Source organism: Perognathus longimembris, chromosome 16 (assembly GCF_023159225.1).
Source record: "Perognathus longimembris pacificus isolate PPM17 chromosome 16, ASM2315922v1, whole genome shotgun sequence".
NCBI classification, from domain to species: Eukaryota; Metazoa; Chordata; class Mammalia; order Rodentia; family Heteromyidae; genus Perognathus; species Perognathus longimembris.
The window spans coordinates 53497406-53641584 of NC_063176.1; the positions used below are offsets into that span (position 1 = coordinate 53497406).

General features: G+C 39.8%; 1 pseudogene; it reads right to left on the minus strand.

Moving 5' to 3' along the window:
* Positions 1–136773: 136773 nt before the first annotated feature.
* On the minus strand, positions 136774–137847 carry LOC125364584 (annotated as a pseudogene).
* Between the last annotated feature and the right edge of the window lie 6332 nt (positions 137848–144179).

The following is a 144179-nucleotide window of genomic DNA, read 5'->3' on the forward strand; positions in this document are numbered from 1 at the left end:
TTTGATAGGCTATTTCTTTTTCTCACAATATCCCATTGAGGGTCATGGGTTCCTGAGGTGTGAAAATAACTAAGAAAATATGACATTCAGCTAATTCCTATTTGCTGGATTCAGAGTATACATCAGGCTCATAGAAGCTGAGGACGTTTATCAACCTACAGAGCAACGTTTCCAGCTTTCTGTGTAATGACCTCTTGATGTGATATATGTATGTGGAATCCCCTGCTGTAACTAAGAGCTATCTAAAAAAGAAAAAAAAATGTAGCCACCTCCTCAAGCATGTATAAATTGCTTTTTTAGACCCTATAAAATTTTAGCTAGCACCAAACATAGAGCTTCATTCATCATCTGGCAAGTGAGCACTGCCAAGGGAAGCCGAGTCTTCCTGAACCCAAAGTGGCAACACTCCAGGATTGGCAGAAATCAAATGAATCATTTCCTGCTTTCAGTTTTAGATAAATAATCAGAAAAAGATCGTCTAGATTAAGATCCAAAAGACATTTTTCATAGCTTTAAGGACCCGGCATCTTTAAGAACTTACTGTGGAGAACCCCTTTCTAATGATTTATATTGTGCCACATTGGAGAGATGGGAGATAAAGCCACAAAGGCAACCTAAAATCTCAATATAGAGACTTATACAACTCAGTTTCATGAGTATATTAAGCATGCCATTTCATGTCCCTAACAGGGTTAGTTAATTCCTAGGGACCGTGAACTTGTTCAGGAGCATTACTTCTATATGCAGAGCCAATCACTATAGGTCTTACATCTGCAGTTACCACCTCTGTTTTTCACACTCTGGGCTATTATGCACCTGTCACAATTATACCAGGGAGAGGTAGCATATAATGAAGGAGAGCTAGCCATGCCTTCAGGTCCTGCTGAAATTGTTCAAATGAGCCAACTCTGAGTTGGCTTTGCTTGCCTCAGCCATTCCTTCATGAACAGCCCACAGAATAGTCTCTTGCCCATATTTCTTCCAGCTCTCACTGCCCCTTACCTTTCCTGGGTGTCCTATCCTCTTGGGAAGTGTAGCACTGTCTTTCTTTCTGACTTGGGCATGAGTATTAGAGGACATGAGGTAGATGCACAGAGAGAAGGACTGAGGGTGAATATGTTCATAGCACTCAAGGCACATGTCAAAATGGAACACGAAAGCTTGCTAAAATCTGGTGTGGGAAGGGGAAGAGTGAGGGAGTAACTCTGATCAAGGGGCATTTATACATAAATGGATATGTTAAAACCTCCTTCTATAGCTAATTAAACAGAAAATAAATACAACCACGTTTCCTATTATAGCTACATCCTTTTATGAATTACAATGAAAACTGTATTTAAAAAAAAAACGAGGAAAAAGGACAGGAAGGAATAAAAGGTATGAGTTGAAGTCCCAATTCTGTTACTACCATCCATTTTCAGAGATCTGGAGCAAAGTCTAATTTCTTAGTGCCTCAGTTTTCTGATAAGTCAGCTAGACTTCACTACATGAATCCAACATGTCTTTAAGTGTTCACATTCTATGAGTATTTTTCTTTGATATGTGAAAGGCTATTTATTGTGCTCTCTTCCAAATTATGTGATTTTTTTTTACCAAGGGTTTACCTAATATATCTATTTAGAAGATACTTAAATAAACATTAGGGACCTACAGATGACCAAGAACAGTTTCTAGCTTTCAAATTCATAACGTTACTTTCCCATCAATGGGGTTACCCAGAGAGGTCCCAGAAATAGTCCTGCCAGCTCTCCTGATGAGGCCAACTATGCTCCAAAGGCACTGTAAAGCACTGTGGTGAAGTATTGAATAGAAGCTGAGAAAGAGTTGACATTAAATATATACACAAGATACAATGGCAACAAGTACCTTAAAGTCCTTTTCCTACTGTGTGTGGTGTTTCCTAACACATATTTAAACACAAGGAAAAGAGGTCACTTGTTCCTGTAGGTTGCATATGCCATAAGCTCTCCCTAAATTTCTACCTGACCTTAGAGGTCCCTTTATTATGGACTCTTTATAATCACACTCACTGCTTAAGAACTCCAGGGCAGCACTTGGAGACGCACGTTTCATATCATAGTATTTTTCATCCCGGTGAACTGACGAAAGTGTCAGTGATCTGTCGACAGTGTCGTGTAAGAGATCGGAGATTTATAGATTGTTTGATTTTTTAAATAAATGTGTTACTTGTTTGTGTGTTTGGTGAGAAGAGGAAAGAAATCCGTTCTGAATTCAGTTTCTTCCTCTTCTTTACTCATTGCTTTCATTGGCTGGTTTTGCATTTTCTTTTTGTTTGGTAGCCTCCTCACTGGCATTAGCCACAGGTGACATTTTCTGCTGATGCCCTACTGGGATTTTGCTGTTCTCCACTTTCAGATACATTTTCCTATACGTGCAGCAGAGATAATATTTTCAAAAATATTAAAACAAGTTTTTTTCCCCTGCTCCCATAAACTATGTTGCTTGGCAATTCCCACCACTCAATGAATCAGTGCCATTCATTGCTTTGGGGGAAATTGTGGCTACCAAGTAGAACAAAGAGTTCATTGCTCCATTTTGAGTTGCATGCTTGATTTTTATTTTAAGTTCATAGAGAGATAACAGTCTTGACAGTCTACTTTTCATGGAAAGAGATTTGTTTTCTTTACTTTAAATCCCCCAAGTGCACATATATATATAGATATATGTGTGTGTATGTATATGTGTGTGTACACGTGTGTGTATAGCCTTGTTTTATATATAACACGGCTAAATATATAAGCTCTATTTACCTTTAGTTTAGCTGTCACATAGCGAATGTATGGAAGCTTGTTTCAAGCAGGACATGAAAGTCCAGCTGCTTTGGGGGGATGGCTGGATGTAGGGTGAAGATGTCGGCTTGGCTTTTGAAAAGCAACCAAGCATTTGAAGGGCCTGCACCTGCACTCAAGTCAAGAGATGTGCTGGATGTGTCATGAACTGGCAGAGCAAGACACTGAAGTAAGGCCCAGCTTGTCTCAGTTTCTTTTTGGAATTCTGGAGCGTGGCCTGTGTTTTTATGAAGTATAAAAGGTGAGAGCACACACATAAGAGGGAGATTCGGCTGAGGTCAAAGACGGCCTCTGCAGGTGATAAAGAAAGAACACAGGAGTTCCATATTGAACCTGTGTGGGACAGGAAGCCAGCAGGAAGTGGAACTATTATCGTCCCTTGCAATGGGCTAAATTGTGTCCCCACACCCGGCCCCAAGGCCATTATGGCAATTCCAATCCCCATTATGGCAATTCCAATCCCCATTATGATCATGTTTGGAGATGGGCCTTTGAAAGTAATCAGGGTTACATGAAGATACAAAAGTGGGGCCTCGATGATGGGATTAGAGCCTCCTGCAAGGAGACACCAGAGCTATTGGCTGCTTTGCATTGAAACAGGCCATGCACTAACATGGCGAGGATATCAGCTTTTACCAGCAACTGAAACTACAGACACCTTCAACTTGGACTTCCTGTTCTCCAGAACAGTTGAGAACATACATACCCTTCAAGACACCCAATCCTTGACATTTTGTTATGACTCCTAGATGAGACTTCTTTCTTCGATTTACCAATCTCGCTAACGATTTCTGTATTTTGTTGCTTCTTTGTGAGAATACTGTCAGTTCACTTATCTGTTTTTCCTTCAGTTATCTACATTTCCTTCATTTATGCACATGCACAAATGCATTTCAATCAGGCCTCCTTAGTCACGCAGAATTACAGTCCCCTCAGTATATAGCACTCCTGGGTTTTCCACATTGTTTTTCTCCTCTCTTGTAAAATTGCCAATATACTATATGCTTTCTTCATTTACTTTGCATTACCTTTATCTTCCCATAAATTTGTAAGCTTCAAGAAGGCATGGAATTTTTTTCCCTTTAGCTCATTTCAGTATCCATAATGTTTCCAACAGTACTTGCAATATAACAGGCACTCAATAAATATTTGTTGAGCCAATTAATGAAGTCAGGATATTTTCACTATTTGACATTATGTCTGAATTAGAAATTGACACTCAAACATTCCACACACTTGTCAATGTCTCTGTTGAATTTGGGCTTCTCTTCTTGAAGAGAAGAAGTTTCCTGAAGTTTCCATTGCCTTTGCTGCTAAGTCTTCTAGGTATGATTTAAGGTCCAGCCCACCTAAGTTTTAAAGGCTGTATAGTAAGACAGTATAAGATGTGGTTCCAGTGCAGAGCTCTTATTAGAGAGAGTATACAGGGTTCAGTTGATTCCAATTCTATTTTAATCTGTGCTTCTTTTCTTGCAATTCCAAGCTTGAGGTTGACTTTGGAACATCATCTTCCTTGAGGTCCCACAATATTTGCTCTAGACTAATGAAAGAAATGAATGATCATAAACATAATTACTCTGAAGGCCTGAGGGTACATTTGGAAGGAAGATGCGTTTGACGGAAAAGCAATTGACTACAAAGGGTTTTAGGCATGTTTCTCTTTTGGAGTTGAGAGGATTTCAAAAACAAACAGCATTTCTCATCGTTATTTTTGTTCTGAGCAAATGAATAAATAAAAATGGTGACTATGACACACATGGACCAAAATATCACCACAGGCTGAGGAGGAAGTTTAGGGTAAAGGCTAGAGGGCCAATGCTTGGGAAAAGGCAGACACTCCCACACTATGGTCACCTTGATCTGGCCACCAGAGAAAGGAATCCTCCAGTCACAGCAGAGCCTACTGGATGTCCACAGCCAACCTTCTCCAAAGGAAAGGTAGAGCAGGCCAGGACTATATTTCTTTCCTGTTGAGCGGATGGTTGACTTAACTTTCCATTGCTGTAACAAAATACTTGAGAAAAGCCCCTTAAAGGAAGAAAGGCTTGTTTTGGATCCTGATTTCCGAGGTTTCCTCCCATTCTTACTTGGTAGAGTTGTTTCCGTGCCTATGGAGAGACAGAACACCATTGTGGGGGCACATGATAGAGAAAAGGTGCTCCCATCAAGGCAACTGGAAAGAGATAGGAAAGGATAAGAGTCTCAATATCAACTTCAAGGGCATGCTCTCAGTGACCTCTTCCCTCCACCCAGGCCTCACTTTCTAAATCTACCACCTTTCAATAGTGCCTCCAGCTGGGGACTGGGCCTTCCACACCCGAGCCTTCGATGGACATTGCAGATCCTACCCACAACAGCAACATTTCTCAAATGCACTTGCATGCAGTGCCTGTGGGACTGGCGATACAGGTAAGTCACATTGAGAAGCAGTACTGCCATGGACAACTGAATGAATCTATAATGTCCTATACAGTAAGACAAGCATCTGTGTTTTGGACACATCGTGAAGTTCTTTTTATTCCTACCAATTACATTAGACAGGCAAGAGTAGGTGAAAGGAAGGCCCACAGACAACTACATCCTTGCTTCTAAAGAATCTAAGTAGGTATGGTGGACATATACCTTAAAAAATACCACTTGAAATATAATTAGAAAAAAATGATACCGTGTCTGGAAGAAGGGGGCTAATTATGACCAGAATTGTTTTATCCTCCAGCATCCTAAAATGCAGGTAAAAGAAGAGACATGAAATCTACCTGTAAATTGTTATGATATACTAAACTCAGGTAACCGCAGTATCCACTGCCTTTGAAGTTAGTTGGGATGATCTGAGAAGTGTCTACAGCATTATTTCACATCCTAGGGTTTGAATTTTAGTGTACATAGAATGCTCATTTCAACCATGGTTTATCTAGTTTTCTCCTCCACTTTGGGGTAAGGTCTATGATTTTTAAGAAAATGCCTATGATATGTGAATTATTTCACCAGCATAGCGAGGATTCTACTAAAATTCATTGAGAAAAATCTTTCTTTGATACTCAGTTTCATGGAGCCAAGTTTTCTTTCATTGTATTTAAACTAAAAACCAAATCATCAAAAACTAATAAGGGCTTCTAGGAGGAGAGATATTTCATCTGAAATATCAGCATGAAAAGATTTTTTTTATGACTGGTGTAAAACCCCTTTAAATCAGGGGGTCGTAATGGAAAGTCTGACATGCTCAAATAAGTCAGCTCAAAAATATATTCTTAACACTTAGCACATACTGTATGTGAAATGTATTTTAACATATTATATGTTTATTACGAATTAAATACTTAAAAATGGAAAAAAACCCAGCCCAAATGTTTCTTAAACATTTGCTTAATATAGTCAGAACATGTTTTGAATTGAAGGCCTGAAGAGTTCATGTTAAGTGTTTAACTAACATCAAATACAATAAAAAACTTCATCTGAAATGTTAGGCAGATGATAAAAAATGTCCTTCAATGGACACATTACAGATCCACAGACATGTGTCTCTGGTGCAGTGACATTATGGAGAAACACCTGATTGGCTGAAAGTCTTTAACTTGTCATTTCCATGGCCTGATTCATGCTGCTATGTATCCCCATCTTTCTGCTGCTTACTGAAGTCTTGAATTTAATCCAAGCAAGAAACTTTTGGGTGAGTTGATGTGAGCCTTTTTCACGGACCTTGAGAAACCAGAAGGACATCATGTCCCAATATAGTTTATCAACTAAAATTTAACCAAGAGCATCAACTGTATGGTCACTACCTGCGTGAACATGAGCAAGTTATGTTATCTCCTTGAACCTAATGCTGCTTTCATGATTGTGCTATCTCGTCCGTTGGATTGTGTAACGTGTCATGTGATTACAGCAGCAAGCAGCCCCATGCGTTAGCCCAACACTGAGCATTCCCACTTCATGCTTAAGATTTGCAATCTGATATTTATGAGATATTTAGATTTTTTTTCTCTTTTAAAAAGTACCTAATGCAATAAACATGTAACATATTACAATGTTTTACATGCATGATATACGTTAAGTAGTAACTTGCTTAAAAAAAAAAGCTCATTTGGGGGCTGGGAATATGACCTAGAGTAGTAGAGTGCTTGTCTTGTATACATGAGACCCTGGGTTCGATTCCTCAGCACCACCTATATAGAAAAGGCCAGAAGTGGTGCTGTGGCTCAAGTGGCAGAGTTCTAGCCTTGAGCAAAAAGAAGCCAAGGACAGTGCTCAAGCCCTGAGCTGAAGGCCCAGGATTGGCAACAAAACAAACAAACAAAAACAAAAACAAACAAATCTCCTTTGGAATTATCTGACTATAAGCTCCTGTTCGCCACATCACCCACTTGCACCATAACTTTTATTGTAGTATTTTCTGTCCATTGTCAATGTTGTCTGTTGTGAAGTTTCAGTAATTGTTGAATAAACTGGTGGCTAAAAACAAGGAATGGATGTGGATACCCTCAATACCAGGTCATCAAAGAGATGTTTGACTTGCCCATCTGATAAAGCCCTTTTTATTGTAGAGTTTCTAGAGCCTCAAAGATTTCTGATTAACTACCGCTAATTAGAGTAACCACCCCTAAATTGTGAAAGGCTTGCTTTGAACCAAAACACCTACTGCCATCAATGTATCCCTTTACTAACTACATTATATGAGGCATATGGAAATGAATTTTGTCAACTGCTACAAATATTAGGAAATAACTTCCTCATTCCGTGACCCTGTTCAGTTACAAAGACACACTGTGCATACACAAACTCCTTAAATGCCTTAATTGCAATGAGAATGATAAACTACTTGGCTGCCTAGACAAGCTAGCTCCATCTAGCTTGCTTACAATAGAGCCTGGGTTGTGGTACATTCTTAGCAACTGTAAGCGCCTGTTACTATGTGACTACATCTTAATTTAATAATTATTGTAATTACATGAGTAATAACCATAATACGATATATTAAATACATTATTACCTAGGTTGTCACTGTTGTACATCACACAGAAGATTTTTTTTTCCCCTTCATGTATGTTTTTGTTCTTTTATTTCTGGCTTTGCCAATGAGCCAGGAGAGTGACTGTCCAATTTCAGTTCTATTGTATTTTCCCAAATTTCCTACCCACTAGTCTGACTGACAGGATGGATTCCCCCCCCCAAAAAAAAAACCACAGCCCAAGAGTGACAACAGAAGATGGAATTCTGCTGCAAATAAGAACAGATATCACTAAGAACCCGAATGCTCATTTCTTAGATGGAGGAAGAAAAAAAAAAGCCTGATGATAACCGATCAACAATCTACCTCCTTTTTTTTTTACAAAAAAGGGAAACATCAGTGGCTTAAAAAAAATGAAATCAGTAATGGATCCCAGCTGGCAGAACTCCAACCAGAGCCTGTCTCTTTCAGTGAGCGTGGCTCAGGGCTCTTGGAAATTAATGCTGTGGAATTAATTTCAAGTTAACAGCAATTTTGCACACAAGGGCTTTTAACACTAATCTCAAATTGGGAGATTGTTGGCATTGCCCCTGACCTCATGCTTTTATCTTGGCATCACTAATAGGTCTATTATTATACTTAGGGCACTTTCAGGATTTACTCTCATTCTTGATAAATTATCACAGTTTATAATCGAATCTTCTCCTTGCAGAAGTGTTTGTACTATTATGATTGTACCTTAAGAAGTCTTTCTTCTTTATTTCTTTACCCTAAACACGTGAGTGATTGCTAGTACTGTGATTAAAAGTTATTCATTTTCTAAAATCCACACAATAATTCCTCCACATGATCTGCTTTTAAGGCAAATACAGGGAAGGAAGTAGACATTGCATTTCAGGCCTTTTATCTAATGCATACTTGACAAAAATTATGAAAGAGCTTTGAGCACGGTGGAACCTTATACACATGCCGCAGTTTTTAGAAAATACAGCTTTATCAAGATATAGTCACAAATCATAAAATCCACCCTTTAAAATGTATAATTTAGTGGTTCTACAATATTCTGATTTGTCCAACAATCACCATTATCTAATTTCAGAATATTTTCATGGACTCCAAAAGAAACCCCAAACCCATTAACAATCACTCACCATTCCTTCCTCCCCTTAGTTGCTGGCAACCACTAATCTATTTTCCATTTCTATGGAGTTTCCTGTGGATTTGTATGGATTATGGACATTCCGTATGAATAGAATTATAAAACATATGGCATTTGTGTAAAGCTACTTTGACCCAGTCAATGTTTCCCAAGTTCATCTATTCTGTAGCCTACGGCAGAGTTTGGCAGTAGTTATTGCTGAATAATATTCCCTTGTATGGATATACCACATTTTCTTTTATTCACTCATCAGTGTAATGATCATTTATTTGGGTTGTCTGTACTTTGTTTAGACTAATGGGGCTAATCCTCTTCAAGACATTTGTGTATGAGTGTGGACATAAATTTTCACTGCGCTTAGGCAAATACTTAGAACTAGAATTGCTAACTCCTCTTTTCCAAAGTGAATCAAATGTCACCCGTTTTAGCTTTTCTTTGTCTTATGATGGCTGCCATGGAGGGGTGAAAGAAGACACAAGGGTGAGCTGGTCATGATTTGTGGAGCAGATGGCTCCACTGGGTGTAGTCTCATCATCACAGTGGGTAACATAAGAGGAAGATAGGGTGCTTACTATTTAGGAGTTGGTTGAAAATTTAGTATTAGCGTCCAGAGGAGATGTCTGGACTAGAAAGAGCTTGCTTTCTATGATTCTATTGAAGTCTCATTTACTTCTCTATTCTTTCCTTTTATCTCCTTACATCTCTACCTAGATTATTTTTTATTGATGTCATTCTTTTTTTTTTCCAGTCCTGAGGCTTGAACTCAGGGCCTGAGCACTGTCTCTGGCTTCTTTTTGCTCAAGACTAGCACTCTACCAGATGAGCCACAGCACCACTTCTGGCCTTTTCTGTTTATGTGGTTCTGAGGAATCGAACCCAGGGCTTTGTGCATGCAAGGCAAGCACTCTGCCACTAAGCCATATTTCCAGCCCCTATTGATGTCATTCTTTCTATCAAGTTTCTCTCTCTGTAAATGTTATTTGTTCATTAAAAATGAAATGTGTTCTCTATACCTTACTCACTGAATTCCTGCTCCTGGTTGGAAAGGACTGTAGGATAGTTTAACATACTGGTGAGGGAACCGTGATATAGGAAAAGTCAGGAGCCTAAACACCAGAATCAGCCCAGCTTCTACAGAATAACTCATTACATCCCTTCTATATCAATAGCATAAACAATAATTTCAGCCAGGCACTGATGGCTCACACCTGTAATTCTGGCTACTCAGGAGGCCGCTATCTGAGGGTTGTAGTTTGAAGCCAGCCTGGGCAAGAAAGTCTGAGATTATTATCTATAGTTAACCAACAAAAAGCCAGAAGTGGAGCCATGAGTCCAATGGTAGAGCACTAGCCTTGAGCAAAAAAGCTCAGGGACAGCATGCAGGCCCCCAAGTTCAAGTCCTAGCACACACACACACAAAAAATCATTTTTTGCTTGCTTTAAACTTTTACCATGAGAGGTGCTTTAAAACTCTTCCTCCATTTAATCCTCGAGATAGCTGGGATGTATTTCATCCATATTTTATAGCAAGCATTTTGTTCTTTCTTCATGCACTGCTATATATCTAAGTAATTAGAACTGTGCCTATATGTAGGAGTGAGCTTAAAAAATTCTTACTCTGAGAGAGTGTAGCTTTGAGAGTTCACTTAACTTTTCTACATTCTATGCCTGGAATCCAGGGCAGGATTGATCATCATTTCTAAAGACAAATTGGAGTGGACTGTCTTATGTGATGATCTCTAGGTTCCTGTCATTCGAATGAGGAAATTCACTACACTCATTTCTGGTGGTGTATAGAACAGCATGATTTATTGTGAATTACTTGGTACTGTGTTCAAATAATTTGAGAAATGTAGAATGATCAAAGTTAAACAATAGTCCTTTACTTTGGGAGTTCTCAAAGTCTTTCATACATAAAGATCCATTTCAAATCCCCAAGGGGAACAGGTAGTAATTTATCCACATAGTTTTCTCTTATCTGTCTCTTTGTATATTTGTGTATGTATGTGTGTTTGTTAGTGTGAGACCATGTGGGACTTAATAACGTTGTTCAGGAACACATTTTTAAAGCTGATGGTCTTCATTTCTTGAGTTACTCTTCATTAGTTCCTTCTAGTGCTCTTATAGTTTGTTGACTTGAATTGTGGTAAAAAGAACAAATTAAGGTCAAGTCTTATTATAGCAAATATAGTTAGAAAAATATTACTATAACAAAAATATTTTAAAGACCTGGCCACAAGCCTAGAGCAATAGAAGCTTGCTGATTTCTTTAGAGTAAAAAAAAAAATTCACTTCTCCAAATAGTTTAGAACAATAGCTGCTTTTCTTCTAGCTCATTTTTACAATAAAGGAGGGGAAAAGACACTCTAGCCCCTTATTGTGTAGTATTTATTCTTCCAGTGAATATGCACTGATTGCCTCCCAAATAGGAAGTATCTTACAGGTAACACCAAAGCTTTAACCGGCCCAAGAGCCCAGATCTTCAGGTATTTAGGGTGAAAGGAAGGGAAGAATGCAGAATCATAGATTTAATAGAAGATCAGTGAATAAAGTCCCTTCTATCCCAAACATACAACAAAATTAAGACAACATTTAACACAATAATTTAAAAGCCATTACCAAATTGAGCTTCCAGACTAGAAAGTGTAGGTTATAATATTTCTGCAGGCAACTCCAATATGGCTCTGTGTTTCTCTATGCTTGACCTCTGATCTGGAGGAGTGGGCTGGAGAGAGATAGTACCACGGGTTCCATCTCAGTCCTACTCTAAGTCCTGCTCAGCTATTTCTCCTTCTGCTTCTCATAGCTGCATGGCTACATCTTTACCTGAATCCTATTGCCGACACAATTCCACCTTAGCTTCTCAACAATGCTTTCAACTTCCTCCCCCCACCAAGGCCCGGAGGCTCCAGGCACATGGAAGAGATGGACTATGCATTCTACAGCAGGGCCTCCATCCTGGAACCACAGGTCTCCTGGCTTGTCCTCTCCACACCTTCCTTCCGGTGTGAAATCGATGTGACGCTTGACTGGGTGCACTGACGGAGTGATGTGGAAAGGCAAGGACTGGATGTTCACGGAATCTCCCAGTCCAGCCCTTGCACACGAGCGGTCGTGCTTTTCCCATTTGGTGATGTCTCCAGACCTGCTTCTGGTACCTGGGCTCCCCAGTGCTTGGTCTCTTCCCCTGCCCATCTTCTGGGGAAGGCTAGAAGTCTGAGCACCAGAAGCTCTTTCTTCCCTTTCTGGTGGGGATCAACATAGCCAGACCGCTGCCTGTTTGGATTTGTTTGGCTTCCTTGCAGCTAGCCCGACAGGACTCCCAACTCCAAACCAGATTAGAGTTCTCCGGCACGTGTGAGTGAGAACATTTGAATTTTGCTTGCGAGCAATAGAAACTACACACACACACACACACACACACACACACACACACTCATGCACACACACGCACTTCATCTTACTAAATAATCGCAAGAGTCCTAATTTTGTGAATATTATGAAACTCATGGCTCCAAAGAGGGATGTAAACTAGATAAGGAAGACTGCCTTGCCACTTTTCCTGCTGTCTCCCTTTTCTCCTTCTTCAGCATTAGAATTTGAGCTCAGTACCTATTTCTTGCTAGATAGAAACTCTACCCCTGAGCTAAGCCTGCATCCCTCTTTTTTAATGATTAATTTTTCATATAGGATTTCACTTCTTGTTTGTACATGTGGGAATGTGCTCATACCAAGTGTAAAATAGGATTTCATGTGTCCCACGGTAGCTTGAGTGACAGGTACATGCCTTCATGACCACCTTCTGTCATTGAGATGGATTCTCATGAACTTGCTTTCCCAGACTGGCCTGGAACCGCAGTCTTCTTGATTTCGGCCTCTCTTACGGCTGGGATGACAGACAAATACCTCAATGCCCAGGTACTGATTATGAAGGGATCTTGAGAACCTTTGCCTTGGCTGGTTTCCAGGCATGAACTCCAGGTACCTTCTTTTTTTTTCTGTTCTAACTTTCTGCTTAGACTTATTATTTTCCTTATGACAGTCGGAGTCATTTCTGATGGTTTCCTGCTTATGCAGTTGGTTGGGATCAACTATAATCCAAGAAAAAAGAAGATGGCTCTCCTCCTCATTATCTATTCAGATACCCTGGAAACACTCTATTGACTCTCCTTGGGTTTTCCCAGATGAGGCATTATTCCCAGCCTGGGCCAGTCAGGGCTATGCTGCCTATAGTTGACAAGATGAAGCCCTATGATTGACAACCCTGTCAGAACCACACCAAGCAGGGCAAGCAGACATTCACGATAGAAGTTACAGCTCCTCTAGCTTCTGCATTAAAATGTAATTTAGGATCTCTGGATTTCTGGTGATTAGAATGAGCCGAGTCGCCTAATCATCATGCACTTTAGATAACATAATTTGGGCCAACCTAACTTGTCCCACAAGTTTTGTGTTTTGGGGAAGAGGCTCATTGCTTTCAGTATGTACTTAAACATCCCCCGGACCCAGATATTTCAAGATATCAGTCTCCGCAGGCATCCATAAATACCAAGCCCATGAGAGGCAGTAGCTCATAAGATGATGCCTAAGGGGTCTCTGTGTTGTAAGTTCTCGGTTTCTCTGTGCTGCTGACATCTAGCAGGTGGCGTGGCCACATTGCCCAAAGGGAGGCCGAAGGATTAGAAAGCCAGTGAGATATCGGTGGCCGAAAGAGAAGGTCACTGGGGCAAGGTAAGGAAACTGTGCTGGAGGGACGACAGGTAGGTTTTGTTCCTCCTTTGGGAGGCTTGAATCACATACAGGGCTCATAGCATCGCACATGACAATAATGTGCAATTACTTGCATGGATGTGTGGAAATATGCCATGACTTATTAAGGGGCTTCCAAGACCAGAAAGGTAGAAACCAAACAAGAATTCTTGCCTCCTCCAGTGCTGATCTTTCTGTTGTGGGAAGCCACTCTAGATCTCTTGGCAAAGGATGGTATGAGCCTTCGTATACCTGCTGAAAGACCCATGTTCTTCCTGTTTGTGTTATCTCTGCTTGTCTGTGGCGAGCAGCAGGGCATGGGTGGATGCTGCAGAAACACATGACCCGGGGTGAAAGCTTAGGTGTCACCAAGAAGCTGCTCAGGAAGCCAAAGGCTCAGGGAAGTTGGACCAACACCTTGGGGGTCTCGTCTTACTCTGCTGTGTGCTGGTATCGTATTGTATTGCAGACCTGGGAATGGTTATTGAACAGAGTTATTAGATCTGGAGGCTAGGAAGTCTGCTCTAAGAGGCTCCTCATCTGGCAAGGGCATTCCTGATTTGTCTTCCATGCCTGAAGGTGAAAGGTTGAGGGGTGCAAGTCACACTTATTCTTTTTAAAGCCCTCACTTCTGTAATAGTGAATAAATACTGTGATGTGGATACAAATCCACTCATGAGGGCAAAGCCATCATAAGCTAAGTATCTCTGAAATGCCTAAACTCTTAGGATTGTTAGTATGGCCACTACATTTTGATGAATTTGAGAGGGGTCAAGCATTGAGACTGGAGAACCGTTATTTGGTAAACATCCCGTGAGTCCCTCATGTCGCAGCAAATTCAGGGATTCTCTGTAGGTGAACACAGGAAGATGTCTTCTGCTTATTTGTGCCCAAAGATTGTTTCCCCTCGAAAAACCACAGAATTATTAGTTCTTGAAAATGAACCACTTCTACCCTATGCATTGAAATTCAGCCCAACTCGATGGAAACATGGCAGCCTCCAAAAGGGCACAGATACCTGGGAAATGATGCCAGGGGTGTTTTCCTTGGCTGTGATCACGTAGCTGCTCACAGGTGACCATACATGCCCTTTTGAATGAAAACAGTCCTGACAGTAATGGAGCAGCTCAATAATATTAACTTGTACGTATATAGCAACTCTCCTTTCAGGTTAAATTTTTATGAGGTTGATCAGGAGCAGAACATAAACTAAGCTTTGTCTCAGCTGAATGGTCCCTCTTTGTATATCTTTATTCTCCTGGTGTCTATGCTCTTCTGTTCGTCTCTGTTTCTCTCCGGTTCCTTTCTCTCTTTCTTTCTCTGTGCTGGACACTCACACAAAGCAACACTGGCAGCAGAAGAACATGTGCAAGAGCTTTCCTTTGACCTCACTGTGTTTCCGAGGGCCAAAGATCATTCCAGTGACCTCATTCTGTGTCTGCATCATAGCCCTCTGGATCAAGCCAGATTTTCCTTCACAAGTTAGTCTGTCTATCACAGCAAAGAGGGTCATTCCTCCTGACTATTATAGAGCAGAGTGCCCTTCCTCAGCTGGGAGTTCTTTGCCATCTTACCTCCCACTCCAACCACTTCAACCACACCAGGCCTTTTCCTGCCTCCTCTGTGGAAATAGAGGTTCATTAACAGCCTGTTCACCTTTTCATCTATGAAAAGCCTTCCCACTGACTACAACTCTATGTGGTAGTTTTTTTGTATGTTCTTTTGGCTTTCTTCCTCCATGGAACCACTTATGAATTTCATAATTCTTCATTATCTATTATCATTGTCTTCACACTACTGAATTTATTTCACTAAGCTCGAGAGTAAACCTTGCTTCCAAGTGGGCTGTTTGATTGTGGATTCCATACATGGAAACTCTCACATCAGTAAGCAAAGTTTTGTAGAAGTAGACTTAGACCCACACGAATTTATCTGACGTGATATCAACATGGTGTAATGAAAATCACTGAAAACTTGGTATAGAGAGTGATGAGGAGATGAGAAAGGAGAGAAATCCGAGGTGGCTAATGTGATTAGCATAATAGTGCATGTGTGAAATACCATGATAAAACCTCTTCGGATAACTAACATACACCATAAAAAAGAATGACAGACACATTAAACAGGCCCTGAGTGGGGAGTGATACTACTAGCAGAAGGAGAGAAAGAGGGATAGGAAAAGATAAAAGGAGGTAATTATGGTCATAGTAATTCATGTCCATATAGGAAAGCAGAATGGTTAAACTTGGTCAGTGTGCTTTAAGAAAGGGACAAAGGAGGAGGAGAGAGAGAGTGAGTCTGGGAGAGAGAGTGAGGGTGAGTGTGATCATAGTACATTGAAAGAAAATATGGGCACGTCAACATGCAACACTCTTGTCCCACTCATAGATGCTAATAAGAATTCCCTGAGGGCCATCATGCTAGTTGGAAAGCCTTGATAAAGGCTCTGGGGGCTGAGGTCTGGACCAGCAACTGGGCTGTGCTTCACTCACTAGTCCAAAGGACAGTTACACTACTCTTTGAATACATCTGCTTATCTATGAAACAGGGTGACTGCCACAACAGTGCCCATAAAGTGCTCACCTCGGGCTCGTGGGGAGGATTTCTTCAGCACGTACAGCAGCATTCTCAAACAAGTATGGAGTCTGGAGTTAAACTGCAATGACCATTTGTTCAATATGTGGGAGAAATGTGCGTGTGTGCCACACCACAAGGCCGGGCTAGACAGTGTGGACGTGGGCAAGCCACTAGATCTGTGTGTGTTTCCTCCTCATGTCAAATGTGAGATGAATTATCCAAAATGGCTAGCAGGCCATAGCGGGACAGTGAAGTGACTGCTTTGTTCCTAATTGTCTAACCCCCTCACCTAGTGTGATTCAATGAGGGCACAAGAGAGAGGATAGGTGGTCGATGTTTGCATTTCCTTCATTCACTTCCTGACTCGGGTTACTTCTGCCCAAGTTTGACAATCAATTTTGTGTGTGTGTGTGTGTGTGTGTGTGTGTGTGTGTGTGTGTGTGTGTGTGTGTGTCTGTGTGTGTGTGTGTGTGTGTGTGTCCTCTTCCAACTGGGCACACTACAGTGAAATTTTCTGCTTTTCTACCTTTTCAAGCTGACATACAGTTATAGCTTCCTGCTGTAGCTGGTATCTGGGTGTCTCTATGTCCCTTGTAAATTTCTTTGACCCTGATCACACCTCTGGAGTAATCTCTCCTTTGAAGTCCTCTCACAAATCTCAGTGGGAAAGCCATCTGCTTCCTGTCATGATTCTGGCTAATCCTTTACCCATCTGGCTCTGAATTCTGGAGGTTCAGCAGTGACTTGTTTTTCTTTATAATTTCCAAACACTGCATACTAGCGGGGAAAGAATATACACCCAGTGTTTTCAAAGAAACCATTAAATGTAAAATGAATAGCTCAGGGTACTAGGTACTATTCACTGAGAGCTTCCAGTATCTCAGGCACGATGCAACATTGCTGTCATTGTCCTCTAAGGCAAATGGTGACATTTGAGTTCAAGTAGAATGAATTACCTGCTTTCATCACCTAGTACTTGAGCCCTGGATGCTAAATGATGACCTCCTCCACCCCCACTCAGAGTCCCCATCCCAAGTAAGTGGCTAACACTTAAGGGGAGGCTAAAAGGTTATGGTGACATCTTTAATTTTCTGGGATCTTTTAAGCAGAATCACAAGATCTTATATTGACAATCATTCAGAAAGCAGGTAATATAGGCCACCTTTGTTCCTTGGAAGGTTCTAGGTCTATGGTTTAATTGATAGAGAAATGAAATTCAATGAAAAACCCAAGGACCAACTTGCCTGGGGCCTTTTCCTTTGCCTTCTCCAAGGTGCTGCCTGGTTAATGAGGCTATTGAGAAAAGGCGAGGCTCTAAGTCTGTGGGTGGGATTTGTGGGGGGATGAGGGATAGCCCATAATGGAAGTCTGTGTCTACAGTTTTCATGGGCTGTTCTCAAGATGGAGGGTGGTCTTTACTCCCCAAATGAGAGAGCTAATGAGGTGAGAGCTACCTGCATGGCACAGGAATAGAGGTGCAAGAGAAGGCTTAGAAAATACTTTGCGACTCATTCCCTTTCTCCCACCTCATGTCTGCCACTCATAGTGTTGCTAAGGAGAGCTCTCCACAAGTCACTGGTCATTTGACTTCCTCTCTCATTGTCTGTCTCACCCATTATACTCCCTCAAACAGGCCTTCATATTTTGTCAAACTCCCTCTAAATATCACAGGAAGAACTGCTCATTCTGTACTATGATAAACCTGCCCTATACCACCTCAGCTCCTCTTCCCTTCCAGCTAGAAAACCATGAGGACAAGGACTTGGTTTGAGTCATTACTGGTACCCAGCAGAATGGCTGGAACAAATCAATACCAACTTCATGTTGCAGATGAGATGCCTGAAACTTATCAGTGACCGGTACTGTAGAACATAAACCCTAATATGTCTGTTACCAGGTATCTTTCTGAAGAAAAAATTGTATTACAAAAGAAGTCTCACCTGGTTAATCTTGCTTCTGGACTTGATGGGATCACTGAACTGTGTCGAAAGGAATACGATCAGTATTCTGAAAGTGGGCATTTCTTTGGGACTTTGCTGCTGTCCTCTTATCTGAGATGGACACATCTGGTCTATAAGACGCTAGTATAGCTATGTGGAAAAGGGAGTGGACTGACCATGTTTAGACTTGCTGTCTGAGAGGTAGGTCTATAGCACCCACCCCCTTTATCTCTCTGTCTCTCAGTGAGACAGAGAAACATGAGGAGCAAGAGAAAATAATATTTTCTTTTTGTTTTCTTAGAGGAGAATTTTTTTTTTTTTTTTTGCCAGTCCTGGGGCTTGGATTCAGGGCCTGAGCACTGTCCCTGGCTTCTTTTTGCTCAAGGCTAGCACTCTGCCACTTGAGCCACAGCGCCACTTCTGGCCATTTTCTGTATATGTGGTGCTGGGGAATTGAACCCAGGGCCTCATGTATACGAGGCAAGCACTCTTGCCACTAGGCCATATTCCCAGCCCTAGAGGAGAAAATTTTGAATTAGCAGCAATCTCATTATCACAGCTAGATAGGGGTTATTCTACTCTATCCAAATAGAAATTGTAGACTGGCAAAGAGCATTTCCCTCAGTACTGATTGCCCTGAATTCCAGAGGCTTACATGTTGGGCTTCTAAACTTGTAGCTCTACACCTGAGTGCTAAGAGTTGCGGCTCTTGGTGTGCCAACCCCCTATAGCTGAATTACCAGTTCTTGAGCCTCAGCGCTTTAACCTTTGGTGGCTCTCTTGAACTCTCCTAGCAACGGGGGCATGCAGTCCTTCCGGTCTCTCACAGCTTCTGCCTTTGGTTCTTCACAACCTCAGGGCGTATGGACTGTTAGCTTCACCACCTCTTGCCTTGCCACTTCTGCTGCTGACCTTGTGAATACTTTCTCCTTGTTTGCAGTTTGCAGTTTCTGCCCTCGTTTAGAGCTCTTCAGCTGCTTCCAAAGTTACAGCTCAGAGTTCTATCTTATCTCTTGGTGTTTGAGCTCTGAGATTCAGATACTGAGGCCCTTAGCTGTCGGTGGCTTTCTGGATTTCATAGCCACCTCCTTCCTATTACTGCTTCTGCTGCTACAGAGAGGGCTATAATTCCCAGATTCTGTACACTCTTCTTAGAACCAGTTTAATCTATACCCATGACAAAGACCACGAGTATGCAAAAGGCATGTCAGAATAAGCCTTTGTTGGACCTAATGTATGACACTGAGTAGTATACAGGAGAGATGCTTCCAACAGTAATTCAATAAAGATGTTAAATAGCCTGTTTATATAGCTAGAAAATGGGCATGACAAGCTGGTGCTCAGATTGTAAATCCACCAATCACAACTTAGCATTTGTCTAGCTTTCAGTTCCCCCAGGCACACACCTCCTTTATGAGCCAATCAAAGTTCTGTGTTGCACCAATCACAGAAGAGTCCCTGGAGAGGTATTCCTCGTGGCCTCCTGAGTGAGAACAGCTGTAGGATGAGCGGTACTGTCAGGAATTTATCCAGAGTTGCCCTAGACTTGTCTTGCTGGAAGTAGAGCATTTCAAAGCTTTAATGTTCCATTTTCACATATTTATGCCAACTGTTTGGACCAAATTCATCCTTCTTCCTCTTTCTGTTCACCTCTCATTAGTACTTATACCCTGGACAGGATCTGTTTCAGCTGCTATCTTTTTTTGTTGTTTGTTTGCTGTATTCCAATTGTTCAAAGGGTTCCTCCGGGGGGCTGGGAATATGGCCTAGTGGTAGAGTGCTCGCCTCCTATACATGAAGCCCTGGGTTCGATTCCTCAGCACCACATATATAGATAAAAGCCAGAAGTGACGCTGTGGCTCAAGTGGCAGAGTGCTAGCCTTGAGCAAAAAGAAGCCAGGGACAGTGCTCAGGCCCTGAGTCCAAGCCCCAGGACTGGAAAAAAAACAAAACAAAACAAATAAACAAAGGGTTCCTCCGGGGTGTTGTACACGCTAGCTTACTCTCACTTTCTGCATGCCACTGGTCCGCTATTATTCAACAGGTTCTCAGTGAGGGCCATTCTACTCTTCTGCTTGTGATAGACGGTGATTTCAGAGTCTCTCAGGAAGCACGGGTGATCAGGCTTGGTTCCGTGGCATCCCTCTGACTGTAGTGAGATGTGGGGTATGAGGGCTGCAGGCAAGGAGGCAGACAGAGGATTAGCTTTGCTTTTGGATGAATTCTATGGAGAGAACTCACAGTGTGGAGGACAGTAGTGCCCATTGTGTGAAGGGGAAGATGCTGACGAGACTTGGGGCCAGCATGGAGGAATCCTCTATGACTTCATCTTCACTGTCATTTGTCAACAGAAGGAAATCTGCTGGCCACATAGGTTAGGTTCCCATGAACCCTAAAAACTATGGTGCAAATTGCAAGGTTGAGGACAGGACAGGAATCCCTGTTTGTTAAAACACTGGTGTCAAGAGGAGCCAGTTCCCAAATCTGTCATGGAAATAAAGAGACCATGTCATCGGATTGGAAGCCTTACGAGTTATAGAACCATATCAGCAAGTCTGATGTGGCTGTCGAGCAAAGCAAATTTTACCTAGTACAATAGTTAATCAAACAATGTCTTTCCTCTCTATTTTAACTCGCTTAGGTCTCTAAATTAGCTTTATGTCTTCTGTGTACTCTAAAGGAGAGAAAAGCGAACAGAATAATCATTAAAGTATTTTGATGATACTGAGGTTTGACCTTACAGCCTGATATTGTTAGACAACCACTATCTATCAAATATGACTTGAGGAATCAGAGATGCCATATCTTCTTTTTTTTTTTTTTTTGCCAGTCCTGGGGCTTGAACCCAGGGCCTTGAGCACTGTCTCTGGCTTCTTTTTGCTCAAGGCTGGCACTCTATCACTTGAGCCACAGTGCCACGTCTAGCTTTTTCTGTATATGTGGTACTGAGTAATTGAACCCAGGGCCTTGTGCACGCTAGGCAAACACTCTACCACTAAGCCATATTTCCAGCCAGTGAGATGTCATATCTTTTTTTTTTTTTTGAGATGTCATATCTTAAAAAAGAAAAAAAAATCTGGGGTAGAACGAGTGGTAAATAGTTTTATTTACTTATTATTTTTAAAAAAATATTTTATCTTTAAGTAAAGCGGTGTATGAGTACACTGCAATTTGGTCAATGTCACACTCAATTTTCTTAATTTTGTAGGATGTGACTGTATTTCCACACTTTCTGTCTTCATTCATTCACCTCTTTAATTTCTGAGTACCTGGTTCCTGGTGCTTATTTTGTTTTAATTTTAAATAGTTGCTTGTCAGCACCACTAACACAGAAGACATAGATATTTTTCTAAAATAATCTTATGTACACTTATTGGCAGACGCCACTGATATATGAATTTCAGCCTTATCTAAGAAATGTCCACCATCCAGAATTGTTCCAAGATGAAATAGTGTGCTATAAAAGTCATGAGTTTAGAGGTGCTGAACTCATGTCTGTTAGACTGGATTTCTGAAATCATGCAGCACAGAAGTTCTGTTCTTCTATAATTCCAATTTTCTATAACCAATCTTTGCTTGCACCTCATTTCTAGAGGCGTGATGTAAATTCCACAAAGGGACTACACATTTTTACCCTTTTTCACCTCCAGAGTACCCAGAAAAATGTTTTACAAACATTTTTTGATGCTAAAAGAATTTTTTGGAGAAAGAATAAGCAGCACATAGCTAGTAAAAATATTGTAGATTTGGTTTTAATGCTATTTCAGAGGCACACTAGATTTGTCTAGAAATAGCATCTAGGAACATATTACTTCCAGTTTTGACTGAAATATATCAAGGAGGAGAGACTAATCATTCATTTTATATCATAATTGGATTTATAAATTAAACGTTTTAATATATACGTGAAAACCATATATAGTTTTATGGTACTAGGTGATATTTTGTTCCACGTGTCCGTTCTGTAATGGAGGTACATATACATACCTCTTTAAACACTTATCTCTTCTTTATTATGAAAACATTCAGGAGTCTGTCTTTGAGTTACATAGTACACAGTCTTTATAATTGCTATGACATCCAGCAATGTACTGGAACAGTTTAGTGTTCATTGATCAGTCTTGCTTCCGGTCTTCTCCCTTGGGTGTGTTTTTCTCTGTTTCTCTCAGGAGAGTGGGTTTGCAGGGAACGAGAAGGATCATGGTGGTCTCATGGAAGCAGCCGTGAGCGAAGGGACCCAGAAACAGCTGTACCTCCTGGCCCTTGTAAATGTTCAGAACTTCACAAAACCAGTCAAGGGCCAAACCATGAAGCCAGGGTGGATTTCCAGCCTCATGATAGGTCTGAGGATGATGTACTGGGTGGCCCATACTCAGAAAAGGAGCAAACCATGGAGTGATCTGCAATCACTGGGGACAGCTGTCAGTGGTGTAGGAGATCAGACCAATATATGGTAGGACTCCTTTCTGTGGATTTCCTTTACCGATGCTTCCCAGATATGAGCTACGTTGTCTTGCTGATTTTTGGCCACAAGTTTGGAGTAAACTGCAGATACTCAGAGCAATACTCAAGTCTTATTTTGTGTTCTTGCCTATTGGTCAGGAGACAACAAAGAGGTCTAGTTCTGCCATTGTACTATTATAACTATGAAGTGAATTTAACACAGGACATATGCAAGAAAAAATTACAGCCTTTGGGGGTCTGTGTTTCTCTGCTTTCTGTACATAACAGGAACAGGGAACAGACAAGAAAGCTTTGTCAATCCTGTCTCTAATGCCTGAACTCTGGTTCGCATGTTCACTCAAGTCTCAGCTGGTCTTCGTTTAGGATTACCTCTCACGACAAGCGTGTGCTGTTTCCATGAGCATCTTTAACACTTTGGGGTCATACAATTGTGGCTTTTGCAGACCTCCTGGAGTACATGGGAAAGGACCATTCCTAAATTAGTCAAGGAGGCTGGGGCGAGGGGGTGGAGTCAGTGCCCAGAGGCTTGTTATCACCACGGACTGTGTCTGTTCATTTTCCATTGAGTAGGTTTGAATGATACCTCCCCCACTGCACCCTTTTCCTGAGGTTGAATGATGGGTTCCAAGAAGGCCTCCTATTCATGCAACATCTGTTTCTCTGATTTTCCAAGCTCCTTGTCATTTTGCCGTGTTCAGAATCAGTGTTTTAAGCACATGTGGGCATAATATTCAGTATATTAATACACACTAGAGACAGTTCTGCCTACTAGAAAGTCAGGTACTACAGGGTTATAAAAGTCATTTGATACCTTGTAAAGCCCAAGACACCTTGCCAATGCCCAGGCCCCATTTCTTGATGTAGTCAGGTGATAACACATGTATACTTGTACAGCCCTCTCCGGCAAGTGCCAAGAGTTCATGGTAAGTACTACATAAATTATCACCTAATTAAGTACTGTTATGGTTTGGATTGGGGGGAAGTGTAAACTCGATTCTCCTTGGAGAGCAATATGCAGAAATATGATGTGGAATTAATTGTATGGGTCCAGGTCAAAGACCAAATACAAGTGGAGTTGACTTTGCAAATGGAGAATTGAAAAGGATTTTTGTAGGCATCTCATTCATTTCTTTTTAATTAAATTATTATGATTAATTATTATTATTTAGTTTCCACTAGTCTGAAGCTTCTTGCCTGCCTTATGTATTTATTGCTCCCAACAAATGGGTTCTTGGCCTTCTTCTTTCATTATATAGTCTTTGTGCATCCCAGGTCATTGAATGATAAGAACAGTGGTAGGAAGAACTTCCGCTAAGTTAGAAGGTTCATTGTTTGAATATTGGTTCTGCCAGTTATTGTCTGGCTTTGAGCAGGTGCACTATCTCTAGGAGGCTCAGTTTTTTCAACTCGTCAAATAGTAATAACAATGGTGCCACATTAAACATTCAATGCATAAGAAAGCATTGGCAGAAGATAGGAGTGCCTAAGAAGAGGAAAACCAAGTAATGAAAGCCAGTTTTCCCTGGGCTCAGCTTCTGCTGGTCAGTCTCTGTGTGTTTGGTTTCTTCTAAGTATGCTTGGCTTGTGGCTCTGTGCTTCTAAAATATAGCCCCTCGGCAGGGTTGTGTCTTGTTTTGGCTAGTTTTTGAACTGTATTAGCACTTTCTCTTTCCTTATTCCCATTATCTTTGTAACTGTATTTCTGTATTACATCCTTTCTACTGGTCTATTTTGCGGGAGTTCTGTTCTATTCGCTCAACAGGGCTTTGTGAGACTCCAGTGAATTCATATACATAAAGCTGTTTAGACGGATGCAGTTAATGCAGAGAATACTTGAAATGTCTCAGCCGTTATATAGCAGAGAATTTACTGTGCTGTAGCTCAAATACGGATTTATTTGACACGGATCTTCTCCGTGAGGTTAAGGTTAGCCTTGTGTCCCTAGCACCTGACAAAGGACAAGTGCTCATGAATGAGACAGGGAATGACTTGTTCCACTCAGAGTCCCCTTGCCACTTGCCCATCGCTCTCATTTCCTGTCTAGCCAGGGCCTATCCCCACCTGGAGATTTGTGAGCTTAACAATTTACACTTACCTGGATGGATGCACTAATCTCCCACCCCCATACCATGGCCTTCTTTCTATTTTCTGCTGCCACACCTACAGATCACGTGGCAGGCTGGGAAGTTGACTTCTTTTGACTCCATCTCCTAGATGTCTTCATTGTCCTCCATCTTAGAATGATTCTCTTTATCCATGACATGTCCTTTTGATAGACAGGGGAGTTTGTGGTCCATCTTTCCTCCTCTGGCAGCCTCTTCATGAGTGACAACACACCCCACCAAGTTTTCCCTACAACATTCTCTTCACAGAAGTTGAGAGTTCCTTTCTTTATAAATGATGTCTGATTGTTGTTTTCAGTTGTGGGGCTTGAACTCAGGGCCTGACACTGTCCCTGAGCTCTTTGTGCTCAATGCTTTGGGCCATAGCTCCACTTCCAGTTTTTTGAGGGGTTAATTGGAGATAAGACTCTCATAGGCACTTTTCTTCCGGGGCTGGCTTTGAACTTTGAACCTCAGATTTCAGCCTCCTAAGTTATGATTTACAGGCGTGACCCACCAATACCCAGCAATGTCTGATTCTTTTGAAAACACGGCTTCCCTCAACATTGTTATGCCTTTTTCAGGATTCATGAGATCCAGACTGGATGATTAAACACTGAGACCATACTTTCTACATTTATTGTAGTTAGTCATTCCCTCATTATTCCTCCAGAAGAGTAAAATTATTGAAAATTACACTCTAGTACTTTCCATACATTCTATAGAAGGAGATGAAGGATACTGAAGTATTAATTGAACTTCTGTTGTCATCTGCGTTCCTGGTGAATGCCAGAGGCACCTATGTGAATCAGACATGAATTAAGTCTTAAGCATGTCTATGATTAGGATAAACAGGTAGCTTTACTCAAAAAGATAGGCTTTGTGAGCAAATTCAACTGTTTTTTTTAAATTTGATTTTTTAAAAAGTATCTTTAAGTAGTCGTACAAAGGCGTTTTCATTTCTTAAGGGTCATGACTGAGTAGAGTATTTTTAAGCTAAACACTAAGAACCTAATTTCTAAGGTTGTTTAAATTCCACTATTATGACATCCACTATGATTACTGTTACGTTAGCAACTACACTTACTTTTTTTGTTATTACGGTTGTCTCTCTTGTTGCTAATGTTACATGACACTTATTTTTACCAAGCACTTTGTTAAATTCTTTACATATTTAAGAGGCCCATATAAAATTTTTAAGAGGGATTTTTAAGGATTCAAGGATATTGATTAAAAGGGTGATTATTTCATAGAAAAATCTCAGCTAATAAAGATACCCCATTTAAAAAAGTAAATTGCTAATTCTAGTTTTAATTATGAATGACTGCTCTACATTTTCCCTTTACTTATTATTACTGGTAAATGTCTTGTATGTAAGCCATCTATCTCAAGAAAACGAAAATCTTTAAGTAAATGACTAAAGCTATTCTTCTGTATTTTCCCCCAAACTTCTTTCTATAGCTTGTTTTCACATGAAATAATGTCATTTACCTGGTGGAGAATATGGTATTTGTTTGCAATTCAATTACTTTTTTTTGGTTTTCAAATATAACCAAAGACCTTGCAATTCAGTCCCTGTGCTTTCACAAAATTCTTTTTCTCAAGTGAAAACCTCCGTTTTCTCTCTGAGAGGTCAGCCCCAAGGATAGTCTTGCCAAATGTTCAATTCAAAGGTAGTCTCACTAGGAATCCCTATCATGGTCTATAGGATCACCACAGTAAATATTATTACTGATTATAATTATTATTTTATTTTTATTTTTATTTTTTGGCCAGTCCTAGGCGGTGAACTCAGGGCCTGAGCACTGTCCCTGGCTTCTTTTTTTGCTCAAGGCTAGCACTCTGCCACTTGAGCCACAGCGCCACTTCTGGCCATTTTCTGTATATGTGGTGCTGAGGAATGGAACCCAGGGCCTCATGTATATGAGGCAAGCACTCTTGCCACTAGGCCATATCCCCAGCCCTACTGATTATAATTATTATATACTTACTGATGTACTTATCTGATGGCTCCTTCCTACTATGTGCTCTTTGGGAGAAGTGATTTTGTTTTCCCAGCCCTAGATACATTGACCCACATGGTACTAGGAAATACTTGTATAACAAATGAATTAAGGAATGTGCGAATGAATGAAGTTAAATCCAGAGTCTATACCAAGAAGTCATTACACTCATTCACAGTCTCAAAGTTTTTTTTATAAGCAGATTTAATCTGATTGTATTAAAGTATCTTTTTTGATCTCCAAAGTCAACCCTATTAAAATTAGGTATATGCATATATGTCAGTATGACCACCTTATTAGCTATAACAGACTCAGGGACAGTGATGGAAATACTTTACTCTATTGGCAGAGCTTGAAAATGTGATTGGGGAACACATCAAACACAAGCAGCTCAATTGAAGGAGCTAGAGTCTTTATTTACAGTCCAAGAACTGGATATGTTCTCAGGGTGGGATGAACAGAGTGTAATAATTCTCTGTGAGACTTTCTGCTGCTGGCCACACTAATGAGAAACGACCTCACTCAGGGTTGAATGGTATGAGCTCAGGCAGCCCCCCCCCCCCCCCGCCCACCGAGGCTGAGTCTGTTGTAAATCTCTCTGCTTGAATCATCTTGGTACCAGACCCTTCAAACTCACAGAGTCTTGGACAGTGTCCTCTCTATGGAATTAAGTGTGTGTGTTGGCCACGGCAAGCTAAGGCAATGGCAATCCTGGCTGAGCTGATTCCTTCAGGAATGTTGTAAGCTAATTGGGTAAAAAAAAAGAAGTCTGAAAAGAAGTGACTTAGAACAAGATGTCTTTAATCAAGTTACCTTCAAACAAAGTCGCTTCCATTAACCCAGAATTCATTGGGCTGAGGTTCATAACCCAGAAGAAATCAGATTGTTCATCACAGAAAGATGAAAGCTGGAAGGCATTATTATTGTTCAAGAGAAGAAAGAAGCTCTGAAGTATGAGGCAGGAGTGCAGACTTGCTCTGGATTCTCTGTATTGAGCCGATGAAAGAAAACACTTCATCTTGTGCATTTTGGACACTCATGAGATGTTCAAATATTTTTCCTTTCTATATCTGCACATAATAGTTTGAGTTTTAGTTTTGAATTACAGTTATTTTTTGTGTCCACATTGTGTTTATTTATTATGTATGCTTTGTTCCATTGTATGGTTTTTTTGGCTCCTTTTTTTTGTGTGTGTGGCCAGTCCTGGGCCTTGGACTCAGGGCCTGAGCACTGTCCCTGGCTTCTTTTTTCTCAAGGCTAGCACTCTGCCACTTGAGTCACAGTGCCACTTCTGGCCGTTTTCTGTATATGTGGTGCTGGGGAATCGAACCCAGGGCCTCATGTATATGAGGCAGGCACTCTTGCCACTAGGCCATATCCCCAGCCCCTTTTTGGCTCCTTTTAATAGCATCTTTTAATTAGAAAGAGTTTCCATTTTGATGAAATCTGTCTTATGTATTTGGTAATGTTCACTAGTAACACTCGTGGTCATGGGCTTTCTTTGTGGTATATGTGCATTTTAAATACTAAGGAGCGCTAATATGGAGTTTTATTTGGGCCAGTTTCTTTCGAATGTGAAACCTAACCCTAACCCTATCCTTTATTGAGAGTAGAAGTGCTGGGTCCTCATCAACTCGAGGATTTTACCATTTGTGTTCCACGGTGATCACCAGATTTCTTATATAAAGTTTTAGTTATATTTCTGGCAAAGTTGGTAGCTTTCAAAAACTAAGGCAGACCATCACCATAGCAAAGCAATCACAACCTGCGATCGCAGTGTGTGACAAGTCTGAGAGAAGAGCGTGTGCGAAGTAACAATGAATAAAGAAGAAGCACAGCAGGTTTCACACACTGGAGGGGATTGGCCAGCCTGAAGCCATTCCAAAAATTGCTCAAGAGGATTCTTGGACATACATTGGGATTCAGATGACATAGTACATGCAGAGACCACCACTGGGGAATCTAGGATGAGGGTAAGTAAAGGAATTGCCTGTCTGAAGACTAGGCAAGGAAGGATCTAAGTAACTCCCAAAGTACCTATGTCAGGCCCATAGAGCATGAAGCTACTCACTAAAACAAAGTTACCTCTTTTCTCCTTCTGGGAAGTTGTATTTTTTTCTTTTCTCCTTTATTTTTTTTTAACTCTTATTTCTCCCCTTCTTTCCTCTCGCCCCTCTCCATCTCTCACATCTCCGCCTTGTCATTGCTAAGGTATTTTCATCTACAAGGGCACAGATGGGAAATGGGAGTAGTAGTTAAAGAGCGCGCGAGCTCATGATGGACAGGTAGGCCTGCACCAGGAGGTATTTTTGGTGACTGCTGTTATGTGAACTGCCTCCCTGGCTTGGGGGAATCTTCCTGGTTCCACTTGGGAAAGACAAACAGCATTGACACTAAAGAAAGTTCTACAGCTAACTCTATGACATCTGAACTATCACCAACAAAATTGCAAGCTGAAGCCAAAGGCTACCTTGTCACAGAGTCAAAGCAAGTGTGGCTAAAGGCATCCCGGGGGGAAAAAGAGAGAAGCCTATCTAGACAGATTGGAACATCTCATGTGCCTAATTAAACAGTGCTTTGCACAAGGCCAGAGCTAGGCTTGTTTATTAATTATACACCTTTAAAGACATATCCTACCCTTCATCCCCTCCCATGGAATCATGGGAATTGGGCCACGGGGATTTAATAATCCAATTCTGTAAGTTTCAGCCAGTGAAAAAACAGCAGATCAGAGAGATGAAATGATTAGGCTGATCAGGATGTTGGTGGCCATGCTAGTATTAGAATCCTGCTTTCCATATGTGCTCCAGAGTTCTTTCCACCCAAGCCAGCCTGCCAGACAGACAATGTAGCCACTGTCAGAGGTGCTTCAGGACAGGCTGTTTGTGGGGATTTATTTCCTCCACATGACTGGTTTAATCCTTCAGTCCATCAGTCTGGCTATCTGCTTTGAGCATATAAATGTTCATGGATGGAATAAAGCAAACCATGCTAGGATTCCCCAAGACCAGAATTTGAGTACATGCAGTTTATTTTGGAAGTGCTCTTGGAGACAACTAGTAGGAAGTGAAGACAGAGAAGACTGGGAAACCAAGACAACTTAAGCTGTTAGAAAGATGGCTTCTGGGTCATTTTGGGGAACTCTAGAGGGAAAACATGTTAGAGAATTTCCCAGACAGGAGAACTCATCTGCCATTGGTTGAGAGCTGTTTCTAGGGAATCTTAACCGTAGCTCTTCCTGTCTACTATACTTGGACAAAGCTTTCAGAGCCACTAATGTTTATAGTAGGTTCTAGGATCTAGGGCAGGGAATAGGGATAAGGCACAGAAAGTTTCTTCTATGCTGCTGTCTTTCTTTCTCTTTCTTTCTTCCTTCCTTCCTTCCTTCCTTCCTTCTCTTTCATCAGTTTTTTTTTTTTTTGCCTAGCTTAGTGTAAATGAAGTTTTCTGATTGCTTTCTTCCATGGTATCTAATTGACAGAACAGCTGGAAAAAATGGTAGCTTTTTGGTGGTGAGTTAAATTGTAGGAAAGGATTTGGATACTACGAATACTTCCTTGATAATCTCAGGCTAAGATCACATGGATTAAGATGAGTTGACAACGAGGAGTTCTGAGTGCCTGACTCTCCACAGGTTTTGTGGCACACCTTAATCATTTTAATGAATTACAGAGTCAGCAATTTTTACTCACAACCCTCCCCACCACCATCTTCCTGATTTTAACATCCATCATCAATTTTAGAGAAAATTTTGGGAATTAGGAAGCAAAGGGCACTATCATACTCGATTTAATCTAAATTAACTTGGTCTAAATTTAAGCCAAGAATTTCCATTCTATTCTATTTCATGTGATTCAATTCAGTCTGAATAGACACTTGTTATCTTTATTTTCACAACACTGGGTCTTCCAGGACTTTTCCTTGAGCAGACTATCTTCAAGTAGCTTTTCCAAAAGGTTGGAACATTTTATGTGTCTAGTTATCTCAGTCTCCAAATGTACTCCTATCTGGTTCATAGATGAATATTTCTTAGATGAAAGCAAATTGGATTGGAATCAGCTTTAATTCTGAGGCATCTCTCAGTGACTACTTAGTAAGCAAATATTTGAGGAGTCAATGCATGCTAAGACTTTGCTTCCAGAAAATGGAGTCGTTGGAACTACACTGTATTCTTCTCTGTATTCTGTGAGGAAGGAATTAAATACACGGCAAAGCACTTTGTAGCTTACAAAGCGTCTGTTTTAAAAGCATTCACTTAGTCTTCCTTATGTTTCTGGCCCTGGGATACAGTATATCACATAGTTCCTGTATATATGGTGATGAGAAAATCTGACCCCTAAATGTACCAGCACTGGGTCTTAAACTCAGGGCCCTTAGGCACTATCCCTGAGCTTTTTTGCTCAAGGCTGGTGCTTACCGCTTGAGCTGTATAGCCCCACTTTTGGCCTTTTGATGACTAATTGGAGATAAGAGCCTCACAGTCTTTCCTGCCTGGGTTGATTTCAAGCCATAATCCTCAGATCACAGCCTTCTGAGTAACTAGGATTATAGGCATGAGCCACCAACACCTAGCTTTGTAACATAATTATATAGTATTAGATTCTTCAAAAGGGGAGGGAAAATTTGTAGATTAGTAAGGCAGTATAAGTATATATTGTTATTGCACAGTGCTAACCTTCATAGAGAAGGAATTGTGTCAAGAGTGGTTAGAATTTGAATAGAACCAACTGGAAGTGTTGTAGCATAGACTGTTGGGTCTCCATGCTGATTCCCCTTGGATCCCCATGACTCGCTCTTCATTTCCCCCACCTAGCTTCTATGCCCCTTTGCCTATAAACCCTGCACAGTGCTCCTGGTTACCTGCCCTTGGCTCTACTCACACTTGTAGATAGCTGTAAGCTCCTGGGAGTTTACATCCTTGGGGCAGCCCTTGGTTGATGAGTAATTACTATGGAAGTGTGAAAGCTCAACTTCTCTCTCTTAGGGTATGTGGAATTAAGAGTGCTCCAGTGGAACTACACCGGAGTTACCTGAAATCACACCATAGCCTGGTTTCTTCTTCTCTGTGACTATTTCACTTCCTCTTCCTGATTTCTCTTGGGTGTCTCCCCCCCAGTTTTACTGAGGTATATCTGGAAAATAAAAATTATACATATAAACAGAAATGCACCCACATCCACTTATATATAAACACACACATATATTTATATTATAAATGTATAAATATATACTATAATAGAGCTAACATTAATTCACCTCACACAATTGCCTTTTGTGGTAAGAATCCTTAAGGTATATACTCAGCAATTTCCTGTGTACAATATAGTGTTATTAAATAGTTTGAGTTAGTTTGCACTTCCTTACTAGGTCTCTTTCATGCAAATTCTCATCTCAATTTCTGCTTCTGGGGAATGTACCCTAAGACACAGACAACTCCAGATGGAATTAACACCTCTGGGAAAACTGAGTATTGAGGACTGGAACAGTCAGCCTCACAGATTGTCATTTGTATGTAGAACTTCTTCATACAAATTTGATCTTTACACATGTAAAAGTCATTCACTCCGGAAACAGGTATGCACCAAGGCCTGTTTACCAAGTACTGGTCTTAGACCTTGGGATACATAAAGTCAGTTAAGTGGAGAAAAATTTCCTGCTCTTGTAGACCTTCTGTTCTAATGGGAAGAGAATAAAATAATAAGCGTAACAAGTCAGCACATTGTATGTACAGAGCACTCAAAGATTAAAAACTACTTGAAAGCATACCTAATCATCGATTTCGTAAGCTTCAGAGAAGATATTTTGCCTCCAACAAGTCACAGTAAGGCCACTACTGACCTCTTTTATTTTGTTTTTAAATCAGTGAACAGTTGGAATCTTAAGATATATTTTATTTTATTTTATTTATTTATTTTTCTCAAATTTTTATTATCAAACTGACGTACAGAGAGGTTACAGTATCATACGTTGGGCATTGGATACATTTCTTGTACTGTTTGTTGCCTTGTCCCTCATGCCCCCCTAAGATATATTTTAGTAATGACTTATGGGGAATTTTTTTTCTTAGAGTCAGGAAGAAGATAATTTTACTATTTGTATGTTGTTACATACAAATGATCTCCAAACTTATCAGCCCATTTATCAATGAATAATCTTTGTGGGTGGGTGAATCAGGATGGGTTGGCTGGTTTCTTTGGCTCAGGGTTTGTCACCTAGTTTAGTCATCTCAAGGATGATGCTTTGATGCCCACTCATGCTTGTTGGAAATTGTGCTGGTTGGTAGCTAGAACTATTAGTGCCTTGTGTTATGGCTCTTTCCTTAGCCTGACTCCCAGCATGGAAACTTATCTTCCATAGGACAAAAGAATTAGGAGAGGGGGGCAAGATAGAACTTACAGTCTTTTGTGTGCCAGCCTGGAAAGGAACATCGTTTTGCCATGTCTTTCAATAAAAGCAAATAACTAGATACACCATAAACAAAGGATTACACCAGACTGTGAAGGCCAAAAGGCCAGAGTCACTTGGAGAGACTTTATTGACTCTCTGACAGAGTAACACTTTATGCATATTCCGAGCATTATAGAACTCACTAAGTTCTTACTCTCTAACAGGGAACGTCTGTCAGGGGACCTACAACAAAGCACTTCAGAGCTTCTTGCATTGTTTACAATACAAATGACTAGTTTAAACCATCTAGTAATACTTCTGCATTCTAGAAGACACACTTCTCTAGAATACGGACAGTACTTATTATACGGATGTTAAATTTCATCTAACAAGAATACAAAGTCAATCATCTTAAAGAGACTCCAAAAGTCATGGTTTTCTTATAGAATTCTCTAGTTTGGGCTGCACTAGATACAGATTGAAAATCAGAGGATGACAAAGTTTAAATTGGAAGTAGATTCATGCTTTTCTTAATACATATTGTTGCTCCTGCTTGGGAATGGGACCAGTGTTTAAATGAGGTCGCCATATTAATAAAGTCAAACAAGACTCTATTCTTTGCCTCCTCTGGATGATTAGTTTTGATTAGGAACTCAATGTGAGCTTTAGCACCAGTGCTGGCACAAGATCTAGCTTCTAAGAGCTTGAGAAAGATGATTGGGTAATTTCTATGAAAGTCTTGTTTGTAATGAAGATTATAAAAGCCAGTGATTAAAAAACAAGACAGGAAAAAAATCAGAGGTTCCTAAAATCCAGAATTTTGCTTTGAAAATTACAAAGGCTTAGTGATTACTGTCAAAACTTTCTAAAACTCTTATACCCTGGCTTGAGTTATGGAATTTCAGCTTCTTTTTCACCATGCCATCAGAGCAAAGATTTGGTGTCATAGACTGTTGCTCTGGACACTGGGTTTATTGCCCTTATACTCCTGCATTGTGACCGCTCATTTAAATGTGACACTCCCTGTCCATCCATATATACCCCTAGATACTAGCATAGTGTCTGCATTGTATCCACTTGAAACATCTAACCAAATGAAAGACTTCCAGAAATTCTGTTTTTGACTGAAAGCCATTTATCAGATTATAGGTAATATAGGGTTAATGTTAAATACTTAGTAAGCATAGAAATGCAGAAATATATTATCAATAAGGAAAGAGAATTTAGCATATTCCTATCCAGTATTTTTATTTTTTGTTTCAAAAGTTTGAAATATACTGTGTATACCATATTACATCCTTCTTATTTAGATCACAAATCTTCTCTTATGTTACAACAGGGAATAAAAATGCAGCTGAACATACCCTTTCACTATGAGAATTATTCAACCAAGACTGACTTTTGAAGAAGTATTGGTAATGTAAAGGAGAAAAATGTAGTTTTGTATTTCTTTTGGGGTTTTGACTAGTATAGGCCAAGGTTTCTAACCAAAAGACAGAAGGCAAAGAGTGAGCTAGAGGAATAGGAGAAAATTACATGGGCTGTATATAATGTGACATTTCTTTCCTGCAAATCTTATTTGTCCACAACATAAATGGTTTTTTTTTCTGCCCATATTTCATGAGGACTTTCCTTTGATTGTGTCTTTAATGTCTTCCTCGTTCTTGCCACCATCCAGGAGCAAAATGTTCTCCATTTCCTGCCTCATACAGCAGTTTTTCTCTTTCTCTGATGTTTTAGGGTTTGTCAACTATCTTGTGATACTGTGTGTCTCTTGATTCAGTTAGATGGCAAGGATCTATGAGAGAGAGAGAGAGAGAGAGAGTGAGAGAGAGAGAGAGAGAGAGTGTGTGTGTGTGTCATTAAGAAAATACACTTACCCCTACCTTATCACTGGGATGCTCACCTTTTCTCTGCAAATGTTTCTTTGTTCTTCATATTTCCATAGATAGAAATAGCTTCCCATTGTGGAGAGGCTTTGTGTCACAGATTTTGGGTGGATACGTTGAGCCTAGAAATCATTTTCCAATCTAAATTTCCCCTTAATGAATATGAGTTTGGAACCGGTGGCTAGGGGAGAGGTTGTGTAAACGAAATTGAAATATCAGCGTAGGCAAGGGAAACACGGCAGCACAAGTAGATAGTCAGGGAGCTTTTCTGAAGGAGGAATATAAATCAAGGGGCTCTTTTTTTTTTTTGTCATTTTTCCTCCCTTCCTTTTATGAGAGGCCACCCGGATGGTCGAGGTGCTGACACCGGCCATGATGTTGTGAGAAATAACAATGGGGACGGCAAGATGTCATAGTACAAACAGACTCTTACGCGGGAGGCCAGGCTGCTGAGAGGCGGTCTGCACGGCCTGTGCTGGCTCCTCATTGTCCTCTTCCTCCCTCCCTCCCATTCACCTCTGCTGGTGCCTTCCCGTGAGCCAGGCTCAGCCTGGATGGTCCCCAAACACCTGGTTGAACAATAAACACAAATGACTTTGGAGGTCCTGTCTGCCTCAGCTCTTTGTAAAAGAACTACTGATCTACAGCTCTGGCTGGGCTTGATTTCCCAGAGTGCCCACACATCTTTGCACTGACGAGTATGGAAGTTTGCCTAGCACTGTCCTTCCCCCAGCCCTCACCCCCCATGACTGAGAGGGCTCCAGTAGCCAAGAGTTACAAGGAACACACCTCAGTGTTGCCCCTGGAGTCGGTTACAAATCAAACACTGTGCTTACAAACTCTTATATTTTGAAAAGAACACTTTGCAGTTATTAAATATTTATGCATGGCACGCATTTGTAACCTTGATGATTTATTGGACTTTATAACTTTAGGAAAATATAAATTCTCTCCCAGTCTGACACACAAAATATGTAGAATATAAACGTAAATTTAGATAGAACTTATTTTTCCTACACCTATGGTGTATCCAAGATACTGGGTGAAAAAATGTATCTGTTTTCCTGTGTATTTGCTTGCTTTTTTAAATGGGCTCCATAAATCCAGGGAACTCCTTCTTGAACCACTAGCCTCTTTCAATAGGAACATGTTTTCACTGGGATTTCCACGTTTATAATTATTCCTCTCATTTCTCTGCTGTGAGAAGACAAGCTGGTATTTCATTGCTTTGGGGAAGTTAATAATATGGTAGGCAAAACATCAGGAAAATTATAATGAATGAAGCTACAGGAATCCAAGGGAAACACATGTCTCTCTTCTAAAATGTTCCTGTCATAAATCCTAGACATTTCACTATAGTCACAAGCAAATAACTCCTTAACGCATAAACACTCAATTAATTAAATGTAATATGCTATATAAGTTCGAATGAGTTCTAAAGAGAAAAACGGTCAAACAACAATCATTGAGACCACCAAGTAATAGGTGTGCATCTCTACTATTAAATTTTTCATCTGGCCTCAGACTAAGGTAAGACCCATCCAGAACCCTCTAGGACAAAAAGAACCTATATGATTTATAAAAGTAATGTTATTGACTAGGACATAATAACTAAGGCTCACACCCAGACTCAGAAAAAAGAGGTCTTTTCTTGTCTTAAATTTCTATCTCTTGGGATGTCTACAGAACCTTTGAAAAGCTCTGTTTCCTCCATTATTTCCAATTTATGGAAGCCTGGGTTTTATTGTCCTCCTGTTTCTATTAAGTTTCTTGAACCATTTTTATATGGTACTTAAGGGGACACATCTCACCTGACTGATATTTTGTAATCCCTAAATAGCTACTTCTTGAATATGACTCTGAAAATAGCTCTAATAGATGTGCAAATGTTTTGAGAGGTGAAAAGCCTTTTCTGACACCAGGCTGGGTCAGGTGGCTATTTTACGGGTTCTTATATCCTCTGTGCCTCACCCTGTCACTATATGCAATGTGTGTAAGTGAAGGTAGTGTTTGGTGCGTCTACTCCTTGTGCATGTTTGGAATTGTGTCTTTTCTATCTTCACTTTTTTTTTTTTAAGTGGGTAGCCCGTTAAGATTTTTAGCCTGGCCTATAAACTCCCTCCTTGTCCCGCCCCCCCCCCCCCGCCCATACCCTCTTCCCTCCCTCCCTCCTTCCTTCCCCTTCACCCTTCCTTACTCTTTTCCTCCTTTCCTCCATCCCTTGTTCAGTAATTATCTGCTGAAGATCTCTTGCTTTCCTGAACAAGGGCCAGACAATATATACCTATGATAAATCAGAGACAAAGGATCTTTGGAATTTAGTGTCCCCAGTGTTTTCATATGTTTAGATAATCTAAAATAACATTTTATAAAAGAAAAGGTATTGAGAGATTTACTCTTCAAGTTCTCTATGGTATCACAGAGGGTCTCAGATCTGAGTAATTTAGGCTCTGAAACAGATGCCATCTATTTACTGTCTTTTAATTACACAACAAATACGAATACAAATTATGGAACTGTCATGAGCAGTTGAGAGACAGAGCAGGCATATTTATAAAGAGTGGTGGTGCTACTTTCCTATCTATAGAAATCAGGAAAAAATCAAATACATTGTTATGAAAGCTAAAAGCGAATGGCAGAAGTGATTAGCTGTTGGTATGAAGCCTAATGCATATGATGGTGAGCAGTAGAATCTCTGAATCATTTTCTATGAGATAGAATAAGGAATGAGTATTTGTATTATTCAGTTTGGATGTTTAACAGAAACCTTCCAAGTCTCAAACTTCTGATTTGTTAGGAAGCACATTTACTTCTTGTGTGTTGGCGTCTGTGGGTCAGCCACCATCCAAGAACAGCTTTTATGAAATAGACTTTAATTGTGGCAGAGAAGAGAAGAGAAGAGCAAAAGGGAGCCATCGGAATCCTGCTTAGTGGTGTCTATGTCTTTATCTTAGACATAGCTAGGGCCACCTTAACCTGCTAGTGACATGCCAACCTAACACCAAAGGGAGGTACTGTATCAAGACTGCACAAGGTGATGTGTCAGCAAAGGGCAATGAGGGGTAGCTAGGGAACTAGTGAATGCATTCTCTTGTTAGGAACATTAAAATCTCCCTCAGAAGGAGAGGATGCGATTTCTCCCCCGTTTCCTTCCCTAAGTAGCTTCTTTCGTCTTCCTGCTGGTGAACTCCTGCTCATCTTTAGGACACATACAGGCATCTGAGAGGGCAGGATTTGTCTCTTCCTCCTGCAGGATTCACAGCCCTGACCTCTTATGGCCTTGACCACACCATGGCGTGCTCTCTCCAGAGAAATGAGCAGGGCTGTACCCTAGTCATCGGTTTCCCATGAGTCTAGTATGATCTGAGATAGAACGTAGGAGCGCTAGCTATTACAAATCTTTGCATGACCTCGCCACCTCTCCTGTGTGCCCTTCTAGCCTTCCCCAAACTGTTTTCAGTATATCTTTGTATTCACTTACCCTTATCGTTCTCTTTGGCTTGAGTATCATTTTTCTGATGAACCCACACTGAAAGTCTTGTTAGAAGGATACAGATAAGAGGGGCCTTGTCAGAAAGCTCCTTATACTACACGTGACTGTGACTTAGCTTTTCAGGACTAGAAGAGTTTACCATACAGAGTCCTTCTAAGAAATACTATTGGCAATGTGTTTTGCCTTTACCTTCGGGCTCATTGGATAGAGTTTAACCAGGAGAGCCGGAGCCAGGTGGGGAAGGTCCAATCATATGATCTACGTCCAATAATATTTTGGATAGACTTCAGGTGCAGTGAGAAAGCCAAGGTATGAGAAAAGCAAGGAAAGGGGACCTCAAGGGACACGAAACAAATGTGTCTAATTGGAGCAATGAGAACAGCCAGAAACAAAGAAACACACTGAAGGCTGGAGCCCATGCTCTTCTATTGTTTACATTGTCCTGTTCTTCCTCTCAGAGGGTTTATCTCTTGTCACATGTAACATGCTTATTCCTTTGTTTCTTCTTTTACTTCAGCAATACTTACTGAACTCTTGCTAGGTATGGGACACACCAAGAAAAAGGACAGCCAGCCTGTCCTTTTTGTCTCAGAGAAGAATGGGAGACAAAAGTGAAGGGGAACATTCAAAGCAGGTATCCTGAAAGGTCTTTGGGGGAGATGTGTGGATGAAACTGGCAAGATCTGGAGATAACTTGGAACTAATGGAGAGGAGTACATTTCAGTTCAGGACTGTCAACCTACCAAGAATAGGGTGATTGGAAGCAGTATTGGCACAGACATAAATCTCTGAGCAAATGAAGCAAGGCTAGAACTCAAACTAAACGGTGGAGTATCTGTCCTTTGTCTTTTATTTTTATTTATTTATTTTGCCAGTCCTGGGGCTAGAACTCAGGGCCTGAGCGCTGTCCCTGGCTTCCTTTTGCTTAAGGCTAGCATTCTACCTCTTGAGCCACAGCTCCACTTCTGCCTTTTTCTATATATGTGGTGCTGAGGAATTGAATCCAGGGCTTCACATATACAAGGTAAGCACTCTACCAGTGGGTCATATTCCCAGCCCCTCTTCTTTTATTTTCCTCTTAAGTATTATTTGGAGTGTGGAAGAGATGGGGGCTCAAGGCTATGGCTCCTGAAAAAATACATATTATGTTGGAAAGAGCAACAACTTTGAATCATTTGGACATATCTTGGGCCAAAGCTTTTTTTCTGTTACTATTATATTTTTATTCGTAGTTTTGGCAGGATTCAGGGCCTTGTGCTTGTGAGGCTGCTGTGTTGTCACTTGATCTGTACCTCCAACTCCTTTTGCATTGTGGTAGATTTTTTTAGAATGGGGTAGCATTTTTCCCCTGGGGTCGACCTATACTATCATCTACCTACCTACATCCTCAGACATAGCTGGGATTACAGGTGTGCACCATCATGCCCAGCATATTGATTGACATAAAATGTTGCCAACTTAAAAAAAAATTCATTCTATTTTTAAAAATTTATTTATTTTCTTTATTGTCAAAGTGAAGTACAGAGAGGTTACAGTTTCATATGTAAGGCAGTGAGTACATTTCTTATCCAACTTGTTACCTCCTCCCTCACTTTCCTGCCCCCCTCCCTCCTCCCCCTTTCCCTCCCCCCCCCATGAGCTGTACAGTTGTTTACACCAAATGGTTTTGTCAGTATTGCTTTTGGAATTTTTTGTCTTTTTATCCATTGTCTCTCTATTTTGGTATTCCCTTTTCCCTTCCCTAGTTCTAATACATGTATATACAGTATCCAGTGTACTAAGATCAGATACAGTGATAGCAAGGGTAAAACCATGGGAAGGCAATACGAGAGAAAAAAAAAGGAAAAAAAAAAGGGTACTGCTTCACATGGCATGTTGAAAATAATAGCAACAATGATACATCACTTGTTTCCATAACGTGGAGTTCATTTCACTTAGCATCACCTTATGTGTTCATACGGGCATAGCTATTGGGCTATGTGATCCTCTGCTGTGACTAGCCAAAACGTACTAATTATTCCCTATGAGGGAAACCGTAGTGTCTATGGTTCTTTGGGTCTGGCTCACTTCACTTAGTATGATTTTTTTCCAAGTTCTTCCATTTCCTTACAAATGGGGCAGTGTCGTTCTTTCTGATAGTCACAGAATCATTGCCAGCCTTTTGTGTGTGCAGGTCTTTAACTCCTACCTCTGCACCCTGAATAGCTGGGATTACAGAAACTAGCTGCCTTGCCCAACATCAAATATTATTATTATTAGGCTTTATTTTTTTTAAATAATTTAAAAATACACAATACTAAGACATACCTAATAGGTTATACAGTTTATATACTTGAAGTTACAATTCCATAGCTCTTACTATGATCATGGTAGGCAATCACCACTAGAATGAGTTTGGGAATATTACAAACATCTACAAAGCAATCTCCATGACTGCTCATAATCGTTTTTCTAATCACTTCTCTCTAGTCATATAATTAGATTCTCTGTGGTTATATATCCAGTGATAAACATCCTACCATTATTGCCTGTCCTGAACAAGTAAACTGAGTCTGGCTTGCATGCCTCCGCCTCTATAGCACCTTGATGCTGGAAAAAAATAACAACAACAACCCTGCACAGTAGCCCTGTGAACTGACTGGGTGTATACTAGGAGCTCCTGAAAAGTTAATTTCATCCTTCATTTGATTCTTCATTAAGAGTTTGCTGGTTTAAAACACTAAAGGACAAAACCAGCCTTGCTTTCTAGGAGGTAAACTACTTTCACCACTAGGCTGATGCATACAGACCATTTTCAGGGAATGTTCCATATTTTGAAAGAAAAGAAGTGCAAGACCTTAGTGTATGTATCACACACACACTCAGGAATAACTAGAAATTAAACACATTTTTTAGAGTGCTCCATTGGCTCCTCAAACACTTGTAGGTATTTTCAGGTATTTGGGGTTCTTCCATGTATAAAATATATAATGTTTTTGTAATGCTGGTAATTTGGTGACAGATGCTGCTGAGGTTCAATATAATGGGGTATGTAAAAAATGAGGAAGCAATTAAGACATTTTTACTTCCCTCTGAGGCCTGCAAAAATTGCTTAAATATAGCTATCCAAGACAACATATATTTTATTTTTATCAAAGCCAAATTTAAATGTTATTTAATGCTCAATCTCTTGGCCAGGGATAGATGTCAAGTTTTTCTTTATTGTTATTTTTAATTTAAACAAATGTTGCCTTGGATAGCTTTTCCCTTAGCAGAATGTTTGTGAGTCTCAGAGGAAACTCTGAGCATGCTTTTTTCTTGCTGTTACATTTACAAAGGACACCAGCTCTGAAAATGTCAGATGGACGGCAAAGCACATGGCTTGGTCACTTCCCACTTTCTTTCCCTTTATGTCGGTGCCATTTGGAATCCCACCCACCTGTCAAGGCCCAGCTCAATGAATTTGTAATTGGAAAAAGCCTGGATTATGTTGCCAGGGAAAAACGTGTAATAGTGATGGTCCTAGTTCTAAACTCAGACAAGCTGTCTGTTCCAATTCCTTGGACTGGTTGCTTAAACCTGCTGAGCCTTACTTTTCCCTTCCATTAAATGGAAGTCATAACATTTCACAGGGTTGCTGTGGCAATCAAACATGTGTGTGTGTATGTGTGTGTGTGTGTGTGTGTGTGTGTGTGTATTTCTGGACACAGATCTGCAGTTGTACTTTTGGGTGTTCTGCATCTTCTGATCAATGAGTGGTCATGTGATTAAAAAATGAGGCCAATAAGAGGCTTCCTCCTTAGAACTTGAGTCCTGAACGGAGGACACCAAGTCTAACAACCCTTAGAGCTTCTTCTTGCCCATATTTCTGCCTTCAATGCTCGCAATTCACACTTCCAGAAACAGTCTTTGGCCTTCCTCTTTGTGAAGCCTGACTCCTTATTTTCTCTTTGTCTTAGTTTTTTCTTCAGCCATGCCTTGTATTTCTAGTGTTTTATTTTTCTTGATTTATACATAATTGATTTCTGTTGCTTACAATGAAAAGGATTATCTCTAAATACTAAAAAATATTAATTTCTTCATTCTTTCTTCCCTCCAACAAAACTTTATATGATCTCAACAATAAGGCAGGTGTGATAAAACAGACAAGACTTTTCAAAAGTCAAGAATAAGGACATTTGGCATGACACTGTTCTTGAGCAGATTCTCAAGGATGAATAGGAGTTATATATGTCTTTATTTGTCTTTAGTGGTAATAGAGATGATCCTTGACTTATATTGAAATTATGCCTGATAAAGCCATTGCATGTTGAAAATATTGTCAGTTAGAAATCTGTTAAGCCAGATGCTAGTAGCTAAAGCCAGCCTGAGCAGAGAAGTCTGTGAGACTAATCTCCAATTAATTAGAAAAAAAAATAAAAGCACACCCCAAAAGTGGAGCTATAGCTCAAATGTCAGAGAAATAGCCTCGAACAAACAAGCTAAGGAACAGGCCCAGACCCTGAATTCAAGCCCCAGTGCCACTGCACACACACACACACACACACACACACACACACACACACACACACACACACACACTATTTAACCTACTGAAAGCTAGAGCTTAGCCACACACTACACTGTTGACTGTTGACTGTCTCTTACCCTTGTGATTCTGCGGCTGAGTGGCTGTAGGTGCCCAGCATTTTGGAGGAGTTTTGTGCTGTATGTTACCATCTTGGGAAAAGACCCAAATTAAAATAGTGTGTTTTCTACAGAGTGCATATCTCTTTTGCACTCTCATAGATTTAAGAAAAAATTCCAGATCACTTTTATAAGTCAGGGACAGTCTGTAATGCCCTCTGTCCTGGCCAACATGGCCACGTATTCATGCTGGGGAAAGCCTTTTACAAGTGTTTATGGTGACTTTACCAACAGGTACAGTTTTGTTAAAATTTAATTTTATTGTCAAGGTGATGTACAAAGGGGTTGCAGTTACATATATAAGGTAGCGAGTTCATTTTGTGTCAAACTTGTTACCTCCTCCCTCATTTTTCTCTTCCCTCCTCTCCACTTCTCCCCCCCCCCACCAAGTTGCACAATTAGTTTACACCATATTGTCTTGAAGTATCACTGTTGCATTGGTTCCCCCATTTGTCCTTTGTCTCAGCATTCTGATGTTCCCCTTCCCCTCCGTAATTCAGATAAACATATATACAGTACTCAGGGTACCAAAATCAAATACAGTGACAATGGGGCAAAACCATAGGGAAGAAAAAAGAAATAATTTCACATAGTATAGTAAACATAACAACAACAGGTATACTTTCTGTTCCTATTTTACTTCTGTGAAACTGTGGTACAGAGAGAAATTTACATCTCAGCTCCCTGTCTCTTGGCCTGAGATAAAGCTCCTATTTTCTCCTTTATGGCATCTCACAATCACCTCATGCCTTTAAGTGCTTATCTTCTTCAACAAAATGTTTTTACACTGCAAATAATTCTACAAAGGAGTTATCTTCATTCCTTTAAGAAATTTTAGTACTAAGAACACAAGTTTTATGTCATTACTTTATTATTTCCAACCTTGCAGAAATGGTTTTGTAATAGAGTGTGTTTATAGATCTCACACCTAGATTAGGCTCAAAGACTTTGTCTTAATCAGTATATGACTGCTTCAGTATGTGACTATTTCAGGCCCCCCCAAAAAGACTCCATCAATCTTTGCTAGGAAGTTGTAACTGAGAAATGGCAGTCCAGACAAACATCATCAAGTCAAGATCAGGGCCTATGTTCAGAGTGCAGAGAAAAGACCCCAGGTTCTGGAGTAAAGCTAGTCATTGACCCTACATAACTATCATCACAAGGCCTAGGGCTATCACAGAGCTAATATGGCTTCTGTTCCTTGTGAGTACTCCAGTTTGGTTTCCAGGCTTAGCAAAGAAATAGTGGCACATGCTACTGCTTGGAGTTACCAAGTAAATATCTAAACTCTATTGAGTCTAAACACCCGTACTCTAGTAACTGTGATTCCTCCCCGGCCCGCCCCCCCCCCCCTCCAGCCCAGGAACTGGATCACTCAATCAGGGACACTGAGTTTTAGAAAAGCTAAGTATCTGTCTTGATCAGACATTGAGATGTAACTATTTGGGGTGCCTTGTTTCTACAAATATCTGTGATATGTATTCATTTATCTAGCACTCCAGGAAAGCATAACAAGCAACTGAAAGCACGAGGGAGCAGAAGAGCGCTGGCCTATTGTGGAACGTTCCACCACACTTCCTTCCTTTGATGTCTCAGCAGGTTGGACATCAAAAATCACAACTCTTTAGTTGCATTAACTTGGAGAGAGACAGACAGACAGAGACAGAGAGACAGAGAGAGACAGAGAGAGAGACAGAAAGACAGACACACAGAGAGAAACATATTGACAGGTCTTCATTTCCTTGCCAACATCCAACATTTCAGGTTCCTAATATGCACAATGTACTACAGGTTTTGATTGTAATTACCAAGATAGATGACAAACACATTTTTTTTTAAATAATATGTTCCTTGGCAGAGATGGCCTGACAGGCTGCTTTGGTCTATTTCCATGTGTCCTCAATGAGGAGTATTGGCAAGAACCTCGGATGAAACTTTCATCTCTCATGATCGCAGATCATAATTTTCTGTGAAATGCATCTACATTTTCCATATGCGTTTTTTTTTTTTACATTTTCCATATTGTCTTTGGCCCAAAGAGATGTTCCTAATCTTAAATCCAATTAACATTTTATACCTGAAATGTTGGTATTCTGATCACTGTTGGGTTCCAGTGTTCCTTGCTGGAGAGTTCTCATGGTGTTGCCTTCTTCCTCTCCAGTGGTCATTCAACACACACACACACACACACACACACACACACACACACACACACACCACATATACCATTAAAATATAATCAACCTATGTGTGTGTGTGTGTGTGTGTGTGTGTGTGTGTGTGTGTGTTGTGGTGGGTCATATCTGCAATCCAAGCACACGGAAACACAAAGATGGTGCTTTGAGGTGGATAAGAGCCGTGAGACACTTTTTGAAAAATAGAGCACAAAAAGGCTAAACGTGTGCCTCAAGTGGCAGAGTACTTGCTGCACAAGCAAGACTCTGAATGTAAAACCTTGTTTTTTCCCATGCACAAAGTACAGGAATGGGCACCTTTTCCTCAACTCAGCCTTAAGTGGCTGCTCCAAATATGTCCTGTGACCATAGCCATGTCTCTTCATTGGATTCATCAGTTCCTTCAACTTTATAAGCTTCATTCTATCAGTTTCATAAGATATAATGTCAAAATGCAAATTAATTATTACAAATGAAGGAAACCATAGAGACTATGTTTCTTTGGGTCTGGCTTACTTCAGTTAATATGATTTGTTCCAAGTCTTTTCATTTCCTTACGAATCGGGCGATGTCATTCTTTCTGATGGGAGCATAGAATTACATTGTGTATATATACCACATTTTCTTGACCCGTTTATCTACTGACAGGCATCTGTATTGGTTCCATATCTCATTAGTGGTAAATAATGCTGCAATGAACATGGTTGTGCTGGTAGCTTTAGTGTGGCCTTGTTCTTAATTGTTTGGGTAAATGCCCATGAGTGGGACTGCTGAATCATAGTGGAGCTCTGTTTTGTCTTTTGAGGAACCTCCATACGGCTTTCCAGAGTGGCTGAACAAGTTTTCACTGTCACCAACAGTGTAGTAGTGTTTCCTTTTGGTCACATCCCCACCTGCATCTACTATTATTTATTTTCTTGGTAATGGCCAATTGAATTGGATAAGGTGAAATATAAATGTTGTTTTGATATGCATTTCTTTTATGGTCAGGGTTGTTGGAACATTTCTTCATATGTCTATTGGCTATTCTTATTTCCTCTCCAGAGAAGTTTCTTTTTAATTCTTTAGCCCACTTATTGATGGAGTGCTTGTTTCTTTGAGAATTTGTTATTGGGGGATTTCACTTTTTTTTTTTTTTTTTTGGCCAGTCCTGGGCCTTGGACTCAGGGCCTGAGCACTGTCCCTGGCTTCTTCCCGCTCAAGGCTAGCACTCCGCCTCTTGAGCCACAGCGCCGCTTCTGGCCGTTTTTCTGTATATGTGGTGCTGGGGAATCGAACCTAGGGCCTCGTGTATCCGAGGCAGGCGCTCTTGCCACTAGGCTATATCCCCAGCCCCCGGGATTTCACTTTTTTGAACTCTATTAATTAATTTATTACCAAAGTGATGTACAGAGGGGTTATAGATTCATATGTAAGGTAGTGAGAACATTTCTTATCAAACTTGTTTCTTCTTCCCTCATTTTCCTCCCACCTTTCCCCTCCCTAATACCTTTCCCCCAACTGTACAATTGGTTTAAAGCATATACTTTTGTAAGTGTTGCTATTGCATTGGTTTGCCTTTTACCCTTTGTCTCTCCATTTTGATGTTCCCCTTCCCTTCCCTAGTTCTGATAAACATATATACAATACCCAGGGTACCAAAATCAGTAATAGTGACATCAGGGGTAAAACCCTGGAGAAGAAAGATGAAAGGAAATGGTATAATTTCACACAGTACATTGAAAATAATACTAGCAATGATAATACACTTATTTCCATAACTTGGAGTTCATTTTACTTTATATTAGGCCCTTGTCTGTTGTTTGGCTAGTGAAGAACTTCTCCAAGTCTGTGGGCTTTCTTCTTTCTTTCTTTCTTTCTTTTTTTTTTTTTTTTTTGCCAGTCCTGGAGCTTGGACTCGGGGCCTGAGCACTGTCCCTGGCTTCGGTTTGCTCAAGGCTAGCACTCTACCACTTGAGCCACAGCATCACTTCTGTCTTTTTTGTATATGTGGTGCTGAGGAATTGAACCCAGGGTTTCATGTATGTGAGGCAAGCACTCTACCGCTAAGCTACGTTCCCAGTCCCTGTGGGCTTTCTATTTATCCTTCTATGTGCTTTGCCATGCAGAAGCTCTGCAGTTTAATGCAATGCCATTTATCCAGGCATTCTTTGATTTGTTGTGTTTCTGGATTTTTATTTAGGAAGTTTCAACTTGTGCCAAGGATCTCTAGTGTATCCGATATCCCTTCCTGTAATATTTTCATGATATCTGCTCTTACCTTGAGGTCTTTGATCCATTTGGAGTTGATTCTGGTACAGGGTGATATATATATTCTACACATGTATAGCCAATGCTGCCTGAACCATTTGTTGAAGAGGTTGTCTGTCAGCCTCTATATGTCTAGGAAAATCCTAAGAGACAATCACAATAGTCCAATAGCTATGTACATATGACCATATAAAAATGATGCTAACTGAAATGAACTCCAAGATATGGAAACAAAAGATTTTTGATTTTTTAAAATGTACTTTGTGAAGCTACTTCTTTTTTTTCCCCTCCTTTTGCTTATCCCATGTTGTTGTTTTTGCTTTTGGTACCCAAGTCTTGTATATATGTTTATCTAATTTGGAGAAGGGAAGGGAAATAACAAAATTGTGAGACAAAGGACAAAGGGTAAGCCAATGCAACAATGATGATACTCACAAGACACTGTGTAGGAAATGAACATTAAAACTTGGTGGGAAGGGGAATAAGGGGGAAGGAAAGTTAGAGAAAAATGGAAGGGGTAACAGTGTTTGACAAAAATGTATTCATTACCTTAGTTATGCAACTGTAACCCCTCTGTACGTCACCATTACAATAAAATAAAATGGAATAATTGAAAAAGTGCCAACTATCCTAGGATGAGTTACACATTAATTATTTTTTTCATTGTTATTATAAAGGTGATGTACAGAAGGGTTACAGTTACCTAAGTCAGGTAAAGAGTACATTTCTTTTTGGATAATGTCACCCCTTCCCTCACTCTCTGACATGTTACATATTAACACTTATTTATTCCTCACCAATAATAATTTGTATTTCAGAGGTTTCATTGATCAAAAATTGGAATTTTGCTGGGCATTAGTGACTCATGCCTATAATCCTAACTACTTAGGAGGCTGAGCTCTCAGGATCAAGGTTTGTAGACAGCCTGGGCAGGAAAGTCCATAAAACTCTTATCTCCAATTCCTCACCAAAGAGCCTGAAGTGGAGTCATAGTTCAAGTGACAGATTGCTAGGATAGGCAGAAAAGCTTACACACAGTGCTCACTCTCTGAGTTCAAGCACACACACACACACACACACACATACACGCATACACACACACTGAAATGTTAGTTTTCTTCTTTTAATTGCAAGAGAAGGAAGATCAAATTCTTTTACATGGTGTAGTAGATACAGCTGTTACTGTGTAATCTTGATTTATGAAAAGGGAGATCAAGAATGCTGAGTGATTAATAATAAGATGCAATTTTAGTTTAGCTTGTCCGAATTAATTGTTTTACCATTGCTCTTTCTAGATTCATTGAATAGCTACTATGCATGGGTTTTAAATGTGTTCTTCACTTCACACAGTGTGCCAGAGAGGCTTGGATGGGTTATATGAATTATACTGACTGCCAAGAAAATGCCTGCTTTATGGAGGGTAGAGATGTACTTCACTGGAAAGCCTTGTCAACCAGCTGTGAACGTGCGTGTCATCCGATGGACCAGAACTCTAGCACAATTGTCATCTCCTTGCTTAGGATCATCAAACTATAATCGGCAGTGCTGTTCCTCTGAGAACAATTTCTATTTGGAACGATCTTGCCTGGGTAACAGATTGAATAATCTTCTTTAGTTTGGGTTAAATTATTAGCTCTCTAAAATGTGTATGCTACAGTGTACCCTTAGTACCTCAAAGGATGATCTCATTTGGGGATAGTATCTTTAGAGAGGTAATCAAGTAGAGATGAAGCCATCTGGATGGGCTACAATCCAATATTACTGTTGTCTATAAAAAGAGGAAATCTGAACATAGAGGTTCACACAGGGAAAATAAGGCAAAGAGACAGAGGTAGACAAGAGGATGGCTCTTTACAAGTTAAGAAGAGAGGTCTGAGGCACATCTTTTCCTTAGAATGGGCCAACCATGCTGATCCCTTGATTTTGATCCTCTGGCCTCCACAACTAGGCGCTGATACATTAAGCCACGGCTACACTCTGCTACTGTTGTAGCAATACTAGCAAACCAACACACTCTGAACTGCAGTATAATTAGTATTGATGCTTAATTCTGGCTAATCTGTACGGAGTGACTGCATTTCATTTTCATTCACGACTACCACCACCTTGTTACTTGGAATAGTCACTAAAGAGAATAGTAGTCAAGGAAGTGGTGAGTAACAAAAAGAAAGTAACTTTTTTTCTTTTTGGCCAGTGGTGGGCCTTGGACTCAGGGCCTGAGCACTGTCCCTGGCTTCTTCCCGCTCAAGGCTAGCACTCTGCCACTTGAGCCACAGCGCCGCTTCTGGCCGTTTTCTGTACATGTGGTGCTGGGGAATCGAACCTAGGGCCTCGTGTATCCGAGGCAGGCACTCTTGCCACTAGGCTATATCCCCAGCCCAGAAAGTAACTTTTAATACCTATTTCAACGGAGGAAAGAGTAAATTAAAGGACTGAGGGAGGTATGTAGCGTCACGTTCCATTTTATTTACTTTTCAATTTTATTTTCATTTTCTTTGAGGTTACCACTGAACAAATAAATTTATGAATATAATGTATCTCGATTATTGTCACCCTTTTCATTATTCTTCCCCATCCGTCCCTTTAGTTTTATTAATTTGGTAGGATATGTATTAAATATTAGACTGCACTTCCCTCCTCCATTACTCCATTTTAACGAAACTGAGCAGTAAAATATTTTTTGAATTCAGAAAGACGTAACGTCAGGTGACAGGATTAGAGGCAAAACCCTTTTCAAAATCATACAGCCTTTGCTTATGGAGACCTGCAGTTAAATCATGTATGCTTTAAAAATATTTGGTCACTCTCTCTATTGTTAAAAAATTTAGTCCACCTACATTAAATTAATTGTTGACAAGGGCTCGACTACTGCCATTTCTTTTCTTTTTTTTTCTTTTCTTTTTGCCAGTTCTGGGGCTTGGACTCAGGGCCTGAGCACTGTCCCTGGCTTCTTAATTGTTCAAGGCTAGCACTCAGCCACTTGAGCCACAGCACCACTTCTGGCCATTTTCTGTGTATGTGGTGCTGGGGAATGGAACCCAGGGCTTCATGTATAGGGAGGCAAGCACTCTTGCCACTAGGCCACATTCCCAGCCAACTACTGCCATTTCTGCTCACTGTTTTGCGCAGTTTTCTAGCTCTTTTCTCCTTATATGGCCTGCTGTCTGACTTGGTGGTTTGATGGTTTCCTTTCTTGACATAATTTGATTGCCGTCTCTTTGTCGTGTCCATATCTACTACAGACTTTTTCTCGGTATTAATGTGAGCTTTACACATAACACTTTGTAGTTTCAGCAGTCTACTTTAAGTCGTCAAATTTAAGCCCCCACAGAAACAATAGTTTTACACCCTTCCCTCCACATTGTGCGACTTAATCAAGCTGCTGCTCGGGGGATGGGAGCAAGAACTCTCAAGTCCATAGAGACATGGGCAATGTCAAGGGCAGGCCGGCGCTCAGCAGTGGGGGCTCGGACCAGCAGGGAGAACCCGGGCCGTTTTCAGGCATTGGTGTGGTGATTGAGCGCTGGTTGGAACTGGGTGTCAATGGTGGTCACAGCTAGGCTGGTTCTTGTGGGGAGGGACGCAAAAGGGATGATGGCCTAGGCCTCTAGGATCTGAAAAAGTTAAAGCTGTGATGTCTCCAGAGAGGCATGCTGTAGAGATCTGCAGCAACGTTCCTGGTTGTTGCTTTCCTCAGTGGTAAAAGTGGTTCATGTCCTTTGTGCAGTAGCCATTGGTGTACACAAATGTCTGTATTTGGTGATCAGTAATAACAGCAACGTGTGGGATCTGTGGCGGGTGGGAGGGCTCTACAGAGAAAGCTGCAGGGCTCCAGTGTAGAACAGACCGTTAGAACATGGTGGTTTGTGCCACGGGCATGATAATAGCCTCTTCTCTTTGTTCTTAGCTGACTCCTTGTCTCTCAGCTGAGGTGTGTCAGCATCTAGGCAGTGAGAAACCGACAAGGCATTTTGGGGGGAGTGTTTGAAATGAGAGGAGAAGATGATAGATAATTCACCTGCTTTCGCTTTTGCCTGCAAGAAGTACACACAGGCTATGGAGTTCCTTCTCACCGTTGAGCAATGCGAGCCTGGGAAGGGACGATACCAACAAACTGACCCTGTTCTTTCTTTCATTGGTTTTTGTGGTTATCCTTGATATTTCTTTGCCATTTCACTACAGATTCTTAGCTGTATTCCTGAGCTCTTTAGAATTATTTTTGTTTATAGTTAGCCACCAAGTAGTTGTAATAAGTGGAACGAAGGCTGAGATCTCCAAGGGTGTGATCTTGCACAAATAAAACACTCAAATTGAGGCAAGCACTCTTGCCACTAGGCCATAGACACAGGGTAAGAAAAGACAAACAACTACAAAAGCAATACTTGCAAACTGTTTGGTGAAAATGAACTGAACAACTGAACAACTCATGGGGGGGAGGGGGAAGGAGAAGGAGGAGGGGGGAGGGGGAATGAGGGACGAGGTAACAAACAGTACAAGAAATGTATCCAATGCCTAATGTATGAAGCTGTAACCTCTTTGTAATTCAGTTTGATAATAAAAAAAAATTTAAAAAAAAGAACAAACAAAAACAAAACAAAACAAAAAACACTCTAATTTAAAGTTTTTATTTTATGTATTTTTCTGAGGAAGTCTTGGCGATTCCTCGGGCAAATATACTAATCAACACAGGTGCAAGTTGTTCACATTTGTAATTCTAACTACTCAGGAGTCTGAGATATGGAGATGTCAGTCCATGTCAGAAAATTCCATGAGATTCCATCTTTAACCACAAAACCCAAACTGAAGATGAGAGTGTCAGCTTAGCACTTCGCATGAACCCTGAGTTCAAGCCGCTGTACCAACAAAACAAGCAAATAAAAAAAAAAACAATAAAATCACCCAAGATTAGCTCAAAGCCTTTTTTTTTAGTGAGTATGTATTTTGTTCAGTAACACATTTCTGAATACTTATAGCAACACCACGATATGTTACTGTAGACTTGAGGAGTCCTTTCTTTAAGGAATTATTTGAAGTGACCGGGAACATATGTTGAGTTTGGATGGTGAGTGGGTACCGAGTATCCTAGGACAAGGGGCAAAAGAGTGCTGCAGGGAGGTGCGAATCATTCATTCTCTTTAGTTATGGTGGTAACTTTGGGTTATAAACATGTTGTCATTGGTTGCCAGTAAAATCAAAGTTTTACAGGCTTTCAGGACAGATTAGACAATGACATTCCCAAATGAGTCCCAGGGGGCAACGTGACGGCCACAGGTTAAATTATGTTGCTTCTGGATACGCTTAGGAAAGCTCATTTGCTATGTGCGCGATGCCTCGGCATGTCCTTTCAAAAGCTAGGGTTTTCTACAGTATCAGAGGAGTGCTTGGATGCAATGTGATGGAATCTTGATGTGTTATCCTTGGCCATCTCTGTGCCTTTTGTTAACTTGAACACTTATAAGCTTATCCAAACATCTCTATGATCTTCATTCTTGTGATAATTCAAAATGAGGCAAAACATATGGAAACTCAGGATAATGGCAGAGTTCCAAAACTGTATTGGAAACACAAACAAAGAAACCAGACTAGAAGATATTCCAGAAGAGGCATTAACAACAAAATAATAATGATGGTACCTACTGATAGCCAATTTATTCTAGGTCTAGTATCTTTGATTCATACATTAACCCCATGCAATAAATGCCAGCACAGAAACTGAGGCACAGAGAGGTTAAGTAATTTGTCCTGCTAGATGAAATGATAGCAGGTGTTAGAGCTGAATCCAGGAACTGAAGTTCCAATCTTGTGCTCTTCATCCTTATTTGTGTGCACTCCTGTTGTTTGAGGTAAAAACACTTTATGTTTTCACTGACTGAAAGTTGACTCTATTTATTCTTGTCCTGTTTTGTTTTTTAGAACATTGTTCTTTTCAATCACTGAACATGTTGAACATGTTGGATGAGGGATACAGCATGCTCTTGATTCTCAAGGAATTCATTCTAGTTGGGGATTATTTATGTGGACTGTTATTGAGCTTCACTGATAGTCAGAGGATGGTAAACATTTTTTTTTTTTAATTTACAGAGTGAGAAGCTGAGGTCAAAAGAGGCCTCATTAGAATAGCTCCTGAAAGTTAGTGATGAAGACTAGAATTCAAACCCATTTTTGACTGGAATCAATGCTCTTGGACACTTGTAAAAAGTAACACATGGTTTTGACTTAAAAAAAAAGTTGACTGATTTTTACCAAATAATTTACCAATTGGAGAGCTCAGTTTTTCTATTTATAGTCAAGTGATAGGCTTAATGATAGGATTTGGGTCCTTTTGGTTCTAATATAATTGCAGTTATATACCAGCAAATTACTCAAGATGGTGATTATTAGTGATTATTTCAGTATGTACTTTTTGAAGGTTCCTCTGTAAACTTTCCAATTCAGTGTACTTTTATCAAAGTCTATAGTAGCATTTACATGGAAAGATAAGAAATTGGCAACTCTCTGGTTTCAATGGTCCCAAGGTCTTAGGAGAGTGACAACTTCAAAATAGCTAAGTATACCCGGAATCCAGTACTACGTCTGATTACTCCTAGAAATCTGATAAAATGCTCACGAACTATCAACTTGAATGGCCAGAACCTGTAAATGAAGGACTCAGGAGCCTTCACAGTAAAGACATGTGAAGTGAACTGGGAACATTGGTTGGATAAAAATATGCAGAATACTCTGGTAAACAACTCCTGCATCCTTAATAGTCACATTACTATTGTAACACTTAATCTATCACTAGCACACAGTTCTATGAAGGTCAAGTGCATCTACAACTTGTATTAACATCATCTGGAATGTTTCCTAGGCTCCCTATAGCTTGAGAAGAGAGAGGTGGAGAGGAGGCACACTTAACTTGTATCAAACTGAAAATAAGACTCATTATTTCTGCATGTGGCTCGCTGACCAGGGCTTGTCAAATGGCCCTTAGTCAACTGCAAGGGGTGCTTAGAAATATTGGAGAAAAAAATACATGTTTTTTCTATGTATTTATGATTTTCACCACATAAAATTTGAATTGCTAATCTTTACTAACTTAATTTTTACCATAAAATCTGGGCTATGTTTGTGGGCCCAAAGTTAATAATTAGTAATTCCTTCTTGAAGTAATTGGCTCTAATGTAAAATTTTCTTTTATGTTAAAGTTGATGCAACGGTTTGTTTCTGAGTTTGATAGAATTCTGACAAAATTCAGGTGGGAATTTTCTTACATTGAAGTATAATTACAGAAATAATTTTAAAATATTCTTATAAGAGGAAATAAGATGACAAAAATGGCAAACATATAAACCAATTTGGATGTTATCTTCTGAGTTTTTTAGTCATCTTTCACATGTAATGCCATTTTCAAAGCATTATCAGAAGTTGTAAGAACAGACACACTAGAAAGCATGGCTTGCACTCCAGTTTTTACGTATCCTATCGGCTCTGTGTTGGACCTAAGAAAAACCAAGCAACATGGGGTATCTGAATATTATAAAAAAAATGGAGGAGGAAAATGCAAGTTTGTATGTCATCAACTTTTGAGCAGGACGGTTGCTAGATGTTTTCCATCTACTCTCTTTGATGATCATAATAATCTTGTTCAGTGGACATCATTGTTCTCAAATCACAACTTAAGGAACTAAAGCACTGAGGTTGCAGATAACTTGTTAAGTCTTCCACACATGAATATCTCGTTCATCCTGATTAGGAAACAACCTCTTCTGAGTAGGTGTTTCTGGGAACGTGGCGTCGCTATTGTTTACTCTCCTTGTGACTACAGAATTGCACCTCAGATCATAAGCTTTTGAAAAATATATTCTCCCTTTGGAAGGTTTTTGACAAATAATCTATTTATTTTTCTCAAGGACAGGTTTTGGTTTCATGGGATCGGACTTTGTTTTCAACGACTCATTAAAGAAAGATGACTTACTGCCCTGTTTTCTAAATCTAGTCACAGACCACAATCACTTGCAGGAAATGGAATGTTTACTTGAGTTTATTATACAAGGCTCTGGATATGAGCTGTGGGATTTTTACACCTCATAGCAACAGTATTACAATTTATTTACAGCTTCATGTTGGCAGCTGCACAAACTCTTATGAAAAAGGACAATCACACCTTGGGGACCAGTAATTATAGGCAAAGGTATAAATTGGGCAAAGCAGTGTAAGCATTTGGCCCTTAAGTTGAAGAGAATAGAAATAGCTCTGGCAATTGGACCAAAAGAAAGTCTCTTGTTCCTTATGAGGCCATGAACTAATTAAACTGAACTTGTCAGAATAGACAGATGAATAGATTGAACTGGATTTTGGCACTGAGTGGTCCCACGCTTATGAAAAGCAAGTTGTTTTAGTGATGTCATCATCTGGAACTTTGAACTATGATATCACTTTTGACAGAATTAATGTGGAATTAATACCATATGTAAAAGCATTAATAAGTATTGACTTTGAAAGTTGAGTGACTATTTGAAGTAGGTTTCCAAAGGGAATCTTTGAGATAAGTCTTTTGAGAATCTCCAGGTATCAGACATTCAACTGATTATACATATATTTTGAAGTTTTTGTTAGAACTCTTCTAACAAATTCCTATATGTATTTCTACAAGGTACTTTATAGGAACATGAGTTAAAACATTTTTTTAATGTAGAACTGGAGGGATGAGAAGATTTTTAAAAATTAAGTTCAGAATGGACTTAAAGGAATTTCCTGGAATGTTATTTTTTTTAAATAATGAAACTCAGGAAGTTTTAAGTAAAATTATAATTAAGACACAAGATGGTCATATTAATCACAGTGGGGGTTGTGTTTTCTATTTATATGGAACAAATATATTCTTTTACTGCCTTTTCTCATCTTTACAGAAACATGGATTTTATGTCCACCATGGTCAATTCTTGAAACTTGAAGTCGATGTACTTTTTACTTATTAAGCAAATAGTTATTTAATGCTTTTTATAATCTTGTCATGTAAGCCCCTTCAGATTTCTCACAATGAATTCCACTCACTAAGGTAGAATTAGAAATCTCTGAAGTATTAATTAGCACATCAACCTTGTGAATTAACTGGCAAAGGAAATCTAGGGAGCTCACAAGACAGAGCTGACGCTGACCCAGGTCTTCCTTTGAGTAAACTGATGCAAATCACGCAGCGCGATTGTGTGGGGATCCCTTTTTATGACGTATCTCGGTCACTTGAGAGTTACATGGAGGACCAGGTAGGCAGTCCCTGGTTCAGATGCTCAAGAAGCAGACACGTTTTAAGCTCGTGGTAGGATTGCAAAGTGGACTGAAATCCCTTGGTTCTAGTCCTGACTTGTCTAGGCTCACTGCCTGCCTCTGGGGAACCTCTTGGTTTTTCCACATGTGTGCATCCTCTGGGACACCAAAATGCCCTCAGGGGAGTTTATTTCAACACCTGAGCTAACGGCTGGGGATGTGGCTTAATGACAGAGCAGGGCTTAGTGTGTTCAAGTCCCCGAGTCAATCCTCAGCACATCAAAGAAGAAGAAACAAAACCCCAACCCAGAACTACTGTGGGTAACTGCTATGCAACAGTACATACATTTGCTGTCATTATCGGAATATGTTGAATTATTTCTGAGTAATGCAGATCAATGGTTCTTAGTATTCTTTCTGGATATAAATGAATACTCTGTAAAATAGGCCTGACAGCTGAGTAGGTATTGCTGTTCAGGGCAAATCCATCACCCAAAACTTTCTTCTCTCTAAACCTCTGAGAAGGAAGGTGAAGGTGGAATCTGAATACCCCCAAATCATGGCGTTTGGAATAAGGCTTTCCCTATCGACTTGGTCAATCATAAGGCAAGCAAATCACATGTTCTAAGCATTCATTTCACAAGTGAAGAAAACAATACTTCTCTTTAGGGATTATATCAGTTTGATAGAGCATTTATACTAAAACACTCAGTTATAGAAGCTAGAAGTTCAAGGCCAAGCGTTGCAGTGCTTCTTGTTTCTGAAGACTTGTGAGGGAGAACCTGTTCCAGGCCTCCTTCCATGCGTCTAGCACCACTGGCAATCTCTGATATATATTTGGCTTATGGATGCATCATCTCAGCATCATCTCAACCTCTGCTTTCAACTTCACATGACGCTTTCTCTCCCTGTGTGCCTGTTGAATTTTCTTTTTTTCGTAAAAGGCTATGTACATTCTAGTGGCTTAGGGTCCATTCTAGCACACTTATTTTAAGTTGAATACATCTTCAGGAGTCTTTTATCCAGTTTGAGTCATATTCTGAGGTACTAGACTTCAACATGTGAAGTCAGGGGAGAGATAATTTAACTCAGAACAATTTTTTTTACACATGGAAAAAAATGAGACATTGCACATAAAATGCCTAGTGTGCGTGAATCATGGTGTTCCGTGCTCTGGCCTCACTCCTGTTGGCTCAGGGCTAGGTAGAGAATTTAAAATGTGGAATTGATCTCTTTTATTGCTCACCATAGAAACTTTACCATAAGCACTGCATACACAGAGTATGTATTCATTAATTAATGTTTCCTCATGGATCCCCTGGACTTTTCCCTTAGTTTGGGAGCTTTTGAGGGAAGTCCAGACTGTAGACAAATCAGCATGTCCTACCCAGCCACTTGCTTTGAGTTCACGTCTTTTCTTCCAGAGGTTGTGCAACAGGTGTATAAAAGCTTTGCATCATTTATAGTATATTTAGAAAAACAGACTATATGAAAAGTTGTCCCCTATTATATTCCATGCAAAAAGCATATTCCCATTTTATAAACACATTCTAGACACAAACAGTGACCTCAGAGATGACCGTTTACTTGACATTCCTATTTGTACCTAAGTATTCCAATAAATAGAGGTTTACACAATAACCTGTAAAAGTAGATTATACAAGAAAGTTGAGCCCTACAGTGAAATTCACTTTGAAGGTCAAGAGCTGGCAAATGGCTGACGGAAGACCTTATAGTCAGATAGCTGCTACCTGTGCTCATTCCACAGCCACATAGCAAAACTGATAGAGCAAGCAAATGTCCAAGGACTGGGAGGATTTTTGTCTTCTGAGACTGGACCTCTTATCCCTAGCATTTAACATTTTTAAGCCTCCAGTACTTGGTTGCAAAGATTTGGATGGGGGAAATTTATGAGGACGGTTCTTGAGGGCCCATGTTAAAGGATTCTAGTTTTCTCATAAGAAGCTTAGAAAGAAGCGAAAGGAAGAAAGTCATGTAAGGAGAAGGAAAACAATCCGGTAGAGATGGTATGCTGGAGGGGCAGTGAGCACAGCTGTGTCAATACTATGGCTTGGGCTTCCTATCCACCCAGCTGACCTCCCTCACCTGAGGAGCTTAGTCCTGCTAGGGCAAGTTCACCTTCTTGCACACGTTGTAAGATGTCCACCGGCTGCCTTTGTAGCACAGAGGACTTGGAAACGCCTGATGTATTTTTTTCTTTCAGTCACACTTCAAGAAGATAAACACTGCTTTACTCTCTACCGCAAATGAAATCAGCACCGAGGTAAAGGGATCTTGACAATTTTGACTCTCACTTAATGCATTCATCTCTGCAAAAACAAGGAGAGAATTCTGCCACTTAAAACAGCATGCCCAGACAATGCAGGAGAATAACATTGACCTTGTAGAGAATAGGGAGGATGACAGCTCTCTGAGCATTTTGACATTAAAAACAGAGAAAGAATATGTGTGGATGAGTACAAGGACAATCATGAAAAATAGTAGCCCAGTGCCCAGGCCCCTGAGTTCAAGCCCTGGAACTGGCATAAATAAACAAATAAATAGTTCAAAGAGGATACTTGTGGGTTGTTATTTTCACTGTGTGGACTAAAAAAGGTCTTGAAAAATTATGCTCAGTGAAGTAAGCCCAACCCAGAGGAACAAAGGATGCATGATTTCCCTCATTTGTGGTAAAGAGAATGTACCTACAAATCTATAAACACATTAGGTAGTATGCACGTGAATTAACTGAAGTGTAATAGACTTTATGGAAAGCTCAAACCGTAGAATCTTTTAGAAAGAATACTACATCAGAGCCCAACAAAATCAACACCAGGAAATGAGCACATCCAAGAGGAAGGGGCGGGACCAAGAGGAGATGGGTAGATGAAGGAAGAAGGGAGGAAGTAGGGGAGTATGCAGTCATGAATTCATTGTATGGACTGCAAAATTAAAGAAAAAATAAGGGCAAGGGTGGGTCCAAGGAGGCTAGTGAGAATGCCCAGAGGGTGACACTGATCAGGATGCGTTGTATTTGTGAACTGCTTTGTTCTATGGCACCTCCTTTGTACAACTACTTAAAGATAATAAACTTTTTCTTTCTAATCTTGAAGTTTTTAGTTCAGATGTGTATTAGCTGCTAAGATAATGTTACGTGATGAGTCATTCCTATACTCGGTGACATGCAGCGATAAATATTTCCTTCTTGCTTCTCAAAAGAGGCAAGACATCTAAGATGACATAGCCACCATCTTTTTTTCTGAGACGAAGGTGGCAGCATGTGCTGGAATAAAGGAAGCCATCCCAGTCCACCCAAAGACTTTTGAGTCTGTGCTTATATGTCTTCTTCTTCACCAGTGTCACCTTTTTCCAAACAAAGCCAGAATAAGACTGCCCGCAATATAATGGCAAATAGCATAGACTTGGGTATGGAGAGAAAAGGGACTATTGTGCAACTCTACCCAAATGAAGTTTACTTCTATGGGGCCTATCGCCCTACTCCCCCCACTAAATCGTAATAATTTGAATACTTAACATGTGTCAATTTAAGGGCTGTAATATTTCTTCTTAGTGTCTGAAAATGCTCAGAATTATACTCTAGCCATTAATTACATAGCAAAGCCCCAAATACGATATGTTAAAAATTCCTTCAACACCGTTTATTCCTATCTGTTTATGTTACAGATGGGGAAACAGAGGACAGAGAAGAGAGTTAGTAAAAATGTTCATATTGGAAACTGAATTCTTGCTCATTAAACCTACTTTATTTTGGACTTCAGGTGGCTCCGTCATGGGAGAGTTAAGACTATTTTTCGGGTTGTTAATGAAGGGATATCATTCTATCCTTTGGTCAGATAGCCATTCAGGGAATCTCAGTTTAATTTGCCCACTTGTGCATTGCATTCTACTTGGTCTCTCACAGGAGGGAGCTCAACTAATTTGGGAAGAGGAAGAAGTAAGTGTTCGCTAGAAAGCCACGGTGCTGTGAACAGAGGTGTGACATAGAACTTTCAAATTAGATATTCGCTTGTAATGTGATCAGGCCTTGAGGAAAGCAGACCTGGGCCGGGGCCGGCCTGTGTGAGGAGCTGAGCTGCAGGAAGCAGCATAATCCTCTTTATGTGGCACTGGTGGCTGCACCTGGCGAACAGACCCCCGCTCCAAGCCTCCATACCCGGGCCTGCGGACAGGGAGAAGGGAACCATATGATTCACTCAGTGCTGCAGGAAATGACCTAGGCGGGAGAGATTAACGTGCTTAATGAGCTCGCTCTTCTCCGCCTGAAAGGGGACCCCTGACAGCCAAAAAACTTGGTTGGCTGACCCAGTACGTTCAGATTGCTGGGGTCGTAAAGTGGTGGTGGTGGGGGGGCCCTGAAATACCTGATGCACTTGCTCAGTGCATCTCATATGCATTTCTGCCTCCTCTTTGAACTTCTTTCAGCTCTCCAAACTTATTTTTAGTGGCACCAGGATTTGAACTCAAGGCCTTAGGCTTCCTGGGCCAGTGCTCTACCACTTGAGCTATAGCCTCCAATCATCTTTTGGTATTTTCAAAAAAAAAAAAGGCCTTATTCTTTTGCCTGGGCCATCTTCAAACCTCAATCTTCCTCCATATGCCTCTCTCTTTGCTAGGACCACATAACGTGTTGTCCTAGAACACATCTGGCTCATTGGATGAGATGCAGCCTTCCTAACTTTTGGCCGGGGCTGGTTTGGAATGACAGTAGACCTAGACCAGATTCCTACCTCTAAAAGACATTGGATTATAGCTTTCCTTTCTCTAGACTCTTGTCCAGACTCAAAATTTCCCATATAGTTCCTTCCTTTTTCCTTCGGTGCCCATGGCTACATTCACTTCCTTAGGGAGCTGGTGTGGACTGTCTGGCCATATAAGAGGTTATTATTATTATTATTATTATTATTTTTTGGTAAAATCTGTTGTAATAGCTGTGCATGTCCTTGCCCCTTCTGGTCTCATCTTTAGCAGTGTTCAATCTCTCCCTCTCCCTCCCTCCCTCTCTCTCTCTCTCTCTCTCTCTCTCTCTCACACACACACACACACACAGTGCAAACTCACTTTTGTCCCGTGCTCACTATATCCCTGACACCACATATGGGTCCATGAATATCTGCCAAGACATGGCGAGCAGTCAGTGTGCTGTCAGAGCAGCTGGTCTCCAGCCCTGGCCCTGCTCTTCTGCCTGCCAGGTACGCACTACATCTAGCTTGAGCCATCTCAAGGTGGCAGGCAGGGAGGCAAAGTGGTTGTGTACTTCTATCTGCCTCTCTTGCTTACCATCCGTATTAATGGAGGAAAACCACTGGAACTTCCTTCCTTGTTTTCCTTCCTTCCTTCTTTCCTTCCTTCCTTCCTTCCTTCCTTCCTTCCTTCCTTCCTTCCTTCCTTCCTTCCTTCCTTCCTTCCTTCCTTTTTTGTTTCCTTTCTCTTTCCTTTTACCTGTCCCTTTTTTGTGGTAAAGGGTTTAGAACTTAAAGCCACATTTTCCATCCTTTTCCACTTTATTTATTTTTTGGATAGGATCTTGCAAGTTTGCCTGTCCTGGCCTTGACTGTTTTGATCCTACCTATATGACACAGAAAATAAGCTCATACCACTGGGCCCAGTTTGTTGTTTGTGATAAAGTCTCACTTAATTTTTGCTCAGGATGGCCTTGAACTTTGTCCTAATTTCTGCTTCTTAAGTAGCAGGGGTTATGGAAGGGAACTATCCACCAACCTCAGTTCCTTCTACAAAATAAGGATAGTTCCTGTGGGAACTTTTGTGTTCCTCTGTGAGTGCTTCCCAGCATGCACCTTGTCAATGCTATTTATTGAACATGTTCTCATAGATGGGACTCCGAAGTGCTGAGTGCAGAAAGGACCCAGTAGCCCCTCAAGAGACAGTATATTCAGGATGCTTGCTATCTATCAACTCTGAGATATTTTTCATTCTTCTTCCATGTTACCTTTTTTGACATCTATCTTATTTAGTAACCATTTGTCAAGTATCTATAATGGGAACATGGTGAGGATTAGAGAACTAAGTGACTCATATTCCAGAGTGTTTGTACCTTTTTTTCTTTTTTCTTTTGGTGTTTAGAAATGGTTTGAGAGAGGTGTTTTTAAAAAAATATTTATTTACTGTCAAAGTGATATACAGAGGGGTATCTTGTCTCCTGATCCTTTGTTTGTCTCTGACTTTGTTCTTCATCTTCCTGTGTGAGCGTCACCTGAGTTGAGTTTTGCTATCATCTCTCATTCCTTTCTCTCTCCAATTGGTGTAGGCAATTTAATCCCACTTCCATGATTTACATTATCAACTCTTTAATCATAATTAAATAACCTCCCTTAATCCTGATCTGTCTGCTTCTGCCAGTGTCTGGGCCTTTAGTTCTCCCTCTCCATTTCCTTGGACTTAGCACATGTTGTACTGTTTATAAAGGAAGAGTTTAAAAGAAACCTATTAATTGAATTGACAGACCCAGTTCATGTTATAGCATTTTAAGGATCTATAGGAAATTTACCCACCTAAAAACTCTGGCATATTTTGCCAAATATTTCAGTAATGTTAGCACTTGAGAAGACACTGGAAAACACAAATCAAAATGAGATTTTTCAGTAATGAGCAATGGAAACAAAAACATGCCAAAAATGTTTTGGCTTTTATTAAACACAAACACTCTTAAGTCGCAGAAATGGATATATTTTAGAACAAATATAAAATCACTGAACATACAAAATTGCTTTCAAAGTGAAAATGTCAGTTTCAAAGCAAGTACCTTGAAGTGTTTTAGTATGTACTAAGTATATATGTATATTTTTAATAATCTCACTCAAAGACAACTCATGGTTAAAACTCTCATTTGTTCCACAGATTTCAAATCAAAGACTCAACACATTTAAACTGAAATCCTTACACCCTTCTCTTCATACATACCTGCTTAGTCTTCTGGCTTTGTTACCAGAGTAATGTATGCACCTTCTTAAAAAGTTTTAGTGACAGTAGTAGGAAGTGGGATTCTTTATTCTCTTATTTCTTTTAATTGTGGCTAAAGTAATATTAAGTAGTATATTATTATGTATGTTCTGATCTCTCTGTTGATTCTTTGCTATGAAAAATAGGGCTCTGGCTAGTATACACAGCTTTCTGATTGTGTTACATCTTAACTTTAAAATCATATTTCTTGAGCCAGCAAATTTACAGTATTTCTTATGGCCTTCATTTGGAAGGAAGGCTTCAATACTATACATGTTACTTCCTTCCTGTGGTTCCACATTGTGCCAACTGTACAATTACTTGTTGACTGTCAGATCTCAGCAGTGAAATCTGCTCTATGAGTTTATGTGAGTTTATTGTTTGCTTTTACTGATGCTAAAATCTTGAAAGTAAAAGACTGGTATTTATAGTACCATCACAATGTCAATGTAATCATAATGTAAATACTGTAGAATCAAGTGGTACACTTGAACTCAGGATGAAAGGAAAGTAATCTTAGGTTACTTAGAATTGATAGAGAATGCTTTCCATGTCAAATTCACATCAACTTGCTTTTCTCATATGCAACTGCTCATTACCATGCCACAGTTTAGTTTGCTTTATACTGGAACTTTGATGTTCTTACACACCCGTCAAGTTTTACTGGCATTTCTGATTGCTTTTACTTAATGACAAAACATTAATAGACTTATGCTTACTTTATTTACTAACTACATAGGATTTTCTGGCTTTTCAGTAGCATTTTTAGTTGTCTACTCTATTAAAGGTGAGACTACTAGAAAGCTATGAACTTGACCACACTGGACTTGGTTTACGGACCCACTTTCAATTCATCTTTTAGACTTTCTTCCTATTCTAGTCCCATGTTGATATGGCTATGTTGAAAACTGTAGTATCTCCATAGTTCAAGGACTTAGCTTTATAAAAAAAATCTATTTTCACTCATGTCCCAGTCTACCTGCACCCAGAGAAGTTAGCTCCTTCCAATCACATGGAAGCAGCACGGAGTCTCCCCTGAACATCACCAGCTGAGGAGAGAAAGGCCATCAATAAGACACACCGGCTTTACTGCCCAGGGCAGAAGTAGCTCATGCCACTTGTAATTGCATTACATTGTCCTGAACAGTCCTATAGCCTATCTACATGCAGAGGTGACAGAGAAGGGGTTCAATAAACCGGGTTTCCTCTGGATCATCTGGAAAGAATGCATCTGGTCAATGCTTTAACTTTAGCTCAGTGGTATACACTTAAATCTTTCAATACATGGTACTGTTTGTGATCATTTCCTTCCTTCCTTCTTTCCTTCCTTCCTTCCTTCCTTCCTTCCTTCCTTCTTTCCTTCCTGTCTTCCTTCCTTCCTGTCTTCCTTCCTTCCTTCCTTCCTTCCTTCCTTCCTTCCTTCCTTCCTTCCTTCCTTCCTTCCTTCCTTCCTTCCTTCCTTCCTTCCTCCCTTCCTTCCTTCCTTTTTCTTCCCTTCTCTTTCTTTTTCTCTCTCTCTCTCTCTTTCTTTCTTTCTTTCTTTCTTTCTTTCTCTTTCCTTCTTTCTCTCTTTTCTTTTCTTTTTTTCCTATTTTTTTCCAGTCTTGAGTCTTGAAATCAGGGCCTAGTTAATGTCTCTGAGTGTTTGTGACAAAGGCTAGTGCTCTACCACTTGAGCCACAGCTCTATTTCTGGCTTTTTCATGGTTAATTGGAGATAAAGAGTCTCACGACCTTTCCTTCTTGGATTGGCTTTGAACCACAGTCCTCAGGTGTGAGTCACTAGTGCCTTGGCTTGTTTGTGATAGTCTCTTTTAAGTATTAGAAAACCAATATAGGCTGTACCAATTAATTGAGTCATCCATTTACTATTTTAATTTTATTCTTTCACTAACCTAACCTTTCACTAACCTATAGTAGACTCCTGATTTGAATGCATATATGGATATAAACATGGCATTTATCTGTTTAATGCAGTCTGTTTCTTCCAGAAGGATTACATACAGTATAGAATATATATATATATATATATATATATATATATATTAAATCTCAACCCTGTATAACTCATTCCTAGTACAATGTGTGGTGTGAAGTGGGCACTCAAAAACAAGTCTGTACAGATTACATATACTCACGAGTGGTAGTATTTCAAGCACTGTTGATCACAGAAGTGTAATGGGAGATGTATATCATGGCCTAAAATCCCAGTGGTATTTTCTTGGCATCTTTCAAATCATAAAATAGAGGGTAATTAGGATGCCTGACCTCATTAGTAGTAATTATTTTGTGAAACTAGGGTTGGGCAGAGTGAATATGACATTTTCAGGGCAACGCAGGAAAGTCACTGTGGAGTTGGGCAAGAGCCAGGTCTTACCCACTCAAGGCTAGGTCCTCACATTCAGTCCCGAGTACAGGCCCCAAGAGGGCAACTCGATATTCCAACCCCACTGTGACCGGCTAGCCCAAGAGGGGGCCGGAGAAGGGGAAGATTTCGGCCAAGTCTGAGGGTTTCCAGGCCACTTTGCTTTCAGTTTGGCTTAGGGCCCCCACTTCCCTTTGCTGTGTTCATCCCTTAGGATCCTGACCTTAAATCAAGCTCTCAACCTTTCTTCTGCTCAGAACGAACTGGTGACTTTTAATTGTATTTTTTTTCCATTCAGGCCCTTTGAAATCCGTATTGCTGTGCTTTTGTGGGTTTAGCTTGACCTTTAATGTTCTCTTGGCGGATTTCTGTTGTTGGAGGGGTTGGGAATTTTTGATTTGTTGGAGAGAATGGAGTCTAAGCTTTGGACTTCAGACCCTTAAGCTTTCCCTTAAAAACAGAGGGATGACTAATAACTATTAGTGTGTAATGATGGCTTAGCAGTATTTACCACTGATTTAGGCTCTCTGGCTCCATTACCTAGGATATTTTTTTTTGACTTACACATTTCTTAGTTCTTCAGCCAGGAGCTGTCTGCATTTTTTTTCAAGTTCCCAAACCTTCAGAAATTATGATTTCACATTTTAATAGACTCCTTTCTACTGTCCAATCAAAAAACACCCTGTGCCTTGTATCATGGATCTCCAAGAAAATTTAGCACAAATTACAAGTAGAGATACAAGCAAAAGATAAAGTTCCAAATCTTCCCCAGAGGGGCCCACACAGAACACCACTATCCCTGGTGTTTAGTTGGATCTGAAGCAAGCATGTGAAGGGAAAAAAGAAACAAAAAACAACTCAAAGAGTGACATCCTTGGGTAAAAATGGATAATTCATCCTACTTTGTCACACAGCCTTAGTAGCTGCTCGTCTCCTATCTGGTCGGAAGGTCAATGTTAGAACTCAGTATTTGTAAGCATTGGGGAGAAGGTGGAATAAGATTACAGGTATGAAAATGATGTATAAATTAATTTGAGCTTTGTGGTTGTGAGAACGTAGCATTAGCATACTCATATAAGATGTGGTTTTTGGTTCCATGATCTAATAAAGCAATAAAGTAAAGATTCTGCGATGGACCAACTGTATATTGTGTACCAGGTAATAAACACAATAATAGTCGGATTTAATTTAATCTAAAAAAGTAATTAAGCTCTATGTCATTAGTTTATCACTTTATTTATCATACTGGGATTAAAACTCAGGGCCTGTGTGTGCTGGGGAAGGTACTTCATCACTGAGCCATGCTCAAATCTTTTGGCTTTATTTTTCTGGTAAGATTGGCAAGATTTTGTCCAAGGCTGAGATTGAACCTTTGTCTTCCCACTCTCACTTCCTATAAAACTGAGATTACAAGTATGTATCCTACTCAACCCCTTATCATACCCATTTTAAAGGAACATGAAAGCTCATAGAAATCTAAGTAATTAAGTTTTGGAATTAAGCAATGGATAAATTGGAGACCAAATTTACCTGAATCTGATTTCTCAGTTGCTGGCCTTTATGCTAGGTGGCTTTTTCCTGGCCAGATTAAGTTACAAAGTAAACAGAAGGATAGAACTAGAAGTGTGCTTAGAGATGATCAAATCTATGAGAGTGTCTGCTGTTTGCAGGAGAAAACACAAGGCCAATATGATTTCAATGTGTAAGTTTGGTGGACCTTTTGATTTCAAGTGATAGAGCCTTAGAAAGATGGCTTTTACTTAAAAAGGACTTGACATGTTTGACTAAGTGAAAAGGAGTTTTGACTGTGCTGAATCAAAACACTCTACCATGCCATCAGGATTCAGTTTGTCCACCTCCTAACTCTAGTTTATTCATACTGGCTTGCTTTCACATTTCATGTGATGGCTCATAATAGTTCCAGGCTTACATCATCTTTGCTGTGGGTAGTCCCAGAAGTCTCTCTCCCTTTAATTTAATTCTCACCAGCACCTGATGGCCCATGTTTCCATTGCAAGCCACTCAGTACATTCAGAGGCTTCTTTGTCTACTCTACAACGAGTGTATTGGATGAAGGGAGTTATTGGTCCCAGAGGAGAAACTGGGCAGTTGTTTCTGGAGGACAGAATTGTGAATAGCGTATAGGCAAAAGCAGTAGGTGACTTTGATGGTTACAAAGATCTCAATCTATTTAGGGAAGATAATTGTTTCTTTTCTTGGCTTCCATCTTGAAATGGCCTTGGTGTTTCAAAAGTATACTTAATAGGTCCTGTTTTTGCACAGTAGTGTGTGATACCTTCTTCTTCCCACACAGCCCAATTCCAGGGAATGTTGTTGGGCCAAGCATAAATGAGAGAGTTGGAGTTGTTGGGAAGGTATGTAGCATTGTGAGAAATGTCTAACAGTATTACATTCCTAGCTGGTGTTGATGGGTATCCTCAATCACCTCCTCAGGGAATGCAGAGGTTAAAGGAGAATGACAATTTTTCTTTTTGGAATATATCTGTATAGATCAAGCTGAGAAACATGGGGACTAGAGGTAGGTGAAGAACAACGGATAATGTAGAGGATGAAAATACCAAAGTGCATTGCATTTACCTATGGAGACGACATAACAAAACTCACTGAAAGTTATCAAATAACAAGGAGAAAGTGAATAATAGAGTCACTCTGATTACAATGTGTACATCCAATGACATATCATAGCAAACTCCCTTTGAACAATTAGCATATATTAAAAAAAACAAATGACAGACTACAAAACAGGTCTGTACCATAGGTAAATGCAGAGGGCATATATGGTCAAAACAACTTTGTGTTCATGTATGAAAATAGAACAATGAAATGTGTTGAATTGCTCAAGAACTATTGAGGAGAATTAGGGAGAGTGACAAGGTTTAAGTGTGTTAGAAATACATTAAAAGTATACATGGAACTGTCACAACAAATCTCCTTGGACAACCAATACATGCTAGAAAAAAAAATGTTAAAAAGAAACATGGATCCCATCTTACCTCTTAGAAATATTCATTGCAGTCCTCAAATCTCAGCCTCCTGAGTATCTGGAATTACAGTGTGGGTCACCAGAGGCTAGCCAGATGAGGAGATCTAATGCAAGTATGGATATCTTTAGAAAATACTCTAAAAAGTAGGAAATTTGAAAATATGAAGTTGTGCAACGAGGATTATGGCTCTTATTGGAGATTGGGTTTTCCAAGTGAAGTCCGTTTTTCAGATAAAGGGTTAAAGTTATATGTGTTCAACAGATTGCTTCTGCTCCACTGGGCTGTGTTATTAATACTCACCATTTTATTCGTTATTATTATTTATAGAGATGTTTTCTGTTTGACTGTCTTCTGTGAGGTTAGTCACATTTTGGCTAGTTTGGGTGCAAATGCATAATACTGATTTTTATCTTCAATTGTCTCTGCCTTTTGCATTTACCTAATGGTTCCATGAGTAAAGATTGGGCTTAAAAAAAAAAGAAGAAAACTCATTCCATATAAAACTCAAGAGTATTAAGCTGAAAGAATTTGTAGAGAAATCAAGCACAAGTCCCTTTATATGATTTTTGATCAAACTGAGATTGAACAAACATGCATTTCTTTCATAATGTCACACAAATATGGAGAAATTCACTATAAATCTGAATCAAACACTCCTGATTTAACGCGAAGAGGGAAGCGTGGCTGTTTCCTGCACATCCTCTCGAATCCTCTGGTGTATGCGTGAGAGGGAGGCCAGCCTCCAGCAAGGCTGGTAGTGTCTGCTGAGGACTCCCACGTTCTCTCTTGGCCTTGAACACTCCATAAATATTTCAGTGCTGGAGGAAAGGTTACAGACCCAGACCTCAATGTTTGTGCTCCTGTTCTGTCTTAGATGAAGTTAAATATTGTTTGTAGATGATATAGATAAATCAGCTCAACTGTGAGCCTGTCTGGATGGTTAAAAGGATGCTGTTTATTTCTCTAAGAAGGTTGCCCAGCTGAGTGAGAGGGCTGTTGGACTATTCACACACAACCTTCCTATTTATTTTAGGACTTGACTTCAGAGAATGCACTTAACTGGCTTGCCTGGTTGTCATCTGTCATGCTTCTATTGGACTCAAGTGCCCCATTGGTGATGACCTTGTCATTTCCTCCTTGTTGACAATCCTAGTGCCAAGGATGGTGTCAGAAACCTGTGGTTGCTCCATCATTGGAAACGGAATGCAGCATATGAAAGAGTGATTGATTAATTGGAGAATTAGAAGAGGTTCTCAGGCTTCAAGTAGACGAAAGTGTAATAAGTGAGTGACAGAGAACAGTTGGTCCTTGTATCCATTCAGGCAAAGAAAACAATGGAAAAGATTTATGTAAAGCTATTGGAATGTAGACCAGCCATTAGGAAGATGACCTGGCAAAGATCACGAAGCTAATTGAAACATGTTAGGGTTTTGAAGGAGCACTAGATTTAAGAACCTGCTGTTATTATTAGCAGTGTGACATGAAGTTAGGGACCACCTTACTTTCTCCTCTTGTGGAGTACTTTGAAGGTTTACACATGGTAAGTGCCCATCTGCTACCTCCCATTTCTCTCTCTTTCTCTAAACTTGATAACTCTTTTAATTAAAATATAAAAAAAGAGGCTTTCAGTATTATGAGATATGGGTCAACATGGTATAAATGGAGAGAGAGAGAGAGAGAGAGAGAGAGGATGAGAGGATGGAGAAATACTAAGACACCTTGAGTGACAAGGTTTGGTACATCAATGAATGTGGAAGTTAAGGGAGAAGAAAGGACAGTTTCCTTCCTGGAGTCTGGATGCACTGCAAGGAGGGGTGGTTTGTTATGCTCTCTAGTTAGCATAGGAAAACAATGGACATAGAATGAAAGGAAGATCAAGTCACTGTGCGTATTGAGGAACCTAAACCAGACACGAGTAAACATTATATTTCTCTCTCAGATGCGATGAGATGATTTCCACACCTGGCTGTGTTTCAGAACTGCTTGAAATGTTCGTTCGATACATAGTGTTCTAGAATCATTGCTCAGAGATTTAGCTTCAGATGGAGCCTTGACAGCCAGGTTTATGAACACATCACATAGGTGATAGGGTGCATATGTAGGACCAAAGTCTAAAAAACAAAACTTACAAACAGAAAAAACAAGGTCCCCATCAATGTATAGTGAATTTCCCTGAGCCTGCTATGTAAGAAATACTCCAGAATGTACACAAGAGGGACAATTCCCCATAATTTGTACCAATCTATGCGAATTATTCTGTTTTGTATGTTAGACCCTACAAATTCTGAGTTGTTAATTGTCAGAAGACCAAAATGAGCACAGCCTAGTGTTGCAAAATGAAAAGAGCCTACCACCATCGCAAGATAATAATAAGCTCTTCTTAGTATTTTGGTAAAATACCTGATATTAACTATGGATTTTGAGAGCAAATATTGATTATGCCCTCTGGAATCGTGATTTCTCTTTCTTTGGATATTCACTCATTCATCTTTTCTGAGGTTGACATTTGGTTCCATATAATTATTGGTTATAGGAACATTTGTGGGGAAGTCATTTGTTCTACACACTATGGGGTATTTAGTGGAATTCCTGGATTCTCTTCACAGGTATTAGATGTGACTAACTCCTGTCAGGTTATAGTAATTAAAATGCCTATAGAAATTGCCAAGTTTATGCCAAGTTGAGGGTTTTTGTGAGTTGACATGGAAAGAGGTGATGTCCCTGGATAGATAGCTCTACTATAATAACAACCTTGGAGAAGGTTCCAGAGCCTCTGGGATTAAAGATACACAACACACCTGCACTGTAGATGCCATGTTGGAACTGCTGTAAATAGTTTGTCATTTTCCCTAAGATTGTGCATGAAGCCTGAGTCATAGAACAACCAGATATAGATATCCTAAGGGTGTTGATTTTAATTACATCACTCGGGACCTACCAATCCCTTAGGCAAATTTCTAACTTTTAATCCTAGATTCCAAAGCATCTGTTTGCCCAAAACTTGTTGAATGCTCAAGTGTAAAAAAAACAAATCTACAAGGAATGAATTGTGTAAAATAATATATTTTCAATGCAAAATTTAATTTAGCTATTCATGTAGTAGTGGGCCATTTCATGTGTGATGAGAGTCACCCCCTAGGCAGCCATCCTTCACGAAAGGAAATGACTGGTAGAGTTCCCAGGATGATCCGCTTGAGGTGTGTAAGCCTCTGGAAATATAAATCTTGAATGCATATACATTTGTACCGGGTTCTGTAATATGATTCTGCTGTGAAGAAGGCCTTCACTCTCCCCTAAAGTTGAAGAAATGCTACTTCAACACCTTGCAGTAAGAGGTCAGCTTGGCAGCCTCCCCATCTCTGCTATTTGTGTGGTGACATCAGCTCCGAGGACTTCCATTTTTCTATTAACGAAATATAATGATTGAATTAAATGATCTCTAAAGCACAAGCTCGGACTAATGTTCCGTTACTTCACAGTTTAGACCTCAAAAATCTTACTCTATTTACCAGACAGTATTAACATTTCCAGATAAAGTCAATGCGAATTTTCTTTAGAAATAATCCCCTTCTCAATATTCTCAGATTCATCAAGATAACCAGATTTGTGCCATTTTTTTTTTAAATTTTAAGCTTGCTCCTTAGAGAGAAATAAACTTTGAAGCTGTAGTTTAGTGAACTGCTCTTATCCACCTGATAGACAATGTAAGGGGCAAGAACATCAGAGCTGCACCAAGAGACCTGTCTTGCTGAGTTCAGAAGCCTTCTGGGCTCCTATGGTCCCAGTGTTGATTTTTAGCAGGAAACAAAGCAATGAGATGTATGTGCCTTTTTGTGCAAGCAGCTAGTTTTCCTTAAAAAACACTTCCTGAAAATGCCCAGTGAGGATGAAAGGATGTTGCGTTGACAATTACATTGTTATTTTGATTTGGGGAAACCCTATAAAACATGAACTTTCTGGCTCTGATGTTCCCTCTGTACCCAGTAATGTAGAAGCTGTTTATTTCCCCAGAGAATAAGTGGGACATTCAGACTAACAAGCAACAAAGAGGAAAAGAAAAGATAGAAAAAAAAAAGGTGAGACTCTCCAGGGAACATTAAACTCCGTGGAAAATCTTAGATGTAGCATTGCTTTCTTTTAAACCACACAACAGAATTCTATTTATGATTAAAAACCCAATTGCGATTGATACTCAGATTATTCTTATCTGTTATAGATCTTAACAGAAATGCACTTAGTTTATTGTCATTAATTGTATCATGGAAATCAACCTGGGGAACCTGCTAAACAACTTGAAAAGGCTAATGCTACAGGTTTGCAGAGGAAAGAAATCAATGATTTAGGTGACATGGGTATTTGCTAGCATGCCATTGCTAGCATGCCATGTCTATTTGAGCTGTAAATGAAAAGTTTAGATTGATTTTTCGGTTTACGTTAAGTCAGCCAGTGGTTTGTTAGGTAGAGAAACCCAGAGAGAACCCATGTATCAGCCAACACACATTGGTTGACTTATAGATAATGGATTTGGCAAAATTGGTGGGCTTCTAGAAGTTATAGCAAGGCACATTCCATTTCAATGTACAGGATTTAAATAATTTTGATTGGTCAACAGTGCTATAACGACCAAGTTGGCTCCCCTGACAAGAGACTAGAAAAACTTTTGAAGTGGGCAGCACTCCATCACCAAAATGTTGATATAGAAGTATATGGATCAACTCTCAGAGACATAGCAGAAGGGCTGTGTTTGGAGAGAAGAATGAGATCCGTAACCTTGTAGCTCTTAGTACATTGGGTAGGATTCCCCACTTAAGAGCTCTGCTGTCTTCTTTTTGAGATGCCTCGCCTCAGAATACTCACATATCGAAATCTTCATTCCACACAAGGAGTTTTTGAAATTAATCCAGGAAGCCCAGAGGCATGTAGCAAGGGTTTTCACCATAATGGGTGCATTTGAAGTGTAGATTACCTCCATACCCTTCTCCTCAGTTCTGCCTCGTGTATCAGCCAGAGTACTGTTGCTTCATCCGTCATACACACGCGCGCACACACACACACACACACACAAAGTATGTTATGTATATGTGAGTACATATATATAAACTCATATGTAACCATACATACAAACCTGTACATATGTATAACAATACATAAACATATATAAATATATGATTATACATAAACAAATATATAACTATATGAACATATAGGTATATATACAATTATATGTTAAAACACATATACTCTATCTAACACTTCTTTTAAACAACAAAAAGTCATTGTAAAGTCAATTGGTGTAGTCCCTCTTCCTTGTGACCTAAGTAAGCCTGCTTGTACTAAATCTTATCTTCTTACATTCAATACCTTTGACTCTGCAGGCTGACCTTGAAACCCTTGGAAATTTGACCTATGTTCAGATTTTGTTGCCTGGCTCTCTGCATAGGATTATTACTTTTGTCAATTGTTTCCCTATCCCTCACCATCTCTCAAAGGAAGGACAAATATTTTCTGCTATTTATCATAAGGACCTATAGTGTGTACGTCCAGCTTTTTCCAGCATCTTAACTGGATCCTGATGACCACTGCTCCAAAATCTTATGTAAGATAGAAGAAGGGCTTGAACAGACTGTCAGTACTTACTTCACATAGTTCTGAGGTTCCTTTCAAGTTTCATGCTGTTCGCAGCAATTATTCTTCCTCTCTTGTGATTCACCCCATTCTGCAAGCTTGTCTTGTACTAGGAGACTTTCTATTTGAAAAGGCTCATCCTTTGTGTTTTAAAACCTGAACACAGCTTACTGGGTGAAATCTTTACTAAGTGTGCCTCTTGGAATACGGCAGCTATCTTGCCCACAGTGCCTGAGCAATTCTTGTCCTTTGAGACAGGAATTGAAATTGAGCTGAACTTGGTCCTTATAAAGGGAACTGCTGGCAAGAGGATGGAAGGGATGACCCGCAAGGTTCACTCCAGCTCTAATTCTGATGATATGATTCTAACCAGATGGGAACCAATGGCATATTAGACATCTATTGATGCTACCCCTGCGCTTTCCATCCTGCGTTTATTCTTCTGGTAACTGTATATTTTCTTTGGCCAGGCTCTCCATTTGTGATGCACAGCATGTGCGTCACAAAAGCTCTTTGTGTCTCACATGGTGCAGGCTGCAAAGGCTGGTGAAGGAACTGAGCAAATCAGATGTCTGCATCTACATCTTCAGTGTGGTATGGAAACTCTGCAATCCTTCACAGACCATGGCTTTTAGTGTACTTTATTTATTTGAGTATGGCCAAAGACATGATTTCTTAATGTTATGGTGTCATGTCTGTGTCTGAAGGAAAATAATAAACCACAGGACCGTTTCACACCATCTATAGTTTTTCCTTAATAAGAGAGCAGAATAATTATTAACAGCAATTTAAAGATACTTGGTCAGTCATTAGGCAAGTATGACTTGCATAGAGACCAGGTCTTTTAAAACTTGAGCAATTATGTTTTAAGCATTACGTATTACTCGGAAACATGCACCATTTATATTTCTGTATGCTTAAAAAAAAACAACTTCCAGCTATGCTGGGAAAAGAACTGAAGCAGAAGATGAACCCTACTGGTGGTGGCTGAGGGGGAGGTTCATAGCTCATTTTGGGGTCATTTTCTTAACCATGAACTGAACAAGGAGGCTGGCTATGGATAGTACAAATACTTACTCTTGAGGGAGTTCTGCCAGCCAACACTGAACACTGAGAAATAATAACATTTGACACTTAAAATGGTTGTTGTCTTCTAAGACCTGAGAATTCACCATGGTTTATGGGGTGAAATTCAAATGCCTCAGTTTAATGTTTATCTTTGTTTGACCTTGTTTTACATTTCATAGTCTCATTATGTGTTAATTTTTCCTCCTTGAATATGAAAGTTGTTGGTCTTGACCACTTTCAAACACACCTGAAAGCTTTTTTTGGGGGGGGGGAGGGGCTGTACTTTTCACTTTATTCAGAAAATATTAAGTAAATATCAAATAGTGAAAAGACAATAAGTGGATGAATGGATATCATGAGATCAGACGAAGAGTTTTTCCTTTTTGGTGGTGGTTGTATGTCTAAATCTGCACGAGGTTGATTTTTCTCAGTCACGTGAGATGTAAAATAATATACTAGTTTTTTTTTCAATTGTAAATAATTTCCCTACAGCCAAAAGTTACTTCTAAGAACCATACCAAATATTACACTTCATCTCTGTCCTTAACATTGAAATTAACACTGGATAGCTTAAAAACTCTTAACTGAATGCGATACCTAGCAAGTGTTTGGACCATTAAAGGTTCGTGCCATACGTGCATGAGACATTTACCACTCATTTATTTTTTCTGTTTGGGTAGGAGGTTACAGTATGCTTTCATAGTTGTTAGTTCACTTTGGGTCTGATTTTTCCAACATCATTTAGTGCCCACCAGAGAAATGAACTTTGTACAAAGTGATACTATCTACTACTGGATATTTGAAGCAGCATTTGCTTTTGTTCTATCACAGTATGTTTTGTTAGCAAAAAGATTGCAATAATAGGCCCTCAATGTTCTTTCTAGGTAATTCTTAACAGCTTGAGGGGAGATGAACCCTTCTCAATACTCTGCAACTTAAAATCTGAATAAGCTCCCATACTGGAATTCTGGGAAATATTTAAATGAATCTCTTGTAGTTATTTTAGCAATAATGGAATTCAGCTCAGGAAGTTTATGTTAAATCTAATCTCACTACAGTTTCAGTGAGTTTTTCACCTTGCCTGATGGATGATAAACGTCAAGGTCTCTTTGAGCTGAATTAGGTCCTTATTGTGTCCCTGTCCATTCTGGATAAAGAGCATACTTGATCTAAATGGAAACTTGTTTTTAAAGTAGATCCAAATCAGGAATTCCTTGACATCAGCTTGGATTACTCTGAAAAAGATACAGTTAATATTTACAAACACTGACTTCAGCCTAGCAATATAGAATTTAAAATACTTGTCTCTTGATTTCTCAATAACTCAGGAGGATATTTTTTGAGGGGGAGTTGGCTTTGCACAGTTGTATTTTTATGATCTAAAGCTGGTTTGTGAAGAGGTGTACAAATATTACTAATCAAATTATTTGCTGTTTTTGCAATACAACCTAAGTTTTTGTAATGGTATTGGATTCAGAATGGTGGAAGAATTGTGCTGTAGATCTATTTTTACTCTCAATCTAAAGTTGGCGTAAGTTCAGTTGATTTATAACTTACTAAATACATCTCATGTTTCTACAACTGTTATGAGATATTTTTGGTTTTAAAGAAATATGAGAGAAGGGAAAGACACTAGAATGATCTGTATGACTCTGGGTGCATTTTATCACATCACTACTTGCCACTTTCTCTGTTGAATGAGGACAGTAGGCTCTGCCTTGATGGTCATGGAAAATTGATATGAATCAAACATGACATTGTAAATGAAGTATTTAGAGTAGCATTGAGTCTTGGGCATGTCTAGATTCTAGGGAGAGATAGCATTCATTCGGTAGAGACCTTTCTTTCAAAGATTTTACAGTAATAGAATAGACAAGTGTGTAAAGACAAGTGTATGATAAGAGCATTTAATATTAGTGTCTTGAGTAGATTTAGCATAGGCTCATACTAACTTCTGTTAGCTTTCAGACAACCTGGGTATCAAAGCTTCTACCTAGATATGGGCAGTTGTAAACAGTCTTTCATTCATCCCAACATCATTACAGAAACTACACTACAGTCCAAACAAAGAAGATGTAGTAGTCCTTAATCCACTTTCCTGAGATATTTTATGCAGCAGGCCATGTTTTCACTCGTGACTCTACTAGTACTTATTAAATACTTGTTTAGAACCAGATGGCCACAGTCTTTTTTTTTTTTTATTTCCCAAGGGAAAAGAGGGGATCAACACTTATTGAACCAAGTGCTGAGTACATTACCTTAGTTCTCCATACTCAAGACTGTAACAAGTCACTTCTGAAGATGAAAACAAGAGAAATAAGACTACTCTCTGATGACTGAACCACAAAGTCAAAATGGTGGGGGAACACAGCCAACCATAGAAGAACCAGGTGGAGAGAATTGAGAGGAACTGCCTCAAGGGGCTACTGCAATTGGGAGGTAACCCTGTACCTGGTGAAGTCTGAGCCTTCACCTGTGTAAGGGTAAGTAATAGACAACAGACTAATAAGCGTGAAAACACCAACTGAGGTTCATCAGAGTAGCACAACCAGGAAAATAATAGATAAAGACATGGCCAGTTGTTTTCAGTACTGCTTAGAGGACAGGGCAGAAGAAAGTTGGGTAGTTCCTTCTTAATTTGCCATGGTCACCAGTTCAAAAACATGCAGCTGATATCTTACAGGTGGGTTTTCTTCAAGATAGTTGTGTTCTTGCTGGAGTCACAGTTCCTGTTACTAGGAGAAATAATCTGAGAAGAAGAATTTAGAAGGAGAGAGGACTTATTCTGACTCATAGTTTCAGAGGTTTGGGCCGGTGATCAGCTGACTCCTCAGCCTGTGTTGAAGCAGCACATCATGACAGAAAGGCATTGAGAAGCGGTAAGAGTTATTGCAGCCAGGAAGCAGAGAGGCAGATGTGAACAAGGGAGCAGGGAACAAAATCCACCCTTCAAGGGTCTTAAACTGTTGGGAATAATTACTACAGGTTTAGGCAAGCCATAGCAGAGCATCACAAGGCCCAATAGCTATACCCTTATGAACACATAAGATGATGCTAAGTGAAATGAACTCCATGTTATGGAAACAATTGTTATATCACAGTTGTAACTACTTTCAACGTCCTATGTGTATGTGTAGTTCCTATTATTGATGATGTTCTTGTATCACCTTCCTATGGTTGTACCTACACTATCTCTGTAATCTTATCTGAGTATATTGGAAACCGTGTTTACTGGTATTGGAAGTAGGAAATTCAAAGGGAATACCAAATTTGAGAGACACAGGGTAAAAAAGGAGAAATAACTACAAAAGCAATACTTGTAAAACTGTTTGGTGTAAGTGAACTGAACACTTCGGGGGGGGGAGGGAAAGGGGGGGAGGGAGGGTGGCATGAGGGACAAGGTAACAAACAGTACAAGAAATGTATCCAATGCCTAACGTATGAAACTGTAACCTCTCTGTACATCAGTTTGATAATAAAAATTTGAAAAAAAAGGGTCTTAAACTGTCTCCAAACAGGCCCCCTTGCCTAATATTTCTATTACTTTTGATAATGCCAGAAAATTATGAGCCCATTAAAGGCTGAATTGTTCATGAAGTCCAAGCTCTTACCTTACAATGTCTTTCAATTTCATCTCTGAATGATGCTTGTAACAGGGTCTCAGCCTTCGATATGTAAATCTTGGAGGGGAGGTATGCCTAAGCAAACCATAACAGTTTGGTAGATTTTACTTCATTGAACTACTGAAGCTTCAGATTAATAGTTTTCTATGCAGACTGATGTATCTATCGTAAAGATTTTACTTAATTGTATTTCTGGAACATATTCCTTTTTTTTTCAGTAAAAATGTTACTTTTGCATCCACCTTATAGCACCTACATAATAGTTCTCTACCCTCCCATTGCATGCCTTACAAAATAGTTCAGTGCTCTTCCCAATAATTCCATGTGTTCTCCATGTTGGAGCAGCACGGAGGCTTACATTCTTGAGGCCATTTTAAACTCTAGTTTGCATTGTTTTTCCACTTTGATTTTTTATGGCTACTCTTTTTTCTCATCAGTGCTATTAATCTAAAAATATTCAACCTTTTTCCTTCATAACCACTAAAAGTATAAAATATCAACAGAGCCGGAATATTCATGACTTTTTTTTGGTCTGAAATTTCGACATAGCATCATAGGTCCATATAAGTAATTGGAGCTACATCTTCAATATCTTGTTTTCTTCCTTTACACTGTCGCTTCTCTCCCATTCTTTTTACACTTTACTGCTCAGAACTATATACCTACCTACACCCACATAAATACACACACGCACACACACGTGTGTGTATATGCACATATTTCATTCCATTTATGAGTCATCAACTTCCTCTATTACCTTCCTACAATTCAATTGGACTTTTGAGATAATCATCAGTAAAGATATTTTTATTTAAGTCCTCCTTCCCAACTCAGTTTTTAGATACAAACGTTCAGACTTCCTATTGCAATAGCATTATGTTGCCTACAGTATACGCTGCGCATTTTGACTTATTCCCTAGAAAATGGCCACTTCTGGGCTCCCATAGACTAGATCCTTGGCTTTCAGCGAAAAGACTAATAGCCAAGAATTGATGTTCTACTTGATTGTAGCTGGATGGTCCGCCATTCTCAAAATAGGCTGTTTTTCACTTTATCACCATCCCTCACGTCTGTATTCTCATACTCCTGTAACATCTTGGCTTCCAAGGCAAGCACTATAGATAATGTCTTCCAAATGTTGTTATTGCCTTTATTTTATAGCCAATGGAAGTGATATAGAGTAGATTATAAAGTCCTTGCCCTCAAATAAACCTCATTTAGTAGAGCTGGAATTTATCTTCGTGTTTAGCTCCATTCCTGTGCTCTTTCTTTTTATCTTTCTGCATGACAAAGCATTTACTTTGTGACATAGCACCCTTTTGCTATCACTAGATGACTTTAAACTAAAATTTGAATCCTTTTTGACAAAAGCCTTTCCGCATCTCTGCTGAGACATTGCCCTAATGTGAAGTCGTTGAAACGATTGCTCTTCACCAATTCAAGGAGTCCTATTTGTTTAAAGGACCAACAATACTGCCCCCTGTCATTCATCGGTTCACTTCCAAGACATATAATGCAAATACACTAAGCCAGATTGTCCCACTTTCCCAAAGCAGGCATGAGGTCAGGTACATGTAGTTATCTGGAGGGAATGTGCCATAAACTAGAACATAATAGTTATGTGTGCACATATACAGCCCAGCCCCAGGAGATCTACTGCAGCTGAATTCATGCTTTCAAGAGCAGTCAGAGAAATCTGAGCAAACAGTAGAAGTTAGGGTGCACAGAAGTTTTCTGGCAGTATTTACTTAGTGTGCTTTAAATTGTTCAATTATACTCTGATTCCCAGTGGAAATTAGTTTGGTAATACCCAAAGTACATTGAGAAGCATCAACTCCTGCTCATTCTAAGGATTAAAATACCATCAGAGGGTCAACTCTCTCTTTCTCTCTCTGGTGAAATGTTTGAAAATTGAGAGGAATTTGGAGAATTTGGAGGAAGGTTACATGCTGTAAGAAAAAGAAGAGATTCTACTCATCCCACTTCTATAGGAATGGAGAGATACTATAACTAAATTTTGTTGTTTTATTCTTTAGAATCTAGTTGAAATGGTCTCAATGAAGTGAACACATATTGTACCTTTCTTCCCTCTGTGAGTCATGGTTCCTCACTAGTGTGGGTTTTAATGAATCCTGAGTTGTACAAAGAGTAAAGAGAAGAAAGGAGATGATTAAGGGGGAAATAGAGAATTTAAGAGTCCTGAGGTTATAGGGATGGACTGACTTCTAGTAGAAAACTTGACGAAGTCAGTCAGTGAAAGGAAATGTATCAACAATAGAGTACAGAGGAAGGGTGATGAGAAGAAATTAAATTGGACACTTAGAAAAGGATGAAAACATGAAGGGCTAGAGTATTATCCTGTAGGTAACATCTTGTGGTAAAATAGGCAAAACTTGTGCATAGAGAACTTTTCTTTCAGGTAGATAATATAAACACATAATCAGCAAGTACCAAGGAGTGTGATATACATATCAAATAGACTGCAGTTAAACAACACAGACTCAGAAAGGTCTAATTCAGATCCTGTGTCTATAACATGTCCATCATGATCTCGGAGAAAGCAGAGTCTCTTCCAATATGGACACAAAGAAATTCCAGATCTATTGATAAGAAACAGGCAATGGATACCCCAGTCTTTGTTTATTGCTTGGCTTGTAATGATTGAGTGTCCCCCAAATATCATTTATCAAAGGAACTGAATGGTAGAGTCAAGAATAACAACTATCTACAGATAGACTAGATAGTTGAGGTTTTGAGTGGAGAACAATACACTTCATAATAATATTAGCCACACAATGAATAGTTAATGAATGCCAAACACTATTCTAGGCACATTGCATGTGCTGCCTTCTTTATTCTCATAACAGTCGAATATAGTACACACCATTCTCATTCTCCTTTTGCAGATGAGAAAACCACAGCATGGAGAGGTGAAGAGATGTGGTCAATATCAACCCCTTCCACAAATCAAAGCATTAGGATTTAACATAGCCTCTTCCCATGCCAACCCTTCTAGTTAGACCCTTCTGCCATTTCACGTTATTGTCCACATATTTTATTTTGTTGGTGCCATATAGTTTGTAAGACAATTTTGCAACTATTTTCATTGAATTCTTATCATTTGCTACACTCACCCTAGGCTTTGAACTGGTAGATTCTTCCAGCAATACATGTGTGAAAACCATTATCTCATTGAAAAAATATTCAATGCTACTAAATGCCCATTGTTTCAAAAAATCACCAAGCCTTCATCCTTCCCAACTCTTATACCTATTTGGGTTTATTGTACAACTTAGTCACCTTTTATCTTCATCTTGACCCCATATAAAAATGCTTCTAAGTATTTGTCATCGAGATCTCTAGTATCCTGCCTAGCCTCTTCTTCTGTCTGTACTTGGTCCGAAGCTCAGTGTATCCAGGTGCCATCTGTCCTGCAGCTGGGAACCAAGCAGGCTGGCTTCTGCCTTGGTCCAGGATCAGCTCGAGAAGGCAGGATTTAAATATATTATACATTAAAAAAAAATCCAAGCCATCTCGCTTGATTGAGATTGTAGGAGAGCCCACTGGTTGTCCATTGAAATTCATTTTCCCATTATTCTTCACCATAGATCTTATCCTTTTTAGCTGGTCACATGATCTAAAAACCACTTTCCTTGCAGGTGATTGTAGCAACACAATCAAGTTATCATGAACACGATGTGAGTGGAATGTTATGGTGCCCTCCATGAGAAGTGGGCAGGTATTCCTCACCTTCTAATGCCTTTTACTTTGCGTTTCTTTCTTGAATGGGTACAAAATGGAGGAAGGCTAAGCAACTACCTTAAAACATGAGATGCCAACTTCATGCTATAGAATAATGAAATACAAGAAGTCTGAATCCAGAAGGCTGATCTAGCAGCCTTCCACAGTGTGCTTTATTAAAGCTAAACAGACCCTGATCTTGTCCTGATTTTGCGTCTCACAATTCGTCTAAATCTTAAAAGGCATAAGATTATATAGCTAGTGGGCTTAGGCTCAGTGATTTGTATTCCAATTGCTTTGTATTTTCCTCTACAACTAGTGGCATCTCTACCTATCTCTGACCCAAGGCCTCTCTGAGGATTAAATAAGAAACTGGGGAAATGGCCATGCCTTTTTCATACTCTAGCAGCAGTAGAATTTTGCTTTTGGGAAGAACCATGGAAAAATACTTAATGTTTCAGCTTTGCTTGCTGGTTGAACAGGTAGAGGGGGAAAAAAATTAAAAAGCAGAAAGCCATGTTGTGTTCAAGCCTTGGATTGCATTCTAGCCGGAAACACCTTTGGCCGCAAAGATGCTTTTCAAGTGGGGAAGGATGAGTTCCTCTTGCACATCCAGACCGCGCTGACTGGCTGTGGTTTCATGCCCCAGCTTTTGTGAAAATACTCCTGCAGCTTAGCTCAAAGAGGAAGGCTTGGAGATCTGAACTGCCCTAGTGCGGACCCTCTCTTGTCTAACAGCTGTTGGTGAAGGAAATTGTCTTTGTAATATGTCAGGTTCCTCGTGTTGGAATTTGAGTTGCTTTGGGAGCGTGTGGCAGCTCTTCAGAAGCTAGTTTGCTTTGTGAAGAGGACAGGGCGGTCTTTCCTGGCCAGAAGATTCCCACCAAAAGCAGATTTCACACAGGGCTTTTCATATGTTCTGCCTGGAGCCGGGCTCACATACGGTCTCTAGGGGGGGCATTTTGGAAGTTTGCCTTATTATTATTTTTTTCTTTTGCTGCTGGAGAAGGGCAACAAAAGCCAGTGCTTAGAAGGTACATCTCTGCCCTGTGCACGTTATTTGGGCTCCTGTGACAGGGGTTGGGTTGTATTCCAGAGCAAACCACTGTTTTGGAATGTGCTGCTGCTGTTTTCGGCACTCACTGCAGAATTTGAGACTGGGCGGTGCGATCGTTGTCCCCCATCTTGTCTGCTCACCTCCCCTAGCCTCATTCCACATCTCCCACACATGTACATTGAATATTCTCATGCTATTCGTCCTTTGTTCCCTTTTCCATTCCAATCTCCTTTTCGAAATCAGTGGCCTATCATAAAATACAAGTGTAATTAAGGTCCAAAAAGTGTAATTATTTCTTGTGTTTCTGCTTGTATGTGCACATAGGCATGTCTATATAAAGCATGAATCTCTCAGTATGTGGGCTTTGTACACTTATGTGTTTATATATGTAGCCACAAATAAAACGTATTACAGCTTATAAGGAACATTTTGGAATTCTAAATGTAATTTTTAAACAATAATGTGATTACAAAGATTGTAAGAGTTACAATAATCACTTCCAAGAATGCAGTAGAAATACTAAAACAAACTGAATTCAGTTTTGAAAATGTACTGATTTTTTCTCTAACACTACATCATGAAAAATAGAAAATTTGACAAAGGCATATTCAGTCCCCAAATTGGTGATTGTATCACACTAAAGAATTAGGAAAAAGATCATGATGTAGTCATGAAAAACAGAGTAAAAAAGAAGCCAAACAATTCATTATATCCCTAAAAGTAGTTTCATCTTCTATATACCCTGAAAGCATCCATTCAGTGTGGTTCTTCACTTGACATCTGCTGCTTGTTACTTGAACTGAAGGTTGACATTTTACATTGTGTAAGTAAGAGCTAAGCATTGGTTAGTGTTAGAGCTGCATTTTATTACCTTACCTGACATGTTGAAATCCTAGATACTACTACCTCAAAATGTGACCTGATTTGGAATTAGGGTCATTGCAGAAGCAATGAGTTAAGAGGCATTTCTAGCAGAGAAGGGCCAACCCATTGCAGTATGTATAGTCTCCTTAAACAACATAGAGGAGAGACCTTTGCAGGAAAAAGATGGCTGCAGGACCTCAGAGGCAGAGATTACTGCAGCGTAAGAAAGGACATTGGTTGTTGATACCACCAGAAGCTAGGACAGAAGATTGGAATAAATGCTCCCTTAAATATTGCCACAGGAGCCAATCACCTCTGCTGACACCTTGATAGATTTCTCCCACCCAGGATAGTGCAAGATTGAGTTATCACTCGGTTGATGCATTCTATGTGGCTAGAACTGAGGAACCGATACAATGTTCTAAGGGACATTGTGTCCATTCCCCTCCATCAGAGGGTAAACCAATTCAGCAGTAAAACCTACTGGACATGATGTTGGAAATGAACTATACAACCTGGGTTGCGGGGGGTGGGGGGAAGGGAAATCAGGAGGGGAAAAACTGGGAGAGATCGAGGGTGGGGGGTGACACTATTTAAAAAGAAATATACTTGTTACCTGATTTGATGTCTTAATGTCAGCCTGAACAAATGTTAGGGACTGTGGCATGCATTGTTTCCAGCCAAACTTCCAAGTAAATATTCTGAATAATTCTTGAGATAGAAAAAAAATAACCCTTCATCCATTCACACAGATCCTCATCTTAAACTCTAATGTGTTTATGTCATGAATTATTTCATATTCTCCTTAGACACTGTGTGTTTCTGACACTTTCAAGTTTGTTCATCTCCTCAGTCTAACATTTGTTGACCAGTATCTCATATACACAGCCTATCACTGGGTGGTGGGAGGGGGAGGGAAGAGAAGTTACTCTTAGCAGAAGTGGGCTGCAGATTATCCCAAGTTGACTCTGCTTAATAGGTTGGGGAAATCAGAAGACAAAGAACAACTATTACATTCATACAGGAGCACAAAGAGAAAAGGAATCTTAACTACAGAAGTTTAGATTTCCAGTCTCTACTGTTTTAACTTGCAGCCTTCTTGCTCTCTCCCTGCAAACATTTCCATGGAAACTGTCTTCAACCCAGACCTCCCAGGGTCTTCCACGTCAGAGGTTAAGAACCTCCCTACTCCGTCCCACCTTGATGAACAAATGAATTCCTGGCCACTATGTATGAGTTACCCTGGTACTCCTCATCTGGTCCAGACACAAACTATTTTGCCACAATTAATGTTTTGGTCAACAATGTGCAGACTTAAAGCCCTGAGTTATATGGCTGGGCAAATAAAACTGACCACAAAATTTCATCTACACAGCTTGGCTATGATTCACCTCCCTACGGACAAGCCAACAGTTTGCTACTGGAAAAGCAGACTATCATATTATATTCTTCTTTGTCCCTTCAGACTGATGCTGTCAGTGTGTCGAAATGGTGGGGCTCAAGTATTTAACTTGTGGATGTGGTAGGATGGTTTCAATAGGCACAGATTAGTCAAGTATCCAAACTGGAAAACATTCACACATCCCTTGCAGAAGTGAGGTTCTGGCCATTGTCACAGGAAGGCGATGGCTTGGGAATGTAGGATATTTAAAGATTTAAAAAAAAAATCCCCTATATATAAGAAATCTGTTTCATTTTGGAGGGGCTGAAAATTTTTTGAAAAATACATTAATTGTGTGAATAAATATATTTTCTTAAATGATTTAGAAAGCTCTGTTTATTCATTAGACGACAGTGTTTAGAATATATAGTAGTCAGTATGTCTGCAGATATATTTATGTTGGACTGTTTGGCTTGGCTTCACCTCTCTAATAATTTATAACAGTTTCAATGTAAACCTACCACTGAACAGGTCACAAAGGTCCTGCATTTTAAGCATCATCCTTTCAGATAAACCTACGGCATTGGGTTTCAGTCCCAAGCATGGACTCATCTCTTACTTAGCTGTCCTGAAAAATTTTACCTATTCGGATGTTAAATGTTAAAATATTTTAACTTGTTTTCTTGATTCACAGTATTGGATTTGCTTTCAAAAGCCGGTTATAGTCACGTTTAAGTGGCTAGTCTTTCAAGACCTTATTGAATTAGAAATTACATTCTTTTGTACTTTTTAAATGAATGATAATCAAGGTTTTTAATGTTTATTTATGTTGTAGTCATGCAATGGAATGATACTGGCATAGAAATGTGCAAATAACTCTTGGCTCTTGTAACCTATTTGTTTTAATGACTTGATGAGAGGCAACAGCACTTGGATTGTAGTTTGGCTTTCAATTTTTTCAAGCTTTCCACATAGTTTATCTTAGATTTATATCTCTTTCTAGCTATAATAGTGACACAGTATTGCACCAGATATTTTTATTATTAATGTTGTCTATTTTAGTTTTGAAACCAGTAACACTTTTGTAATAAAATTTTAGAGTTAGTTTTAACCACTATATAACATATTCATTAATTTGGCAACAGATTAATTACTTTTCCAAACGGGGAAAAACCTGCAACTTTTATAATTGCTTACAGTGTTCATTTGAGAAAGAATGGATATTCATTCCCCTCCCCAAAGAGGGAGGGCAATGAAACTGACAAAGGAACATTTGCTATTGAACAAATTGTAAAATTCATATCTTCTGATGAAGAACCACTGTAAAAGATATTTTATAATTAGGGAGCTTTTACTCCAACAATGTTTGAACAAAGATGGTTACCATATACTTCACATGGCTACCATGGATTATCCCTACATCCACTCATCTCTTTATTCAGGAAATACTAACTAATCCTGCATTCTATCTTTTGACATGTGATTTTGTACTGTGAGCATTGTTATCCCATACATAGGATACACTAAAGATCTAAAAGATTACTTAATCTACTCAATATCCACATAGCTAAGACATGGCAGAATCAATATCTGAACAGATACAGAAATTAGAAGATGTCTGTTACAAGAAAAACGGTGGGCGGCTATAAATCCACCACAGTGGATTTGGGTTATTTGAAGCAGAAAGTTTGATAGTTATTCACTCTTTGTTTCTCTTCCATCCTTACCTAGAGAGCCTTGATTTTTATTTAGAGCAATAGTGTTCAAAGCAAAGGCAATTGGTGGCAATTGCCAGGAGTTCTGGTTAAGGAAATACAATAAAAACCATGAAAAGAAGCTTCCATAGCATTGTATTCAGCAGGCAGGCTCAGAGGGTTATGTGACCTTTGCCCTTAGCCTCTCTTATGTCTGTTTGGGAGATTGACGCAATGTTGCCGGCCAAGTAGTCATTTCCAATCCTTTTACAATGTCAGCATGACAGGTATGAAAACATAAGCCACACCACAAAATGGTGAAGAAGAAAGGCTAACTCATTCTGTGTTCTTGATGGAAAATAGAGACTGTACTAGCCAATAAACCATGAGTTACCTATATTCCTGATTTGTTAAAAAAAAAAAAAGAATGCTTCTTTTTAGCTAAGTCATTGCAGTTCTTTACTTATGAAAAATGTCACTCATCTGCCACTCACTTTGTGTCTCATTGACATGTCATTGCATGTATATTAGAAAGAAACAAGCCAATAGGAGTTAATAGAGGACATTTGGGCTTTGATGGGCTACGTGGCATTTTTGCAAAGCAAAGGGTTCAAAGATGCATTGTAAGTCTAGAAGGAGGACTACAGAAAAGAAATGATCTAGTTCAACTGGATTAAAGATGTAAGCAGTGAAAGTAAAATGGGGATGCTGTAATAAAATGTTTTAATTATCACAGATAATATCAATCAAAATAATCAAAATGAAAATATCAGAAATTTTAAGTCTGTAGAATTTACATTTGACATGGAGATAGTAACTAAAAGATTTCCAGTATATTATCATTGTAAATATATGTATACATGTGATTATCAAAATAGGATCAATAAATTCCACCATTTCTTGAGCTCTTCCCATATTCTGGGCTTCATGTTTTCAAGCTTCATAGGGAAGATATGTGGAACTCAATTTTTGTGTCCATGTAGTTTAGACTACTCTGTCGCCATGACCTGCCTTCTCATTGTTCACTTAGTGCTTGATCTTCTTGAAAGAATCCATGACTGGGATGCTTTGCTACTGTCTGAGGTGGAAGTCTTTATTGGAATCCACCAGAACTAAGCCCTTTCAGATAGAGCTGATGTCTTTTATTTTTATTTTTTGTCCAATCCTACCTTGTATGTTCCAATTACTTTCTGCCTTAGTCATTTGTAGAAAGGTAAGCACAGTCATTTCTTCTAAGAGACATAAACTTTCTTTTTGTTTTTAAAATTATGCCTACCCTTTTTTTTTAATTTAGAAAATATTGGAATTCTTTGGTGCTGGTGATCTCCCGAGCCCCTGTGGCTGTTGGATACAAATCTCTTCTGTTGAAAGTGGAGGCTACTAGAGAAAATGAGCAGAAGTTTAGGAGAAGGAAAAAGGACAGCCACAACTTACAAGAGGAAAGGAGTGATGGGGTTTAACCCCGGAGGAGAGAGGTGAGCATGAAGATGCCAGGAAAGCCAGCCTCAAAGATGACCCCAGTGATCTTTCCTATGTCGAGTGTGGTGGAGGTGATGGAATGTCACCTCCATGGCTGCTGTATGGACTGAGTGACTTCCATCTGTGGTGTGAACACTCTCTCTGGGACCCACATGCTTTATTCGTTTGTTAGGGGGGGGCATCCCTCCTATCTCTTCCTCTTCTTGTGAGAGCACCAGTCATATTGGATTAAGACCCCACCCTTAGGTCCTCATTCTCCTTGAGGTTTGAAGGCAGTGCCCTGTGATTGCTGGTCAGATACTCTATCTACCACTTGAGCTGGGTCTCTGACCTCTCCCACCTCCTATTTTATTAACTTTCATTATTTTTCACACAGGGCATTTTACTTCTTACTAAGGCAGCCTTAGACCTTGATCCTCCTGTGTAACTGGGATAATGGGGTGCACCACTATATACTAATTTTAAATATGTCTTTAAAGACTCTTTCCCCCTGGATGAAGGGGAGTTATTATTACAGGTATAAATGCAAAGAGATCGAGGAGGCTTCAGGGCAGTAATTCCATAACCTACACGAATGCCTAGAGAACTTTTGCTGAAGATTCCTTTTTAGCTAGGCAGGGGTTCATCTGTATATGCCTGCTTGTTCTCAACATTTAAGTCTGGGTTTATCTGGACTCCTTCCCCACTCTGAGGGCACTGTCTCCTTGCCTTTTGGCTTAGGCATCTGTCATTGTGGACTCATTGCTGCTTCCACAATCCTCATTCTAAAACCATGCTTGTAGGTCTGCAAGTCATGGGCTGATTTTCTGAGGTGAGGTCCAGGAAGGCTAAGTGATTAATCTGGAGTCCTGCAGCTAGCCAGTGGCAGAGTCAGCTCTGAGACTTGGAACTTCTGCCTCCTTGGCCTAAGTCATGCTCCCCACCTCCTGTACTTTAGGTTTTCCTCACCCTGACTATGGAAGATTAGACTCCACAGGTACATTGGACACAGGTCACTGGAAGATGAGCAACTTGAGCTTCATTTAGGGTTTGTGCATCCTAATAGCTTAAAATATTTTTCTAACATTTTGGGTTTGGCATAGCAAATGGTGCCAACATTCCTTTCCTTTCATTTTTAAACCCACATGTATTTTCAGGGAAATTAAGCTCATATGTTTCTGATTCATTTACTGTATAACTCATCAAAATATTGTTTTATAACAGTCCTTGGCAGTCCATGAAACCTTTTAAAATATAGACTTTCCCCCCTCTTGCTACCATGGAAGCCATATTTAAACAAGAGCGTAGACAAATTAACTCCAAAAGAGTTTCCCAATAAAGTTTCACACACACACTAAGGAATTGGTTGCCTTCTCTGAGGTCATCAAGAACGCAAGTCAAAAAAATGTCTACTGGATGTGCACTATGGATGTGCCAGATGTATTTGGATCCAGAGCTCCAAGATAAATGGAGGGAGCCCTGGGTTTCAAAATGCCGGCACTGATGGAGGAAGGAAATGGTGAGAGTGTGTTGTATTACTTGCTACTGGGCTAGTTCACCTGATCTTTTCAACTACTAGATGTGTTGTTATCCCTACTAAAGATATCCTTACTGTTGTTATATGGATCCAAGACAAGGCGCACAGTTGTTTGCCACTGGATTCAAGACACAATCTGGCAAGTTTGACAACAAAGCCCCGTTTTGGATCTTCTATGTAGATTACGAAATAGAGATCCAGACAGCCCAAGATACACGCTCAATTTGCGAGAGGAAGATGTGGAACTTCAGTAAGTTTCATTTTCATTAATGGCATGTAATTTATTTCTCTTTACACTTTAGTTCTGACCACAAGCCTATTTCCTTCTGGGCACTTTGCTTACATTTGGGGCATTTTTGGCAGGCATTTATGATTGTGCAACACAAAATTCTGCTGCTACCCCGTGGGTGGCTTGCTTGAGACGTGGGCTGCACAATCACGTGAGTATCTAGGTCTTCCCAAACAGTGAGGCCCTCTCAGAAAAGCTGCCAGGCCCACACATTGCAAGACAACTTACTCTGTGTTTTCTGTAAATTAACTTTGGTATGAAAAGATGATTACACTAAATGATGCTATAGTAACAGTCATAATATTGTGAAGGTTTCTTTTTTGCCAGGCGCTGCTTTAGCCCATTACCTGGATTTATCTTCCCAAAGACCTCCATAAAGTTTGTAGTTTTGTTATGCTCTTCTGATGAACCAGGGAAGCAACAACCAGGAAGTAACAGGATTTCATACTCCAGTGGCATGGAATATTAAGTAGAAAGTAATACAGGATGCTAGGAAGTAATCTGGCTATCTATAGCACAGAATTATCCACTAGCAAGACGTTCAGGTTTGGAAGATGTTCATATTATCTTCTCTGAGGCATAACTATGTTAAAGAGGTAATGTTTTCCAAGGTCCCATCTAAGAAGTGGTAACACTAATATAAGGAAAATAATATGTATGAAAAATTGCATGACATTTGCGCATTTATATGTTTATGTGTCTGAAAATGTGTTTCTATTTATATAATTACTGAATGCATACTGATTAATCCAAGTTCAAGTACATTACTTTAGCCTTTGTGTTCATCCTGGGATCTCTGTGCTAACTCAATCCTATGCTACCTAGTCTACGTAATTGCTATACATATGCTTTCTTTTCTCTTTTGAAAAGCAATGCTTACTGGATATATATGTGTGTGCATGTATATATACGTATATGTACATATGTATGCATATGTATATTTATAAATATATACTTACTATATATTAAATGTTATTATTTTCAGTATTAATTTGTTTGTGAGCAGAGTTGTTTTTTGTTTAGAATATTACACTTAATATATTTATATATTCAGTATTAAATAGTCATATATATATATGGCTATCTGGTTTTCCTTTGTGATATCAACTGACAATAATTAACCACTCTCCAAAATATTAAGTAGAAGATTCCAGGGAGAAATAATTCATAATGATTCATAATTCAAGTAAATTTTACACAATACATTGCTATAATTGTCTTATTTTATTAGAACTCATTATTGTTAAACTGTTACCATGTCTACTCTATAACTTGAACTTTGTTGTAAGTGTTCACATATAGGAAAACCATAATATTTACTGGATTTGGTACTATTTATTCACAGTTTCAAATATATCAAGTTTTAGACTATATCCCCATGGGTACAGGAAGGCTACTATAATTTATCATTTATACTATTGTTTGTGGTCATTTATCTTTATCTCCTGTTTCCAAATTTATTGTTATTCTTAATTTTTACCAGAAATAGTTATTTTCAAAAAAGGTTTACTGCAAAAGTGATGTACAGAGGGGTAATAGTTACATAATTGGACATTTCTTTTCGAACAGTGCCATCCCGTCCCTCATTCTCTCCCAGGTTTTCCCCCTCCCAATCCTCCTCCACCCAACTTGCATAGTTCATTTCCAGCATAGTGTCTAGTGAGTATTACTTCAGATTTGGTTCACCCTTTCTTTGTCCCACCATTTCTGTGCTTTCTCTTCCCCTCCCCAAATCAGATAAACATATAAAGGCAAAGGGAACACAAGTAAAAAACAACAACAACAACAAAAGGAAAACAAGAATAAAAAAGAACTGCAAGCATGACAATAAAAACTTCTCTTGTTTCCATTTCTTGGATTTCAGTTCAATAAACTTTGTTTCATATGATCATGTGCACATAGCTTTTGAGCCATTATGAGCCTCTCCTAAGAATATCCTCCTTGATTCTCAAGGTGTGAATGTTTGGAGTGCCGTTTTAATCACATCCACGTGTAATTATTTGTCTTTTATTGTCCATTAGGTTTACCTGTAGATTTTTAGGCACATTCTCTTTATTACAAATGAGGGAAACCATGATCCTTTGGGTTTGGCTGACTTTGCTTAATATAATCTTTTCCAAGTCTTTCCATTTTCTTTCAAATGGGGCCATGTCATTCTTTCTGATCGAAGCATAGAATTCCATTGTGCATATATACCACATTTTCTTCATCCATTTGTCCACCGAGGAATGTCTGAGATGATAAACAATGCTGAAATGAACATGGTTGTGCTGGTGGATTTAGTGCAGGCTGGTTTGTGGTGATTTGGGTAAACACCCAGGAGTGAGATTGCTGGGTCATAGGGAAGCTCTATGTTAATCTTTTGAGGAACTCCATACTGCTCCATATTGCTTTCCAGAGTGGTTGAACAAGTTTATATTTCCACCAACAGTGTAGTAGTGTTCCCTTTTGGCCATATCGCCACCAGCATCAGTTGTTATTAGTTTTCTTGATAATGGCCATTCTAGCTGGGGTAGAATCTCAATGTTGTTTTGTATTTCTTTCATGACTACAGATGTTGAACATGTATTCCTGTGCCTATTGGACATTCTTATTCTTTGGAGAAGTCTCTCTTTCAGGCTACTGATTGGGGGTGAGTGCTAATCTGAGTTAAGGAGTTATAAGTGTGAATTATGCAGTGTCTATAAATGTAGAACTACCTGTTCAAACTTAATTTGTTTTTTGTTTATACTCCCAGTAGAAGGGTGCTTAAGTTTTAAATTTTATAACCAGGTTACTCATTTTAATTTTTTTCCATTTTTCCCCTTTAATGTCAAAGTTAAGTACAGAGGGGTTATAGTTTCATATGTAAAGCAGTCAGTACATTTCTTATCCAACTTACCTCCTCCCTCATTTTCCCCCCTCCCCCTCCCCTTTTCCCTCTTTCCCCCATGAGTTGTACAGTTGGTTTACACAAAATGGTTTTATAAGTATTGTTTTTGGAATGGTTTGTCTTTTTATCCTTTGTCTTTCAATTTTGGTATTTCCTATCCCTTCCCTATTTCTAATACACGTATATACAGTATCCAGAGTACTAAGAACAGTTACAGTGATAGCAGGGGTAAAACCATGGGAACGGAATACGAGAGAAAAAAAAAGAAAAGAAAGGGTACGGTTTCATATAGCATGTTGAAAATAATTACAACAATGATATAACATTGCTAAAATATGGAACCAACCCAACTGTTCCCCAGTAGACGAGTGGATCAGGAAAATGTAGTACATATACACAGTGAAATTCTATACCTCTGTCAGAAAGAATGACATTGTCCCATTCATAAAGAAATGGAAGGACTTGGAAAAAATTATACTAAGTGAAGTGAGCCAGACCCAGAGCAATATGGACGCTATGGTTTCCCTCATAGGAAATAATTAGTACATGTTTTGTCTAGTCACAGCAGAGGATCACAAGAGCCCAATAGCTATGCCCTTTAGAACACATAAGATGATTCTAAGTTAAATGAACTCCACGTTATGGGAACAAGTGTTATGACATTTTTATTTGACAATTTGCCTCATATTTTGTCTTAGTTTTCATTTCCTCTGGTACCACTGAAAGATGCTTTAGTTCTCTCAAGAATCTGTAGCTTCATATCAGTTCTTGAATTCAACTGTTCCATCTGTCATGAAGACCGAGGAAAGGTAAGGAGTAGTGTGAGAGCAGTGGTTTAGATATATGGTGAGGTGAGGAAGTGAGTAGAGGGATCAACAGAGCAGTTGTACTCAGCATGGAAGATGGGGATCAGAAAACTCAGTATTTAGGTGGAACACTTGGAAGGCGGTGTGAGTTCTGGGGATGACAATGTGTATACGACCTTCCCAGTGGAAATATGAAATCAAGTAGAAAGAAAAGTGCTTGAAGGTTAGGAAATCAAGCCAGGAAAAAAGGAACAGAGCCACCGGGCTGTGAAATTCTAGCAGGGGGTGGGGTGGGGCTTCACAGAGTCGACCATGACCCATGTTGGGTTTATCAACAACAATTTCCCTCGACAAGAATATATACACAGGAATACAAGAGTAGTAGGGGCTTGTATTGCAGTGTCAAGTTCAACATCACATCCCCAGCCATTAGTGCAGTTTGTTCTAATTAAACAGATGCTCAGTGAATGTTTGCTAAATAAATGATTACTAATATTACTGAAAATGAGGATGGGTCTCAAAGTGTTGAGTAAGAGCGAATTCACAGCCAAAGGTTTAGGGAATGAAAAAAAAAGTGACTTAGAGCAAACAACAGTGATGAATTGTCAGAGATAGAGGTAAACAGGATGGCATGAGTCTTTTAATGCTCTTGCTTTCTAAAGCCTTGAAATGCATATGCAAAATGATCTGGATGGTAGTGAGGATCCAACCCTGTTTCTAAGTCACATGAGATTCACATGAAATCAAGGTCCTTTTCTAGAAAACACCATTGGTGGAAAAAAATGAAATAAGCATGGTGGTGGAATGGATGGTCTTGGAAGAGGCCAGAAGAAATCAGGTGGAGCTTATTAATCACAGGGCAGGGGTGGGGTGGTGGTGGTTCCAAGACCTGCTTGGCTGAAGTATGAGGAAATATATATTGGACAAAGTCCTGACAAAAAACAAAATTCTGCTCAAATGATTTTGACTTTAGAGATTTTTTAATGAAGAAGAATCATTTATCCAGTTGTAGTTAAGATTATGGAAAGAAGGGAAATTAAGCACCCAGAGATTAGCAATGCTAAGCAGTCTTTACTACATTTCAGTCCAAAAGGGCAAGTTCAGGAAATGATTGGAAAACCTGTGAGGGCCAGATCTACAGAGGCTCTGAGCATAACCTAAGCCAGTCAGGGAGGCAAGAGAGGAGCCAATACTTTACATTTCCCACCTGTCCTTGTCCTTTATTGGATCATCTGATGTTGTACTCCACTAGAAATCAGTGGGTAGGGGAGCCTGGGTGTTTCCATTCTTGGGACAAAGCACCCATATTGAAGGGAGTAAGTAAAAAAGTCACACCAATAGAGGGGCAAAGAGGATTGAGCCAGAGAGGGAAGGACAACTGTCTAAGAATTAGACTCTGGATGCTTAAGAAAAATAGAGGGTGTTGAGAAAAAGTTGGATAGGAGACAAAATGATTTTGAGTTTGTACTGAATGTCTTAGACAATGGAAGCTCTCCTCTCTGTGATAAATTCTGGCTGTCTCTGACGAGTCTGCCTTTTTTTTAAAAAAAATTACATTTCTTTGAAAGAGTCTCACTGCTTCGCACAGGTGCTTCAAATCTGAGATAGTCCTGTTTGAGCTTCCTGAGGGATGATATTACAGGTCTGTCTCACCACATCTGGCGTTAAAGCCTGATTTTATTTATTTTTTAACCTGAGATTCCAACGATCTAGTCACTAGGAATGTGTCCTTCTCTAGTACTCCATAGTAACATGTGCTACCTTGGAGGACTTGAAGCTGAGATTTGATCATTTAGGGCCTTGCTTATAGGTAAAGAAACAAATGAAGGTAGAACCAGGTTGGCTATCAATTCTTGACCTGGCCACTTCAGAAACTGTAGTACAAGCACTGTTTTATGCGGGGATACCTGAGCGATTTATCCTGAATACTGTGGTTACTTCTTAATCCTATCCCGTGTGGAAAACTTTGTTTTGTTCTCCATCACAATGTCTTTTCCAAGTTATCACCCCCTCTCCAGTTAAAACACTCATCAGTTCAGGGATAAAAGATGCTGTCAGCCCCAGGTGCCTGAGATGGTGAATGAGTATCCTGTAATATAATATGTGACTAGTCCTGTCCCACCCAGAATGCCCTGGTGTTTCCCTCTGAGAGACTGGAGTGGATGTTAAGAACAAGAGACTATTCTGCCTCCCAGTTCTGCATTTTTCTACCTGGCAGCTGCTTCTCTACATCGCCAGCGCTACCCTGCTACCATCAGTTTGACTGTCGATTTGCTGTCAATTAAAGTCCCTGGTGATGTCTTAATGGACAGCATGACCTTTGGAGTTGGGTCTCTTTGAGTAACATTCAAAGCTCCTTTATTCCTAACATGTGTATCCCTGAGAAGTTTATCAAACTGCTCTTAGTTTCAAAACATGCCTTTAGAGAATAAATTTAATACCATCCTCTCTCTCTCTCTCTCTCTCTCTCTCTCTCTCTCTCTCTCTAATCCTTGTAGATTAAAGTATACACAAATTTTAAAAATTGTTCCTGCTTAGCACAGGTTTTATGACAGTTAAAGAGATAATGTTTGCAAAGAACTTCATCCAGGATGTAACACGTGGAAGGCATTTAATAAATGGTGGCTATTATTTCCCTTTTGCAAAGTAAATATAGTTGATGTTTCATACCAAAGCGTGAAACTTGACAGTTAGGTCTTGGAATATCTAGTATATCCTAGCAACAGTATGAAAACTTTTTGGCAGCCAGAGGAGGCCAAATAAGTTAAAATTTTTAAATCTGAATAATGAAATCATTTGAGAGGTAGCTGAAGCTTAAGAGGAGGCTGGATTGAGGAAAAATGCTACTCTTTCTGAGTATATTCACCTCATCGTGCACATTTGGAGATAAAAATCAAGTTGTAGTCTCCTGAACAGAGAATTTCATGCCCAATTTCCATGGCTTACTTGCAGAGAATGTCTTTCTATGTTGCTTCCCACGGCACTATCTCATCCTTGCCTGGAGGAAAGAATAGTCAGCCTTAATTTTGAACTTCCTGGATATAACCAGCTAGCCAAGTACAAAATATTATTGTCACTCCTTTGAGTGACTAGAATGCAATCCTGCTGGATTAATTGACCAGCACTCAAGTGTTCGATCTCTCAGTCAGGCTGTTGTCATTTTTGAAACAGGAAGTGGTTCTCTGCAAATATTTAGAAATGGTGTGGAAACTCTGAAGTTTATATCCATGGCAACCCTCAGGATTGCAGGCTGTAAAAGACATCATGCCTTCCTAAAAGAATTAAATTCCTTGATATTTGTCATTTTTTAAATTTGGAGTCTATCAAAGAAGAGGGAAGCTCTTCTACTCCACTTTAAGAAGGCTCTGGTTGACATTTGACCCCTCCCCCAGTCTTATAAACAGCAACAGAAATGTTCTTTCCACTTAAACTGCATCTGTTGGGCAAGGTTTCAATAAAGCAGCAATTCATGGAAAGGTCCTCCCCCACTTATTGCAAGTGTCAAAGTTTTCCTTGTTTAAGTGAACTGTTGGCAAAATATGCCTGGCCTCGGCTGTGAACTTTGCCTCTTTGCCTTGTTCATAAAAATAGACTTTACAAGCAATTGCAGTATGTATCAGAGCTCTATATTTACATGAAGATGACCGGTTGGAATGAGATGAGTGATACTATACACCATGGATATCACTGAAATTAATCTGATCATATATAATCAGCATTCTTGAATAGTCCTTGAAAACTTATATTTGCCAATGTTTACTTAAGTAAACATACAAAGACAAATATACAGAACATGAAAAGGATGGAGATATACAAAGAAAAGCCACTGTCTGTGGAGTCCAGAATCTTGAATTTAAGCTTCGTCTTTGCTTTTATATTTGCTGAAAGATTGTGGATTCATTATTTGGGTTAAGATTAACTTCTAGTGTTCTCCTTCCCCCTACTGTGTCATTGAGGATATGGTAGAGCCATTTGTTAAGCTGGAGAATGGAGGAGAAGGAAGCAGAAAGCACAGCAGATGAGAAAAGTATCCTCATTTTTGTCAGGAAGATTATTTTTTTTCAATTTTATATTTAATAGTGCTGAAGCCCCAGCACAGAATTTTTGGTGGAGCTGTATATAGATGGAAACACTCGAAGTGGAAATGAAGCAAGAGTATCCTACTCATATCATTAATGTTTGAAAAGTTAACTAACGCCAAAAGGGCTAGGGTGGTTCTAGTGAGGGTGGAATCTAGACTGGCACACATTGAGGAGTAGAGTCGATAATGCAGAAAGAAGGATTATGGTTGTTTTCCAGCATTGGATGAGTTATTACAGCAGCAAGGTTAGGTTCCCCCATCTTTTACCTCTACAGGATAGAGCAGTGAATTATATGATGTTTGATGGTGTTGTATTTAAGTGGATGTAGCTAGCAGTTTCAATGAGTAAGGAAGTGAACTGGCAGCCCTGGTACTCATAACAAGAATAATGCAACATGAATAAAAAATAATCACTGGAAATTAGGTGCTGATGGCTTATGCTTGTAATCCTAGCTACTCAGGAGGTTGAGATCAGAGGATTGCAGTTCAAAGCCAGCCTGGGCAGGCAATTCCATGAGATTCTTATTTCCAACTAACCACCAGAAAACTGCAAGCGAAGCTGTGACTCAAAGTGGGAGAGCACTACCCTTGAGTGTAAAAGCTCTGGGACAGTGCCCAGGCCCTGAGTTCATTCCCTAAAACCTACAATGAAAATCACTAGAAAGAACAGTAGGAAGAAACAGTTTATTCCATTCCACTACTACCCACAGAATGTCATCGAATCTACTTTAAACATGTAGAGAAGGGGGTAGTCATTGTTCTTCCAACATTGGGAAGCTAGCAACCCCTATCCCTATCCATCTGCTCCAGACCATAGGGATTGGTTAGACTGATTATTATCTTTTCCGGGAATGTCCAATTTCACTGGGCCAGAGTTCACCAAGAAGACCCCGTGGTGAGCTGTGGCGTGTTGAGCTCTGAGTTGAGAAAGTACAGGGCTGTCTCAAACTTTGGGAGACTCACTGGGGGGTTCCTCCCATCACCTCCAGTTCCATTCCCATGGTGCCTAGGGAGAAAGCCCTCAGCATTGCTGCACATCTGTGTTGCTTCAATAGTTGATTAAAGGAAAAATAAACACCTCTGGGGTAGAGGTCTGCCTCTTACTTAGGGCCAGGTTTCATCTAGATGCTGGGCATCGCAGTGGCTTTACTGATACAGAGATTCTTTTTGCAGATTGAGAGAACTGTGTTTAGCATCCTCCCTAATGAATTGAGTGATGTTTTAATTATGTAATTAAATACCTGTACTAGAAGAAGGCTGCAGAGGTGAAACCTGGAGAGTCACATTATTTGGGATCAAAAGACCCTCCCACGTATTGTTGTTAAGGGACTTTATTTCATTGTATACGTAACAGACGAGGAAAGAGCTTCAGCTCTTAACCTCCCTGAGTTACCATAGGTCTCAGGAATTATTTGAGGAAAATTTAAAAATGTTGACTTTAGGATATATAGCAAATATACTTTTGGTGGCTATTTCAAATATAGTCAACTCTTAAGTACATAAGTAAATTTGGTCATTTAAGACTTTCAGAATCTAGCTGATTTAGCATGGTGAAACCTTGACATTTATGTGGAAAAAAACTCAATTTTCCAAAAAAGTCTCCAAGTCTGCCAACATAGCTTAGAAGGTCAACTGACACTAGCAAAATTTAAATAAATAAGGCTAGAGGCATAGCTCAAGTGACCTAGCACTTACCTAGCAAGTGGATAGCCAGTTCAATTTCCAGTACCATGAAATAATTTAGATATAGAATATTTCCATCAAAATATTGTGTAAATGGATATTTACCACAAAATAATGAATAGACACACGCACATACTTACGTGTATGTTTGCATAAAGAAACCTCCTCATATAACAATAAACTTCAAATCTCAAGTAAAATGTGGCCATTTGTCATCCTTTTTAGATCCTTCTGCTAATGTCTCCACAGGTGGGAGCCATAGTTCTCAGTGTATTTGGAAGAGGGGCTTTCACAGGTCATTTGGACATCTCTGTCAGCTACATCAAGTACTATGCCCAGGAGGCTATGCCTGTAAACCAGGAGAACCCTCACCCAACAGTGACCCCTGTGCTTGGCACTGTGTGATCTTATTCTTTCTTCCAGCTTCTGTAAATGTTGGAAATGAATGTTTCCTGTTTAAGGCACAGACCATGACAGTCATTCGTACTAAGTGTTGGGAGTGCTACTGTAACAAAATTTGAGACATCTGAATCTAAGTGGCTTAGTAACTCAGGGCAGAGTCTCATATAATTTTAAGATGCATGTTGGAAAACATGGACAATACACTACTGAGAAAGTCAATTTGATTTCAGGATCAGAAAAGAAAAAAGAAATTTAGAGACAGTTTCTGTCTTCTTAGATGACACATAAACAGTGATACGATAACTTTTTTGTAAACGTGTTCATGATAAATAACATTTTGGTGATGGCTCAGATAGAAATGAGAACCATGTCATTAACTGTGGTTATGAAGTGGCCAAAAACTCGGCTGAATGATGTTTGTGAATGAATGTTTTGTGGCTGGCCGGACTTCCAAGTGATAAAAATGGGACATCTGTCTGACATTTCTCAGTGAAGTGTGGAACCACTTGACATCTCCTGACTGCTTATGGTAAGATATGAGAAGAGACAGGTGAATTAAAAGTGGAAGTCATAAGTGGAAAGGAACCAGAACTTGCACAGTAGAAAAACACAGCCTTTCTGTATTAATAAAAAAGGGAGAAAGCAGAGTGGATGCTAGAGGCTCACAGTTACAATCCTACCTAATTGGGATGCTGCAACCTGAGGATCAAGGTTCAGAGGCAGCATGGACTGACAATTCCAATGGACTCTTTATCTCCAACTAACTAGCAAAAAGCCAGGACTGGAAGTATACCTGAAGCGGTAGAGTGTTAGTCCTGTGTGAAAAAGCTCTGAGTTCAAGTCTTGGTATTGGCATACAGCCACCACAAAAACCATAATCCTTAACCCAAAAGAATGAAACCATAACAAAACCATCTTTGTATGTAATCTGCATGTATACGACAGACCAAATCCTTCATAAGAATATTAATGTGCTTGAAAATCCAAGAAAAGCCAAAACTAAGGAGAGTCTAGAAATAAATGCATTTATAGATGCCCTCAATTTCCCATATCGTTTTCGTGCCTAATTCCACTGAGTTTTTAGCCTATATTTCTTGGAGTTCATCAGGAAATGATTAGGAGAGAACACATAACTTTTTTTATGATATAATCAATTAATCATGCTGGCTATCATTTTTCAACTCATGCCTGATTTTCAGAAGACAGAGCTGAGAATAACACAAAACAACTTGAGATGGCCTGATTGTATGAACACTGATCAAATTCAGATTAATAGCTACATATTAGGAAATACTCTCTCTTTTCACTTCTCCTTTTTTTTCCCTTCATGATTACTTAATGGTACCAGTAATAATATCACTGTAAAGCTGATATGCACAGGGTGATTTACTCAGTGTGCAGGTATAATTAGCCTATTGAAGTCATCTGGAGATCAGCATCTCTCCCAGAATCAAAGATAAAAATGAGTTGTCAGTCTATATCTGGCTTTAGTCCACTGTAGCATGGTCACATGACCAAGCAAATGGCCACTGTGTCTTTAAGCAATAGAAGTAAGTATTAGGTCTCTCAAACAGGTCTCTGCTTGTGAAGCTGAGTGCGTTTGAAGCTAAGCTGCCCAGCTCTTGACTTGGAGCAAGGTTCCTTTTCCTGTGTATACTCATTTTATTTTATAGCCATGTAAAAGCAACTCTGTGGGGCTGGCTGCAGTGGGAAAATCAACAACAACACTATAGAACAACTGTCAACCAGAAGTAACTTAAAAAAAGAAAGAGAGAAGGAAAGAAAACACCAGAAGAAAAGCATGGAAGCAGATCTGGCCATCAGCTCAACAAGCAATGGTCATGTCAATGGTGAAAATAATTGATTTAGACAGAGAGGAAAGTAGTAATTGGAATGAAACTTGTTTGAATAACAGCTTAAATGTTTCTCTCCTTGCTCTCCAGATTACATACACTGTAAAGCCAGATTTCTTTCTCCTGGCTAGTTCACAGAGGACAGTTTGTATCCGGGGGCTTAGGAAAGGAAAAAAAAAAAAACACCTTGTAAATTTACCTCCTTTTGGATACTTGTTGAGTTTAGAGTCTAGGCTTACACAGACAATTTATTTATGCTTAACCCCAAATCTTTTCTTCTAAGGCATCTCTTGCAGAGGAAATTTTAAGTTACTGAGAGATTAGATGGTGTCCGAGTGGTAGAGCTTCGTCTATTTAGCTGTACAACAAAATTGAGGTTTGGACATTTTCAGTGCCCTTGCTCCAGACTTTACTGGGTCCTAATGGCACAACATTGACATTTTCCAGATTATATTGGTTCAGTATGTTCAGAGACATGGGCCCATTACATACATATCTTCTACTGTATTCCATCTATCCTGTCAAGAGTGTATGTGTGTTGGTTCAATTTTGGTAGATGGAGTTTATCTAGAAATGCATTTATTTCTTCTAGATTTTTTAGATTGAGTATAGGTTTTCAAATATTCCCTCATGATCCTCTGGATTTCACTTGTGTTTGTTGCATTATTTTGATTTTTTTTATTTCTAATTTTACTTATTTGGGTCATTCTCCTTCTCCTTTAATAAAGTGGGGTAAGGATTTATTTATTTACTTTGAATAACCAAGTTTTGGATTGTTGATTGTGTTGTTTGTAGTTTTTATTTTATTATTTCCTTCCCCAATCTTAACTATTTATTTCTGATATAGTGGAACTTGGCTATTTCTTGTTTTTGTAGGAACTTGAATCACTAAGGTATTAATTGGAGATCTCTGTGCTATTTTGATATAGACATGTATGGTTATCAACCTTCCCTTGCTTTGTCCTACTGGTGTGTTTTCATTTTCATTGCATTTGGGAACTTTTGGATTTCCTTCCTTATTTTTCCATGACTAACAAATTATTTAACATTGTGCTCCTCAGTTTTCGCTTTAAAAAATTTGGTCTGTAGTTTCTTTTGCTATCAAGCTATAGTTCCACTATGGTCTGATGAAATAGAGTGGTTATTTCAATTTTCTTAAGGCTATGACTTGCTTTATTTCCTAGAACATGGTCTACCTCGAAGAACATTCCATGGCTACTGAGAAGGAAGTGGTGCTATGTAACCATGGGATGAGATGTTCTGTATATTCTGTAGATGTCTGTGGGGTCCATTTAGTCTACAGTGTTATTTAAATCAGAGGTTTCTTTTATGAGTGTTTGCCTGGATGACTCACTATTGCTAAGAATAGGGTATTGAAATCTCTCACTATTGTTGTGTTGTGGTGTTTATGTGTTTTAACTCCAGTAATATTTATTTAACAAAGCTGAATGTACATATATTGGGTGTATAAATGTTAACAATTGTTGACCTCTTGCTGAGTTTTATTAATCTTCCTTTTTTTGTTTTAATGTGGAGTGACGTTCTTTGAAGTATTAGCTAATTTTATTTGTATTCTCCTTTATCAGATATAAATGCCTGCTTTCAAGGTCTAATGTTTCTTTTTGAAGACCTTTATCTAACTTTTCACTCTAAACCAAATCTATTTTTGTAATTAAGATGTACTCTTCAGGCAACAGATAGTTGGGTCTTACGTTTTAATCCAACTTGCCATTTTCTCTCTTGATGGGGAAAGTAAGTCCATTGACATTGAGTGTTGAAATTCAAAGGTGTGTAGTAATTTCTTCCATTAAAATAAAAGTAAACAAACAACAACATAACATTTAGTGTTAGATTCCTTTCTACTTTTCCTATGATATCTGGGATATCCTATGATATCCTATCCTATCCTATCCTATCCTATCCTATCACTATCCTATGATAGTGGGATTTATTTTCTCAAATATTGTCATTATCGAGGTTGATCTTCCTGTTCTCTGTGTAGGACTCTTTTGAGTATCTTCTGTAGTGCTTGTTAAATCACCACAAATTACTTTACTTTTATGGTGGAATATTTTTAATTGTCCTCAAGTTATAAGTGATAGCTTCACTTGATAAAATATACTTGGTGGCCAGTAGTCAACTTCAGAGAGTGAAGTGTATCATTTCAAGCCCTGTTTTGAACAAGTTTTCTATTGAAAAGAAATCTATTCTTCTGATAGATTTTCAATTGTACATGATATCTTTTCATCTTTATAGCTTTTAATATGATTTCTTTTTTGTACTTAAGGTGTTAACTTAAGGTGTTATTACTGGGAAATATGTATATATTATATGAAGATTTATTAAAAGTTATTTCTTGAGTGAATGTGGGGGATGAAGAGACCTATTACCTACCATTTGAAATATGGACACCCAGGAAACCAGTAGTACAATTCAAGTACCCAAGATTCAATGATACGCATTCCAGTTTGACTCAAAAGGGACATGAACCAGGAGTGCTGAGAAAAGGAGATCAACATCTCCTTTCAATGGCTGACAGGGATGACATTTGAGCCTTTCTCTGAGTTTTTGTTGTGTCTATGTCCTCAGTGAACAATATAACATTACCTGTGGAGGAGGCCTACTTGATTTATTGAGCTTACAAATTCAAACATTAGTGTTTATTTCTGAAACCTAGCATATGATGTCAGTTCTAGCCTTTATTGATTGTAGTAACAGATAAAATGGTTTCACTGATGAAAGCCCCAGTTGCACAGTGGAGCAGATCTGGCTCTTTATATCTGCCTTGCTGATAACTACTACAACTTCTTTATGCTCAACTGGTGTCAAACATTTTAGGTTTTTCTAAGATATTGCTTCACAAGACTATTTCTCCGTGTCTCTGATTGTGTCAACTTTTACCTTACTCCCTACTGACAAACTTCACTCCTGTGGGATTTCTTCTTATTTCTTGAATCTTCCAAGCTGATTCCCACCTCTAAGGGTGTTCTCTTGTTGTTCCGTCCTAGACTTAGCACATCCCTTGCATTCACATGGCTATGTCTCTCTTCACAGTGTTATAGACATAAGATATTTTACATGATGACCTTTTTCCAGCAAATAACGTAAGTATCCTGGAACTACCTCATTAGCACATTTTAATTTCTATGCTACATGTATTGGCTTGTAAAATGATCATGATAATATACTTATTTACTTCTAATTGTCCAGTCTACTTTTATTCCCAACTACCATACCATTTTCATAAAAGGTGACACTTTTTCTTTATTATCTACTTTCACAACCACACTGACAACTCAGTAGACATTAGTAAGTGGTCATGAGATATAATGCATTTGTCCATGCATCTTTTCTTTTTTTTCAAATAAATATCTGGCCTCTCATTAGTTGACTTAATAAGGAAGCTATGTCTTCATACTTAGTAGCAGATAATTAAAGGATAATGCTTGAGCTTGTATTAAAAACATCACCCAAAGCTACATTTTTAAAGTTCTTAAGGGTGAAATTGTTTTAGCCTAGAATTAGGAGGTGCTTGTTATTAACAAGTTGGATTAAACAAAATCACTTCTGACATGTCCAAGACAAATGAGCCATCAGAAGTGATATGAGAGAAGACAATGAATAATTTCAACACTAAATGACATCATGTTTTGGCATGTCATAATAAAATCCCAAACGCTCCATACTTGCCTTCTAAAATATTATAGTAAGGAATGCAAATTCAAGATGATGGAAGTGATTCTTCTACATGTATGGATACAAGCAAATGGGAAGGGCAAAAGCACTCTTCTGGCAATTTTACTTTCCTTTTACAAATTAGTTCCAATGATGGTTTTTGATGTTCTCTGATCTAATCCATGGGCTTGTAGATACATTATTTTAGAGCTGAACTGAAAAGAAAGCAATCATTTATTTGGATTCTGCATTGTATCCTGTACTTTATTTTCATCATCTCACTATGGTTTTATAGCTACACTGTGTTTTGGTGTTATAGTCCATGTTCTAAAAAAGAACAAATAAAAGGTAAGGGGAACAAAGAACCTTATGAAACCACATACAGCTAAATGGTGACAGAATGTTGGAGAACTTGGGTAACTTTCTTTTCTGGGTCCAGTGCTTTTTGAGCTATGACATTTTGATTTCAAAGTCATCCTTTCCAATGCTCTATTTTGTAGATAAAATCTTTAGATAAAGACAGATGATGTCCCATGACTTCTAGACAAATTCAGTTTGCAACAAAGGACTTAGTTCCCTCTAGCCAAATATTTATGGATGAGCATTTTTAAGTATGAAGTCTCAACTCACAATGCAGAATTTGAAAAAGAACCAAAGAGTTCAAAAGTTAGGATTTACTTGATTAGAGTGAGAATAGAATAGCTATAGAAAAACAATTGTTTGATGCACTTTGTTGCCTACAATATATAGCACTGCTTAGTGATTCTATATATCTTTATGGTAAGTATCACATTCATTTGATAGGGTTTTATAACAAGCTACTCCAGATCAGACTCCTTAAACAATGAAAATATATTTTCTCAATTTTTGTGATTAAAGGACAAGATCAAAGATGATTCTTTCTGAAAGCTTGAAGGTAAGGGTCAGTTCTAGGTCTTTTTGCGTGGCTGGCAAATTAGCATCTCCTCACTACACCTTCAAAATTCTCTGTATGTGTCTCTGACCAATTTTCTTCTTCCCATAAGAAGACTATTCTTGTTGGAGTAGAGCTAGCCTTAATTACCAATTTTAATTTAATCATCTCTTTAAAAATTCTTTTCCAAATACAGTCACATTCTCAGGTAATGCATGTCAGAATTTCATCACACAAATTTTGGGTGGGTTTCTATTCACCCTACAGCACATGTGCATTTATAAGCAATTGCAGTATGTGTACATGCGCACGCAGACCCATGAGCTCCAGTAGTGGGATGTTTCTTATTGCTTAAAAAGTAAAATTTTATTTTCTTGATCTTTGAACGATTTGGGGGAGCTTTTTGTTTACTGCAACGAAACTTTCCAAAGAAAATAATCAGAAGGCAAACAGAGAGATGTGAGGTAGAAAGTGCCGGCTTCTTCTCAAGCTTTGCAGGCTGCCGACATGGTACCTGGGCACACAGTCCCCACACCTGGGCAGCGATGTTCAGGGCCATCACTTACCAGTTACCGCCCTGCGACGGAACATGGTGACCATTTTTCTTTCATGTAGCATGTAATAACCCACATGGCAACACTGTTGTGCAGGTTACGGGGGAAGGTGGATGTAAAATGTTTTGTACATTTCAGCTGAATAGGATTTTAGGGTGTTTTCTTTTAAAGGGGCAATCATAAAGCAATTTATTCCTAATATTCAAAATCCACAGAAGTAAATCTACTCCCCTTGAAGAGGGCAGGGAGGAAGATGGGTGGAAGATGATGCTGAAAACTCTCCCTAAGCCCCGCCCACTTCTAGTTAAAGTTCTGGGGGTTTATACTCTCTAACGTCACCGCTATTTTAACGCCCAAACAAATGTTAGTTTGAACTCTAAGGAAGTGCAAATCTAAAGTGGTTAAGTTATTGATACCTTTTACAATCATATTTTAAAAAATTATCAGTGGTAAAGATTAATGTTACTAGGCAAGCCAAGATTACAGAATACAAGCAGGATATTTCAATTAGACTTAACAGACATGATGAAATCATTCTGTTGAATCACCACAAAAGCTTATACAAATCTATTCTCATTGAACAGGGGTTAAGCCATATGTGGTTGGGTAACACAGATATAAACGAAGCGATAGGCCAGTGGCCAAACACATGTTTTGAGACACTAAGTCCACTGTTACTTCTACTTTATAGGTTTAACTGCCTTTTTGATGTAATCTTTCGGAGTCCAGCTTTTCTTATCTGAAAAAAGACAAACATCACATATTACACCCACCCCTGTGAGCTTCTTGCGAGTCTCAAGACACTTAGAAGATGATGTAAGTTGAAATGTTGAGCAAAGCACTAAAATTTTTGGCCTAGGAAAGTTAAAAATGGGTATGACCGACCTTGCTAAGGTCTCTAGGGTTTATAGATTGTACTGTCCTTGTTAGATATCCTGAATTAAGGAGCTGAATGGTGTTCTTATTGGAAGAGAAAGAATTGAGAGCTTGTGAGTTGAATTTTTACATCCGTGAAGAGTTACCTATGTGCGGTTTGCTTCGCTGGGGAAGTTACAAGCGGCCGTGGCTGCCTCAGCTAAGTATGATAGTTTACTTTGTTCTTATTATAAGTACCTTAGTTAGGATAAAAATAATCAAGTTAGCTGGGAATGTGGCTTAGCGGTAGAGTACTTGCCTAGCATGCACAAAGCCCTGGGTTTGATTCCTCAGCGCTATATAAACAGAAAAGGCGGCATGGCTCAAGTGGTAGAGTGCTAGCCTTGAAAGCAAAAACAGAAGCCAGGGACAGTGCTCAGGTCCTGAATCTGAGCTCTAGGACTGGCAAAGAAAATAATCATTTATCCTATTAAATGTTTTGGAATTTGATATTAGAATGGATGCTTTGATATTTTGTAGTTTGGCATCATTGTTTGTCTTTCTTAAAAATTTTTAATAAGCCATACTAATTAGGGACATTAATAGGGCTTGGTGTGATACATATATATAACTTGATCAAATTCATGATTCTCCTGTCTCCCAGTTTCTAGCAGTCATCATTATAATTTCTTCTCCTTCTTTTTTTTTTGGCCAGTTTTGAGGCTTGAACTCAGGGCCTTAGCATTATCCCTGAGCATTTTTTTCCTCAAGGTTAGCACTCTACCACTTGAACTGCATCTGCACTTCCAGCTTTTTTTGGTGGTTAATTGGAGATAAGAGTCCATGGATTTTCCTCCCTGGACTCCAAATAACAATCTTCTGATCTCAGCCCCCTGAGGATTACAGGCATGAGACCTGGGCACACGACTCCATTATTCTTTTAGATCAGCTCTTATTTAAGGGAGTTTCACATTGTTGCTCAGCTTGTTCTTAAACTCCTGAGCTCCAGAAATCACCCATCAACCTCCTAGGTAGTTGGAGTGCAGATGTGTGCCCCTGACACGACATTGCCTTTTCCTCCCCTGCCTCCTCCTTCTTTTCCTCCTCTCTCTTTTTCTCTCCCTCCCCTTCTTTCTCCTTTTTCTCATTCTCTGCTTCATCTTCTGTTCTAAGAGTTCCTGTTTTTATTATGAGCATCATTTACTTACAACTACAAGGCGACAGATTCTATGCTTAGTGGTTCATGGACACAGCCTTATTTGATCCTCATTTCAACCTTTATGGAATGGTTGTCATGCTCACAATTTTACATACCAAGATTCTGAATCTTCGAAGGAAACCGTGCCAAATTAATGTTTGAATTTAGCTCATAATAGCTAAATGCACTGGTTAAAACAACTCACTACCCTTTCCATTTTCACAGAACAGCTCCCAATCTCATCCCCACCTGCTTTCATTCTAGTCCTTAGCTTGTGATATGCTGATAAAGAGGAGGTCTTGTTACCCTAGCATCATTGGGTTCATTGGAATTAGGCACCTGATTTTCCCTTTCATTGGGGTACATGTATATCTTTTCTCCACCTTGAATGCTCCTATGGAGAATGACTGATCCAGGGGAGTGTATCCCATTGCTTATTTGGTCCCAGAAATCCAACATTTCTTTTGGTATTTGGGTTTGACGTTCCTCATTGGGGCTCACGGCTTGATAATTCTCATTCTTCCTTTGCGGCAAACTTGTCCTTGTCTCTTGCACTAGAGCTTTCATGAATGTGTAGGCAGATGTCTCTTTCTGTTAGCTCCCTCAAGCATGAGCTGTTCCACTTCTGTTAAGATTCTTAAAGTGGTCTCAATCCCAAGCCTGGGTCTATGTGTGGCCCTGTTCTCCTCAACTGTGTCCATTTGTCTATTCATTGGAATAACTTGTACTGTCCAAGAGTGCCCAGGCCTAGAGTGGCAGCCCACTCCAGGCAGGGATTCACTTAGATCTTGTGCAAAGTGATATCTTAATTCTGCCCACCCCCTTCGAAACAGACAGATAAGATTTCTCCCTGCCAATATTTTCTGTATGAACTTGGAGTTGAGTGTGGGAGTTGACTCAGACTCATGGATCTTTTTCTGACTGGAACGGAGTAAACTAAAGCATAAAAGGAGTAAGGAACTTGCCCAGGGCACACAGTGGTATGGTGACTCACTGAGAATGAGGACCAGCTTTTCAGTTATCTGGGTCCACATTGTCTTTACAGCGACCTTAATGATGAGTTCCTAGCAACATGTAGCACCTGGTTCTAGCAAAATACGTGCCCGGGAATGGGGTATTCTGGGTGGTGATGGAATGAAACGCATGAGAAGTGACTCACAGGCCCTGATGCTAAGCTGTGGAGACAAAGGTTTCTGTCTCACAAGTTTCTTGGTTTTGTTTCACAAGATGGCACGAAGAGCACTTTTTGTGGAGAAATGAGAGCATGGGCAAATAATGTTGACTAAGCAAGCAGATGGAAAGTTATAGAGATTTCAGGAAGAGCTTTTTTTTTTTTTTTGACACTGTTGCAATATGTAGGCTATGCCTCACCTCAGCCTCCAAATGCTGGGAATGCCAGTGTGGACCCCCACACCCTACTTGAGAGGGCTTATTTAAGAAGCAATTTAAGATGATGGTTAGAGTAATCTAACCCATAAGAAAGCAGACCAACCATGATTTAATTCCACGACATACCTTCTCAGAGCTTTGTGTCTTTAGTCTTGTCTAACCACTTAGTCTACTTTCTCTACTATAAAAATAAAAATAAATGATCATTTTATTCCTAACTTTAATAATATTTTATGTAACAAGCCATATATCCGTATAGTATATGTTTATTGTGTTACATATGATGCATAACGTTACACTTGATATAATCTTACGTTGTGTTACATATAATATATTATGCTATATATTTAAATTTTAAAGTAAAAATAAAAATTATATATAATAGTGGATTCTAATTCCTAGAACTCATTTGAAGGTTAAAAATGCTAGTTATGTGTGATAAATACATAATGTTAGTATGCTTGTTTGGTAAGTGCATATTGATTATTTCCTACAACTATTAGCATTTGTTAGTCCTCTTACCACCATTATTATCATCACTGTTATTCCAATACAGGTTAATTCAAACCTTGAGTTTGTTTCCAGGGTGTTCCTTCTTTCTTTTAGAAGATAATTCTTTCCCACATTTCACAGAGAAAACATCATCAAATGTGAAACACTTCAGTTTTCTGCCTTTACTGCAGACATATTTATCAATTCATCCTTCTAAATTCTTGTCTTATCAGAAGAATTTCCTTTGCTTTTAATTTCCAAGATTAAATCATTTGGCATTGCCTTCAGGGTCAATACCTTCAGTACCTTCTCTACTATATTTTGATGCTTTATTATATGCTCCATCCACAGTCTATCACTTTGTGCAAACTCACCCCCTAACAATGACTCTGAATTCTAACATTATTCAGTATATCAACAGGTTGAGCATTTCTTTTTTTTTCCTATTTATCTTGCAATTCTTTTTTTTTTCCTTCTTTATTGTCAAAGTGAAGTACAGAGGGGTCATCTTGTTTCCTTTTTGTTTACCAGTTTTCTCTCCAGAGTATGTCTTTTCTCTTGTTTTTATCTTTAAACAATAAGAAACTAGGTCCCACCTTCAGCACTTTGCTTGCAGAGTTATTCAATTATCCATGTACACTGTTCATTGCTTATACGTTCTCATTTCCACTCAACTGTAAGACATGAGTGGACTGTTTCCTGCCTATTTAACAAACGTCCTGTTGTTTTTTTTTTCAATTTTCAATAATGTATTCCCTGTTTTCTTCTGAGTCTGCCCCGCCATTCTTTTGTAAGTAGTATGCTTGAAGTACTCTAGGTTTTTTTTTTTTCCTCAAGTCTGTACCTCATGATTAGGTTTTTATTATAGCAATACCCTACATTCTGGTACCCAAGTCCGTATTAGTTTCTTATGGTCATTGTAATAAATTGCCATGTGATGGGTGGCTTAAACTACGGGAACTATTTCTCTCATGAGTGTGGGGATTAGCTGTACCTAACCCATGTTGCTGTACCAAAATCAAAATGAAGGTATGGCTAGCGGATCCCCAGAGGCAACAGAAGAGATTCGCTCTGACTCTTTATTATCCTGCATTTAGTTGGCCTGCATTTCTTAGCTTGTGGCCATTTACTTCACTTCTCTGTCAATGATCATATTGTCTGGTCTTCTCAGCATGTCAAATATCCTAACCTGATTCTTATGCTGATACCTGTGATTATACACAAACTGACCAGGATAATCTCCCTATCCAAGAGTTATTAACTTAGCCATATTTTTCTGCTCAAGATAATATTGCACGTTCCAAGGATTACATTCTAATATCTTTGAGACTGTAACTCACCTTGCTATGTAACCCCATCTACTCCTAAACGATACACACTTTTAAAGTTTTCTTCATCTTGTATCATACCGTATCACACCAAGAACTTGAGATTAAATATAGTTATAGTAGTAGACAACCATTAGCATGAGCACAAAATTGCTAAACATTGTGTTTGACATTGGACATACACATCTCAACTGATTGAAACTAAGACATGTTCAGTAAATAGTTTCATATTCATTTCACAGGTAAAGGAAAAGATTGATAAACCCTATGACTAATATATGGTTGATCCCTAGTTAAATTAGAATTTGTTCTCTATGCCTTGTCTACTCTGTTGTATGGGTTTTGGTGCTAAGGACTATGGAGGTTTGGGGCATGTCACCCACAAAATAAACAAGGAATTGTCAGAAGCATTGGACTTTAGAATGAGAAACATCTTTTTATTCAGCTTCTCTCAACAATGGCACTGCTGTCACTCATCCTTGGCAGTGCATCATACATGCGTGTGGCCACGAGCATACTTTCAGCTGACCGCACTGGTCATTAGGCTATGACCACACAATTCACAAACAGTGTTAGCAACTCAAAGAAGTCTTCATACACACAGAGCCTTCTTAGAAATACTCTCAGCGACTACACCCTATCTATCTTCCAACATTTAATGAGTTGAGTTTGGGGAATAGCTAGCTCTGGATATTGCATTCCAGTCCTGTCAATCACCCACTTTTCTTGTTGAAGTTTCTCTAAAAAAGAAAAGAAGAAGAAGACACGTGGCTTGGCACATGCATGTCTCTGGTAAGATTAAACATGCTAATATTTTTAAAAATAGACAAGAACATGCTAAGTGTGCCTGGATAAGTAGAGGTGAGACTCTTAGCTCTTTGGCTACATTTAAGGAGGAAGTGATAATAATGACTGACTTTAGATGTAAGTAGGAATTGACTTCAAGAGGACTGAAAACTGTGGGGAAAGGAAAAGTTATTTGGGGTAGGCTAAATGGCGAGAGTGCATAGTGTCTTAAAGAGGATTTATTTCGTGTGAGAAGAATTGAAGGTGAAGGTTCTATGTACAGGTTGAAGATTGTCAGTTGTTTCTTGGCTGGTCATTAAATGTAGATTTGCGACAGGGTAAATGTGTTTTCAAAGTTGTTCATGATGTAATAATTATCTGATGAATGCTGTGGGACTAATCAATTGGTAACTGCAGCAATCAAGCACCTTAGAAGGCCCTTGGACAGGCAAAAGTTAGTGTTGACATGGCTAGGGCAGGAGTATGGGGGAAGATGATTAGAATAAAAGAACCAAGAATGCTGAGTTACAAAAGGCCATCTAATTTGTCAATTTATAGGCAGTGGGTACAAGTACATACAGTGGGTACAAGCCAGAGTTCTGGCTAGGTTTAAGTATAGATGCACCATAGTGTCCTCTGTGTGGCTGGAATACTCACTGACTTATTGTAGACAAAATAACGTCTTGAGCAGGATTTATTTTGTTTAGATTTTTAAAGACTTCTTGATCTTTATCTCTTTATAGTTTTCTCACTGATGACTAGTTCAATATCTATTTCTTTTGTAATTGTTAATATTAATTGCATGTATTAGTTGATTGGGAACTGCATTTGAAGATTTCTCTTAGATTGACAGGATACATGGGAGAACTTCTAAGAATAAAGACATGGCCGAATGAGACCTAACCTTTATGGATAAATCAGGTGGAACCATTTAGTTGGCTTGCAGGTTTAGGCAAGTCACAGCAGAGGTTCACAAGAGCCCAATAGCTATACCCTTATGAACACATAAGATGATGCTAAGTGAAATGAACTCCATGTTATGGAAACAATTGTTATATCACTGTTGTAACTACTTTCTTTTTTTTTTTTTTTTTTTTTGCCAGTCCTGGGCCTTGGACTCAGGGCCTGAACACTGTCCCTGGCTTCCTTTTGCTCAAGGCTAGCACTCTGCCACTTGAGCCACAGCGCCGCTTCTGGCCGTTTTCTGTATATGTGGTGCTGGGGAATCGAACCTAGGGCCTTGTGTATCCGAGGCAGGCACTCTTGCCGCTAGGCTATATCCCCAGCCCCTGTTGTAACTACTTTCAACGTGCTATGTGTAACCATAGCTTCTATTATTGATGATCTTCTTGTATCCCCTTCCTGTGGTTGTACCTACACTATCTTTGTATATTATCTGAGTATATTGGAAACCGTGTATACTGGTATTAGAACTAGGATATTGAAAGGGAATACCAAAATCGAGAGACACAGGGTAAAAAAAGACAAACAACTACAAAATCAACACTTGCAAAACTGTTTGGTGTAAATGAACTGAACAATTCATGGGGGGGGAGGGAAAGGGGGAGGGGGGAGGAGGGAATGAGGGACGAGGTAACAAACAGTACAAGAACTGTATCCAATGCGTAACGTGTGAAACTGTAACCTCTCTGTACATCAGTTTGATAATAAAAATTTTTTTAAAAAGACTCAAATTATACAGAATGGGGAAACAGAAGTGGAAAAAGAAGATGAAATAAAGTGAGAAGGGAGAAGAGAAAGGAAGGAAGGAGAATGGGAAAAAATGGAAAAGAGGGGAGAGATGAAAAGGAAGGGAAAGGAAGCGGAGGGGAAAAGGGAAGGGAGAAGGGAGAGAAGAGAGGAGAAAGAATAGGGAAAGGGTGGGGAATAGAGTAGAGGAGAGGAGTAGGGAGGACAAGAGGGGAGAGGAGAGAAGAGAGTTCAAATCCCAGTGGCTGTTTGTATGTACACTACCTGACCAGAACAGCTTGACTATTAAGCCACTAAGGTTACATACAGTAATCAAAAGGTCGATTCTAAAAAAGAAACTCAAAGCACTGGTACTAGAAAGAGATGGGTAATGAATTGAAAGCCCAAAGTATTTACTATTCAGGGCTTAATGTACGATAGGAGTTTCTGGGTTTTTCGGAGTGTAACTTTGTAGAACACTAAACTCTTTGATTTGCGTATTGAGTGGCTTTGTGGAAGTCACTCAAGCTGCACCCCCCTGCAGATTGATAGCAAATATACACACCAGTGGCCACATGGCACTTTATCTCCTGTCTGATTTCAGTGGCAGTGCCACAGTGAATTATGTTAAGAAAGCACCTTTCTCTTCCTAGCTGGCTAAAGGTTATTTCGGAAAGGTCATTAGATACTGTCCAAGATGTATCTGTTAAAAATGTATTATTCTTCTACCAATCTTTCCGGCTAAATTTGCTAGAATTTTATATGGTATTTTGGCAACATATTCTAAGAAAGTGTATTTTGTTTTAATTTACTTTTTAATTATATGTTTACTTTTTATGTTTCCCCATCATGGTTTATCTTGCATAATTTAACAGCGCTACTCCTGCTTCTAGTCTCTGAGTCAATCTAAAGGGCAGATAAAGAATTTGGCACTTTATGAGGCTGAGGATATGGCCTAGTGGCAAGAGAGCTTGCCTCCCATACATGAAGCACTAGGTTCGATTCCCCAGCACCACGTATACGGAAAACGGCCAGAAGGGGCGCTGTGGCTCAGGTGGCAGAGTGCTAAGCCTTGAGCGGGAAGAAGCCAGGGACGGTGCTCAGTCCTTGAGTCCAAGGCCCAGGACTGGCCAAAAAAAAAAAAGAATTTGGTACTTTGCAATAAAATCCTGCAGTCACAAAACTTTATGAAATTGCAGATTTCTCAGAAAATAATTCATTGTATGATTTTTAAGTTTCTTGATTATTGATCATATTAGGCCAACTTCATTTTCTTGTATTAAGTTTTAATAATATGATTTTTTTCTCACAGAAATCATATATTCCACCAGAATGTATGAAACTACTAGTATAGACCTATTTATATACAAAAGGAGAGGGACATTTGAGAGTAATTTAGGAAATGTATAGAATTGTGCCAACTACCAACTTTGTAGGAACTCAAAAGTTTTGGAAGTTGAGGGATGAAAAGGGAATTAGAGGAGGGTGTTGAGTGAAGTTAGGAAGAGCCCATTATGGGAGCTGATTCACTAGACCTGACAGGTAAACGTACAGGTCAGGGAGAAACACTAAGAATAGAGCCAAGAAATTGATGACTTAATATTTTCCTTACATTCAATCAAGAAGATCACAAGTAGGAAAGTAGAACTAAATCTGGATGATAGACAGTGCCTGGTAGCTGTGAAAGATGATATTGGGTGTTGGGGAATATTTAAATGTATAAATGCATACACATATATGTAATCAGAGACTAGATTGAAAAGATAAAGCACTGAAGCACTAGAGGAATTCTGTGAATTAATCATTTGAGGGTCTTACTGGAATCAAAGATCCATGAATAAATCATAAGTAGGAAGTTAAGCTCATGTTACATGATTTCTGGAAAGTCTCACAAAGGTGTTCGGTGTTAGTATTTAAGCAATAAAGAACCATTGAGGATAGTTGAATAGGGAAGTGTGTTATATACTACACGGTCTAAAATGATGGCTGCCACTAACTCTCCTCCATTGCTTTATGAGCAAGTTTTCTTCTTATGCAAAGAAAGGATCTATTTCCCATGGCAAATATTTCTGCCCTTCTGATTTGCTCTAATCCATGTAATGTGGTAGGAATGAAGTTCTGAAACTCCTGGTTACAGGTCTATGCGGACTTAGACTTTTTCACTTCTGCTCAGAGCAAGGGCTGTGTGTCGCTGCCTATCCTTCCATGAGGTGCTAGGAGAAGACCAGGAAGAGTGGATCCAAGGCATTCCTGCTGATATCAGCTCCAACATGCCAGACATGGAGGCAGCTACCACATGTCTTTAATCTCTAGTCGAAGTCACATCATTAAAACAGAGACCTTAAATTCCAGTGGAAAGCTCCATTATCATGAAGAACCGTGGTGCTGAGCCCTGCTTCCTTAATTCCCACCCATGATGGTGAGCAACATGTGATTTTGTTAGGCAGCAATGGATAAATGATATGCCAAGTGAAAATACACAACGTACCAATATTTCACTAATGAGAAGGGGAATGATGGGAGTAGAAATTAGTCCTTATTGTTATATACTAAAACAAGATGATGAGGATAGGGACCGAACTATATAAATGTGGATGAAGTAAGTGACCTGAGATTCTCTCCTTCTTCCCCTATCTATGAGCCTTTATCTAGGCTAACTTATCCATCTATGTAGTTGAATCCAATAACCAGTAGAAATTGTATTTTCTATCCTTTTCAGAGTCCCGTGAAGCTGAAGGCATAGAAGCAATCATTAAACACAAACTCACACATAGACACATATACATATACACTCATGTTTGGTTTTTATTATTGTAATCATCCTTATAAATGACATAGTGGGAATAGATTCTAATTTGAACAAAAAGTGAATCATATGCCATTTATCGATTTTTCCTTTAAAAATCTGCTGACATCTTATCCCCAATAAACATTGTGCCCAGAAGTAGGATAGGCAAAATATTTGAAATTACAGATCCATTCTCTCTATAACTAGATGCATAATTTCAGATAAGTTGTAATTCCATGTAAATGTATAACTTAATCTCTCTACAACTCATAGTTATGATAAATCTATATGTGAGAGGTTCAATATTTTCTGGCAAGCTTTTTTCAAGAGAAGGAAATAAAGTGTATTGGCCAATACAAGTGGTTGCCCAGGTTATGTTAGTTAAATGAAGGGAGTTGATCATATTTTGTCATTTTGTTTTGATTATTATTTTTATAACTCCTAGTTTTGTAACTGCCTTTCCAATTCATTTTTGAAAATTTTAAGTTCTTTGGTTTTAACCAATATTTTTCCTTTATGGGGAGCAATTGGAACTATTTTAAGTTAATTCTTCTGACTGTATGTCTGTGGCCCCCTTAAGTAGCTGAGTAGAATCTTAGACATATGAAATAATGACCCAATTTAAGTTGCTGTATTTTTGTAGAGCACTGGAAAAGAGGAAAGCACTTCAAAGTAATTAACATGAACATGCTCAATTACGTTTCTGTATACCATGCCAACACTGCTGCCTGGAAATACTGAAGTTGGGAATCTCAGAAGCCCTAATTGCTGGTGCAGTGAGATCCTACGTTTGCTCTCTTTTCTCTCCTGATGGTCTTCTCCAGAATTATTAAGTATTAAAAGGTTAAAAACTAAGAAAACAGTGGCAAAAGGGGTAAAAAAATGTTCTCCCGTCAGGCCAATGGGTGGAAGGGTAGGGTCACTGAATGTAGCCTTATTTCTGCTGGCCATGTTTCTTTCCTACCCGAGCTCCAAAGTAAGCGGACTGTGTAAGCGGGAATGAAATACACAACCCCCTTGTGAATGCGAGCAGCAAAGCATTCTCCGCTTGTGGTTTTCTTCAAATGAGGCTGCTTGGAATATGTGTTTGAAAACACTGAGACTCTTTATTAATCAAGCACTTCACATGCCCTGCCAGCATAACGTTTCATTGATGTCAAAACTCCCTTAAAAATGGTTTTGGAGCCACTTCTTGTACACAGACTTCAACAGAAGAAATATTTTTGGAATTGTAAATAGAATAATTGAGGCAAATATTTGCCCATTTGGAAAGCTCCTGTAATGACTTTAATGTCCAGTTGCATTTTAAATATGCAGATCTGGGTATGGGTGGTAGGCTTTAAGGCACAAGAGCAAGTACACTCTAGGAGAGGGACTTGCCCTGGATAGATATGTCATGAAGAAAGTAGGGCCAGAGGCAAGATGTGCCAAATTGGTTTGAAAAAATAGATTAGTTCCCACAAAGGAGCAGGCAGAGCTGAACAGGCTTAATCTATCCAGAGAAAGGGTATGCTAATTATAAAGGGGCTTGCTAAGCAGAAGGCAAGGCAAGACAAGTCACAGAGACAAGGCTTGGTGATGCTCTTCCAGGATCTATGCTAAATCAAGGGTGCTCAAACTCCACGGCATAACCTGTCAGGACCTTGGAGGTCTACCCAAGTGACACCCATTGTCAATGCAACATATCATCCTGTAGGCTGAAACATTTGTGCTGTGTAGGAAATACTCCTGTTGCACTCTCATGCACCCAGAAATCCCTTCCAACAAGAAGAAGTCTTCTTGTAATAAAGCACCATGTGTCTAGGCTTATGATGATTGTGATATGAATTATGGTGGAACATTCTCTCGTGCATGATTAGAGAAGCATCTTGTGTTTCATAGACCGCTGTGAGTTTATGGGTGTGTTTATTCAGGGATTCATTTTTTATATAGGTATTTGTTGGGCTATATGGTTCTAAGGAATCTCTCTTGGGTGATTTAATTGGTGGGATGTGTAGGGTTATACACAAAACATAAACAACAGAAGATATATGGGTCAAAAAGCAGAGATGAAAACAAAAACAAAAAGCAGCATCAACAAACATTTTCTAAGGAAGCAAAATGAGGGCTATTTATCCTGAAAATATTCCTTTTATGAAGTCCAATTGCTTAGGAGGCCCAGTTACTTTCTCCGCCTTTCTTTGCCTTGTAATATTTCCCCCATAATCCCAGTAACTCCAGCCTACCTCCCAAGGAGTGTTGCCGCTTTGAGGGGAATTTTTGTATATGGAAACCAATGAATCCACAAGTCGCGTAGCAAAGGTCACAGGCTCAGTGCGGGCAGGACTGGAGGGAGGCTTGGGTGATCAGCTCTGACACAGAACCGTGAAGTGGTGTCTTCTTCATGGGAAGGTCAGAAACTTGCATGTAGACGCCGGCCTCCCAGAGTGCATCTGTGTTCAAACGCATTTCTGAGGAGCTGCTGAAAAACCCAAGTGTTGGACTCTTGGTGCCTTTGAAAACAGCCAGTGTTTCTCTAGCAGGTACAGCTGAAGTTTGGGTCCTCTTGGCGGAAACATTTGTTATTTTTCTTCCATCAAACTTCACACCAGGCTGGGGAGAGGTGTTCGCCTTCTTCAGATGCTTATTCAGGTGTGTGGTTGCGGAGGTAAGAAACTCTGTGAGCCTTGCTGTGACCTGATCGTGGGGTAACAGCAAAGCCCCTTCCTTGTCAGGTACCCCTGGAAAGGCCCTCAGCCCAGGAACTCTACGTGGACAGCCATAAACTGAACGAGAGGAACCCCATGAGTCCCAGATTCTGATCTAGAGAGCTCCAGAATATGCACAACAGCGCAGGCTTTTCCTCGCCTGTTGGTTGAGGACCTTGTTTAAGATCTTGGAGTCAGACATCTCTTGGTGAGGTGAGGTGAGGTGAGGACTTGGCCCATGTGGGAATGAGGGTGATGGTCATAACTCTTGGGCAACCTGACTAACACCTTTCAGCCTGAATATCTGCATTTGAAAGTTAGGATCGATTTTTTTTTTTCATGAACAAACAGTGATATTTACTAAGAATATATAACACTCTCCCGATCTGCCTTTGATTACTCTAGTTCTTTCTGTTTGCGAGTGATAGGTATTGACTTTCTGCTGGAAAATCTGATTGCTTTTTGCAAAGTTATTTTTCCAAGTCATTGGTGGTTCATGGATATGATCTTACAGGGTTTCTGTTATTTTTTATTATGACCTAGGGATCTGATGCTATGTTCTTCTGTACGGATTCTTTGGGCGCATTTATTTGCTTTCAGGTATTTTAGCTCCTCGGATGAGATAATAATTACTATATCAGTTGAGTTTTTATTAGACGTGATACATAATACATACATAGATCATTATTTCTAGCTCCCACAGTGGTGATTTGAAGTCAGGGCACTTTTGATTTGTTTTCACACATGTGTGTCAGACGTAGGGCTTGAAGTTGGGGTCTGAGTGATGTCAACTTTTTCACTCCAGACTAGTAGTGTTCTACCGCGTGAGCCACAGCTCCACTTCTGGCTCTTTGGTGTTTTTTTTTGTCAGATCTCAGCATCCTGAGGAACTACAATAATAGACGTGAGCCACCACTGTCGGATCTACATACGTTTTTATGAAAAGAAAATAAACCATCAGCAAGGCACAAAACAAGACCAATAATTGGCCTTGGGTCACACAGATATTAACTAAGAAACAAGTCCGGAGCCAGAGCTAGGAACCTCCAGATGCACAACAGACCCCACCACTGCATCCAATGCAATGCCGCCATTTGCCATAATGAAACAGGAATCTGCGCAGGTGAAGGGCAATGGGTATGGGAGGAGACAGAAGAAAGGGGTGTTGGTGGGGGCTGCTGCAGAGTGCCCTTCCGCTACTTTTACCTTCGGTGACCAGAGGCTGTTTTAAGTTAAATGTGGGGGGGGGGGGTGAATGAGGGTCAAAGCTAATACATGGGTCACATAAGCAAAATATTCCGGGCTGGGAATATGGCCTAGTGGCAAGAGTGCTTGCCTCCAACACATGAAGCTCTCGGTTCGATTCCCCAGCACCACATATATGGAAAACGGCCAGAAGGGGCGCTGTGGCTCAGGTGGCAGAGTGCTAGCCTTGAGCACAAAGAAGCCAGGGAGGGTGCTCAGGCCCTGAGTCCAAGGCCCAGGACTGGCCAAAAAAAAAAAAAAAAAAAAAAAAGATTCCTGGCTATCCATCAGGCAGACAGAAGTTGGGGCACTACGAGATGTGTCCCAGTCAGGTGTCTGCCAGCAGCTGATGGGGAACTTAACTGAGTCCTTTGGGGGAAGAAAAAGGCAACCACAATAAACCAATGACTATACAAACCTCATATAATAGACTCTGAGCCTAGGGTGAAGTGACCGAACTGAATCTAAGGGCTACTGGTCTAATGGGCAATGCAGCCCTCAAGATTCCTCATGCTTTTGCTTTCCAGTAGATGACAGCATGGCTCCTGTTATTCCTCCGACTCAGAGAAAGCCATTGTAAAGTCTGGAAAGAGGTACATGGGAGAGGAAAGTAGTGCAATTCAGCTCAACCAATATTTGTGGAGTACCCACACGCTATGTGCCAGGTACCATGCGAGTCACCGGGACACAGAGATGAATGAGACACAGTCCTCACAGGAACGGCAAGTACAGGGCACATATGCTGTCCCTTCCCTGTCACCTAACAGAGCAGGCATCATTAATCAATTGCCACACTCCCCCCCCCCACCCTCTGCTGAGCCCTTACCTGGCCTCTGTTTCTCAATAGGCAGCTACTAGGCCTCAGTAGGAGATGCTCAGTGAGTCTAAATGAGTTGGTTGTTAGTCTTGGTGAGACACAAGAATGAAATGTGTCCTTACAGGTATTGATCTGCATGATGCAGGTTGGAGGTAATAGAAAAGAAGCTAGAGGAAGCCTCAGGTCTTAATTTTCCCTTGTGTTGTATTATAATAACAAGGAGATTGATTTTTTTTGTGAAAAAATAAAAAGATGTGATATCTTCAGGGGAGCACCACTCTCTAAGTACAAACTTATTCTCATCAGACAGGACTTCTCTGAACATAGAGCATGAGGCAAAATGAAAATCCAGAAACACAGTTCAAAGGAATATAAACTCTTGCTAGAACTGTAATGTATCTACCCCAGGGGTCGCAAGAATGTGCTAACCCCTGACGGCCAGTTCTTCTGCAGCCAAGAAAATCAAGCAGCTAAGAACTCCTCAGGGAGGCCAGGGGTGTGAATGGGGGACCATTATAAAACACACACCTTCCAGAGAACAAGAATTACAGGTACCTGCCCTCTTCTCCGAAGCAAGGATTGGTAATAGAACTCCTCTCTCTGGATTCTAAGAAGGCCTTGCTTGTTCTGTGGCTTTGGCCATTTATATTTAATTTATGTTTTTAATTTTCTGGAAAGAGCCCAGGGGGAGCCCACTGCCTGATGGAGTGCATGATATAGATTTGGTAAACACAACTTAAAATAAAAATGCTGTATTGCTTCTGGACATATGCAAAACAGATTTAAGGGACTCTTAAGTCCTATGGTAAGAATGGTCTTTGAATCTCACTTCAATGGCAAAGTGTTAAGGTAAGTAAATGAAGAAATGGGAGGGGGCTATTAAAGTGACAGGATATAACATTAGGCATGGTTGAACTAGACTTAAATGTTGGCCCCACCAACTTCTGAAAAGGGAACATTATAGGCATGCAAAATCTGGATTTCATAGTGAGAAGAAATCAAACATAACACTTCCCACCCGGGATCACTTCACCCAAGAGAGGATTTTGAATTGAGGGCTTCATTACTGCCAATAATGGAGCTTACCTTAAGAATCTCGAGCTCTTTGGAAAGGAGGTAAGGCCACTGCTGTTTGGCAGAGAAAAAACAGTAGGCATGGTGTACCAGAAAACTCTTGGCATGTTTGGGCTCTCTCCATAAACCTCTCCTGTACTGGCACTCATCTCCAACAGAACCAATTACGCCAAGTGTAGAATATGGAACCACCGACACGTTGGCTTATTGATATGGATTTTTGCTTGGCAGGCAGATTTTCACTCCTGAGAAAGGCTGGGCAAAACATCTGAACCTACTCTGTTTCAGGAAATCTCAGTAGGGACCACCCAGACCCTCAAGAACATTGCATCCATGTTCAAAGCTCTGTATTTGGATAGAGGATATTTCAACTCCTATTTTAGAATCTCCACTTAGGGAGCAACTTTGAAGAGAAAAAAAATTAATGTGAAACTTAGTAAGAATGGACAATTCCTGCAAAGTTCAAATATGTGAGTGGCATTTTTACTCTGATTGAAACCATGTACATGCTCTGGGTTTGGTACATTTATTCTAATTGTACAACAAGTTAATACAGCCAATCATCAATACTTTATGGCCTTTGCGTGTGTTTGCATTTATATAATTATAATGGTTTTGAAAAGCCAATATAAATTTCTATGTGCTGGCATCTGCACTATGCACTGTACCTTCATTCATTAACTCAATCCTTATCATTTTACGTGGTAATTGTATTTGTTTCCTAGGTCTGTCTTAATGAGTGGTCAAAGGCAGGGGTTTAAAGCAACAAACATTAATTCTTCCATGATGATCAAAGTGTCAATCTCTTCTGGAGGCTCAGAGGGGAATCTGTTCCTTGCCCTTCTTGTAGTTTCTGTTGACTCTATCCATCCCTGGAAATCCTTGATCTGGGACTCTGTTTCAGTCCTGGCCAGTCTTTACATGCCCTTTCCTCTGTGTGTCTCTCCATCATCATTCTTGTTTTAAAGGGAATTTGTCATGAGACTTAGGGCAAGCTTTATATTGACAGATACCATATGGAAGTTCTTGTCTTAATTATATCTGAAAAGACCTGCATTCCATGTAAGGTCATCTTCTGAGTTGATAGGTGGCCTGTATTTTGGGGCCACTAACAAACCTACTGCTGTCCTTACCAACACACACTCCAGCTCTAATTTCGTAGATGAGGAGCAAAATCTCAGTGGAATCTCTCACAGTCACAGAGGGGTATCATCCAGATTGTCTGCATCACCGTACTGGTCCAGTAAGCGAGAGTAAGAATCCCCCAGGGGTGAACAGTGCAGGGAAGATGGTAAGGTGGTAAGGACATGCAAAGATGTCTTTAGCCAGTCCACCTGATATGCTCATCCTCCAAGAATGTAGATGCCACAGCTGATGGCTTACCCTGGCAGCCTTTACTGGAAAATGTCCCTTCAGTGATTTAAGTCACTTCACATGGAAGGATATGCCCGCTCAGTCAAGGTTTCTTTGCCCTTGCTATCCAATGGACACCAGTGAATGTTCAATCGCTCTCCTCTTTCATCTCAAGGGAGCCCCATTGGACAGGACTTTTCCACATTCTTACATAGCTCCATTTCCCTCTGTCTTGTGTAAGTCTCCCTCATTTCCAAATTTTTCCAAAGATGGCTCCACAAGCCACTCTCAGAAATGCCTAAACTAAGCTGTGCTGCTAGAATCAGACAGCATATGTCTATACGCCACCTTGGTAGAATCAGACGACATTGTTTGTATGCCACCTCATGCAGTCCTCACACAACTTTGAAAGGTAGCCCCCATTATTTTGCACTCAGGGGCTTGGAAACTGAACCCCAGAGATGTTATGGAATTTGTCCAATGCTTTGCAAGAAGTTGGTGATGTTGCTGGCTTTCAATGCCCTGCTGTCTACATCCCCCCCTTTTTTTTTTTCTATTAAACTCCCCTGCCGACTTATCAGGTTCAAAAGAATGTCACCCTTAGGAATGGGTGTCCTCTAGTAAATTGCCCGGGGGTTCAAAATCAGACACAATTGGACACTCACTAGACTGAACAAAATAGGTATTTGAAAGATTTGTTCTTTGGGGGTAATTTTTCTGACACTTTTCAGAGGATCTGAGAAATATTTGAGATGATGTGTTCAAATGGCCAGCACCACAGTTAGCACATGAAACACCCTCTGAATAGGTGAGTTTACTTTGTCATTTTCATGCAGGACTGTGGCTCCTTAAGCCTGAGACGTTGACACATCCTGGATGAGTCCAGAGTCTTGGTATGGGGCCACTCCAGGTGTTATTTCTGCACTCCACTCTGAAGTTAGCTGGACCGTGGCATACCCACTTGTTTCAGTCATCCAGAGATGCCAGTGTGCATTCAGAGATAATAGTTATAATCGTCAGAGCAGCTTCCACAGGAGAGGGAAAAGCATATTTGAGACACGAGGAGAGCAAAGGCCGTAGGTCATGGGGAGAAGTTTACTGTGTGTGACACCCTCGCTGAAATCCTATTCCACAGGGCCATCACAGGAGCAATTAGAGAAAGTAGTTGAAATTGCTTCCATGCTTTTTTTTCCCTCCTTGTAATAATATCTATGCTGAGAGTGTTAGACAGTGTATGTCTATCTATACGAGTGTACACACTCTCATGGTTGCGTGCCTATGCTTGTGCATACCTATGTGCTAAAATCAGTGCCTTCTTTCAGACCTCGCATTTGATGATTTTTCCTAGACATCTACTCCTATCTCCCATTGCTTTTTCTCCAACTTGAGGTCTAGGAAAGAGCAGGATAACTTTTCCTCCATTTCCTACATCATCATGGATTCTCATTGAGCTAGACATCTTATGATGGAACATAATGTGCACTCTAGTTATAACTTACATTTCTCCCTTATTAAAAAAATAGCCTCTTTTCCCGCATAGACTGTGTTTTTATTTCATAAACTGCATCTACAGTGTGTTTCCAGCTCTTCCTGGCCAAATGATTTGTCCCTTCCCTGTATCCCTCCCCTCCAGAATCTGATAATGACTTCCCATCTGGGCCCTGCTGTCCTATGTCACAATGATACATCATCAACATTTGTCCCTCACCACATACATTGTGGGATCCTTTAAGATACGAGTATCGTGGATTTCTGTTCTGGCAGACCTGAAAATGAATAAAGTAAAAGCAGAAAGAAAAGTGAAAGTATTGAATATTAAGTGAGCCCTCTTGGTGTATAGAATTCTATTCCTGTGAGATGGCAATGATAAAGGTATTGAGTAGAGGTAGATTAAATGATTGGCACCAATTCTTTACCTCTTCCTTCTATGCCTTTGTGGTGGGTCACATCTTTTGGCCACTGGTATATGGGTAGAAATGAGGTGGTGCTCGTTTTAAGCCCAGGATTTAAGACACATTACAATGTCAAATTACCTCTTGCTTTCTGCCACCACCACGAAATATATTCTTTTGAGAATTGTGGGCATCAGAAATACAGATACAAAACTGACCAAATAAGCTCAAACACAGCAAAAGAAACATCCCAGCACCAACAGGGGGGAGGCAATCAAGAATCATTATTTAAGCTACTGAATTTGGGAGTTGACTGGTTACACAGCACCGTGGAGGCAATAACTAATACTTCAATCCTGTTTAGTGTTCTGTCATGCTCAACATGACCCTAGAACATGGCAGTCACAGATGTTAGGCATCATCATTATTCTTAATGGTCTCTCCTTTCTGTTTTATAAGCATAAACCTTTCATGGGGAAAATGTATTGACTGAGTAGGAAAGAAAGGGTCCACTTGTCAAATTTAGTGAAGCTGTTGTACCTAAATTTGAACACTTTTTAAATAGGTGCTAAAAAGCCTTGGGAAGCACAAGGTGATGGTCTTTGCCTGTAAGCTCAGAGGACTCCTATGAAGGAGAAAAGGGCAGATTGGCATGGAGATTCCTCTGTGTGTGGGGGTTCATGTACCCCATCCTGACATCTGTAGAGGTGTTTGCCAGCTTTCCTATAGCATTTTTATTTGGCAAAGTACCTTGTTTGACCGTCCCTAACATCAGCCATTCCTTAGAGCTAAAGCCAGAGTCTCCTCTGTGGTCACTGGTGGACCGTATTCCATTCCTCAGCCCAAGCTTCCTCCAGGCAAGATGCCAACCTGCTGTTGCACATCCTGTGTAGGAGGCTGCACTTGTGCTCACACTTAAGAGGTGAGATGCAGAACGCCAGGTCCTCATCCTGACTCCAACAGTGTCCTGTGTCACTGTCCAAGCCAGAACCTGGCGAGATCCATCACTCCTCTTCCACTCCTTCTCCATTTCCCCAGAAACGCAAGTTCTAGATGTTTCTCCAGTCACTCCCAGTTCATTCTGTCATCACTTCTGTTCAGTCATTCTTACCTGATTTTCAGTAGAGACTTGTGTATGTGTGTTTCCACCCTAGCCTCTCTCGTATGTCTGTCTTTTGGGGTTAAGTTCTTTGTGTTTTCTTCATGTCTCTTACCATCAATCTTTGTCTTTTGTTAGGTTTTCGGTTGTGTGCTTGTTTACGTGTTGCCCATATACAGGTATATATGTATCAATAGGCTTGTGCGTCTATTACATGTATGTCTGTGCATTTCAATTATGTGCATCTCAATTTGTTAATATGTATGTGGATGCATGTCTGGCCTTTGTCTTATTCTTCACATTCACTACTGGATTATGAATTCCTTGTTGTTAAGGGCCAGACTTCTGTAAGTTTCTTCTATGTGGATTTACATTCCTTTGGACATATGCTCAACTGTCATTTGACAAAACTATATGGTAGTTTTCTCCTTAGGTTTTAAGGACCTTTGTACTGATTTCTATAGTGGCTGAACTATTTTAAATTCCTACTAATAGTGAATAAGGGGTTCCTTCCACCTAAATCCTTGTCAGTATTTATCCCCCCTTTTTTTCCTTGATGATTGCCATTTTGACTCCAATAAAATAGAAACACAAATCCTTTGCATTTGCATCTCCTTTATGGCTGAAGATATTGAGTGTTTCTTCACATATATTTATTTGTACTCTGTATGAATTGCATTATTCTTTGATGTTTAAGTTCTTTATATATTCTGTATATCAATTATTTGTCTAATGAATAAGCTAGCAAAAGTTTTATTTATAGTAGCCCAAACCTAGGTGCCCAACAATGAATGGTTGGATAAAAAAGTGTGATGCATATACACATTGAAATATTTTTCAGGCATAAACATAGTAGAACTCTGTCTTTGCAGGAAAGTGGACCGAAGCAGGTAAGATAATCCAAGCTCAGAAAGACAAAGATTGCATATTTTCCCTTGTATGAAGTCTATAGCAACAACAATAATAGTAATAATAAAACACAATTGAAAAGGGTGGTCTATTTGAAGGGGTCTAGTGGATTATACAAAAAGAGAAGGGAGAAAGAAGAAGTTGACAGATGATGGATGTTATAGAAGCTCATTACATATGTATAAAAATAACACTATGAAACCCACCCAAAACTGTTTTAAAAGGAAGGAGAATGGCTAAGAAAGAGTAGCACAGATAGAGTGAATTTGATTAAGGTATATTTTATATAAGTTGCAAATATCATAATGAAACCTCTTTGTACAATTAACTTATGTTAATACAAATTTTAAAAAGAGTCTTACTAGGGAAGGAGACATGGCTCTGTTGGTAAAGCAATAGCCAACAAGAGGAAATGTCAGGTACCAAGTTTAAGTACTATTCTCCAACCCCATCCCTACCTCCCAAGAAAGAGAGCCATTCCTAGAATTCGTTCACACTTACTAAATAGGGTGTGAGTCCACTCAGATTTCTGATTAGAGGAACTTTAACTGAGCACCCTAAATAAGCATGTCTCTACTTTCATTCCTTTCCCTGAACCCACTGGCCAGAGAGGTAACATTTGAGCCCATAACAAGTGTTCACCTACAAGAGACCACGTTGAAGCCTAGGCCAGAGTAAAGTTCTGTTAACAAGAGTTTCAGGGCAGATGCTTTCTGAAGTAGAGAAATTCCTCGGAAGCTAAAGCAAAGAGGAGGAGAGGCAACTTGCCTCAATAAATGCTAACTCCCAGGTGCTGTTCTAGCTCCAAGGACGTGCAGCCTACCAGGGTGTACAGGCGTGAGGCAGAAATAACAGGGCCTCCTCTTGAGTGCCAATTCCACTCCCCCCGAGTTCTTCCACTGGGCTGGCAGGCCCTGCAGGTAGGTTTGCCTGAAGAGCTAGGATGGTAGCCAATGACGGGTAAGAGCCCCCCTGGGGGGGGGGGTGACCTAAGACAGGCACATTCTCGAGTAGGGTGCCTCCTGCTAGTTGAAAACAGAAGGGGGAGATGTGGGGCATGGCTTGCAGCCTTAAGAAGCAATCAGCTGGCCCACCTGTTTTCCCAGCCCTGGAGCTGCATGGCTCGTAGCCCCGCCTGCCTTCCGGGTCTGGAACCAGAAAGATGGCTCTAAGCTGCCTCGCCTCCTAGCCTCAGGACCACGTGTAGCCAAGATGGCTGCTGGTGGTCCGGAGGTGGCCCTGTGAGCCATAGATGTAGACCACCCTTACGGAGGTCCCTCGGCCCTCCACCCTTGACGGACATCCCAGGCCACCAATCATAGCCCCTAGCTAGGTGCAGTACACCCCTCCCCTTCCTGCCACTCCCTGGCCTTTATAAATGTGGTTCCCCCTTAATAAAGCAGAGACTGCGTGACAAAAAAAAAAGAATTGAGTTTTATAGTGTAGTGAATGGATAAATAGAAGACTATTTGCCCTTCAGGCTATTGTAAGGAAGACGTGATCAGGAGCCTCAAGTGATTGCACACATCTTCAAGGCTATACTGTCTGTGTTGGGTGCTAACAGCATTTGACAGGAGAGATGCCAACTAAAGTTCAGGGTGTAAGAATCTAGCCCCTTTTGCACCTAAAGTCCCCATGCCTTCTACCTTTCCAGTGTTCATTCTGCAGTGGCGTGGGTATCCAGAGGGGGTCTCTAGGAATTTTTCAGTTGTTACTCTTTTTTTTTTTTGGTCAGTCCTGGGCCTTGGACTCAGGGCCTGAGCACTGTCCCTGGCTTCTTTTTGCTCAAGGTTAGCACTCTGCCACCTGAGCCACAGCGCCACTTCCGGCTTTTTCTATATATGTGGTGCTGAAGAATCGAATCCAGGGCTTCACATATGCGAGGCAAGCACTCTACCACTAGGCCATATTCCCAGCCCCTCAGTTGTTACTCTTGATCTTTCTCTCTAAATAGCGTTTTCCGTGCTTTCCATCTGCAATACATAACCAAACCTCTTCTCTTCTTTAAAGTTGGTATAAACATTGCTTACATGATGATGACAATGGCAGTTTCATGGTGTTTTAGTCATTGGGGCTCTGATTTAGAACCTAATTCTTAGTTGTCAGATACCAAAAAGCTTCATTCCCCCCTCAAAGTTAACAAAGGGTTAACATTTTTGAGGACATGATAGTTTCTCCCTCCTTGTGAGATTCAGGGGCACCCAGCAAGGAAACCATTCTGGAGACAGGAAATTGGATCTGCTATGGAGGAAACAAGAACACCTGACTCCTCCAGGGAGAAAAAGAGTCTTATGTATGTTATCAGGTGTCCAGTTATTTGGATTTTTCCTTCAAGAAAGAGAATGTTTTGTTTGTGGCATAAGTTTGGATGGATTAATTTGAGCAAGGACTGCACACACTTACAAAAAATCCTCTTAAGCCTCCCCCAGAGGCCCCCTGCTTCCCACTTTCTGACAGCGCTGCCTGTGACCTCCCTCCTGCCACCTGCCTGACCTTTCACCCTGGGGCAAAAACAAAAAGGTGATGCAATTGAAGGCTCAAGCAGAGAGTCTGGCTTTTTGCCTCCCAGGTGTGAGGAAGGAAGACCTGGAGTGGGGGAGGCCGCCACAGCAAGGTCTTGCGCTCTGTTGTCAGTCACTCTCCTGAACACAACCTGCAAATGAGAAACACACCCAGGGCAGCCTCATGCGTCCAGCGGATGGGCTTGAACCGGCAAAGGGACATTGTCGTGAACGCAGCTGCTCATTGAGTTCTCAAGAGAAGAAAAGATGCAGACAAAACAAGCTGTCTGGATAAAGCACTCGGTGGATTAGGAAGGCCTGAACTTGACAAGCCAGAGCTCAGGGTCAAAGGAGACCCTGATTGGCAAGACCTTTTGGATGCCTGCCTTTTATTGAAGTGATTAGTGCCAATTAGAATAACACCAGTGAAGAGGCTGGAAAGCCTGGGCCTCCACAGTGCATGCCAGAAAGGTTTTGACGGGTGAGGCACAAGAAAGATGGGTGGTTAGGAAGCGTAATTTGCTCAATTACTTGTGATTTGGTAGAAGTTGGTTTTGGGGACTGTTTGTGTAACCTGAAAATAGGGCCCTTAGAAGCCTTTGAAATGAGGGCAAGACATGGAGAGTGAAATAATTGAAACCCAGGGCAGACCTTAAGAACATAAGAACCACTAGGCTACATTGGTGTGGCTGCAGGACTAGGTCACCGTTTTGCCTTTGACAGGGACACTGAAACATGTGTGTTGGAGAAAAGATGGGGCTGCCAAACACAAGTGTTAAGGATGTTCTTCAAGTTTTCTATGTCAGTCTCTCACGGACTGTTAACTGGATGATCTCTAGAAATTATCCCAAAACTCAGTTGTCACTCCTGTGTTTGGGAATGCAATGGTCATGGTATATGGACCCCTTCCTTTATGATCTGTATGAAACCTGGTGATCTACTTAGCTCACTATCCAAAGTTTCTAGGTACACTTTCGGAATGTGCATGGAATACTTACCCATTGCAGTGTCATTTTGAGCATTAAGCAGAAATATAATAAAATACACTTAATGCAACACAACTTAGCATACAATGAACTAAACAACTTACATGAATATTAGCTCCCTACTTCTCATACTACGTAACTGATAAATTTGGTTTTGCATGAGCCCTCATTGTACAAATGAGAAAACTACAAACGATTCACATTGTGTTTGGGCTTAACTGGAGCAGCTTGAGGAACCCATTGACTGGGGATAACAGCTAGGTCTGTTGTGTCTCAGGATCATCTACTTAACCCACTGGGTAGTGGGTATGGACAAATAATATAATTTTTTCCAAATCTTTTCATTTCCTTACAAATGATACAATATCACTCCCTCTAGTAGATAAACGGAATTCCAATGTGTATATTTACTACATTTTCTTCACCAGTTCGTTCACCAAGGGGCATCTGGGCTGATTCCATATTTTGGCTATGGTAAACTATGTGGCAATGGACATGGTTGTGCTGGTAGCTTTATTGTGACCTTGTTTGTGTTCCATCGGATAAATGATGAGGGCACTCTACCACTTCTTCTTTTTTTTTTTTTTTTTTTTTTTTTGCCAGTCCTGGGGCTTGGACTCAGGGCCTGAGCACTGTCCCTGGCTTCTTTTTGCTCAAGGCTAGCACTCTGCCACTTGAGCCACAGTGCCACTTTTGGCCATTTTCTGTATATGTGGTGCTGGGGAATCAAACCCAGGGCCTCATGTATATGAGGCAGGCACTCTTGCCACTAGGCCATATCCCCAGCCCACTCTACCACTTCTATCACTACTAATTAACTCTGTTATTAGCTAAAGTTACTGTGTGAATGAATGAGCATGTCTGTATTTATTTACAAAGTAGAGGGAAGTGTGAATTTGGCTTACAGACTGTGTAATGGGATGACCCCTGATTAATATCACTATAAAATAACGTGATGTAATATTTAATAATGAGTGAAATAGAACATTTCCGTTTAAGAACAGAAAAAAAAATATCATTGCTAGGAAATCCAGAGCTGTCCGCTGTCATCATCTCAACATGAGTATACACACACACACACACACACACACACACACACACACACACACACACATGCTTCTTCTGGTCAAGGATTCACATTTGAAAAAAAAAAATTTGGTGAACCAGGGTTAAACTCAGGGCCATGCATTTTTGGCTTCTTGGCTCACCTAATTCTCTACTACTTGTACCATGCTTCTATCCTGGATTCTTTCTTATTATATTTGAGGATGGAGTCTCATGGACTTTTATGCCTGAACTACCTCAAACTGCTATCTTCTGAAGCTCAGCCTCCTGAGTAGAGTGAATTACAGGCATGAACTGCAAGGTGCCTGGCTCAAATTTGAAGTCTTGGTTTACATGTATAATTTTATTTTCAAGTATTTTCTACTTAACATTATTTAAAGTAATTTTGGTACATATTCTTAAACATATAATGTCTAATAGATGTGTAGTCATGTCTTCTATTGCTGTATCCTAATTTACTCTTTTAGCATCACTGAATATTTTGTTTTTCCTATAATGTGAATAATTGTGCAGTGGATATTTACATCTTTCTATATTTTTATCTATGTCCTTGATTATTTCTGTAAAAAAGATGTGTAAAATTACATTAAATAAATAATATTATTTAAATAAATTTATTTAATATTTTTAAAGAAATAATATTTTAAACAATCTTACTCATTTTAAAAATCGACTTTGAGAAATATTCTGATGGCTTATAGTACTATCAGAATATTGGAGATTTTTTGCTTGGACTTTACCTGCACACAGAATCTATGCCTCTTCCACATTTATTAACCTCATGGAACCAAATACAATGTTCCAATATAGGAGGAAACACAAAAACCTGAGACTAGGACACGAAACATTTATAAAAAGTTGGGGAAAAAAGTCTCCAGATCTGTTAAATGAGTCTTTGTTGGTTTGCAGCCCATGAGAATGACTGGCCATTCAAGGAATGACCCCTGTAAGCTCAGGACAAGAAGTAAAGGCAATACCCTTAACACTCTGGTTGCTTACGTTGACATGTCACAGGTTGAGTGGGTGTAAAAAATGACACAGGACCCATATAACGGAGTTACTGACATGAAAGGAAGACCAGGAGGGGTCTCATTTCCCTGCACAATTCTAGGACTTGTGTCCCTTAAATGTGTGGAATATTACCATTAGGAAAATATCATTTATGTGGATCATTGGATTTCCTGTTTTTAATCCCTGCAAGCATTCTGGCAATCTTCAGAGCTAGCAGAAACCACAGTCGTGCTGTGCAGAAACCCTAGCTTGCACAGGCCACCCAACCCTACAGGGAAATTGCTTATAACTTGTTCTTTCTCACCATTCTTCCAGACCCAGGTGAGGCAGCTAACACGACAGCAGACCAAGGCTTTCTTGAAGGACTAGGCAAACTGGAATCTTTCCATTCTTATGTTTTATCCTTCAGGCTTGAGTCTAATATGGGTTGGGTTGTCTGATCTGTGCAAATTTTTCCAGATGGAAAAAAAAGTAGAGAAGCAATGCTTTGCTTTAAATAAGTTATTTTCTAAGCTCAATTACTTTAGAGCAGATTGATGATAGTAGATCACTCATTGAAATGTCTCTGGGCTTTCATGTACTTACTTCTTATAAGTGTATTTTTTATGTACAACTATACATATGGATGTTGATATAACAACTCTTAGGTTTTAAGGATAAAGTGATTAACTCAATGTTTCAACATTCTCTTCCTGAGCATGCTCTTTTTTTTAAATGTTCCGAAAAATATTTATTTATAAAAAATACAATGGGATAAGTTTATGCTGAGAAATGCAGCAAAGAATACAGTTAAAGAAAACAGAGCAACTCCACATTGATACATTGGCACAAATGAAGGCTTCAACCCCACGCCCTCAGGCCTAAACACTCTGCCAAGATCTGTCAGCCTTACTAAGAGAATGAGTACACGTCTAATCACAAATGCACACCAATCATGACTTTATTTAAAAATTAGCAAACAATACTGTACACATTGGTATGAAATTTTCTAAAATGCTGCATCTTAGATTTAGTTGGCAAAGGCCACGTGAAGCCATAAACATGAGCTTAGTCTTCCATCTAGAAACCAGATCTGCTAAACTTTAAGAAAAAAACACCACGACTTTCCTATTGTTTGAAAATGCCAGTTTAAGTGTAAGATTGTAAAAATGCATAGGTCTTTAATAAAAGAACTGGCTGTACAAGAGGATTCCCTTTTCACAGTATTCCTTTTAACTTCATTTGCACGTTATTGGCTTGGCTGTAGGATTTAACTGTTACAGCACTAAAAGGCAACTATTTAGGGAAGAGGCAGAAAAAGGAAAAAGGAATGTATGTAAGGCAAATTTTTTTTAAAGGTACAAGAAGCATAATAGTTTTAGGAAGACAAGATAAAAAATTACTCAAGGCTAGTTTGGTTCTCACCGGATAAAATCAATGGACTAAATACTGAGCGTCTTTGTGACTCTAATAATCAATGCCTTGGTCGCCATGTTGGTTATCCCTCGTGTAGTCATCCTGGTGCTCATCTGGGTATTCTGCCTGATAATCACTATCCCTGATTTCTGATCCATTTGTTCTTGTGCCTTGACTTCCATTGTGAATGACGGGTTCTGTGGGGGCAGCACAGTACTTGGGGTCGTACACTTGCCGCCCAAGCTCATACACACTCATTCCTTTCTGGGAAGCAACTTTGTTGGTCCCCATCTGCAGGGAAATAGTCGAGTTGTCCGCTGGCTGCAATGTTAGCTTCTGATCGTAGATATCTCTCCTGGTACCGCCTGGCTGGCTCCCTTGTTGGTGCCCATCTGCAAGCCAATTACACCCTGGCCAGCCTTTAGTTGTCCTTCACCAAAAGGTCTTGTTTGTTTCTCTGCATATTTGACTCCAATGTCAATGGTCGTATGGGATCCTTTAGTTTTAGCCAGCCCTGCCAGCGCCACCAGCGTCGTCTGAACCTGGGTCATGTTTCCATTCTCAAAAAAGATCATTTGCTTCAAACATGTCATGTGGCTTCATGCCATAAGCCTGAATAGCTTTAATAATAAAGTTGCCAATATTTTCCAACTGAGGCCAGGTTAGTGAGGACTCGTTGGCCTTCTTCACAGAGCCCGGCTGTAGCTTGCTCATGAGGATTATGCCACCCTTGAGGCCCAGCTGGAAGTTGGTGCCAGTACTCATGCCTGTCACCTCTTCTCTCCAGCTGCGAAGATCTTCTTCCGCCTGGTGATCATACTTGGAAGCAATCTTGTTCTTGACCTCGGCCGAGATGCCGTAGGAGGGGCCCTTGTTGAAGTGGGGTCATGGTGCCCGAGGAGACCGCGCTGGGGTTCAGGAGTCCGGCGCACTCTGTGTCCCCGCTTCTGGCCCCAAGGGGTGGCGGCGCGGGAGAGGTTCCGAGCTGGTTTCCCCGCGCGCGCGGTGCAGAAGCAGCCCGGGCGCGATGGAGAGGCGCGGGCGGTGCCTCTGCGACTCGGTCCTCGGGGTCCCCGGAGGCCTCCGGTCCGCGCCCTGAGCATGCTCTTTTTGAAATTTTTGGTATAAGCCATTTGAGAAGGAAATGAATGCAATCTTCTGAGGTATTTATATGCAATTTGTTCTCAATGGTACTGGCCAAAGAGAAGGCACAGAGGGCAAGGTTCTGGACTGTACCTGTGTCCAGAGTTCCTCTGTGGCATACCACAGTCTCTTTGCTGTGAAAGTAGGTATACTATTGACAATGTCATGTTGGTTATCATCTTCTTGGAGCAGGCTTCTCCTGCTCAAATTATAGTCTATGATCAAAAGAGAACTTTCCTTTATCTTTATTTCCTCTTCGGCATAGATCATTATTTTGCTTGTTGCTTAATTTGCTCATTTGCCTTGGGTATAGTCTGTCTGTCCATGGACCTACAGGGTCAACAAGAATGGACTATGTATGCATATATTTTTACTGTCATGTACTCAACGGAGTTTACTAGCTAAGTAGATGGTAAAATACTGAAGGCACTATACAAAGAGTGGCTGAAGGATAGGCTTTCTTTTTGGGTACATTAGGAACTTCTCAGAGTTGCCAGCATGTATAAGTAGAGTCAGTGAAGGTTGAGTTTACCATGCTGATATTTCCTAATTTGGTTTTGGGGTTACTCTGTATAGCAAGTACAAACTGAAGTATCCACTTTCTAGAAGTCTATTCATTTGGAGGGAAGGTTTGGCTTAGGTGTGTTGGTCAAGTGACACATAGAAAAGGCATTGCAACAACACACGGATACTAGCAAAGGCACATTACAACTCGCAGGTCCATGAGAAAGGAAGGTGCTCTTTGGGACCAGGCCAAAGGAGTCCAGAGACTTCTGTGTGCTCCAGACTGGGGAGAGGAGTGAACAAATGAGGGGGGGGAGGGGAGAATACAGTCAAGATGGGTCAAAAGGTGTGTGTGAAAATGCTGAAGGGGTGAAACTAATCCAAGATGCATTATATTCATAAGCGGCTTTGTTGTATGGCCCCTCCTTTGTACAATTACTTAAAGGTAATACTTTTTCTTTTATAAAAAGAAACTGGAAATGGGGGCTTCAGGATGTGAAGTTCCATGCCAGTGTCACCTTAGTTGCCAAAATTAGAACCAAGCAAGACCTTTTCATTATGTGAAGCAGGCCTTGGAGGTTCCTCAAATTCCTAGTGGAAACTGTTGGGTAGTAGTTCTGCATTTTCATTATGAATTCCCAAAGTCTCCCGGAGTGTACCTTTAGCCTCTGGCAATTTGTGTTGGATTAGGATACCATAACAACTTGACATTTCCATGGTATTTGCATCTCAGAATTCCCCAAGCCCTTAAGACATGTTATTTAGTTTTCACAAGTGACAAGGTAGGTAAGAAATTGTTTTGATAGGGAATTACCTATAATAAAACAATAGTTCAAATGTCAAAGATTGATCCTAAAGAAATCAGTGGACTCCTGTAAATTCTCCAAGCTAGAGGAAAGCCTGCGTATCAAAGGAAAATGGGCAGAAACAAGATTGGAGATGATTTAGCATCTTTTCCTGTGGACAGGTGACTTTTTGACAGCAATGATTCTTGTTCTGTGTTTAGAAAATCTGACTATTAACTGCACATTAACTGGCTATTAACAAGCACATCAGCATATCTCTAGAAATATTCTTCCAAAGCTATAAAATTATGAATGCCATTTGTTTATTTTTATGTACCAAATATTCAAAACCCATACAATAATAAAAATTGGAATTTATTAAAATATTACTTTCTATCTATTTTTGTGTAATACATTCGAGTAGAAAACGTCAAGGTAAGTTTTTCTTCATTGTGATAGCATATCTCCAGGTTCTTTTTTTTTTTTTCCACTGTGATGATAGCGATGTTCATTGAAACACACAATTCTCTTTTCCCCTACTTCCTAACTGAAAGCTTTAAACTAATTCCAGTGAAATGTATGAAGACCCACACATGTGTTCCAGGTTCTTAAGAATGCTCTGATGGGAAAGACGGATGGATTTACTTGAGTAAAATTGAAACCTGTCAAGATACATGGCTGTCCAGTTTGCCCAGCTAATAGCTGATAAAGAGGACATGCGCGAGTATGTCTCACATCTGGAACTCTTTCTCACTCAGGCCACTCATGGAGGAAAGGGTGTTGACTGTCCTCTCTCACCACAGGCTTATCCAACTAACTTACAGTCACAGCTTTCATTTGCTCAAGTGGCCCTCTGAATGCCTGGAAATTAGATTCAGAGCTTATAACTGAGTATGAACTAGAGCTGGAGTGACCTGTTTACTAAGGTTACTGTAACAAAATGTCAAACGCTGAGTAGTTTAGATGATAAAGACTTACTTTCCTATCATTTTAGAAGTCTGAGGTCAAAGTATCCATAGCGCTGGCTTTATCGTAGCCCCTCTCATCGACTTTCAGATGGACACCTTCCCTTTGCCTCCTCACATGGACCCCCTCTGTGTTTCTGTGCCCTAACTTTTTGCTTATTATGAGAACTCCAGTTGTCCTGAATTAGGACTCATTCTAATAACTTCATTTTAATCCAAGTACCTCGTTAAGTAACCTTTCTTCAAATACAATCACATTCCGTGATACTGAGTTGTTAGAACTCCTCCTGTATGTGAACCAAAATGAGGGGGAGACCAGCGAGCCCATAACATTACATGTGTATAAACAGACATCTTGCTAGAAATAAGGAACTGTGATGCTCATAATAAATGTAGATATTCTTACTTTAGGTCCTACCAGTGTTAGGAAGTTCACACGCTTACCCTTGCCCTCATGTTACAACAAGCTGGCAACTTATGTCTTACGGGGCCTATTTTTTTAGGATCGAAAACCTAGAAAAGGTGAATCCTTTCTTCAAGGTCACAAAACTGGTGAGTCGGTTGAGGCTGGAATTCCCACTGATCCCAGTGCTGCCATCGATTGCCCCCTTAGCAATGGTACACTCAGCTGGGTTCCCTCGCTGAAACACAACATAACAATTGTCACATGGAGTCTGAATATTTTTAACCTACCACAGGCAGTGGCCTGGTGGTGAAGGGAAACAGCTGAGACCGGAGGCGGCGATGCCCGATGTGGCATGTGAAGGCTGTCCTGAAAGTCTGTCCACTCTGGCAGGCTGAGGAAAACTGCATGACCCATAACCACCGCATGTAGCAACACCCAGAGAGGAACCCTCCACCCAGCCGGAGCTCAGAAGCTCAATGCCATTGCCTCTCTGAGGAGCAGCCTGTCTTGCCAGGAATGTGGATATGATAAACGAGAAACAGGTATAAAATGCGAGTCCTTGCCCCAGTGGGTGTGGAATAAATGCCTGGTATTATACCATTGTTTATTTGGGCTGAGTGCGCTGGAGGGAACAAGGGTATTTCTTTCACTGACAACCGCAGTCATTGTGGTGACAAGATTTATGTTACAACATATGAAGGATACCGCTGTGAATGATACCCCTGTCTATCATTCAGAGGTGAGTGTGTTTATGGGCGTGTATGTGTTACTCATATTTGGTGAGCTCTGTTGGGTGACGAGGGGCCACATTTACTCTGGAAAACGAACCAGAAACTTCAGGAAAGTCTTGGTTGCCCACAATTCCCATTTGACAGGCTTTGCAAAAGTTTTAGACTTTCATGAAATCTTTAACTTGAAGGGAACCTCAGGGATTGCCTTACCTAGTCTTGGTCTCCATCTTGTTTCAAAGCTTTGCTAGGTCACTCTGAAAATGTGGTTAACCAAACTGTGCTGGAACATCTCTGTTCGTGTGATTTCACGCTGTCTGGAGACAGCTTAAGGGACAGAAGAAAAACGATATTTATAGGATCTTTTGGATGTGTTCGGCACATTTTCCATGCCAAAACTTTATGTACTGACACTTGCAAGTAGATTTCATTGCTATTATTATTAATTATTATTACCACGAGTAGCAAGGCTTACTAAGGACTGGATAAATTTCTATGCCCTTCTTGTAGAGTAAGTTACTTAATATTGGAAGACAACAACATGCCATAGAAACACTTCTTTCCCTTGTTTCATGGTGTTGAAATCGATGGTCAGAATGAAAGAAATTCGCTCAAGTTCAAACAATTAGAAAGTGGATTGGAATACAGACTGTATTTTATTGCTATACTCTGCTGTTTCTTACCCTGATATTAATGACATGAAAATTGAATCTCAGTGCTTTAGTAAGCCATCATAATCTAATCATCTAGTAAAAGTAAACAATAATTACTGTCTGTGCAAGTGTGAAATACCACAGTGAAACCTTTGGGAACAACAGTCATGCAAAGTAGTTTTTGTCCTAAAAGTGGATACTGGTGGGTGAGAAGAAGGCAGATGAACAGGGTGAAGGAAAGTAATTATGGTTAAAATACCTTTGTACATAAGTGAAACGAGGACAATGACACCTGCTGGTATTGGTTTGGGAAGGTGAGGAGACGAAATGGGAGAGAGATGGAAGGACGAGCCTATTCAAGACTGATTGTTTACATCAAAATGAAAGCCCCTGGCACAACTGATGCTAATACAAATGTAGAAAAACATAAAATTCTCATGTTTAAATTTCTGTTGTTTACAAGTGGTGGTTTGTGTCTGGCTTTGCCTGGCTTCTTTTCATTACCACATTTCCAAGCCCCTCCCCTTTTGACAAAGCCCTACCTTGTCCTGATTGGAGCAGAGCTGAGCTCCATTCAATTCTGTGCGTGGCTCAAGCTTTCCAGTACAACCATCCCACAAAAGCAGTCTGACGTGTCAGCAGCTCCGGTGCGCTCAAAACTAAGTAAGCATATGTAATCGTTTACATTTTCCGCATGCTGTGCACTGTCCTTTACATCATGTCTCTTCTCCTCTCAAGAGGGCACACTGTAGTGGAGGATCCATTTCTGAGCCAAATTTTATGGAATGGAGCAGATGGGCCAGAAAGAACAGAGCTTTATTATCCTTCTGCTTGTTCATTCCACTGACTAATTACTTGATGCATAAACAAGAATGTGTCTAATAATCAGACAGACATCAATGATTGGTTCCCTATCAAAGGAGTGACTATACACACACCAACACACCACACACACACACACACACACACACACACACACACGAACTTTAGATGCATGGCTACTCTGAGCTGTGCAATGATGATTTGGTTGTCTATGTCCACATCATATATACATAATATACATAAGTATATATATTATGTGTCTATGTTATATACATATAGTTGGTTGTGGGTCTTGAACTCAGAGCCTGAGTGCTCTACTACTTTGAGCCACAATGCCACTTCTACACTTCTAGTTTTCTGGTGGGTCATTGGATATAAGAGTCTCATAGATGTTTCCTGCTCAGGCTGGCTTTGAACTATGATCCTCAGATCTCAAGATTACAGGCATGAATCCCCAGCGCCTGGCTCCACATCATATTTTAACGTACGTTGCATTGAAAAATGTCAATGTCTGATGTCAAAGTCACTCTTTTCATTCAAAATTATCTTGGTTAGTCTCTGTTATATATGCATTTCTGTCCATTTTCGCATCAGTTTCTTTTGGATTCTTATACAGTTTTCCATTGATCGTTTCATTGTGACTACATGCAAACAGCAGTTTTATTTAAACAGAACATGTTCATGATGTTAAGTCTCAGCCTACAACCACGATGTGTTTCTCAATTTAGGTTTGCCATTTTTGTCTTGGGGTAGATTTTAAATGTTTTTCCCATGAAGGTCTTACACTTATTTTGGAGGACTTATCCCAGGGAACTTTACACTTTGGTTAATATTTGATGCAGAATACTTTCACATTTTAATTAGGTTTGGAAATGCAGGTGTGTTTTGTGAGGTCATAGGCCTATAAGAGGTCTGACAAACCCAAGGACCTTGAGATGGGGTACACGCTGCTGTGCATGCAAGTGGGCCCTGGGCCCCTTCTCTCTGCATTTTTTGCACTTTCTACACTTAAATTGCGTATCTGAATTTTCCATCTTCTTCCTGGATGTCCATGTGATAAGTGTAGATGCACCAGGGCTCTGACTTCCCTATCTTACTCCCCAAAGAACTGAGGGACAAACCACTGTTAGCAATTTCCAGTCTGTCATTGTTCACCTATTCAGCCAGGTAATCGAATTTATATTTTTATTCTCGTAAACTAGGAAGCCTTCGCAATGTTTCATGTGGACTTTATTTTC